General features: G+C 42.6%; 2 protein-coding genes across 2 annotated transcripts; both read right to left on the reverse strand.

Annotated features, from left to right (window-relative positions):
- Window positions 1–12,571: 12,571 nt before the first annotated feature.
- LOC106604805 (homeobox protein CDX-1) lies at window positions 12,572–15,758 on the reverse strand. Its single transcript, XM_014199849.1, has 3 exons — window positions 15,160–15,758; window positions 13,099–13,244; window positions 12,572–12,982 (listed from the first exon to the last, which is right to left on the reverse strand). The coding sequence occupies exons 1-3, from the start codon at window positions 15,596–15,598 to the stop codon at window positions 12,752–12,754; spliced, it is 816 nt and encodes a 271-aa protein (XP_014055324.1). The 5' UTR covers window positions 15,599–15,758; the 3' UTR covers window positions 12,572–12,751.
- A 14,970-nt stretch (window positions 15,759–30,728) lies between these two features.
- LOC106604726 (vascular endothelial growth factor receptor kdr-like) lies at window positions 30,729–100,765 on the reverse strand. The gene is made up of 30 exons (XM_014199675.2): window positions 100,178–100,765; window positions 86,989–87,076; window positions 84,630–84,832; window positions 81,564–81,691; window positions 79,033–79,192; window positions 76,860–76,996; window positions 76,584–76,767; window positions 76,262–76,388; window positions 75,756–75,925; window positions 73,964–74,120; window positions 70,342–70,456; window positions 65,078–65,186; window positions 63,567–63,851; window positions 63,167–63,313; window positions 62,882–63,010; window positions 61,606–61,712; window positions 60,550–60,676; window positions 59,587–59,691; window positions 56,959–57,072; window positions 56,681–56,769; window positions 56,381–56,534; window positions 55,628–55,725; window positions 54,899–55,021; window positions 53,420–53,531; window positions 48,860–48,959; window positions 45,449–45,554; window positions 38,038–38,159; window positions 36,590–36,662; window positions 36,229–36,329; window positions 30,729–31,777 (listed from the first exon to the last, which is right to left on the reverse strand). The coding sequence occupies exons 1-29, from the start codon at window positions 100,236–100,238 to the stop codon at window positions 36,252–36,254; spliced, it is 3,708 nt and encodes a 1,235-aa protein (XP_014055150.1). The 5' UTR covers window positions 100,239–100,765; the 3' UTR covers window positions 30,729–31,777; window positions 36,229–36,251.
- Between the last annotated feature and the right edge of the window lie 6,027 nt (window positions 100,766–106,792).

The following is a 106,792-nucleotide window of genomic DNA, read 5'->3' on the forward strand; positions in this document are numbered from 1 at the left end:
TCTCTTCATTCAAAGACTCAATCATGGACACTCTTACTGACAGTTGTGGCTGCTTTGCGTGATGTATTGTTGTCTCTACCTTCTTGCCCTTTGTGCTGTTGTCTGTGCCCAATAATGTTTGTACCATGTCTTGTGCATTGCCATGTTGTGTTGCTGCCATGCTGTGTTGCTGCCTTGTTATGTTGCTGTCTTAGGTCTCTCTTTATGTAGTGTTGTCTCTCTTGTCGTGATGCGTGTTTTGTCCTATATTATAAAAAATATATACATATATATGTAACCCAGCCCCTGTCTCCGCAGGAGGCATTTGGCCTTTTGGTAGGCCATCATTGACTTGTCTAGTTAAATAAAGGTTAAATTAAAATTAAAATAATAATACAGATATCAATAGCAGACTACACATCAGGGGTGTCATGCATCCAAACATCTGAGGGGGCACAAAGTATGGAAGCCCCCAGTCTGGAAGATGGAGAATTTAGAATTTTCCAAAACCATGAAACATATTTTTCCTGCAATCTAGAGCCCTAACCATTATGCTGAATTCTATGTTCAAAATATGTTTATTTTCTGCATATGTAAGCATACTTCTTGAGCTGTCTGTATCCTCCTGAGAGGTGGTTATTTTATTAAAGGTTCAATGCAGCCGTATTTATCTCAATATCAAATCATTTTTCTGGGTAACAATTACGTACCTTACTGTGATTGTTTTCAATTGAAATTGTAAAAAATGAACATATATAGCTTCTTAGCAAAGAGCAATTTGTCAAGCAAGAGTTTTGCTAGGACTGTCTGGGAGTGGTCTGTGTGGGGAGGGGAAAACTAAAAACTAGCAGTTATTGGCAGTGAGGGCTGGAAGTCTCTTTCTTATTGGTCTGATTAACTAATTTACACCTGGTTATGTCACCAGGCCGGCCAAAACTCCATCCCACCAAAACAGGTTGAAATGTCAGGCAATCTTTTCAAACAGCTCTTACACTAAAAGGGTATTATAATCATTTTCACAATTTTACAGTATTATTCCAAGCTCACAGTGTGGAAATATACACTGAACAAAAATATAAACGCAATATGTAAAGTGTTGGTCCCATGTTTCATCAGCTGAAGTAAAACATCTCAGAAATCTTCCATAAGGACAAAAAGTATATTTCTCTCAGATTTTGTGCATGAATTTCTTTACATTCCTGTTAGTGAGCATTTCTCCTTTGCCAAGATAATCCATCCACCTGACAGGCGTGGAATATCAAGAATTTGATTAAACAGCATGATCCTTACACGTGCACCTTGTGCTGGGGACAATAAAAGGCCAGTAAAATGTGCAATTTTGTCACACAACACAATGCCACAGATGTCTCAAGTTTTGAGGGAGCTTGCGATTAGCATGCTGACTTCAGGAATGTCCACCAGAGCTGTTGCCAGAGAATTTAATGGTAATTTCTCTACCATAAGTGTACATTTTGAGAATTTGGCAGTACGTCCAACTAGCCTCACAACTGCAGACCATGTGGGTGGCTTCAGGTGGGAGAGCTGTTTGCTGATGTCAATGATGTAAGCAGAGTGCCCCATGGTGGCGGTGGGGTTATGGTATGGGCAGGCACAAGCTACGGACAATGAACACAATTACATTTTATTGATGGCAATTGGAATGCACAGAGATACCGTGATGTGATCCTGGAGCCCATTGTCGTGCCATTCATGTTTCAGCATGATAACGTACAGCCCCATGTCGCAAGGATCTGTACACAATTCCTTGAAGCTGAAAATGTCAGAGTTCTTCCATGGCCTGCATACTCACCAAACATGTCACCCATTGAGCATGTTTGGGATGCTCTGGATTGACGTGTACGGCAGTGTGTTCAAGTTCCCGCCAAAAGCATGATCAACTCTATGCGAAGGAGATGTGTCGCGCTGACTGAGGAAAATGGTGGTCACACCAGATACTGACTGGTTTTCTGATCCACGCCCTTACCTTTTTTTTAAGGTGTCTGTGAACCACAGATTTATATCTGTATTCCAAGTCATGTGAAATCCATAGATTGGATTTGTTTCAATTGACTGATTTCCTTATATGAACTGTAACTCAGAAAAATCTTTGAAATTGTTGCATGTTGCATTTATATTTTTGTTCAGTATATATAAAACACAGGGAAATCATGTTTTTCAAGACACTAAATATGCTTCTCTGCATCTCTTCTAAAATCTACATAAACGATTGAAAGGAATGTAAGTCTTATTCAGTCAATTTAGTATTACTTGCTTTATAAAGTCTACCAACCTTGCCAGCAGGCATGCCAGCTAAGATAGTTAGACAAGCTAGCTACTTGATTGATGGCCTGAAATGGCTTTTTGCAGGCCCAGCTCAGGATGTCATGCCTGAGAGGGCATTTTAAATCCATGGAGGGGGAAGGCACAACTAGTATTGCTTTAGAGCCCTAATAAAACAAGTTAGATTGGTCCTTTTACTACTGTTCAAATGTGCAAAAATAAATCAAATAAATCAATAATTCACTGCATTTCACTCACACAGCCTTAGTCACTTACTCACCTTGTCCACTGTGTCTGTGCCTCTCTGTGACATAAGCTAAACATCTAGCTGGCTAGCTCATCTTGTCTCAGTCTTAACTGTACACCCAAATACGGAAACGATTGGGAATTAAACCCTGAATTCAAAGGCTGGTTGAAGCTGTTTATTGGAGATGATACACGGGCACACTGCCTGTATTGTAAGGCTGATTTCTACGCCAAACTTAGTGATGTAAAAAAACACATGACAACTCAAAAACATACTCAAAAGGCAAAGCCTTATAACAGTTTGTCTCAGTTTTTCAATGCTTTCCCTTAAGTTTCGTTTTTGCATCTTTTACTTTCAGTTTGGTACACCAGCTTCAAACAGCGGAAAATACAATATTTTTGGTTATGGAAAACATATTTCACAGTGGTTTAAACGGTACAATGATTATCAACACCAGGGGTAGGCAATGCTGTTCTTGGAGTGCCGCAGGTACTGCATGATTTTGTTGCAACTAGGCACCACACTAGACCAACTGAAGTAATTGATCAGTTCAGTGATTGCCTAAATTCAACACACCTGGTCTTCCAGGTCTGTTAAATAAAAAACATGAAGCGCCTGCGGCACTCCAGGACCAGGGTTGCCTACCCCTGCTCGACAATATACGTGATTGTTTTGTCACATAAACTGAAATTAGGCTAACTATTTGAATTTTAGCAACCAGGAAACGGCAGAGTGATTTCTGTGACACTATGCTGTCTTCGCAATGAACGTAACCAAGCTGCCTCCAGGTGTGCAATATGTTCTGTGTGGGAGAGTTTCACACACACACTCTATAGCAAGAGAGCAGGGAGGGGGCGAAAAAGTAGGCTATGTGTCGTTTTCATAGTATTGACATCACTTTTACAGTAGCCTATCACACAACAACTGTGTAATGCAAATGAATGACAACAGAGTGAACACTTGCCTATTTATTTTAGTAGGTTACACACTATATTGGTCCTACTACTGCGACATACAAAATGTAACAAAATGGAGGCCTATCTGAAATGCATCCATATACACAACAACTGTCATTTTGCCACAAGAAAGCACGCCATGTTGAACAGAAGCCTCACAAAGACTGGTAGCCCAAGATGCACTAATTAAAACAGCACACACTGTAACCATCGATTCAGGACCATGGACAGAAAGCAACCCCAGTCAGCAAGGTGAAAGGATCATGTACGATGTGCTGCCAATTTCAAAGCCACCGGAGTGGACAGCCAGGACAACAGGAGCACTATGCCAGGGCTCATCTTAGAGTACAACCAATTAGGCTACATTGGACATTGTCCCTATACCAATCAAATAATACAAAGCTGTAAATCTATGAAGTAAAAAGCAAAGGCCTAAACTATACAATACATTCAAAAAGGTAGTTTACCATTTAGATGAGTTGCAGCCTCCTTGATGCTGTGTTGAACCTTATGAGAAGTTCCTGATTCCATTCTCCTTCCCAGAGAAGTTTACTTGTCAGGTCCCTCTCAAATACCAGCTGGCCAAGCTGGGCTTTTTCGTTGATGTGTTCAGAGTCTGTGTTCACTGAATACGTTCTTCAGGGTGGAGAACGAATTTTCGCACATTGCTGCTTGTGGCTGGGGTTACGGATGTGCAGGTGCTTGTTGTGATGTTACCCTCGTGCTGATGGTGCTAGGCCCTGGCTCTTGTGAATCTTGTTGGTCAGCAGGCAGCTTGGGGGACGGGCGGGTATTACATTGGATATTAGGCTCCTCAACCTCGGTGGTCGGGCCTGGAGGCTGGTCGGTGAACTTGGCATATCTCTCCACAATGGTGGTCCTCAGTTTTTTTGCTCTTTGCAGTACTCAGCCATTTTCAGATATCCATGCTGATCAAAGCTCAGCCAACTAGCTATAATTATTCAGTGCCCCGCTATCAAAACTTAACGAAGCTAGTAGCTACTAGCTGTCCTGTTGTTAGCTGTATCTGTCTGCAAAGGTGAAAATGTTTTCTCCCTCTCTGTGAGAAAGCACAAATTATATGTGGTGAGTTCATGCCTGGCTTTGCCTCCCTGTAGAGCCGGCCCTGACTTCTTAGTAGCTAGTTATGAGGTTAATAGATTGTGAACCTATCTGGGCTAGCTAAAGCCTTCATAAAATGTCTAGGTGCTAAGTAGTATTACAGAGAAAAAAACAACAGTCTTGAACGAGTTCCCACATTTGCTGAGCACTTGTTGGCTGCTTTTCCTTCACTCTGCGGTCCTACTCATCCCAAACCATCTCAATTGGGTTGAAGTCAGTTGATTGTGGAGGCCAGTTCATCTGATGCAGCACTCCATCACTCTCCTTCTTGGTCAAATAGCCCTTACACAACCTGGAGGTGTGTTGGGTCATTGTCCTTTTGAAAAACAAATGATAGTCCCACTAAGCACAAGCCAGATGTTGTCTGGTTTTGATGTCTTCACTATTATTCTACAATGTAGAAAATAGTCAAATAAAGAAAAAATCTTGAATGAGTAGGTGTGTCCAAACTTTTGACTGGTACTGTTTATACAGCACCTTCATAAAGTATTCATACCTCTTGACATATTGTTACAACCTGAATTCAAAATGTATTAAATAATATAGATATTTTTCTCACCCATCTACACACAATACCCCATAATGGAAGTGAAAATATGTTTTTTTGAAATGTTTGTAAATTTATTGAAGATGAAATACAGAAATATCTAATTTCATAAGTATTCACACCCCTGAGTCAATACATGTTAGAATCACGTTTGGCAGTGATTACAGCTGTGAGTCTTTCTGGGTAAGTCTCTAAGAGGTTTGCATACCTGGACTGTACAATTTTTGCAGACATCCTGAAAAACTCCCCATTACTTAATAATTACTAGCATACCCATAAAATGATGCAGCCACCACTATGCTTGAAAATATAGAGAGTGGTACTCAGTAATGTGTTGTATTGGATTTGCCCCAAACATAACACTTTGTATCCAGGACAAAATCTTATTTGCTTTGCCAATTTTTTTGCAGTATTATTTTTGTGCCTTGTTGCAAACTGTCACGTTCTGACCAGTAAAGGGGTTATTTTGTTATTGTAGTTTGGTCAGGACGTGGCAGGGGTGTTTGTTTTATGTGGTTCGGGGTTTGTTGGGCTATGTTATTATGTAAGAGGGGTATTTGTTTAGAGTGTTCTGGGCTTTTTGGTCTATGTTCTAGGTTAGTGTTTTTCTATGTTCAGTCTAGTCTTTCTGTTTTTATGTTTAGTTAATGGGGTTGACCTTCAATTGGAAGCAGCTGCTCCTCGTTGCTTTTAATTGAAGGTCTTATTTAAGAGGGGTGTTTTTTCTATGGGATTTGTGGGTAGTTGTTTCCTGATTTGTGTCTGTGCACCCGACAGGACTGTTTAGTGTCGTTCTTTGTTTTGTATACGTGATTTGTTTGTTTTTCTTCTTTTGAGTTAATAAAGAAGATGAGTATACACGTTCCCGCTGCACCTTGGTCTAATCCTTACGACAGTCGTTACACAAACAGGATGTATATTTTGGAATATTGTTATTCTGTACAGGCTTCCTTCTTTTCACTCTGTCAATTAGGTTATTATTGTGGAGTAACTACAATGTTGTTGATCCATGCTCAGTTTTCTCCTGTCACAGCCTTTAGACTCTGTAACTGTTTTAAAGTCACCATTGGCCTCATGGTGAAATCCCTGAGTGGTTTCTTTCCTCTCTGGCAACTGAGTTAGGAAGGATGCCTGCATCGCCCATCTACCAATATGCGCCCTTTGCGGGGCATTGGAAAATCGAATCAAATCAAATTTTATTGGTCACATACACATGGTTAGCAGATGTTAATGCGAGTGTAGCGAAATGCTTGTGCTTCTAGTTCCGACAGTGCAGTAATATCTAGCATGTTATCTAACAATTCCCCAACTACCTAATAAACCAGATCTAAAGGGGAGAATGAGAATATGTACATATAAATATATGGATGAGCGACGGCCGAGCGGCATAGGCCAGGTGCAAAAGATGGTATAAAATACAGTATATACAGTTGAAGTCGGAAGTTTACATACACTTAGGTTGGAGTCAATAAAACTTGTTTTTCAACCACTCCACAAATTTCTTGTTAACAAACTAGAGTTTTGGAAAGTTGTTTAGGACATCTACTTTGTGCATGACATAAGTAATTTTTCTAACAATTGTTTACAGACAGATTATTTCACTTATAAATCACTGTATCACAATTCCAGTGGGTCAGAAGTTTACATACACTAAGTTGACTGTGCCTTCAAACATCTTGGAAAATTCCAGAAAATGATGTAATGGCTTTAGAAGCTTCTGATAGGCTAATTGACATTATTTGAGTCAATTGGAGGTGTACCTGTGGATGTATTTCAAGGCCTACCTTCAAACTCAGTGCCTCTTCGCTTGGCATCATGGGAAAATCAAAAGAAATTTGCCAAGACCTCAGAAAAAAATTGTAGACCTCCACAAGTCTGGTTCATTCTTGGGAGCAATTTCATCTATACAAACAATAGTACAAAGTATTAACACCATGGGACCACACAGCCGTCATACCGCTCAGGAAGGAGACACGTTCTGTCTCCTAGAGATGAACGTACTTTGCTGTGAAAAGTGCAAATCAATCCCAGAACAACAGCAATGGACCTTGTGAAAATGCTGGAGGAAACAGGTACAAAAGTACCTATATCCACAGTAAAATGAGTCCTGTATCGACATAACCTGAAAGGCCGCTCAGCAAGGAAGAAGCCACTGCTCCAAAACCGACATAAAAAAAGCCAGACTACGGTTTGCAACTGCACATGGGGACAAAGATCATACTTTTTGGAGAAATGTCCTCTGGTTTGATGAAACAAAAATAGAACTGTTTGGTCATAATGACCATCGTTATGTTTGGAGGAAAAAGGGGGAGGATTGCAAGCCAAAGAACACCGTTCCAACCGTGAAGCACAGGGGTGGCAGCATCATGTTGTGGGGTTGCTTTGCTGCAGTAAGGACTGGAGCACTTCACAAAATAGATGGCATCGTGAGGGAGGAAAATTATGTGGATATATTGAAGCAACATTTCAAGACATCAGTCAGGAAGTTAAACTTGGTCACAAATGGGTCTTCCAAATGGACAATGACCCCAAGCATACTTCCAAAGTTGTGGCAAAATGGCTTAAGGACAACAAAGTCAAGGTATTGGACTGGCCATCACAAAGCCCTGACCTCAATCCTATAGAAAATCTGTGGGCAGAACTGAAAAAGTGTGTGCGAGCAAGGAGGCCTACAAACCGGACTCAGTTACACCAGCTCTGTCAGGAGGAATGGGCCAAAATTCACCCAACTTATTGTGGAAGCTTGTGGAAGGCTACCCGAAACATTTGACCCAAGTTAAACAATTTAAAGGCAATGCTACCAAATACTAATTGAGTGTATGTAATCTTCTGACCCACTGGGAATGTGATGAAAGAAATTAAAGCTGAAATAAATCATTCTCTCTACTATTATTCTGACATTTCACATTCTTAAAATAAAGTGGTGATCCTAACTGACCTAAGACAGGGAATTTTTTACGAGGATTAAATATCAGGAATTGTGGAAAAACTGATTTGAAATGTAGTTAGCTAAGGTGTATGTAAACTTCCGACTTCAACTGTAGATATTATATGAGTAACGTAAGATATGTAAACATTATTAAAGTGGCATTATTTAAAGTGGCATTGTTTAAAAGTGACTAGTGATCCATTTATTAAAACTTCTCTGCTCTTTGTGGTTGAATCCGTGTTTTAGATTCACGGCTCGACTGAGGCACCTTACAGATCATTTTATGTGTGGGTTACAGGGATGAAGTAGTCATTCAAAACTCATGTTAAATACTATTATTACACACAAAGTGAGTTTATGCAACTTATTATGTGACTTGTTAAGCACATTTTTACAATTGGACTTATTTAGGCTTTCCATAACAAAGGGTTTGAATACTTATTGACTCAAGACATTTCAGCGTTTCCTCAACATAGTGTGGAATACACATATAAACAATAGCCTAAATGTAGGCTAATTTTGCTGGTGGGCAATGATGAGTTTCGGGATCTTTCCCCCACAGCATCTTATCCCCCACAGCATCTTATCCCCCACGTGTTTCCATGGCAAATCCATTGTTTTGCCGAGTTCCATTGACCTCTTTACTGCATCTATAACAGCTAGTTTTCAGTTTCCCCCTCCCCACTCAGACCACTTCCAAATAGTCCTAGCAAAATTCTTGTTTGAGAAACTGCTCTTTGCTAAGAAGCTATTTGTTGTGTTTCTTTTTGACAATTTTAAAGTTCCAATTCAGCCATTTTTATCTCAATATCAAATAATTTCTGGGTAACAATTAAGTACCTTACTATGATTGTTGTATGCCGTATTCATTGACATGGCCAAGGCTTTCGACTCTGTCAATCACCACATCCTCATCGGCAGACTCAATAGCCTTGGTTTCTCAAATGATTGCCTCGCCTGGTTCACCAACCACTTCTCGGATAGAGTTCAGTGTGTCAAATCGGAGGGCCTGTTGTCCGGGCCTCTGGCAGTCTCTATGGGGGTGCCACAGGGTTCAATTCTCGGGCCGACTGTTTTCTCTGTATACATCAATGATGTCGCTCTTGCTGCTGGTGAGTCTCTGATCCACCTCTACGCAGACGACACCATTCTGTATACTTCTGGCCCTTCTTTGGACACTGTGTTAACTACCCTCCAGACGAGCTTCAATGCCGTACAACTCTCCTTCCGTGGCCTCCAACTGCTCTTAAATACAAGCAAAACTAAATGCATGCTCTTCAACCGATCGCTGCCTGCACCTGCCCGCCTGTCCAGCATCACTACTCTGGACGCTTCTGACTTAGAATATGTGGACAACTACAGATACCTAGGTGTCTGGTTAGACCGTAAACTCTCCTTCCAGACTCACATCAAACATCTCCAATCCAAAGTTAAATCTAGAATTGGGTTCCTATTTCGCAACAAAGCATCTTTCACTCAAGCTGCGAAACATACCCTCGTAAAACTGACCATCCTACCGATCCTCGACTTCGGCGATGCCATTTACAAAATAGCCTCCAATACCCTAGTCACCATAGCTTGCTGGTCACCATAGCAGCACCCACCTGTAGCACGCGCTCGAGCAGGTATATCTCTCTGGTCACCCCCAAAGCCAATTCCCCCTTCGGCCGCCTCTCCTTCCAGTTCTCTGCTGCCAATGATTGGAACGAACTACAAAAATCTCTAACACTGGAAACACTTATCTCCTTCACTAGCTTTAAGCACCAGCTGTCAGAGCAGCTCACAGATTACTGTACCTGTACATAGCCCATCTATAATTTAGCCCAAACAACTACCTCTTCTGTATTTATTTATTTTGCTCCTTTGCACCCCATTATTTTTATTTCTACTTTGCACTTTCTTCCACTGCAAATCTACCATTCCAGTGTTTTACTTGCTATATTGTATTTACTTCGCCACCATGGCCTTTTTTGCCTTTACCTCCCTTATCTCACCTCATTTGCTCACTTTGTATATTGACTTATTTTTCTACTATATTATTGATTGTATGTCTGTTTATTCCATGTGTAACTCTGTGTTGTTGTATGAGTCAAACTGCTTGCTTTATCTTGGCCAGGTCGCAATTGTAAATGAGAACTTGTTCTCAACTTGCCTACCTGGTTAAATAAAGGTGAAATAAATAAATAAATAAATAAATAAGTTGTAAATTCAAATGGTCAAAAAGAAACAAAAATAGCTTCAAAGAGCAATTTCTTAAGCAATCGTTTTTTCTAGGACTGTCTGTGAAGGGTCTGAGTGAGGAGGGGAAAACTGAAAATGATCTGTTATTGGCAGAGAGGTTTGGAACTTTCTTATTGATCTATTAATTAATTTACAGTCAGGCAGGCTAAAACTCCATCCCACCAAAACAGGCTGAAATTTTAGGCTGTCTTTTCAAACAGTTCTTACACTAAAATGAATTATTGTCATTTTCATTAAAACAGCCTCAGTTTGTTGGGGCATGGACTCTACAAGGTGTCGAAAGTGTTCCACAGGGATGCTGGCCCATGTTGACTCTAATGCTTCTCACAGTTGTGTCAAGTTGGCTGGATGTCTTTTGGGTGGTGGGCCATTCTTGATACACCCGGGAAACTGTTGAGCATGAAAAGCTGCAGTTCTTGACTCCTGGTACCTACTACCATACCTAGTTCAATGACACTTACATGTTTTGTCTTGCCCATTCACACTCTGAATGGCACACATACACCATCCATGTCTCAATTGTCTCAAGGCTTAAAAATCCTCCTCCCCTTCATCTCCACTGATTGAACTGGATTTAACAATTGGATGCAGTCTATCACAGTGCCATCCGTTTTGTCACCAAAGCCCCATACACTACCCACCACTGCGACCTGTACGCTCTCCTTGGTTGGCCCTCACTTCATACTCGTCGCCAAACCCACTGGCTACAGGTTATCTACAAGTCTCTGCTTGGTAAAGCCCCGCCTTATCTCAGCTCACTGGTCACCATAGCAGCACCCACTCGTAGCACGCGCTCCAGCAGGTATATCTCACTGGTCACCCCCAAAGCCAATTCCTCCTTTGGTCATCTTTCCTTCCAGTTCTCTGATGACAATGACTGGAACGAACTGCAAAAATCTCTGAAGCTGGAGACTCATATCTCCCTCACTAGCTTTAAGCACCAGCTGTCAGAGCAGCTCACAGATCACTGCACCTGTACATAGCCTATCTGTAAACAGCCCATCTATGTACCTACCTCATCACCATACTGTATTTATTTATTTATCTTGCTCCTTTGCACCCCAGTATCTCTACTTGCACATTCATCTTCTGCACACCTACCATTCCAGTGTTTAATTGCTATATTGTAATTACTTTGCCACCATGGCCTATTTATATCATTAACTCCCTTATCTTACCTCATTTGCACTCACGGTATATAGACTTTTTGTTTTCTTTTGTTCTACTGTATTATTGACTGTATGTTTTGTTTATTCCATGTGTAACTCTGTGTTGTTGTATGTGTCGAATTGCTGTGCTTTATCTTGGCCAGGTCGCAGTTGCAAATGAGAACTTGTTCTCAACTAGCCTACCTGGTTAAATAAAGGTTAAATAATATTTTTTTTTAAATATAGAATCCCGTTACAAAAAGTGACTGTGTAGCTGTGTATTACATTGGCCAATAGCATCTTTTTGTTGGTGCAATTTAAAAATAACAACTCCAAAACGATGTGCCATTATTCACGAGAAGGGCGGTAGGCCTAGGTCTATGTTTTTGAGAGAGAAACAAAAATCTATTTGAATGTTACATACACATCACCAATCAAATATTGCCTTTGACACATGCTGGGTGGTCAGAATGAACTTTAATCCCGTCCTTATAGTTTGAAAAAGAAACAAAAGGGCGATAAACAATTTAAGAGCATGTTAACTGAGCATGTTAACTGTAATAGCCTATGAATGAAGCTCTTGATAAATCATTTGTATGGTTTCGAAATATCAAATATATACATCAACAATCAAATGTTTTAGAAAACAGTAAGCCTATGCACACTCACATTCCTGTTATTCTACAGTAGTCCGCTATACTTCTCCTGTCAATGAAATAAGTAGAAAACGATATAACGTTATTGCAAAAAACACATTTTATTTTCATTTTGAACGTTGCCATCAGACAAACGTTCTCCTCCTATCACTCTTAAGACCTGCCTCACTTGTTCCTGTATTAAGGAAGTGTGCTTTGCAATCAAATTGGAGCAGAAAATGCTAAAAGTTTGTCAAACAGAAACTCCAAATGAATAATATGCATTTTCTGTCCAGTTAAACTTCAAATAAAATGTATTGCCTACCTGATTTCTCATTTTATTAACAAACACTTATACACCTTATCACATACAGAAAATGATATTGCCTATCTCAATAACTCAGACACAAACAAACATGTTAAGCATTCCATTCCTGAACCATACATTTATTTTTTTGTATGTTTTTATTTTATTATTAGAACTATTCTATAAAAAAGTATATTTGAAGAGCCTCCAGCATTTCGTTGCAATTATAAATCATCTTGTTTCTCGACTTCTCGTAATCCACAACATGTGCTTCAGGACGTCTGAGTAATCCATTCGGAGCCAAGTCTTGCGGAACTGTCCTTTCAGTGCTCAGTTATGTTGGATGGTCCAAATGTGATTCTACTGAGTGACAGTAACTTGCTGTATGTTCCTAATAGATGCCAAGGTGTTCATTCCGGGGGGTGGGTAGAGAGAGCCGTGAATATCCGATGGACTGAGTGAGCCTGGTACCCGCAGAGGACTCACTGAACCCGGGTCACTGTGCACTGATCCTCCGCTGCCATCAGATCCCATTTTCTTTTTGATTAATTTCCTTTCCTTGGCTCGGCGATTTTGAAACCAGATCTTCACCTGTAAATGTAAAAGAAAAATGTGTCAAAATTGGTATTTCGTTTTATATTTGATTCATCATTTGATTTGTCAAGTCTAGGGCCATAATGCTATATCGTGAATTGGTATAGACCTACCTGTCGTTCTGAAAGGCCAAGGTTCCCCGCAAGTTCTGACTTTCTTCTGATAGTGATGTAACGATTAAAATGGAATTCCTTCTCCAGTTCCAGTCTCTGGTGATCGGTGTAAACCACTCTGTATTTTTCCTTCGTCCTTGTTTTGCCTGAAATGATGAGAAGTTATGAGACTTCAATATGCTCCGTAGGCCTAATTTTTTTAATAGGCTGGTCACAACGAACATCGAATACTTCAATATATCATATATAATGGGAGCAATAGGCTATTTAAACTCTGAAGTTTATTCTTGTTTTAAATTCACTTTTATAGCAGTAATTTTAGGTATTTATAGAAGTCATTTTAGGTATTTATAGCAAGTAGGCTTAATACTAGACAAATAGGAAAATCAACAGGGTAATTAACAATGCCTATTAAACTTTACGATTCGTTTATCTAACACATCTCAAAATGTGTATGAAACATCTTTAGGCTCTATCAACTGAAGTGGTGGCTATCATGTTCATCTAGATTGTGTTGCTTTGTTGGTAGATATGCAAATTGAGCCACTGATCTTTTGATCTCACTTTTTGAACAAACTGCAGAACAAAGAGTCTCAGAGATATTACCTAAACTCCATTGAAGTGTTAAGAGGCAACACACGACACACAAAAGAGTAACAAGGCAATACTATCTCAGACATTTCTCTAGCTTGGATCAGGTTGCTTTTGTTGATCAATATATCATAAACACACACACTTTTCTCAGGTAGACAATATTATTAGTCGTTTTGAACAACATTGAAACATGTCGCTATTAATAGCTATAGCGATAGGTCATGCTTGATACGTTTGACAAGGCCAGGGATAGCCTCCTAGAATTAACCACTTGACAACACGTTTGATAAGCTAGCCTAATAATACAAATAGAGAAAAAGACATCTAGGCTAAAAGATTTTCAGGATTTTACAGTGGTTCGTTTTATAACCAAGTTAATTAATAAGCTATAAAACGAAATATACGAGTTAATTTAGGCTTATGTTACTATAACTTAGTCTAATTTATAAATACAGAACTAAAGTAAACGAATTAAAAATGTTACATATATAATTTCTAGCGAATTAAGAGATGCTGTGGTTTATTGCCAAGTTATAAAGCTTTGTTTATATTCGTCAAAGACCTTTCTTTATTTGCTGTGAAGAACGTCACCCTTTCCGGCAATAGAACTCGAAGAATGGGAGCCGAGGAAGACACTTTGGTGCATATCAAAGTAAAATGAGGTGTTAAAAGAGGCCGCAGCCTGAATATGAGGGATAACCTCAAAACCTGAGACAATGTAGGAGGAAAAGTAGACCTCACATCTAGTTTACGGGAGTCGAGACATTAGCATTACAAGTGCGCCTGGCGCCGTTTCTAATCTTGACACCTTCATCGTTTCCTCCACAAGGCTAAAAGCCTGTATCAGAAACTAAGATGTTAACGTTTTAATTTAATATCATAGTTTATCAGACTATTATCGCTATTGTAGGCCTATAGTTGCATTGTCAGTAAGGAATTTGACAAATTCGATCTAGAGCCTATCATTTTCCTCCTTTCGCTTCTGTTTTGAATCTGTTGTGATTTACAATTTAATGCCTTGAAGTTGCATTTTACAGTTTTCAAAATGTGTCCAATACAAAAAATGTTACATGCGACTGTGTGATTTTGGTGACATCTAATTTAAATCATGATTAGATAATGTCATGTTAGTGCTTCCTTTTATTCGTTACGAATCTCTCCAAAATTTTACCAAAATGCACCCATTACGCATTACGCATGAGGTTATTCTTTTTTTACGGTGAGATTTATCACTTAAATTATGCAATTATTTGTTATATTGTATCAATTTTCTAAATACTACCTGTTGCACTTGCACAACTTTTATGAGCTAACGCCAGCAGTTTTCACAGCACACGAGAAAAACAACAATTCCGACTCTTAGCAAAATATAAACATGTGGTTTGGCATGAGTTGATGCTCTGCTCTTGCACGAATGGTTTTAACCGTGGCATGCATTTCTTGGCTCAAGCTTGTGACCTTACTCACCCGTGGAAGATGATTGTACCGTTTTGCTCATCCACTGGTAAGAAGAATTGCGCCTTTCTCTATCCGGGGAAAGTTGAGCAACAGAAATATTATCTGGAGGTGGTTGCAATACTGCTGACCCTGGCGCGTGCATGGGATTGTATTCAGGTGAGCAATAGGAAACTTGTCCCGGCGATGAGTTGTTCATGGGTGTAGGAATAGTGTTAGGAGGACCCAGATTATAGGCGCCCCAGTCCTCTCTCGGTGCGCCATAAGGAGCTCCCCAAGCTCCCGGAGACTGTGCGTGCGTATCCATGTTTGGCACATGATGGTATCCAGTAAAGTCGGAATATTGTGGCGTGGGAACAAAGTTCTGTGGTGGGATGTTGATGCCCGATCGTCTTACAGGTCCTTGGTGATACATGCTGCCTTCTTTATCCAAAAGGTATCCCACATGCATGATTAGAAAAAAAGTGACAAAAGTGACTTTCAAGTGGACATAGTTGCCCTGCAACTGCGTCAAAGAAAATCAAATAACAATCCTCTTGCTGTGGTTATGTTGTGTATAGTCCAATGGTGCAAATTAAATGCGAAGTAGTTCCTGACGTGATACTGTCTCACAGGATGTGGCTCTGTTGTCAAGGTGGTGGTGGTAAAGGTATACTAAGGTCTTCCTTCCTGACGTCAGAAGAGTCTTCAAACCCCGACGATTTGCATTCAAATGACGAGTCAATTATGCTGGCAAACCCACTGTCCTCTAGCGCCTGTTTTACGCATCACCCCAAAAAGAGCAAACTCCACTCCCAAATCTGAAATATTGGCGCCGTGAATCAAATTTATTGCAAAAGTGAATTGCAACTTCTCCAACAAACAATATGCTTAAATGGATATGCTCCTGAACACGTTATGACTTATACATATCTCTCAGGCCAATTGAAGTGTCATATTGTAAGTGTGCTTGCTATATATTTTCTATTTTCAACAATATTTTTTTATTTAGGCCTATTAAGTTGCATACATTATCCCTTACTAGAAATAAATATGTGACAGCCTCGGCCTTATTTCAATACAGGACTGTTACTGTGCTATAATAAGCTAGCCTATTTGTAGGCTTTCAGTTATATAACGTGCAATTGTAGCTGTCAACTTCTTGACTGTGTTGTTGTCATTCTGTTTTGTGTCAGAGAATAATAAATAATAAAAAATACCATTAAATATTTACAGCAGGGATCATCAACTAGATTCAGCCGCAGGCCTATTTTTTCTTGAACAGATGGTTAGGGTCAGAACATAATTACAAATCATTTGTAGACTGCAAATTGCCTACAAGAAGCCCAAACAGAAATAATATTTGACTAAAACATAATAATTTTAAACCTTGCTTACATTTGTATATGACCACATATCTCTCTCTATTATGCATGGGAATACTTGGGAACAGATTTCCAAAATTAAAATAACTTGGAGCTGATCTCCTGGTGTTTTTTAAGAGTCCGAAAAGGAAAATTCCCCAAAATAATGAAAACATACATCTTTTTTATGCTCTGAAAACTTGGTGGGCCAAATAAAACCGCACATGGGCCGCCAATTGGGGAACCCTCATTTACAGTGGTCCAACACAACCGTCACACTCTCCTCTCCATTGGTTGAATAATGTCTTTGGGGCTAAACCTGTTAATATGGGAAGGCAACGTCTCCCATGTCCACAGACACGTTTCACGCCTTCGGAAGCTGATCGTATTTGTTAAAGATATTCACTTGCAAAATAGGTACAAATTATGATGAGACTTTCTCCTGTAGCAAGGCGAACTTTTCACATTCCTTTTAGTTCGCACTTCGGCACTTCGACACTTCAAGGTCGCACTTCACAGCTAATTCCGGTTTAACCTATGACACCCGCTAACGACAATGTGGTCTCGCGCCCGTGCGTGCCAATATATTAGACATGATCTTATTTGTTGTCCGTCCCTATTTTACATAAGAGATTGCATAAAAAGTCTCGAATTAATTGCAATATCTATCATAAAACAATCCAAACGAATCGAAGTACAATTGTCAAACATAGGCCTAATCTCGGGCCTACTAATAACACATGTACTTTACTAGGCCGACAAATACAGGCCTATTTATTTATTTTAAAGCATTTTATGTTTTTATATATGACTGATTATAGTTTTTTTCACAACAGACAGTTGGAGTCATCTAGCATCAAATAAACCCAAATGAGATAAAGGTTGCCCTCCAGCATGCTTTTGTTTGTGTTAAAGGTATGGAAACAAATATTAAACAGGAAACATATTTTCCTTGTCGGGTGGGTTTGGTTTATGTGAAGAAACTAAATCAGAGGACATGTGCTACACATAGAGAGATCTGTCCATTTGTGTCTACTGCATTTACAGCCATTTTATTTCATATTTCAAAGTGAAGTATGGCTTCTGAATCTCATTGACCATACACTAAACAGGCAAAAAACTCTGATACAAGTCAGGTGCCTTGACTGACTGTAACCAAGAAATGACTTATTTCCTCAGGCTCTGGTGGAAGGATATTTGAGCTGAGATAATTGAAAGCCACTGCTTCCTTGTGGATGGATACAGAACTCCCGTTAGTGGCCAACCAGAGGTTAAATCCAGACCTAACAACTGCCAGGTAGTCCCCTCAAGAGGGCACCATCTACCAGGGAATGTGATACTGTGCACCATATAGTACAGTTCTGTGCTGAGTGTATATTACAATGCAAGCTGAATTGCTTTACAGTTGGCCTATATGGTGCACAAGTTATTCCAGTGCAGTATAGCAAACAGAATCTTCATAAAATAAATCGATGTATATATTTTTTTCCTACTGAAACCACATCATCAGCTGATATCCCTCTGTATGTACCTTGATAAATGCATTCCATAGGTTTGTACAATGTGTCATTACAGGAGGTGTCAAAGTTACTTCTATATTATTGGGCCACTGGATTGCACGTTTATGTAAGGAGTTTAGGTATAAATACATGTAAATATAATATGTATACAATGATGTTTATTGACATACCACACTGACACACATACAGTGCCAGTCAAAAGTTTGGACACACCTACTTGTTGAATAATAGTTAAGACATCAAAACTATGAAATAACACATATGGAATCATGTAGTAAACAAAAAAAGTGTTAAACAAATCAAAATAGATTTTAGATTTTAGATTCTTCAAAGTAGCCTTGATGACTGCTTCGCATTAGGGCTCCCGAGTTGCACAGCGGTCTAAGGCATTGCATCTCAGTGGTAGAGGTGTCACTACAGATACCCTGGTTCAAATCCAGGCTTTATTACAACCGGACGTGATTGGTTGTCCCATAGAGTGACTCACAATTGGCCCAGCATTGTCCAGGTTTGGATGGTGTAGGCTGTCATTGTAAATAATAATTTGTTCTTAAACTGACTTGTCTAGTTAAAAATATATATATATCTTAACCAACTTCATGAGGTAGTCACCTGGAATACTTTTCCAATGGTCTTGAAGGAGTTCCTACATATGCGGAGCACTTGTTGGCTGCTTTTCCTTCACTCTGTGGTCCAACTCATCCCAAACCATCTCATTTGGGTTGAGATCGGGTGATTGTGGAGGCCGGGTCATCGGATGCAGCACTCTCCTTCTTGGTCAAATAGCCCTTACACAGCCTGGAGGTGTGTTGGGTCATTGTCCTTTTGAAAAACAAATGATAGTCCCACTAAGCGCAAACCAGATGGGATGGCATATCGCTTCAGAATGCTGTGGTAGCCATGCTGGTTAAGTGTGCCTTGAATTCTAAATAAATAACAGACGGTGTCACCAGCAAAGCACCCCCACACCATCACACCTCCTCCTCCATGCTTCACGGTGGGAACCACACATGCAGACATCAGTTCACCTACTCTGCATCTCACAAAGACACGGCAGTTGGAACCAGAAATCTCACATTTGGACTCATCAGACCAAAGGACAGATTTCCACTAGTCTAATGTCCATTGCTCGTGTTTCTTGGCCCAAGCAAGTGTCTTCTTCTAATTGGTGTCCTTTAGTAGTGGTTTCTTTGCAGCAATTCTACCATGAATGCCTGATTCACGCAGTCTCCTCTGAACAGTTGATGTTGAGATGTGAACTCTGTGAAGCATTTATTTGGGCTGTAATTTCTGAGGCTGGTAAACTCTAATGAACTTATTCCCTGCAACAGAAGTAACTCTGGGTCTTCCTTTACTGTGACGGTCCTCATTAGGGCTGTTTCATCACAGCCCTTGATGGTTTTTGCAACTGCACTTGAAGAAACTTTCAAAATTCTTGAAATGTTCTGTATTGACTGACCTTCTTGTCTTCAAGTAATGATGGACTGTCATTTCTATTTTCTTATTTGAGCTGTTCTTGCCATAATATGGACTTGGTCTTTTACCAAATAGGGCTATCTTCTGTATACCACCCCTACCTTGTCACAACACAACTGATTGGCTCAAACGCATTAAGAAGGAAATAAATTTCACAAATTAACTTTTAACAAGGCACACCTTTTAATTGAAAGACACACACACACACTCACACATAGACACGCTTTCACACTCTTCACATACGCTGCTGCTACTCTGTTTATTATATATCCTGATTGCCTAGGCACTTTAACCCCTACCTACATGTACATACTGTATTACCTCAATTACCTCAACCATCTTGTACCTCTTGCACATTGACTCGGTACTGGCACTCCTTGTATATAGCCTCGTTATTGTTATTTTCTGCACAGTGTAGTTTGTGGTGCTCCCTGTGACTGCGTCTCTTCTTGTCAGTGGCTGCCCTCTGCTGACGACAGTGTGAACCCCTCTTTGCACATCTGATTCTTCTCTCTTTGTAAACTCAAAATCACTATGACAATTAAACACGAAATATATAGTAATGTGGTCTCAAAATAATTATTCCATAGGTCCAATAGATTCATATTACGGTATGTTTCTGCTTCCATAACTCCAACCATCACAATATTGACAATACATTAGTCTAAAGGCAGTGAGTGACATGAGGTTGGAGAAGCACAAGTTTTTAGTTGGTTGCATAAGTCCAGATGTTGTTGAGATGGACCCCATGACTTCACTGCAGGATAAGTGCTAAAACATGACCTTGTGACCTTTCAATTCTACAGATTCCGCTCTGACTGACCCATATGACGCTGATAGAACAAGAGACAGTGGTTCTCAGTTTGTTGATGGGATGTAACGTCTTCACATGCACTCTCAAGTTCAAACAGGATGCTCGTTGAAGCCCAACTCAGGTTAAAGTATTTCAATCATTTTCGTCAGGGGATAACAGGAACGGCTGTTTTGCTAGCTTGTTGAAACAGCCCAGTGTGTTATCATAAGATTTACAGTGAACATTTTGTGTGTCTACAGGACAGGAGAAGCCTTTTTTTTTTAAGAACTAAAGGATTTTTAGATAGGAAACGTGTGCAGGAAGCTTCACGTTGAAGAGCACAATGTACTTACTGTGTGTGTATCAACAGCTGCACTTCCACTAACTCCTGTCCCAGTCATAGAGTGATTAAACTGACTGTACACTGTTTTAAGTGAGAGAAACAACTTATTCACAGGCTGTAGTCATCAAGTAAAACAAGCTACTGACAAGGTATTGAATTCCATCAAATAGCTGTGTCTAAATGCTAGGCCATTGTTGCTCTGGATAGAATGTGCTGGATATGACAAAATGACAACAAGCTAAAGGGAATTCAGAAAAACATGATGCGATTCGCTACACCTGCAATAACATCTGCTTAATATGTGTATGTGACCAATCAAATTGGATTTAATGTGATGTATAAATGTATTGTAGAACATGCTCATTTCAAGACTGAATGCTCTTAAAATAAATTAAAGCAAAGATTCCATTATATTTTGGTTCCTTTCCATTTATGTGTTGTGCATTAGAGAGATGAGATGGACATAGTTCAATTAGGGTGATCATTTTTTATTTATTTAAAAAGCAGGCAAATATTAATACAGATTGTTGCAGTTCAATATATAAGGTGGTGCATTAACATAACAGAAATCATAACATTTCCCGCCAGACATAATCATTATTATAAACAAAAAGAGCGGCTGGAGGTATATTTCATGCCATTAATAGTCTCATTACTGGGCTCCATCTTTTAATAAATGTAGGTCTTTGTATTCTAAGTGAATGTGTTATTTCTTCCATCTCATTCAGTTCCCAAACCTTTTGCAGCCAGAAGTTATTTGTTGGGGGCTTGGGTTTTAACCAATTCATGGGCAATGGATTTTAATGGCGGCTGTGAGCAAAATCTGCTAAATCTAGTTTTGACCCATTCCCTCTATGGCCTCTGGAATCTCTCCCAGGAGAGCCACCAGGGGGTGTTGTGGTATTTCTAGTTCAATTAGGATTTGAAAGAAAGATTTGGAAAAACAGATGAGTGGAACAATGGAATGCCTGTGTCAGTCTTAGTTTGTATCTGACAGGCATGCCATTGGTGGAAACAGTTTTCAGAAATATTACAGACTGCAGACTGAACTGGACTTGTACATGATGGATTTCCTCCAAGATCTGTCAAAAAACATCCTGGTCCTCACCGAAAATGTATCTGACGAAGTATACCAACCATTATGTCAAGAGAGAATTGTTTGCATGTTTATCGCTGTCATTCAAATGAAAACCTCAGTGAAACCAGCTCACCCGTGTTACGACTGCATCGGAAGGGGGCAGAGAACACAGAAAGAACACAGTGCTGAAACCATCAGAGAGGCATGGGAAAAATGCAGACCACTTTGCCATAATCAATTCAGAGAAACGGCGTGGCTATTTATGAGCACAAACACATGTTTATGGCAGGCTGCGGCGCTAATCCTGGTTTCCCGGACCCCGCTGGCTGCGTCTGCTGGGACATCACTACTTCCTGTTGCCTGTCAGCACCAAGAGGCCGTCCTCAGATCTGTGGTAGTGAACTCAAAGAGATTGGTTTAGTCTCAACTCGTCTGGGTCTAATGCAACAGTGCCAGCATTTGCAGCGGTCTTGTGTTCATTCATTCATGAATTAATGAATGTGTAATCCCATCCCTTGTTTAGCCTTGTATTGATTTGCAGGCCATTCTCTTTCATGTCAGGCAACAGGGGAGGTCTGTTGAAGACAATGCAGTTACAGTATTACCGTTTTTTGGAGATTCTGTGGTCTGAATCAGATGATAAAGGGGAGGGAGGGCTTTTATTTTTAGACCTCATTCTGCCTTGCCTTGAAACAGTCTTGCAGACGCAATGCATTTTCTCTGCAGTCTAAACGGATTTCAGAAGTTTCAGTATAATATCGAAAGTGAATTCATGTAGGTTCCCTTTAACTTCCAAACCTTTGTCACAGCTGGGAGAGGAACCTACTAACGTTTGTTGGAACTCCGATGGTCTTTATACACAGTGTTTCTTTCTCACCCTAGGACACCTTCTTCTGTTCTACACCCCTGGAGTTCACCAGTCCATTTTCGGGGGTTGTCTTTATTTATTTTCGATGCACTTGTTGTTGACTTGGTCTGTGATACTTCCTTGCTGCTTAAAGGTGGGGTGAAGCTCCAGCTAGTCTGACTGTGGAAACAGCATCCGGCCCATTGTTCTGCTTCTGGTTGAGAGGAGGTTTGGACGTGGCCAACAGTCCACCTTCTTGGAGCAGGGGGTCTGGGAATCGCATTGTATAGTAGTGGGCTTGGGGGGAACCTGTGTTCTTTGTTGTTGTAGTTATTGGGCATTATTGTGTGGCGGATGGCTTCAAATCTGCACATGATAGGAGTTCAATCTGTGCTATTTTCCCCCTGATTAAAGGAATGTGTTTTGGCATGGTTTCAAGAAGGCCCTCAGTGTGTCACCTCTGTTATAGTGATTCATTGAGCATTCTGCTATGGGGTGCTGTGTTTGTCTTGGGAAGGAGCTGGGGAAGTGGGAACGCTGGGGAGAGAGGTTTTTCATAAATACAATTTTCCAAAGGAAAGAAATGAAAACAGAGCTCAATAGGTGACGCCCTTTAATTAGATGCAAATTGGATGTTTTTTTTCCCCCAGGTCCGTTTTGGTGTTGTTGCAGAGACCGTAGTTACCTTGGGCAGCACACAAACTCTGACTCATCAGAGGGGATACGCTCTTTTTTTTTTGGGGGGGGGGGTTTATAGTAGGGTAAGTTACAGTCAATGCATTGTATTAATGATGTTTCATCACATTCCTCATATCCTGCCCTGGGTACATCAGATGGCAGATTTATGTTTTTTTGTTGTCATCTCTGTCTAGCTTTTTCATTTGTCATATTTCAGAATACCAGGCAAACAACATACTGTGCTATTTTCATGACCTTGAGTAAAGCTGTTTTAGGGGCAACAATACTTTTTCATTGTACGTTCATGATGGATGTTTTCATTTGAGAGGCTCTGTTATGAAAGACCAGCACCACTCCATTTCTTTGGTTTATTTGGTTTCTGTCTTGACTGGCAAAGCAGTTCTGGATTCCGGATATTTCATATTTCTCCCAGATCTATCCATTCATTGCATTACACAGTGCCTTCAGAAAGTATTCACACCCCTTGACCTTTTCCACATTGTGTTGTGTTACAAACTGGGATTCAAACGGATTTAATTGTCAACAACCTACACGAAATACTCTGTAATGTCAAAGTGGAAGAAAAATGTTAACATTTGTAAACAATTCATGAAAAATAAAACACTAATATGACTTGATTAGATAAGTATTCAACCCCCTGAGTTAATACATGTTAGAATCACCTTTGGCAGCGATTAGAGCTGTGAGTCTTTCTGGGTAATTCTAAAAGCTTTCCACAACTGTATTGTACAATACTTCTCCATTTAAATAAATAATTCAAGCTCTGACAAGTTGATTGTTGATCATTGCTAGACAGCCATAGATGTTCAAGCAAATTTAAGTCAAAACTCTAACTATGCCACTCAGGAACATTCAACGTTGTCTCGGTAAGAAACTCAATGGTAGATTTGGCCTTGTGTTTTAAATTATTGTCCTGCTGAAAGGTGAATTAATCTCCCAGTGTCTGGTGGAAAGCAGACTGAACCAGGTTTTCCTCTAGGATTTTGCCTGTGCATCTCTTTTTATCCTGAAAAACTTCACAGTGCTTAACGATTACAAGCATAACCATAACATGATGCAGCTACCACTTTTCTTGAAAATATGGAGTGGTATTGTTTTGCAGTATTACTTTAGTGCCTTGTTGCAAACAGGATGCGTGTTTTGGGAATATTTTTATTCTGTACAGGCTTCCTTCTTTTCACTCTGTCAATTAGGCTAGTATTGTGGAGTAACTACGATGTTGTTGATCCATCCTCAGTTTTCAACTACCACAGCCATTACACTCTGTAACTGTTTTAAAGTCACAATTGGCCTCATGGTGAAATCCCTGAGAGGCTTTCTTTCTCTCCAGCAACTGAGTTAGGAAGGTTGGGTGTAATGATACCCCAAAAAGATATAGATGTACTATTGTAAAGTGGTTGTTCCACTGGATATCATAAGGTGAATGCACCAATTTGTAAGTCGCTCTGGATAAGAGCGTCTGCTAAATTACGTAAATGTAAAATGTAAATGTCTTTGCGGTTGAATTTGTGTTTGAAATTCACTGATCAACTGAGGGACCTTAAAGATAATTGTATGTGTGGGGTGCAGAGATGAGGTAGTCATTCAAAAAATCATGTTAAACACTATTATTGCACACAGAGTGAGTCCATGCAAGTTATTATTTGACTTGTTAAGCACATTTTTACTCCTGAACTGATTTACGCTTGTCATAACAAAGGGGTTGAACACTTATTGACTCAAGACATTTCAGCTTTTCATTTTTAATTGATTAAAAAAAAACTCCACTGACATTATGGGGTGTTACGTGTAGACCAATGACAAAAAAAACACATTTTAAATTCTGTAACACAACAAAATGTGGAAAAACTTTCTGAAGGCACTGTAGTTCATTTATTGCAGCGTTGTTGTTGCATTGAATTCAGCCTATATTGTAGTGTCATCCAGGATTTATGGATGCACGTTAAGAGAATCCAGCTTCTATATTCATACTCTACAGTACATGTCATGATCATATTTGATCAATATTCTGCACATTATTGGTGTCCAATGCAGTGTTTTGCAATGTCAGTTGTCTTTGGAGATTCTTATTTGACCTTATTCAGAAGTTATGACTGTTTAGTGCTCCCAAGACAGGAGTCTGTCCAGTGACCAGCCCCTGAAGCAAGGGGCCAGTGAGGTTTTCCTGCTTGTGTCTGTGTGTGGAAAACTACTAGTTGTGTGAGTGAAGAAGCACGCCTTGTTGTGCCCTGTAGCCAAAAAATGATGGTTCCTCATCCCCAGCATGCTTCCCGTATTTATTTACATTCCATATTCTGGAATCAGTTTACATCGGAGCTGACCTGCTTGGCTTGAGATTTCAATAATTCACTGGTTTGGTCTTGTATAGTAGGAGGACAGTGAGTGTTGTGGTAAACATTCACGTTCACCTAGCTTTAAATACTGTAAATCAGAGTAAACCAAAGTGATGAGCGGAGACAGTGGAGAGCACAACCTGTTCCATGTGGCGTTCCCAGTGGGCACACCCTGTGCCAGTAACGGGGGTCGGGGGGCAGTGTGGCCCAATAGGAAGCTCACTGCGGGGTGGCGTCCTCCGGTCGTGACCAGGATGATTAAGGGCCCCTTCCTTTCCTGCTCCGAGGGGCATTGTCGCGTTGACAGACAGGCTGCCGACACCTTGCCCCGCTCAGGAAGCGTGTCTCGCTGGTTAAGGAGCAGGACCAGCGGAGTGTAGCCTTCTGATGACACACACATACAGTGGATACACGTCTCACCCATCTCCACATTCCCAGCCACAGACAAGTTGTGCAACAAATATTTTTTTCTGCTGATATGTGTTCAAAATGGTGTTGATTACCAATGTGTTGATTACCTATGGTGTCAGCACTTCAGATTAAAGAGGATCATGTCCTAAAAAAAGCTGAGGGTTGATATATTAAACAATGTTAGCAACTTCAGCAACTAGAAAAAATGAGGAGCGGACTAGAAGTCATTTATAAATATATATATCTTTATTCATTTATTCACTTCTATGCTTGGTTAATAATAAAAATACATTTAGATTACAAAAATCTATATTTGATAGAAAATATCAGTGCATATACGTTTCCCCTCCACAATAAACACAAGACCCAATCAGTCCACATTAACAATGCAAACAATTTGGCAGGATTTCGGGGATTAGAGACAGGATTCATAATAAACCTTAATGAATAATGTATTGTATTGGCACATATTGAGTAGCTTAACACACACAAACTATCAAATTTCTCCTATTTGTAAGGAAAGACTAGCTGGTGTCAGTGGAATTTTTATTTAACCAAAGATGCATATTTTTCCAAACATTTCAACTCTTCATCCTGATACCTTTTCCATAATCTGTGCATAACAGCCTTGTTTTTAAAGGTAATTACAGGCTAAACGTGATAAAGTAGATAACATAACTTTCAGTGACCAGTGTATTGTGACCAGCCTGGATAACACATAGGATTCCTGTAGCCTGCCCTGCAAGCTTCAGTAACACTTTAACCGCAACAAAATGGATCAGTAGCAGAAGATTTCTATTCTAAATATTCCTGCCAACAAACAGTCAATTCCTTCATCTTTCCTAATGTAATTAAAGTGTATACAGCAGTGGAAACAGCATATAAATCTGGAATTAAATACCGGAATGTTACATATCTTGTTATCAAGGAGGCAGGGGGTACAAATCCTTTGGTTAACTCTATGTGACACATTTAAGAGAACATTTGATCTGGATTAATAAGCCACAACGTATAATATAAACCTTAATAAATATGCATGGTTTATTTTACTAGTGCTTTCTCAGACACACGCTTCATGTGAAATTCTAATCCAAGCTCATGTTTTTAACTGTCTTTGTCCATGTGGCTCTCTTGTATCATCTCATTTCCTTTTTGCACCCGGCCATAACAATAATATACAGTGGGGTTTCCTCATGAACGGGCCCATATCGGGATAGGGGAAGGAATCCAAATAGGACTTTTCATTTAAAACGCCTTCACGGTAGAGATGTAGTGTTAAATCCAAAGCAGTGTGATATTACTCTCCGTTTTGCCCTGTTCCCTTCATACCTTAACCCCATTCAGAGGGCATTGGGACTTTATGGGCTGTTGAAACTACTACTACTCAGACTGAGCCAATACCCATCTACAATCTCAACCCTTTCTTCTCTCTGAGACGAATGGGAAAAAATATTCAAAAAACATGTTCACTGGGAAGACGGAGTACTCAAGTGAGAAATCTTTTCAGACTAGTAGATTCAATTATTCACGAACCGTTCCGATAATCTGTCCGACAGGTGCCTTTTAAAAACGTGAGCATTAGCTAAAGTCAAGCTGAGTAATACATGCTTGAAAATACCAACTTCGTGATAAGAATGTTTATTAAACCTTATATTACTAACTAAAAGAAAACACAATAATTATTACTTAATATAATAAAATAGCACATTTACTTTCCAGTTTTCTATTCTACAAAATATTTGTACAGAAATAAAATAGTAAAACAAGAAACGCCTCAATTCTCCAACCTCTTTTCTTTCTCTGTTACATGTTTTATCCCCATAGTAACACATCCACATAGTTACACATTTTTCATTTACACAACAGTATAACCTGCAACCACTACATTTCATGTGTTATACGTCTGGAATCTGTTGTGCTTCTTAGTGTTGTTCACAGTAGATCATAGGAATACCTGAGCCTGTCTTTAGGTTTGTATACAGTGCCTTCAGAAAGTATTCACACCCCTTGACTTTTACCACATTTTTTTGTATTACTGCCTGAATTTAAAATGGATTAAATGAAATAAGTATTCAACCCCTTTGTTATGGACAGCCTAAATAAGTTCAGGAGTAAAAATTTGCTTAACAAGTCACATAAGTTGCATGGACTCCATCTGTGTGTAATAATAGTGTTTAACATTATTTTTGAATGACTATCTCATCTCTGTAACCCACACATACAGATCATTGTAAGGTCCCTCAGTCGAGCAGTGAATTTCAAACACAGGTTAAACCACAGAGACCAGGGACGTTTTCCAATGCCTCTCAAAGAAGGGCCCTCATTGGCAGATGGGTAAACATTTTAAAAAGCAGACACTGAATATCACTTTGAGCATGGTGAAGTCATTATTTACACCCAGTCACTACAAAGATGCAGGCGTCCTTCCTAACTCAGTTGCCGCAGAGGAAGGAAACCACTCAGGGAATTCACCATGAGGCTAATGGTGACTTTAAAACAGTTACTGAGTTTAATGGCTGTTACAGCAGAAAACTGAGGTTGGCTCAACAACATTGTAGTTACTTCACAATACTAACCTGATTGACAGAGGGAAAAGAAGGAAGCCTGTACAGAAAAAATATATTTCTAAAACATGCATCCTGTTTGCAACAAGGCGCTAAAGTAATACTGCAAAAAAATTGTCTAAGCAATTAACGTTTTGTCCTGAATTCAAATTGTTATGTTTGGGGCAAATCCAATACAACACAATTCTGAGTACAATTCTCCATATTTTCAAGAATAGTGTTTGCTGCATCATGTTATGGGTATGCTTGTAATCGTTAAGGACTGGGGAGTTTTTCAGGATAAACCTAAAACACAAGGCCAAATCTACACTGCAATTGCTTACCAAGAAGACTGTGAATGTTCCTGAGAGGCTGAGTTACCGTTTTGACTTATATCTACTTGAAAATCTATGGCAAGACCTGAAAATGGTTGTTTAGCAATAATCAACAACCAATTTGACAGGGCTTGAAGAATTTTGAAAATAATAATGGGAAAATGTTGCACAATCCAGGTGTGGAAAGCTTTTTGAGTCTTACCCAGAACGACTCAAAGTTGTAATCGCTGCCAAAGGTGCTTCTACAAAGTATTGACTCAGGGGTGTGAATAATGATGTGAATAAGTTATTTCTGTATTTCATTTTCAATAAATGTGTAAAAATGTCTAAAAACATGTTTTCACTTTGTCATTATGGGGTATTGTATGTACAGTAGATGGGTGAGAAAAAAATCTATTTAATCAATTTTGAATTCAGGCTGTAACACAACAAAATGTGGATTAAGTCAAGAGGTACCGTTGAAGTCGGAAGTTTACATACACCTTAGCCAAATACATTTAAACTCAGTTTTTCTCAATTCCTGACATATAATCCCAGTAAAAAATCCCTCTCTTAGGTCAGTTCGGATCACCACTTTATTTTAAGAATGTGAAATGTCAGAATAACAGTAGAGAGAATTATTTATTTCAGCTTTTATTTCTTTCATCACATTCCCAGTGGGTCAGAAGTTTACATACACTCAATTAGTATTTGGTAGCATTGCCTTTAAATTGTTTAACTTAGGTCAAACGTTTCGGGTAGCAATCCACAAGCTTCCCATAATAAGTTGGGTGAATTTTAGCCCATTCCTCCTGACAGAGCTGGTGTAACTGAGTCAGGTTTGTAGACCTTGTTCGCACACGCTTTTTCAGTTCTGCCCACAAATCTATAGGCTTGAGGTCAGGGCTTTGTGATGGAAACTCCGATACCTTGACTTTGTTGTCCTTAAGCCATTTTGCCACAACTTTGGAAGTATGCTTGGGGTCATTGTCCATTTGGAAGACCCATTTGCGACCAAGCTTTAACTTCCTGACTGATGTCTTGAGATGTTGCCTCAATATATCCACATAATTTTCCTCCCTCATGGTGCCATCTATTTTGTGAAGTGCACCTTTCCCTCTTGCAGCAAAGCACCCCCACAACATGATGCTGCCACCCCCGTGCTTCACGGTTGGGATGGTGTTCTTCGACTTGCAATCCTCCCCCTTTTACCTCCAAACATAACGATGGTCATTATGGCCAAACAGTTCTATTTTTGTTTCATCAGACCAGAGGACATTTCTCCAAAAAGTACGATCTTGGTCCCCATGTGCAGTTGCAAACCGTAGTATGGCTTTTTTATGGCGGTTTTGGAGCAGTGGCTCCTTCCTTGCTGAGCGGCCTTTCAGGTTATGTCGATATAGGACTCGTTTACTGTGGATATAGATACTTTTGTACCCGTTTCCTCCAGCATCTTCACAAGGTCCTTTGCTGTTGTTCTGGGATTGATTTACACTTTTCGCACCAAAGTACGTTCATCTCTAGGAGACAGAACACGTCTCCTTTCTAATCGGTATGACGGCTGCGTGGTCCCATGGTGTTTATACTTGCATACTATTGTTTGTACAGATGAACATGGTACCTTCAGGCGTTTGGAAATTGCTCCCAAGGATGAACCAGACTTGTGGAGGTCTACAATTTTTTTTCTGAGGTCTTGGCTGTTTTCTTTTAATTTTCCCATGATGTCAAGCAAAGATGCACTGAGTTTGAAGGTAGGCCTTGAAATACATCCACAGGTACACCTCCAATTGACTCCAATGTTGTCAATTAGCCTATCAGAAGCTTCTAAAGCCATTACATAATTTTCTGGAATTTTCCAAGCTGTTTAAATGCACAGTCAACTTAGTGTATGTAAACTTCTGACCCACTGGAATTGTGATACAGTGAATTATAAGTGAAATAATCTGTCTGTAAACAATTGTTGGAAAAATGACTTGTCTCATGCACAAAGTAGATGTCCTAACCGACTTGCCAAAACTATAGTTTGTTAACAAGAAATGTGTGGAGTGGTTGAAAAACTAGTTTTAATGACTTCAACCTAAGTGTAGGTAAACTTCCGACTTCAACTGTATGAAAACTTTCTGAAAGCACTGTAGGTCTATATGTATCTATAGCTATCTGTATGTGTGGATCAGTGGAGGCTGCTGAGGGGAGGACGGCTCATAATAATGTCTGGAATGGAGCTAAAGGAACGGCATCAAACACATAGAAACCATGTGTTTGATGTACTTGATACCATTCCACTGATTCTGCTCCAGCCATTACCACGAGCTCGTCCTCCCCAATTTAAGGTGCCACCAAATCCTGTGTTGTGGATATCACAGTGGGCTATGGAGAAGACCAGCAGCACATAGATGAACCCCTGGGACATGCTGAGTCGGCAGACTCTTCTTTCTCCTTCCTGCAGAGTGGGCTGATGGGAAGCAGGCAGGCTAAGTGCAGATACACAGAAAGGTGTCACAGTCCTAAAGTAACAGATCCCACGTTGTAACAAAGCGTCTCAAACTTGTCTCTAGCTCAAGCCTCGGGGAGGAGGAGAAATGGAAGGAGTTAAAAGGAGAGAGGCAGCAGCAGGCGTTTTACGGTGCGCTATGAAGTCCAGCGCGAGCTAGAACAGAGGAGAACAAAGGAGAGGCCTTGAGGCATTCAGTCAGATTCTCCACCAGGGGCGGGGGGGCGTCTCCCACGGCGATGGAGTGGGGTAGGGCTACACAGGTGGGGTGGAGGGGCGCACTATGTAGTTGTAGTCAGGGCGCGGGCTGTGGCACTCCAGACCGGGCTCCAGGGAAGAGTTGTTCAGGATGAAGTCCAGAGAGGGGACAGGCTGAGGGTACTTGTCCTTCTCTTCCTCAGTCAGCACCGACTCCTTACTCCTACTCACCACCTTCATCCTGGAGAGAGAGAGAGAGAGAGAGAGAGAGAGAGAGAGAGAGAGAGAGAGAGAGAGATAGCACATACATGTTTAAAAACAGACTCAGTAATAAACCAATAATACATTTCCATGATAATTGTTCATAAAGGATATCATCAATCATGTTCTCTGGCCTCTCTCACTTCTGTTCCCATAAACGCTCCAAATATGAGTAATTGACTACTATTGTCTTCAGGTTGCTAGGAGTTTCCAGAACCTTGTTCATAGGGACGCAAGGTCAGATCCCAGTGGGGTAAATCACATGACTGACTACCGTAAATTCCGGACTATAAGCCGCCACTTTTTTCCCAGCTTTGAACCTCGCGGCTTAAACAATGACGCTGCTAATATATGTTTTTTTTTCTCCAAAAAAACACATTCTGTGACTTGCTCAGTTTTTTGGCGGCATGAAGCTTTCATTAGACCAATGAAATTGCCGAACGGGTTAAGGTCAAACAACTTTTTTGTTTACTGTTTAGATTAAATCGAGCGCTCTCAAACTTCCCATCATTCTGATTACGGTAGTGATTTTGTCACCCTCATCATGGCAAAGACACGGAGAAATGCATATGATGCAGCTTTCAAGTTGAAGGCGATTGATCTGGCTGTTGGAAAAGGAAATAGAGCTGCTGCACGGGAGCTTGGTCTTAATGAGTCGATGATAAGACGTTGGAAACAGCAGCGTGAGGAATTGACTCAGTGCAAAAAGACAACTAAAACTTACTGCTAATTTTTTATTTTTTGTTACAAGCGGTGTTTCGTTAAAGCCTATTTATGTTTGTTACAAGCCGTGTTTCGTTAAAGCCTGTGTAAAGTTAATTTGTTTCAATGTACCGGTAGGCACCTGCGGCTTATAGACATGTGCGGCTTATTTATGTTCAAAATAATATTTATTTTTAAATTCAGTGGGTGCGGCTTATATTCAGGTGCGCTTAATAGTCCGGAAATTACGGTAGCTGCATTGACTATGAGACTGGGGAAATGACAGGGTGGTGTATTACATTTTCGATTTGTTGAGTCAAGTACTGACATCAATACTATGCCAAGCATTTACACACATCTACAAAGAGAGGGAGATAGCGAGAGAGAGAGAGAGAGAGAGAGCGAGAGAGCGAGAGCTATATGGAGAGGGTATAGGACAACTGCGAGTGGGGAAGAGGGGGTGCCACGTGGAATTCTACAGCACAAAGCTAGAGGACCATTACAGAGCCAGGGAGGCCCTCCCTCGTAAACATTCAGAAGGTCAAAGGTGACAGTGATCGAGTGGCGACCCAGTAAGGGTTCTTTCCCCTCAATAAATAGATAATTCTCTGCATGCCTCTGGTGACTGGTTCTCCCATGGAAGAGGCCATGGAAGCTAAGGCTGTGCCCATAGGTAGTGGTCTTCTGGTCTTTCTCTGTCCAGCGTTGTGCATCACATAGGGGCACAGAGACGAGGGGAGCACTGTACATGGGTTGATGAGGGTGTGGGAGTGGATTGGGGTTGGGAGGGAACAATGGTTGCTGAGGGAGGGGATCCATAATGTTGTATTCAAACCAAGACCTTGTTCATTGGGGGTTTCGGAATAGTGTCATTAATCATGGTAAATTCACATCAAACTCCACTGATGTTTTGCTGTACCCTTTCTGCCAGTTTATGATTATTGCATTGAAAAAAAACGTTGTTTGTTAGCTGCTCTTGCTTGTTAGAGTATGTTTCAGTCCTAATCTTTTTTTGACCAGTGAAGAGGCATTTGAAAGACAGACTCCACCGATACATATTTTTTTAATGTAATTGTGCTCTTTGAACTGAAGCTGGGAGAGGTTTTTCAGCCTAACCTTTCTAAGCCCTGTCCTTAGCCCTGGTTTCTCTCTATTCTACAGGTATGAAAGGTTCTGACAAGGTGTCATGCCAGCAGTGTCATCTACAGCTGGTCAAGGAACCTGTCTTTTACGGACGCTATCGATGACCTGGGTGATTGCTAGCTGGGAACCCAGCAAACCCAGGAACATTCCCAGAACATTATACTAAGATTCCCATTAAGTTCTAGTTAGGGTTTTATCTAACATTAGAATGATAACATCCCAATATAATGTTTTTGATAACAAAATATAGATTTTTCCCTTCAATAATATGTTTTAAATGAAATAACCTTGGAATGTTCTCCTAACACTCACTAAAATGTTGTGCACAATATCTGTGACAACCCATACAGAACATTCCCCAAAAGTTATCATTAGGTTTCCAGGTTATGTAATAACACAATGTACCAGTAATGTTTTCCCAGCAAACCAAAATTGGTTCTGTGAAAGTTCCGAACATTCGGTTACGGCAAATGTTCTCATAATAGAGCTCTGCTACCCGACCCGAGAATCAGCAGGTGAATGATTTTTGCAGCCCAGAATCATCTGCACAACTGGACAATTTTCATGTTTTGGGAACATATCTTTTGTGATGTCCCGACAATATTCTCACCAGACTGTTTCCGCAACCTAATGAAACATTCGGGGAACCTTTTTTTTTTTTTGTACTTTCACCCCTTTCCACCACAATTTCATGATACCCAATTGGTAGTTACAGTCTTTTCCCATCGCTGCAACTCCCCTACAGACTCGGGAGAAGCGAAGGTCGAGCCAGACTCCTGGCCCGCCACAACAAGTTGCTAGAGCGCGGTGGGACAAGGAAATCCATTCTGGGAACCCTTAAAGAACGGATTAAATGTGTTCTGGAAACATTTTTTTTGCAACATCTTGCAAATGTTTTATACAAAAATTATATAATCATCAGCAAGACTGGACAGTTTTTGTGTTATGAGAACATTTGCCGCGACCTAATCAATGTTCTGGGAACTTTCACAGAACCAAGTTTGGTTTGATGGGAAGCTTAGTCGGATTTGTGAACTGTATCATGAGATTACATTTAGAATAACCTGAATGCATCCCCTTGTTTAACTCATTTTGGAAGTTGCTGGTTTGCTGAGCATGTTCAGATCCAAAGAGTCCGGGTGTGTGACCTACTAGATTAACCCTGCTATTGGCCAACATTTAAAATCATAAACAATCTCTAAAACCTAAATCTACACAAACCACAGGTCTATCTGGGACAGTGGGTGGACTGTACATGCATAATGGAATGTTTTCTCTATCTGAACATTAGCTCTCAGTTCATTGCGTAGGGGAGGCTTCATTCTCAAAGACGCAGGGAGATGCTAGACAACAATTCCTCAGCCACCACAGGCTGATTATACTGGACCAGATAACATCCAGGGTGATGAGTCATCTGAGTCCACAACTGTTCCTCAGCAATGACACTGTTATTCTGATAACATCCATTAGATTGACTCTGGACAGAGTGTCTGGACAGAGTGTCTGGACAGAGTGTCTGGACAGAGTGCTTGGACAGAGTGTCTGGACAGAGTGTCTGGACAGAGTGTCTGGACAGAGTGCTTGGACAGAGTGTCTGGACAGAGTGTCTGGACAGAGTGCTTGGACAGAGTGTCTGGACAGAGTGTCTGGACAGAGTGTCTGGACAGAGTGCTTGGACAGAGTGTCTGGACAGAGTGATTGGACAGAGTGCTTGGACAGAGTGCTTGGACAGAGTGCTTGGACAGAGTGCTTGGACAGAGTGCTTGGACAGAGTGATTGGACAGAGTGATTGGACAGAGTGCTTCCTTGGCCCCGACCTCTCATGTCATCTCACACTATGGCAGTTCAGTGATGTATGAAACACTGCCACTACTCTAAACTTAGAAACTCCTTGATAAGTAAGTTGTCAGAGGATGTCTCAATCAGGCCGAGCAGCCTTTTGAGTTTTAGTGTTAAAGCACCCAGGCCCGAGTCAGACTTCCACTGGACTTTTGTTCTCTGTCTTCTGGGTTGTCACCTTAGGGCAATATCCCTCCCCAGAGTCCTTTGTCTCGATTGGTCTCTTGCATGGCTTTTTTTTACAAATGCAAAAACCTGTCATTGAGGTTCAGAGGGTGATTGGGACCGTGTGTGTGACAATCCAAACGTCTACATTCCAGGCCAGTGGGTGGGTTTCCTGGGCAGGTCCAGCACCCTTCCTCTCCTTCTCTCCTACCTCTTTCTGCTTCCCCTATCTCTCCATCCTGCTTCTCTACCCCTCTACCCTTCTCTGCCTCTCTACCCCTCTACCCTTCTCTGCCTCTCTACCCCTCCCAGCCTCTGCCTCTCTACCCCTCCCAGCCTCTGCCTCTCTACCCCTCCCAGCCTCTGCCTCTCTACCCCTCCCGGCCTCTGCCTCTCTACCCCTCCCGGCCTCTGCCTCTCTACCCTTCTCTGCCTCTCTACCCCTCCCTGCCGCTCTACCCCTCCCTGCCTCTGCCTGTGGCTCCCCTGCCTCTTTCTGCCTCTCACTCTGGTTCTATCCGCCCCTCTCTGCGTCTCCAGATGATGTCAGTGACAGGGAAGATGGGGATTAGGTGGACTCACGCCAGGGCCATGATGCAGAGAGGTCAGGCAAAAGACTCCAGGCGCTTCAGTGTGTTCCCATCGTCAGACGACAGGCCCATCCCACTGTCCGACTGTCCCCCCTGCACGTGCAGAGAGAGGGAGGGAAATATAAGGATACAGAGAGAGAGAGAGAGAGAGAGAGAGAGAGAGAGAGAGAGAGAGAGAAAGAGGATGAGAGGATGAGAGAATGATAGAGAAAGTGTCAGAGCTAGTCCAACAAAAGGGTGGTCTCACATATGTCTATTCATACAGGCCAGATGTTTTACACCCTACTAATTAGGCAGCTCTGTAGTGAAGAGACACCCTCATGTTAAGTTGGGGGGGTGATGAGTTAATTCACCTCATGGTTGTCGTTAGAGCTGTTCTCCATGGTAACCTCGTCAAAGGTCTTCACACTTCCCGGCCGGATGTTCCTGAAGGGATAAGATTTCCAAAGTCAGATCTCAATCAGGGAATTCCAAGATTACATGTGCCAAAAAGCGGCATTGAGAAACACAATAAGCGGGAACATAATCAAGTTAATGAACAATTACATAGTGTCAGTGGGATTGGTCTTTGAAAAGAACCTCTATTTATTTTGCTTTTCAACAGACGCAGAGAATCAAATGGCTGCTTAATTCCGCTTAAGGGATAACTGCTATGAGAGAATTTCAACACATTCTCAATAAACACACTCGTAGGACCTGTGAAACGAGGGCTTGACAAATATTATTTTAAGTGGACATAAACCCTAAAGCAGGGTCTGTGGTTTGGGAGGAAATTCCTTGAAGGGGCCACAATGCTTTGGGCTCCCTCAACATCTCACTGCCAATGTATATAGTTCTTATCTCAACCTTAATCAGGTCTTTCATTGCCCTCAACTAGATCTACATGACCTTCTTTAAGAGTAAGTAGCCGACCCGCCAAGCAAAGCATATGTTAAGAAAATGGTGTGTGCTTTGAACAATGTACTGAAATGATTGGTTGTTATTTTAAAGGCACAATATGCAGAAATCGCGCCGCCATTTCCTGGTTGCTAAAATTCTAATATTTTGCCTAATTTCTGTTTATGTGACAAAACAAGCAGTCATTGTGAAGAGAATCATTGTACCATCTAAACCGCTGTGAAATATATTTTCCATAACTAAAAATATTGTATTTTCAGCTGTTTGAAGTTGGTGTACCAAACTGAAAGTAAAAGATGCAACAACGAAACTTAAGAACGGGAAGCATAGAAATAGCGCACATTGAACATATCCACAGCTTCTTAGACGTGCTTTAACCGCGAATGACAGATCTATCACTCACATTTCTACGTGGACTTTGGTAGGGTTGCCCAAAAACGTACATATTGTAGCTTTAACATTCAGTACATTTAAGATAACACATATTTAAAGAGAGATAAACGTTCCATTAAGCCAAGACACCCAAGGAGACATTACATTTCACTGCTGAAGTGTCTCTATTAAATGTTATATAATGTACATAAACTTATGGCAGAAATCTTCAACTAAACTGCAATGCTATAAAATGTGAGAGAGCTTATTCAATAGTGTTGTGAGCCACAGGTGTCTGTGTGATCTCCGTGTTAGGTTCAGGGAAATATCTCTCTGTTAGGTTCAGGGTAATATCTCTCTGTTAGGTTCAGGGTAATATCTCTCTGTTAGGTTCAGGGTAATATCTCTCTGTTAGGTTCAGGGTAATATCTCTCTGTTAGGTTCAGGGTAATATCTCTCTGTTTGGTTGAGGGTAATATAGCTGGGTAATGTAGTGTAGTGACTGGCCAGCTGACAGACTCCTGTTTCTTACCAGGTGTTCCCTGAGTCGCGGTGAGAGAGCGGCCTGGTGTTGGTCTCCTCTGACCGGGCCGTGTTGGAGGGGTCTCCCTCCTTGGACAGCAGGGCTGCTATAGGGATGTAATGCTTGCCCTCCTGAATGGAAAGAAAGAGGAGAGACCACAACATGTCAGACAAGAGGCCTAGCTAACAACTATCATAGCAGGACGGAAAACACATGTATGTGATAAGTGTGTGAAGCCTTTTGAGATTTGAGCATAATACTGTCCGTGTGCTCCACAAACATCCATTCAGGGCTTGCAGACCAGCAGGGAATGTTGCCAAAGAACCCAAAGGTCACGCATAATAAATAAAATGTGGAATGCCTGAGGGCCACAGATGGAGCAGTGTGATGTTGGTAGAGAAAACTTCACCGTCTGGCCAGTGAAGAACTGAGTCTGTCTGTATGTAACAGATCTACAGTTGAAGTCGGATGTTTACATACACCTTAGCCAAATACATTTAAACTCAGTTTTTCACAATTCCTGACATTTAATCCTGGTAAAAATTCCCTGTATTAGGTCAGTTAGGATCACCACTTTATTTTAAGAATATGAAATGTCAGAATAATAGTAGAGAGAACGATTTATTCCCAGTGGGTTATTCCCACTTTTATCACATTCCCAGTGGGTCAGAAGTTTACATACACTCAATTAGTATTTGGTAGCATTGCCTTTAAGTTGTTTAACTTGGGTCAAAAGTTTTGGGTAGCCTTCCACAAGCTTCCCACAATAAGTTGGGTGAATTTTGGCCCATTCCTCCTGACAGAGCTGGTGTAACTGAGTCAGGTTTGTAGGTCTCCTTGCTCGCACACACTTTTTCAGTTCTGCCCACACATTTTCTATGGGATTGAGGTCAGGGCCTTGTGATGGCCACTCCAATACTTTGACTTTGTTGTCCTTAAGCCATTTTGCCACAACTTTGGAAGTATGCTTGGGGTCATTGTCCATTTGGAAGACCCATTTGCGACCAAGCTTTAACTTCCTGACTGATGTCTTGAGATGTTGCTTCAATATATCCACATAATTTTCCTCCCTCATGGTGCCATCTATTTTGTGAAGTGCACCAGTCCCTCCTGCAGCAAAGCACCCCCACAACATGATGCTGCCACCCCTGTTCTTCACGGTTGGGATGGTGTTCTTCGGCTTGCAAGCCTCCCCCTTTTACCTCCAAACATAACGATGATCATTATGGCCAAACAGTTCTATTTTTGTTTCATCAGACCAGAGGACATTTCTCCAAAAAGTACGATCTTTGTCCCCATGTGCAGTTGCAAACCGTAGTCTGGCTTTTTTTATGCCGGTTTTGGAGCAGTGGCTTCTTCCTTGCTGAGCGGCCTTTCAAGTTATGTCGATATAGGACTCGTTTTACTGTGTATATAGATACCTTTGTACCTGTTTCCTCCAGCATCTTCACAAGTTCCTTTGCTGTTGTTCTGGGATTGATTTACACTTTTCGCACCAAAGTACATTCATCTCTAGGAGACAGAACGCATCTCCTTCCTGAGCGGTATGACGGCTGCGTGGTCCCATGGTGTTTATACTTGCATACTATTGTTTGTACAGATGAACGTGGTACCTTCAGGCATTTGGAAATTGCTCCCAAGGATGAACCAGACTTGTGGAGGTCTACACATTTGTTTCTGAGGTCTTGGCTGATTTCTTTTGATTTTCCCATGATGTCAAGCAAAGTGGCACTGAGTTTGAAGGTAGGCCATGAAATACATCCACAGGTACACCTATGTCAATTAGCCTATCAGAAGCTTCTAAAGCCATTACATAATGTTCTAGAATTTTCCAAGCTGTTTAAAGGCACAGTCAACTTAGTGTATGTGAACTTCTGACCCACTGGAATTCTGATACAGTGAATTATGAGTGAAATAATCTGTCTGTAAACAATTGTTGGAAAAATTACTTTTGTCATGCACAAAGTAGATGTCCTAACCGACTTGCTAAAACTATAGTTTGTTAACAAGACATTTGTGGAGTGGTTGAAAAACGAGTTTTAATGACTCCAACTTAAGTTTATGTAAACTTCCGACTTCAACTGTATCTTAATGGAAGGGTTGAAATCCTTACTGTGCGGCTCTTTTCTGTCCAGTCAGGATGGGTTCCCACACGGTTGGTTCTCAGCGAGAACTATACTGCGGTTTTATGTGACGTGTGAGGTCTGGTCTGCTACCATCACTTATCTCTTTACAATCCCCCCTCTCTGTGACTGTGTTTTTGACTGTCTTTGTTGTTGGTTTTTTGGGCATTATTAGGACTTGATGGGACCGTATAGTTTTGTGTTCGCAGGGGAAACAGACAATTTTCCCTCAGCAGACACAGTCGCTGCTTTCCTTTTCCTGGTCTTGATTCCAGTGGTGTAGTGGAGGGTATACAGAGGTATGTGCTGTGTACCTCCAATTTTGTTGTGGGCATTGAGTATGCTCACTTCTTATCCCCACGATTCATATCAAAGTAGTGAAGTGGAGGTATACGCCGTATCCATTAATAAGGCTGATGGAACAGATCTGAATGTTTAGCTTAAAATGTTGATAAACACATTTTAAAGCTCAGCAATGTGCACGCGGCGGTAGGCCTACGTGCAAATGTTCCAAAATGCAATTTGCGGAAAATACTGTTCTAAAATGCAGCCAGGTCAAAATTGGACGTCTATCCATGTCCTGAGACCTTGAAGGAGCTGTTTCCCTTGCTTTGCAAGGGCCACGGCTTTCAGTGGAGTGATAGGTAACGATGCTTAGTGGAAGGCAGTTGTTGACGTGTTCAGAGGCTCCCTGGTTCGAGCCCCGGTTTGGGATGAGGAGAGGGACAGAAGCAACACTGTTACACAAACTCCATCTCATGTGTTCTACACAAACACCGCTAACCAAACAATAGTGCTAGGTGCCTGCGCAGTTGAATAAAAGGGTAAATACACTCAAATATCAATCATTGTTTGGACATCTAATTTTGTTGTTTTTCAATTTAAAAAGAGGGACTCAGTTGACAGCCTCATTTATCTACAGTATTTAAATAGTAGGCCTACTATTAGCCTAGTTGCACAGTACAGCTTGGATAGGCCTGACTGTGAAAGACCAATATGGGATTTAGCATTTTAAATCATTGAGAGTGTATGTCACACAGTGCTCTTGAAAAATATTTTGATCAATATCTCCTTGTCATTCCACTACCCGGGGGGGGGGGTTGGGTTGTTGAGTGTGACTTCCCCTCCCAGTTACTGTGACCACACCCCTGGGCAAGACCCCAGTAACTAATTAAATTGTTAAGTAGTTTCCTAAGGACAATGTGGCTGGAGTCCTTAAAGAGCGGCTGCCTTTAAATAGCAAAAAATCCCTTTGAAAATGGCCAATGTGGTATCGATATGAGTAAAAAATATTTATTCTAGTGTCAAAATTGACTACAAAGTGTAAATAGGTTCATTTTGTTCATAGAGTCAGTCTCGTCTTAAACTGAGTCTGGAACATCTGTGCGTCACACCGGGAAATGAAGGTTGGGTTTTGATTTGACGATGTCCACTTGCCCACTAACATGGGGTGAACAGCTGCAGTGATTTCTCTCTATCCAATAGCATAGACAGTGAGTCAGGCCTGCCCAGCAGCCCGACTTTGTTTTCATAAGACACATTTTTTTTACATGAGAAATACTGCACCAAATACCTTAGATGGATGTAAAATTGTGCAACTTAAACATCCTCGGACAAAACGGCATAATTAATTACAGATTTTCTGAGTTATGGGGATTTTGAGGAAGTAAAATAGGCTTCTGCGTCTACAGTGTCTCATTGGGGACAAACATCATTAACCAAACACGGAATCAGTCAGGAAACACACCTCCAAGACTGAAATCAAATTTTTCAAATGAGCAACAGAAAAACACACGTGCCAATCGGTGTGTTCAGTGGCTCTTTATCTGTGTTGTGGCTTCCCCCACATGGAAATAGTTTTAGCCACTTTGCCTAAACTTGACTTACTTACCTAAACCCTTTTACTCCGTGAGGAGCATAGGTTATATACGCAAATGTGCTCCGCCACACTCAGTTTTACTGGCCAGAAGCAAAGCATATAAAACACAGTAAGTCATACAAGCCTTATGAGCATAGTGCACTTAGATGAGGCAAGGCCAGAGCATAGTGCACTTAGATGAGGCAAGGCCAGAGCATAGTGCACTTAGATGAGGCAAGGCCAGAGCATTGTGCACTTAGACGAGGCAAGGCGAGGGGTGAAAGTAAGCCGGTACAGAGTACCGTCAAAATAAATAGTGGGGTTACGCCATACCGGTAAAACATGAGCCTATCACAATAATGAAAACCAAGATTGCAAGAAAACTGTAAGCTATTACACCATCATTTATCAACCGCATGAACAATGTGCCAATAGACGGGTGGTACACGATCCAAAATGAGGTGTGGTTCCATGTGAACACTAACATTTTGCCAAGGTAAAGATGACTGGCCGGGACCAAGACGCACACGGACAGCAGTGGACGCATCAATCAATTTAGGCTACAAGAGGGTGCCTAATGACAATCGGTGAATGTTATTAACATTTTTGGTGTTTTTAATAGACGTCTCTCATCAAACAGCAGGTGCACAGTGCAGTGTTTTAGATGCTGTAATTCTCTTACAGTACACGAACGTGGGCAGGTAGCATACTTTTTTAAATGATTTGTTTGACAATCAGACAAAAACATCATGCCTGGTTCGGTTCATGCCACATTGAAAGGTAATACAGTTTTACAGTTAAAGCTAGAATACTAAATTGAAACAATAACAAAGTGGTTCACCCGCCTCATAGTTTGAATCATGTTTTGAGGTTATACCGTGTTTGCTTACATTGTTTACAAACTTATATTTTGGATTCTGATGGGGTACAACAGTTGTACTAAGCTCATGAGGCATTTATAAGTTATATTCTTCAAGAATCAATACGTATACAGTGAATTCAAAAATTATTCAGACCCCTTGACTTTTTCCACATTTTGTTACGTTACAGCCTTATTCTAAAATGTATATATATATATATATATATATATATATATATATATATATATATATATATATATTTAAAAAAAATCCTCAACAATCTACAGACAATACCCCATAATGACAAAGCGAAAACAGAAATGCCTTATTTACATAAGTATTCAGACCCTTTACTATGAGACTCGAAATTGAGCTCAGGTGCATCCTGTTTCCATTGATCATCATTGAGATGTTTCTAAAATTTGATTGTAGTCCACCTGTGGTAAATTCAATTGATTAGACATGATTTGGAAAGGCACACATCTGTCTATATAAGGTCCCACAGTTGATAAAGCATGTCAGAGCAAAAACCAAGCCATGAGGTCGAAGGAATTGTCAGTAGAGCTCCGAGACAGCATTGTGTCGAGCCACAGATCTGGGGAAGGGTACCAAAACATTTCTGCAGCATTGAAGGTCCCCAAGAACACAGTGGCCTCCACCATTCTTAAATGGAAGAAGTTTGGAACCACCAAGACTCTTCCTAGAGCTGTCCTCCCGGCCAAACTGAGCAATTGGGGGAGAAGGGCCTTAGTCAGGGAGGTGACCAAGAACCCGATGGTTCCTCTGTGGAGATGGGAGAACCTTCCAGAAAGACAACCATCTTTGCAGCACCCCACCAATCAGGCCTTTATGGTAAAGTGGCCAGACGGAAACCACTCCTCAGTAAAAGGCACATGACAGCCCGCTTGGAGTTTGCCAAAAGGAACCTAAAGGACTCTCAGACCATGACAAACAAGATTCTCTGGTCTGATGAAACCAAGATTGAACTCTTTGGCCGGAATGCCAAGCGTCACGTCTGGAGGAAACCTGGCACCATCCCTACGGTAAAGTATGGGGGTGGTGGCAGCATCATGCTGTGAGGATGTTTTTCAGCAGCAGGGACTGGGAGAGTGGTCAGGATTGAGGGAAAAATGAACGAAGCAAAGTACAGAGAGATTCTTGATGAAAACCTGCTCCAGAGCCCTCAGGATCTCAAACTAGGGCGAAGGTTCACCTTCCAACAGGACAACGACCCTAAGCACACAGCCAAGACAACACAGGAGTGGTTTCGGGACCAGTCTCTGAATGTCCTTGAGTGGCCCAGTCAGAGCCCTGACTTGAACCCGATCAAACATCTCTGGAGAGACCTGAAAATAGCTGTGCAGTGACGCTCCCCATCCGACCTGACAGAGCTTGAGAGGATTTGTAGAGAAGAACTGGACAAACTCCTGTTGTGGAAATTCAGTACTGAGAAAGACTTGGTCATTTCTTCAAACAATCATCTTATTTAATATTGATTAATTATTGCAATAATGAGGCTGGTCGAACCCCCACCCTTGAGTGTAGGACCGAGTAACCTCACCTTCACACAAATGCAGAGTACTTTAAAAAGCTGACACCAACAATGCTCAGCCATAGTTGGTTCAACCCCCCTCATGCAGACCAAGGATCATCATAAGCCACTCTGGGTTCATCCTGTCGTTATCTGCACGTGGGTTGTTGTCTTAACCCCACCCTGGCTTAGTTTCCCAGATGCAAGGATGATTTTGGGACAATGAGTGATTGTTCTACTCCTAAGCTATCTCTAGTAAAACACATTCTTGTCTACGTAATGCAGTCTTTAACTCATTTGTCCGCTCAAGCCACCTCTAGTGACCATACGCCCAGATTAGCTGCAGGGAACTAGAGTGGATATCATAAAACACAGACACTAACAGGACAGAAATATCATCCTATTTGTTAAGTATTAATTGCTAACTATTAATATCAAACAAATCAGGTAAATATGTACTTTTTCTATCACATTACCCAAATACCAGTGTGCCAAACTTGTAGAGTCATACCCAAGAAGACTCGAGGCTGTAATCGCTGCCAAAGGTGCTTCAACAAAGTACTGATTAAAGGGTCTGAGTACTTACGTAAATGTAATATTTCAGTTTTGTATTTTTGTATAAATTTGCAAAAATTGTAGATTTCATGAGGGGAAAAAACTATTTAATCCATTTTAGAATAAGGCTGTAACGTAACAAAATGTGAAAAAAGTCAAGGGGTCTGAATACTTTCCGAATGGCTGTATATCATTACGTCCAAAAATTGATGTAGCAGCAAAGGATTCTAGCTCTAAAGGACATGCGTTTACTATTAGGCCTATTAAAAAAACGTTTAGTGCACACCCGCATTGGAGGTCCTGTACCTGGCAGATATTACGTCTACTTTCACCCCTGGGCAAGGCCCTATCCACAACCCTGCTGACCTCTGATCTCCAGATCACCTGGTCTTCATCACCGCCTTCACCTATTCAGTCATTTCAGACTAGTGATAACCTCACGGGCAGAAGGAATAGATTTGAAAGAATTAAAACAAAGCCATGGGGATCTTACCTGCTGTACACTGGCCTGTAGCAGGTCTCCTAGTCTCTCCACCAGCTCAGTGAAGGTTGGCCGGTCTCCTGACTCGCCCTGCCAGCAGTCCAACATGGTCTGGTATCTGAGGAGAAATACGCATCATGTCATTATGCTGGCTCATATTCACATTCTGATAACACAGACACACTGTATAGCTATGTTGAGCAATATACAAATAAATGATGGTAATAATATGGTAATCGTAGAAATCTGTATGGGTTGGTAATGACCCCTGCCTGATGGTGATGAATTTAGCACAATGCAGATGGCCATGCATTGCTAAGTTTCACTCCGCTGTGCTTTGGTGAGAAGCAGACATTTACCCAAAAGGCAAATAGCATTCAATCTTTTACAACCAGGAGTGCTTTGACTTTAGCAACAACCTGCACTCCACAAGACAGACCCTGTGTGTGTGGAGGCTGACTGACACCAGAGATGACCTGTAGCTGGCTTCCACCCAAATCAACTGTCATCTAAAATACTCATATATCTAATATTTCATTTCCCAAGGATAATCTGGTCTCTGGGGCTGTATCTCATTCCCTCTAGGTCTTGGTGTGAACATTAGGAATGCTCAGAGCCCCCTCTCTGGTCTTTGACGAGCTGTCAGCCTCGCTGCCCATATGGGAAGATTCAGGCTCCGTTATGTGCTGTGTTTCCACTGCAGCAGTGGCCTGTAATAACGGCCGGACTCGGCCGTGGAGGAATTCAGAGATGGAGTGCAGGCTGCTGTTTAAATCAAACCCTACAGTCAGAGGTGACGATGGATCCCGAGCCTGTTTCTTACTACGGAGCGCGGCCTCCAAACAGAGGCCCTTACGTAAACAGAGCCAGGTGCCCATTAGCTCCATTATGTTCCTCTGATTGGCACCAGATTGAGTCAATTTGGAGTTTGGAGACAATTCCAGTAAAAAGCAGATGGTTCATTACATCCTCCGTCTTTTGCCCTCTCCATCTGTGTTTGCATGCCGGGAACCTAGACCTTGGCTTGACAAGACTTCTCCTCTCCTCTCGGTGCAGTGGAGATTGGCTGGAGAAACGACCGGGTTGCTGGGCTGTGATTCCCATGTTGATGAGTGTCCTTGGCCAGGTGGAGGGACTCCTAACATCCTCACAGTGACAGGATGGAAGCCCAGAGCAGATCACCATGGGCCACACATCAAGAGGAGGGGATGTAGACAGCAATGTACGGCCGCACAATTTCAACCCAGCTTCCTCTCTGCTGCGTAAGGGGAATAAATTGGTTCCCCCTCTTACTGTCTCTTCAGGGAATACTTTGTCGAGGGGGGCCAATGTGGTGGTCGCAATTCCTTAGTCCACTTCTCTCTTCTGGCAGGACAGCTGTGGGATGTTGGGAGGTGGACATCCGTTTTCTCTATTCACGCGTCTTGAGGAGCATTCTTGAGGATGCATCAGATCGCCGTTGGGCTGATGGAGAAACTTTCGATCTTTTAAGCCGAGGGTCACATTCCTGATGAGCCGGTGCACCAGCAGCAGCGTAGATATACCGCCCTGTATCGCCCGGCCCTTGGCCCCCTTCCGTTATCCATGGGATCAAGGTCAGGGTCAGAGCCTCTGGATCCCAGGCACCAACACACCTGAACAACGTCAGGCCTGGGAGGCTCTGAGGAGAAGTGTTGGAGACGGGGTATTACCCCTGTAGACGAGAGTGTGTACCGCTCCTCTGCTTGCCATTTAAAGTGATATCAGCGGGTCTTGTGTTTATCTCAGACAACAGGCAGGTTTTACATCATGGTTCCTTGGCATGAGCATGTGTTCTCTATATCTTCATTCTGTCAATGGAAGGCTTTGCTTTGAACCAGAATGGAAAGTATCTTAGAGAGGGCTCTTAGAGAGAGGAACTTGGCACCAGTGGGTGTGACTCTGGATCTACTGAGCTGACATTTGCTTCTGTTCGTGTCCCCGCTCTCTAAGGCCTGTGTCACATAAAGCAATGTGGATGCAATTTCTGTGACAACATCTCACGCAACTTTGCTGATACACAAAGCAATTCAAATGCAATTGAAATTACATTCAACATCCAATCCTGTCAAACGTCACATAATGGTTTACATAAATTATTTATTTATCCAAACGTTTGGTAATTTTAATAGCAACCCAAATGAGCAACCCAAATGCAACTTTGTTGCAAGCAACATAAATTACCTCCAGATTGCTTTGTGTGACATCGGCTTGACATCTCCCATGTATTGGTGATATATACATGAACTTGGTTCCAGTTGGCACAATATGTTTAAAACAATTCTGGACAACATTTATCAATTACAAATGAATAAGACAGAGGAAGTTTGACTCCACCATGCTCTGTCACAAATGAAAACCAAACGCTATGTACACACACACACACACACACACACACACACACACACACACACACACACACACACACACACACACACACACACACACACACACACACACACACACACACACACACACACACACACACCTGAATGTGAGATAGATTAAGAGCAGAGCTCAGGAAGTGAGAGCAAGATGTCCTTATTGTAAACTCAGACATATGCCGTAGCCTGGGACAGTGAGTGAGAGCCCCAGACAGAGCTCCCTGCTGAGAAGTCACCCAGTCACCTAAAGGCAACAACAACCCTAGCTCTCCCTATCCAGTCCACCTCCCTGCTAGACAAACAGCACTGATACCACAGGGCCAGGAGAAACCCCACTAGACTCCCCCAAAGATATTCTGTTTCAGAAGCAGCGTCCACCTCTGCCCTGCTTCAGAGCCCCCTTGTGTGGACAAGGGAGGGAGTGTCCCGCCCTTTGGCTCTTATTGCCCTGTGGCTGGCTGCCCCCCTGGCCACTCCACGCTCCCCAGCCTTTAGTGTTGGGCTTAATAACGGCCGCATCGATGTCAGTCTTAAAATGGATCCGCACCTTGCCACCCGCAGCCCCCTCGGTTAACTGCCAATCAGCAGCTCCCGTCTCTCCTCCACATTCAGAGCTGGATTACCCACAATGCCTATAAGCCCTGTCACTCATTCAGACGAATGAAGGAGCAGATACAAGGCCTTTTTTCACTATATCAATATGGGAGGCTTTTATTGACTGCCCTTTAATGTATGGCTCTGAGCAAGAGTTCCTGTTAGCTAATTACACTCAGGAGAAGTTGGGGGATACGGAGACATGACGAGAGGCATGGTTCGGGCTCTTTACAAGTTTCAAGAGCCAAGGGAGCTCAGTGTATTATGCACAGGCAAGAGGTAAGAGAGCTATAGCATTTATGATGAACTTTCTGACATTGGGCCACTCTTCAAACTGCAAGTGCATTTCTTTTTTTGGAATGAGTTAGATGATGAGATGGGGTTTGTATGTTAAGTAATGGAGAAGCAAAGATTGCTTGATCCTTACATCTCAGAGGAGGAGTATTCCGGAGCTCTCATCCTGGTCCCTTCCTTCAGTCGGCAGCAGAACTCCTCATCGATGTGTAAGCCAGGATATGGAGAGGCACCTGGGAAGGGGAGAGGGAGAGCGAGAGAGAAGTGCAAGGTTATCAGACACTTCAATCTCCCATACAGAGAGGGTTGGATACTTTACAAAGATTAGAGAAGAAAGCTTCATAAACACTCAGTTAAGACTGCTTCAGAATCAACTGACTGACCTTACACATGGGCAATGATATTATACATTGAATAACATCTAGAGATAATGCTAGAATAATTCTGAAATTCGAATATCGGGGGTGAGGTAAGATATTTCCTGTCCGGCGCAGCCAGAGCTGTCCGGCGCAGCCAGAGCCGCCCGCCTGTCCGGCGCAGCCAGAGCCGCCCGCCTGTCCGTCGCAGCCAGAGTGTTTTGTTTTGTTTCTTTAATATATAAGAAGATGAGCATACACATTCCCGCTGCGTTTTGGTCCACGCCATACGACGAACGTGACAGAACTACCCACCACAACTAGATCAAGCAGCGTGCTCGGGAGGAGATGGACACCTGGTCTCATCAGGAGTGGATTGGGAGGAGAGACTGGACTTGGGGCCAGGTGATCGACAGATATCGGAGCCTACCCGGGAAGAACGAGAGGCAGTCCCCAAAATTTCTTTTTGGGGGGCACACGGGTAGTTTGGCTGGACCAGGGGTGAGGCCTGAGTCAACTACCCGTGCTTTTTGTAAGCATGTGCCTGCCTCTCGCACTCTCTCTCCAGTGCGCCTGCCCAGCCCAGTACGTCCTGTTCCTGCTCCTCGCACTAGCCTTGTAGTGCGCACACCCAGTCCAGAGCCTCCGGCGACAGTTCCCCGTCCAGAGCTTCCGGCGACAGTTCCCCGTCCAGAGCTTCCAGCGACGTTTTACAGTCCGGAGCCTGCAGAGATGGCCTACAGTCCGGAGCCTGCAGAGATGGCCTACAGTCCGGAGCCTGCAGAGATGGCCTACAGTCCGGAGCCTGCAGAGACGGCCTACAGTCCGGAGCCTGCAGAGACGGCCTACAGTCCGGAGCCTGCAGAGACGGCCTATAGTCCGGAGCCTGCAGAGACGGCCTACAGTCCGGAGCCTGCAGAGACGGCCTATAGTCCGGAGCCTACAGAGACGGCCTACAGCCCGGAGCCTACAGAGACGGCCTACAGTCCGGAGCCTACAGAGACGGCCTACAGCCCTGAGCCTCCAGCGACACTCCTCAGCCCGGAGCCTCCAGTGCTCCCCCACAGCCCGGTCTATCCTGTGCCTCCTCCACGGACCAGACCTCCAGTAGGTCTTCCCAGCCTGGTGAGTCCTGTGCCTGCTCCCAGAGCCAGGCCTCCTGCATGTCTCCCCAGCCTGGTGGATCCTGTGCCTGCGCCCAGAGCCAGGCCTCCTGCAAGTCTCCCCAGCCTGGTGAGTCCTGTGCCTGCTCCCAGAGCGAGGCCTCCTGCATGTCTCCCCAGCCTGGTGAATCCTGTGCCTGCGCCCAGAGCCAGGCCTACTGCAAGTCCCGCCAGTCCGGAGCCGCCAGAGCCGCCCACCAGTGCAGAGCCGCCAGAGCCGCCCGCCAGTCCCGAGCCGCCAGAGCCGCCCGCCTGTCTGGTGCCGCCAGAGCCGCCCGCCTGTCCGGTGCCGCCAGAGCCGCTCGCCTGTCCGGCGCAGCCAGATCCGCCCGCCTGTCCGGCATAGCCAGAGCTGCCCGCCTGTCCGGCGCAGCCAGAGTCGCCAGCCTGTCCGGCGCAGCCAGAGTCGCCCGCCTGTCCGGCGCAGCCAGAGTCGCCCGCCTGTCTGGCGCCCGCAGTGAGGGTCCCCAGTCCGGGGTCGGCGGCGAGGGACCCCACTCTAGAGGCGCCACCAAAGTGGGGTGAGCCAGTGGTTAGGCCAGGGTGTGACTAGGGTGGACATTCTATGTCCGTTTTTCTATGTTTTTGTATTTCTTTGTTTTGGCCTGGTATGGCTCTCAATCAGTGACAGTTGTACTTCGTTGTCGCTGATTGGGAGCCATACTTAGGCAGCCTGTTTCTCCGTATAGTAATTTGTCCTTATGGGACTGTTTTCGTCGTTGTTTTGTTCAAGTGTTTTGTTTATTTTCTTTAATATATAAGAAGATGAGCATACACATTCCCGCTGCGTTTTGGTCCACGCCATACGACGAACGTGACAATAACTTTAATTCACGCTTGGCTCAGTCTAAATAAAAACAGTAATACACTAAGCCAACTTGTATCAAATATCCAATCCAGTTGGGGTTTTCAAAACTATTGCCCACGCCATGTAATCCATAAACATTTCTTGACTCATGAACAAATATTTTCATGTACCCGACAGAGATCCCTGACACAATATCAGATAGCATCTAAATCTCCAGAGCACTATGTCGATATTAACAAGCATTCTTTGTAGGAGGTAACGCCTGCTAGAACACCCTTTTTCTTTTCATCACATCAACCAATCATGGCAAACAAATAGGTCGATTACGGCGTAACTCATATCTAACACAGAAACAGGGGTGTAGTTGATGGTTTGGCACCTAAAACTAACAAGACGTGGAAATCCTGAACCACAAGACAAAACTCAAGCTGCTAGACTGCGGGTCTCCATATGCATATGCCAGCAACCTTGGGACTGGAGCAAACCTTTGACCTTCAAACACCTATCAGGTTGCCAGACTGAGTGTTTGTCATTTTTTTGCAGCCGTTTCGTGTCCTAATTTATCTTTCTGAGACCATGTTAACACCACCCAGATGTGTGAGTGGCTATTTGAAGGTACTGTATATGTATCTGTATCTGTGAATGTGGATATATATATTTTTTTTTCTTGTATTTTATTAAGATGCCGATAAGCTGTTGCCAAGGCAGCAGCTACTCTTCCTGGGGTCCAAACAGAGTGTGTGTGGTTGTGACAAAGAAAGATTACGGGAGAAAGAGAGAGAGAGAGAGAGAGTGAGCGAAGGGAGAGAGAGTGTGTGTGTGAGAGAGAGAGATAAAGAGGGAGCATGTTAGAGAGAGAGAGAGAGTGAGAGCATGTGAGAGTAGGAGACAGATAAAGAGAGCATGAGAGGGAGAGAGAGCATGCGAGAGAGAGAGAGCATGCGAGAGAGAAAGAGAGAGAAACAGAGAGAGAGAGTGAGAGAAACAGAGAGCGAGAGAGAGAAACAGAGAGAGCATGAGAGAGAAAGAGAGAGCATGAGAGAGCGAGATAAAGAGAGCATGAGAGAGATAAAGAGAGAACATGAAAGAGAGATGGAGCATGAGAGAGATAAAGAGAGAAAGAGAGAGAGAAAGAGAGTGAGAGACAGAGCGATAAATAGAGAGCATGAGAGAGAAAGAGAGAGAGAGAGAGAACAAGTGTTTGCATGTACCCCATGTCTTGAGGTAGTTCACATTTCACACCCTTTTTTTTGTTGACCCAAGTCCTCCTGGGTGATTGGCTTCATGGCAGAGGTTCAAGCGTAGCAGCACAATCAAACCTAAAGCCCTGCATCAATGTGCTGTTCTTTCCTTACACTTTCCTAACATTTACTCTGAATGTTGTCCTTGCTGCCTATGGTGACATTTGAGCATACAATATGTCGTGTGGAGTCTTGCTCTAGAACAGCTTGGTCTCTGCTTTGTTGCACGGTGCAAAGACAGTCATGGACCTACATTCAATGGCGTCTCAAAGGTTGCAGTGGTTTCACCGCAGGGGCAAACATTTACATTGATCGGCTGCTTGGTTACAGCGCGTTTGCATTGCCAGCTGGGAAGGGAACGGCCGGCTTAAATGGGAGGTATTCTTTCTTTTTAACGGCCCTTTGCTTGTGATAGAATTCACAGTGGAAGTTCACTAATGTTTAAAGCACGAGCAGCATGAAAATTGTTCTCTCAAGCTGACAATGCAGCCCCGTTTTATCCCAGAGGCACAATTACGCAGTAGCAGGAGACAGTTATGACCCAGTACATCTGGAGGAGCTGCATGGCTGGGGGCACCTTGCCTCGCCTGGCTAGCTGACTGGAGACTCCTCACTGAACATTGCTGGCTGATGACAGAAAGAAACCGCTCCCTTCTATGGAAGGGATACTGCACACTGTGTGCAAAATTGTAAGATTACATGTGAAAAAAAGCTTTTTTGAAAACAATTTTGAGACTATTTCATAAAAAATAAAAATAAATATAAGCAGTAATGTTTACTGAGAAATAACAAAAACACATTTAGCATAATATAATTTTTCTGAAAGAAGTAAGTTGTGGGGGGAAAAAAGGCAGTGAGCATGGAAGCAGTCCATATTTGCAGTTTCATGACAAGTCCTAAAACAATAGTACTTGTAGAGGAGATTTAAGATAAGGACCTACACAACAGAGGAAATCTGCATTGAATAAGTCTGTATTGTTCCACATGGCTGCGTTGTGAAATGTGCACAGATGTTTGTTCATTTCTGCTCATTAATTCTGCTAATGGGGAGGTCAGGTGAGGAGGTGAGGGACTATAAGGCACAGTGAGTCATTCCTGGTCAGGACTAAAGGTCTGTGTATTTACCCAGAGAGAAAATCTCCCACATTAGGACTCCAAAGGACCACACATCGCTCTGAGTGGTGTAGATCTTGTCAAAAATGGCCTCTGGCGCCATCCACTTGAGGGGCAGTCTGGACTGTGGGGGGGAGGAGAGAGAGATGGAGATAAGAGACGACAGCTCTTTTAAATCGGTATCTCATCTCACCTGTGTGACTGGCTCTCTCATTAATACCATCAATAACCGACCCGTCACATCTGAGAAGCAGAAGGGCTGGAGTTGAGTAAAGTACTATACCTGCCCTCATGCCATAGTTCTACCACACATCCTCAACAACCAAACATCCTCTAGTCTATGCAGATTATTCCGTATTCAGACAAACACTGAAATCTGCCCAGAATATCTGGCATTTATTCAGTCTGTCTTTACAGTGCCTTCAGAAAGAATTCACACCATTACTTTTCTCACATTTTGTTGTGTTACGGCCTGAATTTAAAATGGAATCAATTTAGATTTTTTTTGTCACTGGCCTACACACAATACCCCATAATGTCAAAATGTATGAAAAATGAAAAGCTGAAATGTCTTGAGTCAATAAGTATTCAACCCCTTTGTTACGGCAAGCCTAAAGAAGTTTAGGAGTAAAAATGTGCTTAACAAGTCACATAAGTTGTATGGACTCACTCTGTGTGCAATAAAAGCGTTTAACGTGATTTTAGAATGACTACCTCATCTCTGTACCACACACATACAGTTGAAGTCGGAAGTTTACATACACCTTAGCCAAATACATTTAAACTCAGTTTTTTTCACAATTCCTGAGATTACCTTTCAGCAGGACAATAACCTAAAACACAAGGCCAAATCTACACTGGAGTTGCTTACCAAGAAGACAGTGACTGTTCCTAAGTGGCCGAGTTATAGTTTTGACTTAAATCTGCTTGAAGATCTATGGCAAGACTTGAAAATGGCTGTCAAGCAATGATCAACAACAGATTTGACAGAGCTTGAAGAATTTTTTTAAGAATAATGGGCATATATTGTACAATCCAGGTGTGCAAAGCTCTTGGAGACTTACCCAGAAAGACTCACAGCTGTAATTGCACGCCAAAGGTGATTCTAACATGTGTTGACTCAGGTGTCTGAACACTTATGTAAATGCAATATTTCTGTACTTCATTTTGAATACATTTGCAAACACATCTAAAAACATGTTTCCACTTCGTCATTATGGGATATTGTGTGTAGATGGGTGAGAAAAAAAACAACTGAATACATTTTGAATTCAGGCTGTAACAAAATGTGGAATAAGTCAAGGAGTATGAATACTTTCTGAAGGCGCTATAGCTTTTGCCAAGTCATTTTTGAATGATGGTAGTCAAGTTACAGTCTCTGGTTTCTCTCACACAACCAGGCGGGAATCGTCAAGTCAATGGCTCATTTCATCACATATATAATGTACTTATTATGTCAAATTAATAGAAGTTCAGTATGTAGCTACTAACATCTCCTTTGCGAACGTAGTCTGGGTCTTTGTAGATGTCTCTGGCCAGTCCAAAATCGCAAATCTTCACAACATTATTCTCCGACAGTAAGATGTTTCTTGCAGCCAGGTCACGATGAATACACTAACGGAAAGAAGACAAAACATCCATTTGGATTAGGATTGACATCAATGCATGACTTTACGTGAAAGTTTGAGTTCTGTGGAGACATCTCAAGTTAAGATTCAGCCTAATGAGATAATGCATGGCTAGAGCCACGACTATTTCCTGACCATGTGACCTTACAGGAAACACTCGTGGCCCTGTGCATGTCAGCTACGACAACCATATGGAACAGTCATCAGTGATATTCTGATGTGAAGTGTTTCATATCCAGGTTAAGCCCTTCTTTCTAATGGGGATAGTTAGAACAATGGGTTCACTAATGAGTCTAAACTGCTCTGACCAGAGCTTGTGACTGACTTTTAAATGTGAATGAGTTTTAGACTGATTATAGCCAATATGGCAATAGACTCACAGCGAACATAGTTTACCATGAATGGAAAAAGGTGAACAAAACAACTTCCCCAGCTTTCGAAATACAACAGCATTTTATTAAAGTCAACTGGACAGAATAAAGCTTTATGAACTGGTATTAGCTGATTAAAAACAGCAACTTGTGTCTCATCAGACTGCCTTTTGGAAACAAATTGATTTTGATACAGTAATTTGCATAGAGGAAGTGCATACCTTGCGTGAAGCCAGGAACTCCATGCCTTTCGCAACTTGGAAACTGTAGCAAATCAAATCTTCCATTGTCAATACTCTCTTGTACAGATCCTCTGGCTCTGAGGGTAAAACAAAACATAAAGTGGTAATGACTAAAAACTATTTTAATAAACACGATTTAGTATGGTGTAACACATTAATTATGCACAATAGAAATGTATACATGCAGGATCAACAACTCCATATGTTTAATGTAAGCCTCCCATACAAAGAAACCTTCAACATGCCATCATCGAAACCCACTTTGTCACGTACAGTACGGTTCATTCATCCACCTACAGTCTCTGTCTTACTAAAAACATCCTTTAAAAGACAGGAGAGGATGCCTGGTGTTATTTTAGATGTGGGGTGAGGCGTGTGATATCGGTGCAGTGTGACAGCAGGAGGGGGTTTGTGGAGGAACCCAGTGGACTCCTTCCATCAGCCCACCTGAGTAAACATTTAATCACACCAGAAATAACACATCACAAAACAAAATGTCTGACACGCCAGGACCAGACAAACACTCCTGTCAGAGGAAGTCAACAGAGGCCTTTTCCTCCACTCCTCCTTCTCATCCAGGCACAGTGGGTGCCAGCCTGGGCTTCTGACCTATCGATTGTAATTATGAACAGGAGGAGGAAATGTCCCATCAGGCCCAGGAAGAAAACAATCCGGGGGAGGGTGGAGTGGAGGTGAGGGGAAGGAAGACACTGTTGGCTCGTTTAGTTTTACCTTCCTCCTCTTCCTCTGAGTCGCAGTAGCTCTTATCTTCCACAAAGCCGGAGCTGGCCGAGCTTCCGGTGCTTGCCACGCTCTCCAGGCGCCGCTTGATGAGCTCGCTGAGGTCACAGCCCGACCCCGACGTCACCAGCTTACCGTCCTGGCTCTGACGAGACACACACCAGATACAAGACACAAAGCTTGGTTTTCTTATCAGGTTGAGAAATAGACTAAACGATGAAGGCTTTTGAATAGGATTTAATGAGAAAACAGCATTTCTGAAAGCTTCAGTCCGTGAAGCTGCTGATTCACCTTATAGACGATGAAATCAGCCCTCTTGCTTCTCAAGTAGTTTGACAAGTTTCCATATTTGCAGTACTCCACAATCATCATCAATGGACCTGAGAAGAAAGAAGCACAGAATTCAAAGAAACTGACTAACGAGTAATGATTCGTAAACAGTGATAAGAGTGCGTTGAAATCATGATGGATTTTCTCGGAGATGCCAGCAATGTATACATTTACTTCACAAGTCATACACTGTGGCTAAGTTTAACCATAGCGTTAACCCTGTCCTCTGTCTCGCTCACCTCCAGGCTTGGTGCAGGCGCCCAGCAGGTTGACCACGTTCAGATGATGACCAATGTGGATCAGGATCTTCAGCTCTGACATCAGAGCCTTGCGCTCATTTGTCGTAGCTCCTCCTGTTACATCGCAAACACACAGACCATTTAGAGGGATGCTGGTTAAATATACATTTCCTATTGGACGCTGTTTCACACAACCCCTCAAAAGCGTGGATGTATTTGGACTTTAAATGACATTTTCATTGAAGTGATTTCGCTTTGTTTAAGATGACTCCAACTGATGTACGTTCATGGACGTCTGGAAACCAAACACTATATTTAATAAAGAACAGATTTTACATATGTGGAGGAGATTTAAGATAGGCAACAAATGTTTCATATAAGAAAATGTGATCATCGACATGAGAACATTCAATGTGAAAGGTTAAGATGGTATGCACAGATAATGTCAGGAAAGGAATGAAGTCAACATGGGAATATATATAACTTCAAACACAAACATCAGCCTTCTCTCACATTCAAACAGATTCTCGCATACAACCCAAAGCACAGCCGTACATTCCGTCAAAATAAACCCTGGAGCACACACATGGAGAGACAATATAACTGTTGACTGTGAACAGGGCTCCCGAGTGGCGCAGCGGACTCAGGCACTGCACCTCAGTGCAAGAGGCGTCACTACAGTCGCTGGTTCGATTGCAGGCTGTATCACATCCGGCTGTGATTGGGAGTCCCATAGGGCGGCGCACAATTGGCCCAGCGTCGTCCGGGTTTGGCTGAGGTAGGCCGTCATTGTAAATAAGAATTTGTTCTTAACTGACATGCCTAGTTAAATACAGGTTAAATTAAAGGTCACAGAACAGAAAATGCTGTTGTTTTTCTCAGTTGTATATCCAGCCTACACATCATATAAGGAGGAGGATATCTGGGTCAGGCATGCTATGAGGTCAGAGGGAGGGTTATTCTTAACCAAATAAACTAAACACCATCAAAGTGACTCGTCCTTGTTGGGGTGCCATCAACGGCAAATATTAACGGTCAACCATAAATCAACCTCTACGCTACGTTGATCTCAAAGACCGCGGAATAGCAACTAGTCAGTGTTGAGTGGCAGCCTAATGCGTCCGATGAGCCTGTGTAATGTCTCTCTCTTTCATTATCTGAAAAGCTCATCTGGCCACAGGTGGTTGGAGTTAGCAATGTTAGCAAACAATATTGTCCCTAACTGATAAACAAAATGAAAACATTGACTGAACAAAATGTTGCCAAATATTCCTGCTCTCACTGACTCCCTGGATGTGGTTTACTCTAACAGAGATTTTGGTCGATTTTAATAATGAATCAATGACTTGATTTTAAATAATGAATGGAGAACTGAGAGTTGAGCTGAGTTTTGGGTCTGTACTTCTGCTCTGTCTCATGTTGGCTCATCACAGTGGTCCCAGTCTGCACTGGAAGCTGGAGCTGACTGACGCTGAGTCTCAAACCATCCGTAGGAAGGGTCAGTTTAGGGAAGTGAGCTGCTTTTCACTACGTTTGACCTGGGGTTCCTGGAGCAGGGCAGGGAGCAACAGCCAGCCCGGTGAGCTTGGTTCCTCTGTGATTAATGGAAGGGGATGATTAATGCCGTGACACAGACGGAAATATCTAACAAATGGCCTGGTTTATCATGTAGCTAGATCTATCACAACACCATCACTGTCCATCCATGGTCACATTACTCTACAGAGTTGGAGTTGGCCACCCCAACAGAGCCAGGAGGAAAGTTAGTTTGACCACTTCAACCCTAAGGGGATACAGTCAGTAATGTTGGGCTGAAATGTTTACTCTGCTTAGATCACTAGGCCAAATCCCTTGGACAGTCTCTCTTGCTTCTGGAGTCTCTCTTCTTCTACATTGCTTTTCGCTGTTTCCATTTTGATGGAATAAATACGTCCTGCCAGATTTAGAAAGATTGTGAAATGTGGCTGTAAGTTATGGTGACCATAAATGTTACGTGGGGAAGGGGTGGTGTGGGGGGGGGGTCGTTGTTCTCAATTGTTTGTGCATCTAAAAAACATCAGGTCTATAATCCTCAATAAGGATGAACGTGGATATATTTTGTTGATGCATAATTTGTACCGTACACGTTTACATTTTTTATCCCCTGAAAATCTTGGACCCAAGTGGAACGCTTTCCCGATTCCTGTCACATCTGCAGAATGTCGTCCTCACCGGGGACACCAAGGCCTTAGTCTCTCTCAGACCCAGACAGTCTGTTAGAAGCAGCCATCACACGCCTACGTTGAACCAACCTGCGCAGCTGTTAATTGCACCCGCGTGTGTCACAGTTGTTGAATTCACACCATGCGCGAGAAACCAAATAACCCGCTGAAATGACAGATGGCTGTTTTGCATCGGTTACATTCAGAACGTCGGCTGTTGTGTTTCCACCGTAGGTCTGACCACGTGCATTAGGAGAGGAGTACCTGAGTCAGTATCATCACCAGGTGGGATCAAAAGGAAGTTATGTGGAAACAACCTGTATGATTTTTCAGCCTGGTTTCCCAATCAAAGTGACTCGCGAGTGCTGTTAACGAGCGTGTATTACGTTTTCAGATGAAAGTCTTGATAATAATGCCTCCACCCTACCTTTCAGCATTTTGACAGCCACGGTCTTGCAGGTCGAGAGCTTGTCGATCCCGAAAGCAGAAGCCTCCACCACTTTCCCGAAGGCTCCATGGCCCAGAGTTTTGCCTGAAAGAGAGAGAATTGAGAGAAGAGAGAAAGAGAGAGCGAGAGAGAGAGAGAGAGAGAGAGAGAGAGAGAGAGAGAGAGAGAGAGAGAAGTGGGTTAAGTAAATCAGGTTGGGATCCCTGTCAGGGGAGATATGGGCCTGTAATTAACCTTTTACTGCAGTGGGTTAAATCAGGGTCACACAGAGTGATTCTTGGTCTACTTTAAAAAAAATCTACTTTAAAATAATAGTATACACCTCACACACTAGGTTATGGGCTTACAAAAAAGAAGACACCTGTACCATGTCAGATATAAAGCTGAAATGTATTCAATTTTGAGTTTGAATCCAATATTACATTTTACATACATCACAGAAGACTGAAATATAACAAAACTGTTTGACATAGAAACACCGGACATTCCACCCACTAGGGCAAAAGAGGGCACTTTTGGTCATTGACTGCAGCAAAGGGCTAAAACACCCTGCTGAGGTTCTGACGACTGGACCCGTCAAGCGTTCCTCCAGGGGATATATAATGTTGTTATGACTGGGTGACAGCAGAGGGTCATTGATGAGTAACGAAACTACACCCTCTTCACAGGGGGGGTGACACCTCTGCCACATACCCCTCTCTCGCACTATATTTCAATGTAATGGGCAAACAGGGTCGCACAGTTTAAGAGGACGCAGAGTTACGGGTGCCACCTCATCAAAAATGACATTAACCTGTTGATGTGAAGGGTATGGTGAACAAATACATTCACTTACAGTAGTTGCCCCTTCGTGGTGCGTATTGACCTTTTGAGTTACAGCGTCGTCATGGTGAGGGACTTCGTAGACCGTACCAGTGCTGTGTGGTGTAGTAAGTTACTCACCCAGTCTGAGGCGGTCTCGGGGAAACTCCCACTTGCTGCTGTCATACTGCAGGAGTTCACACTGCTCGTCCAGAGGAAACTCGTCTGGGTCGATGATGATGGATGGACCCATCTTATAGTCCACAGACTGGAAGGGGGGATGAGAGGGAGAATAAAATGGTGATGGAGCTCGTGTACAGTAGGTATGTGAAATCAAACAGGATTTGTGGAAAATAACCTATTTTCATGTTTACTAAAGGACAAGAACAAGTGCTCCACCATGACCGAGCCATGACCGTGCCATTGTTCTACCATGACTGTGCCATTGTTCTACCATTACCGTGCCATTGTTCTACCATGACCGTACCATTGTTCTACCATGACCGTGCCATTGTTCTACCATGACCGTGCCATTGCTCTACCATGACTGTGCCATTGTTCTACCATGACCGTGCCATTGTTCTACCATGACCGTGCCATTGCTCTACCATGACTGTGCCATTGTTCTACCATGACCGTACCATTGTTCTACCATGACTGTGCCATTGTTCTACCATGACCGTGCCATTGCTCTACCATGACCGTGCCTTTGCTCTACCATGACTGTAGTTGTAATGTGCCTATTTCTATTGTCTTTGGACTGTTGAGGCATGTTCTCTACTTTCTTGTCATACACACAAACACGATCTCAGCACTTTTCCAATGCCAGGAAATGTGGAAATCGTAAACGTCAAGCTAAAATTATCCCACCCAATTGAACTGCATTTCGCAAGAGACATCAGTCAGTGATCGCAGTTGACAAAATCTGTATAGCGAGATTGCACTCCACTGCTGAAGCTCACAAACAAAAACCTCAAAATTGTACTGTGGCTGTTTGAATATGTCTTGAGAAGAGCATGTTACACATTTTTAAATGGCATGATGCTGTGGTTTAATTAACTAAGTCAGAAAATGAATGGTGAGTCAAGTCCCCAGTGCAGTATCCAAACAGTTACCACTCTCAAATGTCTTCTCAGTCAAGAAGAGTGAGATAGAGAGTACAGAACTAGCTGTGATTCCAGGGAGATCTCTTGTTACCTTCCTCAGCTTGCGGATGAAGAGGATGAGCATGAGCCAGAGGAAGGTGGCAGCAGCTCCTGTACACACCAGGACGATCACCTCAATGTTGGGCTTCCCCTCATCACCTGGAAGGAGACCACAGGAACAATTTGTCAACTGTTGTTCACCGAGGAATTAGGTGTTTTCGATGATTCTTGAAAAATTTTGAAGAATTGATAACTGAGAACAAATATAAATGGGGATGTACACAATAGAGGAACGGTTTTGTTTGTTTAGCATATTAGAGTAAGACATGGCACTGGCCTACTTATCCAGTACTTGAAAGTCAATTTCGCTAAGTGAATCCAAGGACGTGAATTACACCACTGCAAAGTAGATTTTTTGAAAGTCCACTCTGGCATTTCTCTCAGTTATTCATTTTTTTACTAGATTAACTCATTTCCGCCATGTTGTGTACACGCTACAAGTGGAAACACATTCCATTGCGTATCCCTAGTTTGTTTAGCCTATGCATCCCACATTGTCGCACATTCATCTCATATTAAACTATTTTCTTAACTATCAATGTCAACATTCACAGTCAGCCATCTCAAAACCGCCTTCCTTAATCTTTAGGAATTTTGTGAAATAGTTTTGTTTAGAGTAATGCCTAAATAAAGGTTTGGCAATGCATGAAGCAAACGGTCTAATGTTGGACATGCTCTAACGGATGATGGTGACACTGGGGTTGGACTTTGAGGAAAATGGGACATTTTTGGGGGGGAACAGGAATTCATGTCTGGTGCCAGGGCTAGTCGTCAGAATACCGTCGCATGACCTTGCCCCCCCCCCCAGTCTGTGTCATCATGTTTCCAGTCCCATGGTTATTTAATGAGAAGACTTCTCCCCTTGCTGTGCCCACAGTCATTGAGAGTGGGACCTCTTAACACACTCCTTGCAGGTCACGTCCCATGGGTGGGGACCTCGGTCAGAGCTTCAAGAGCCCCAGTCATAAAAGCCAGTGGATTAATTCACTGGACATACTTGGAAGCCTCTTGGCAGAGTTTTCATACTGAAGTCTGGCCAGAGCTATTTGTACTGTTGACAAGAAAACATGGCCCAGTATGGCCAAGAGGTTTCCTGTGACTGTGATTGGTCATGCAGTAAGGAAGTGTTCTGGTTGTGCTGGTTAAACTCAGGGTTGATTGAAATCTGACGTGGTTAATGTACTGCAGTTAGATTCATTGGACTTCGTTATCAGGATGACATGGGTTCTCGTCAAGCTCATTATGATGTAAATAAAGAAGTGACTCACCCACGACAGTGACCACAGCACTGGCTTTCACACTCCCCTCACCGTTGCTGGCCAGACACTCGTACAAGCCCTCATCGTCTTTCTTCACTCGCTTGATCGTCAGCACCCCATCCTCCCTCAGGGTAATACCTGGAACAACAGCACAAAGTCAACAGTTCAGATTCTATGGAGAAAATGACTAACATGGTTGAGCAATTCAGCAACGAGGAGGCCCAGGAGATTTTCCTGATCATGTGACCCGACCAGGGAAAACCCAGGGCCCCTAAATCCCGAGTCATTTCTTACCTGGACCCTCCTGTACTGGTAGGTTGTCTTTGTACCATGTGATGTAGGGTGGCGGCACACCCAGGGCGTAGCAGGCCATAGTCAGAGTGCTGCTGCTGTTTATATCTTGATTGGTCAGGTTCTGTCTCAGCCACGGCCTCTTCCTCTCTGTTTCAATCACAAAAGCATATCTGAATTCGATCGCTCTTCTTTTCAAGATTTTCCTCAGACAAACTCATCTCTCTACTGGGTTTCATCATCACGAGCGGGTTTATATCCAGGAGCGGGCACTTTTAAATACGATATTACAGAAACATATTATTCTTAGAGTTTGGTAATACCCATATAACGTGCAATTACTGTTCTGTTAGAGACCTCATTGAACACCCAGCAGGCAATGTTCTCTCTGTCACTTCCTCACCATGCACAGTCAGCACAATCTTGACTATTGCTCTCTTGTTGTGGATCTTGTGCGCCCAGCACTGGTAGCCTGCTGTGTGATTCCTGGACACATTGTGCAGGCTTAGGGAGAGAGAGATAGAGTAGGGGCTGAACTGCAGGGCCGTGACGTTGTTGGTGATGGTGTAGTTCTGAGGGTCCTTCCACTGCAGGTCTGTGTACAGGTACCGAGTCCCCCTGCAGGTCAGAGTGGCGTCGTCACCCTCGATGGCAGTCTGGGGCTCAATGGCCAAGTGCTGAAGGTGATCTGGCGGGGGAGAGGGGAAAAACACATCAGTCACTAGGAGTGTTAGACATTTTTTTGTGGAGGAGGACACCCCATTTGGGTGCCTAGTAAAACTACCATGCATAAGCACAGGTTAGATTATTGTACAGTATGTAAGTGGGTTACAAGAGCATCTTTGTTACTGCCTGTAACCCTCTCCTCTCAGCGAGATAGACACTGACGCTGTCCTATTCTGGGAAAGAACATCTCTGAAACATCAAGCTGCGCATCACCACACCAGGAATTTGCAGTTATTTCCTGTTTCATCACTGTTAATTAGAAGCACGTTGGCGGTGTGCGGTGAGCAGCGCTGATGTTCGGCCTACAGCAGTGCAATAAGAATCAGGCCGGGGCCCCGGGGCCTCTGGGGAGCCAGACTGAGTTTGTTTATTCAGAACACTGGGAAGCATTCTGTGTTCCATAAGAGACGACAGCTGTTATTACAATTCTGCCGTCCTCTTTTTTCAGCAGCATTCCAGTGCTCTCGATCTCCACCTCTGGAATGGTGGCACATTGCAGCACTTCCTCCGAAGACTGATCTTATTCTCATCCGGATACTCAGAGTTTGGCATCATCAGCCATGTCCCCAATCACAGTGTCACCATCATTCCCAATTACAATCTATCATATATCAGTTTTCAACTTCAAAACTTCTACGTTTTCAAAAAATAATTCCGCTGTAATGACTGCTTGTGTGCCCTGTTAGCTGATTTCTCCTATCATTATATAACTGGACTAGATGGAATTTTCATTTCATGAACATTTGGAACTGTTCAGATGCATATAAAAAAATGATTCATCCAGCAGCAGAAGAGAAGAAGAGAAATGACCTGCGGGCGCCCCAGTGTACGCTCAGAGCTGTTTTTAAACTCGCAGTATTAGACTGTACCATATGGCCCAGGACAAATTTCCCTCTTCCGTTCGATCCTGAAGCCTGCCTGCTCCGGAGGAAGATGGTTTCAATTAATGCCTCCATCTGCACTCTTTACTACACAGTACAATCTGTGCATTCTTGCGCTTTGCCTCGCAATTCATTACAGTGCGTACGTGTAGTCACTGGAAGCGAGACTTCATGTATGTTATACGTTATACTGTATGCCTGGCCCGTAAAAATAAAAACCACTCAAGCATTTCTGCTTGTAATTTTTCCTTATGCTGTTCTTTCAATCAACTCCCCACGTTGTGTAGTGTTAAATTGACCCACTTACCGTCCACATAGAAGGGGATTCTCAGTGTACGGGTGCCAAGTTTGTTCTGGGCTGCGCAGGAGTAGATCCCTGTGACGTTAGCCGCTCCCACCACTAGCGTACTCACAGTCTATGGAGGAGAGTGGATAAGCCAATCATTCCATCTACAATACAGCCAGCAAATGCTGTACACTATGTGCAAAATATATTTTTATCTCGATGAGACTAACCTGTATAAATAAAAAGGTTACATGAAAAATGTTCAGGTTGGCATAAGATTCATTATACCTCAATCCATACACACTGACACAATGTCTTTTGAAATACCACAGCAGATTTTCCGTCAACATCAGTGTGGCTATTTTGCCATTAGCTAGTGTGTCAGAGATCTGCCTTGGGCCGAGCCAGTTTTATGCTCTCGTCACAATAATGGAAGGATACATCTGGACTTTCAAAACCCGCCTCTTCTCTCCCCTCAGCACAGGTCCACAGAAAGAGTGCCGGGGCCTCCATGTCATTTCCTGGGGAGCATTTACAATGCCACACTCGATTCTATCACCATTGGAGTGGAACCCGTTTAATGGCTTAAATAGACACAACAATAAGTACGATTTGGGCAAGGGGCCAGATCGCGTGGGGTTCTGTTTTGTGTTCAGAACGACATCTGTTTTCAGAGCAGCCACATCAAAGGTGCTGAATGCTGTGGCTGTATTGTCTGGGTGGTGTCAACTTCCTGGGTTTCTAGCGCCATTGTGCTCTGCCCCTCAGAAACAGGGCTTTAGCCATGAGACTGGACTGTGTCGGACACATTTTCCCTGTTTTAATATGGTTTCAATGTTTCAGCTCATATTGTGAGCAGGGTTGGGGAGTAACGGATTACACAAAAACGGTAACTGTAATCCGTTACAATAGCAGCAAAAATATTGTAATCAGATTACCGATACTTTTGAAAAACTAGATGATTACTTTGAGGATTACTTTTAAATTCAGAAAGGATGTTTGCGAGAAAAGAAAACGTTGACACTTCTCTGTTTATCAATGACATTCAAATCAGCATTGAAAAAGTTTATGTTTGTTCCACCTGAGCGAGTCTGACCACAAGTCAGAGACCACTATGATGAAACACCAAAATGAATGTGTTTGATGGGTCGCGGGAAAAAAGCAGGAATAGGCTTTTGTAGGCTACAGTAAAAACGCTGCAAATGTCTTCCAATGGTGCGACTGCTGTCGGCATCCAAAGATTATCCAATTTGAATAAACGCTTGGAGGTAAGGATGACAGTAGTGGTGTAGTCTACGGTGATATGGATATCACTTATTATTGATATCTACTTAGCGCATTGATGTAAATCACACTGCTGCTCTCTCATTTAGCTATTTTCGTTTTACGGATTGTGGTTGTTGTGGATGGCTGTTCACAAATCTAAATGTGTATTTGAACCCAATAATGGTTGGATTCAAGAAGTTTAAGCTGCCAATCAATCATTGTTTTTGAAACCAGTGGACAGCCAGTGAAAAATGCGCTCTTGCAACAGCTGCGTAGTGTGGATCCCAGTTTATGGAATAAAAGTGGGGCTTTTACTGCTCAATCTAATTCATGCTGATAAAAAAAAAAATACATAGGCCTAATGCACACATGCTCAAACTTGCACACTTTTGATAGACTTAAGGGGGCAATCTGTAGTTGCTACATCTATTTTTGGACTTATAAATTATCGAATTAATGAGCCCAATCAGTCCTTCATGACAACAAAATCATGAACAACAGAGTAGGGCTAGCTAATACTGTATTATCCTTAGTTTTGGGGTCATGCTCAGGTAAAACAATTTGGCTAATCTATACTTCCATATTTCCAAGTCCTATTCTTGAAGATCAAGTGGTATAACATTTATTAAAATGGCTGGAATTCTGATAGACTTTGGTTTTTAATGTAAAGATTTAATTTAATCGTACTATTATATGTAGTAGAAAGCGATGGGTTAAAAGAAGCCTACATAACCAACCCATAAAGTAAAATGTAACATCCATATAGAGCCAGCTACATACACTTTAACATTGATTTATCCTGCAATAGATGTCGTTCAATTGGTAACATACATTTTTGTCTTCTTCTAATGCCTCGTAAGGGGAAAGTAATCTAAAAGTAACGGAATGTAATCAGATTACGTTACTGAGTTTGGGTAATCCAAAAGTCGCGTTACTGATTATAATTTTGGACAAGTAACTTGTAACTGTAACAGATTACACTTAGAAAGTAACCTACCAAACCCTGATTGTGAGTGTGCGCTGTGTAAACATGTTTGGATGAAAAAACTAGCTTGAAGTTGTGTTAAGTTGTCTACCCGAGTTGTTATGACATTGGTCAGACCACTGATGGAGTAGTTACGTGGTGTTGTGTTACGGTCATTACTCACGATGATGTAAAGTGAGCTGGAAAACAGTCGTTTCAACAAGTGCGCTCTGTCCCTAAGTGGTGACTTGACCAGACGCATTGTGACCCCAGGGAGGGCCCATGCTTCTCTCCCCCCGTCCCCTGGCGCTGTGACCCAGCCCAGTCGGTCCCCCTCTCCACCAGGAGCCCCTCTGAGGCTGGCCATGCAAACCTGATTAACACTCTATTCTCATTCACGGAGAACAGCGATTTATGTGGGGTGACAGAAAATAATTATCTCCCAACAAATCAGTGCTTGTTATCACTGACCCTTAGTCCTCACCCCTATAAAACACTGGTGTTTGGGCCACAAGCGCTTGTAAATAAGGAGAGCCTCCCTATTTATGTCCATCAGAGATTGGTAGTGTTGGAAGTGAATGAAGCCTAAGCCCTCTATTACTAGGTGTGTACTGTATTGTACCTGAAGGAGATCCGTTTCAGATCGATAGGTAGTCAATAAAGTGGTGAATTGGGAGCACAAGCAGTGTGCGGGCCTTCCTGTTCTTTACAGTATGTATACCATTAGCATGATTCCTGTTCTTTACAGTATGTATACCATTAGCATGATTCCTGTTCTTTACAGTATGTATACCATTAGCATGATTCCCATTCTTTACAGTATGTATACCATTAGCATAATTCCCGTTCTTTACAGTATGTATACCATTAGCATGATTCCCGTTCTTTACAGTATGTACTGTATACCATTAGCATGAGTCCTGTTATTTACCGTATGTATACCATTAGCATGATTCGAAATCCCTTCAACCGTGCATCATCAGAGGGAGGAAACACCTTCATAAATCTCCTATAGAGGAAAGCTGGAGAAATACAATTTCATAAAGTTTACCACACCAGCATACGTGTTTGGGTAATGACTTAATATTACCAGTATTTTCTTCGGTGGTAGGTTTGCTTGTGCTGCTGAAATGCTTATATGCTGGCTAGATTTATGTCCCAATTTGACCTAGTGTGTTGGAACGGCTGTCTTTCAACTAATCCTATAGATGGGCTTTTGGGGAAAACAGTAGAGGCCTGCACTTAATTACGTTTGGAGTGAATGGTTTTGGTAACAAGCTCCTCTAGAACATGTGCTGTAATGTCTACAGTCTCCATGGTCAGTATGCTTTGGGAACGCATGCCAAGACATGGTCCATTTCTTGTGAGAGGAAGTGATCGAGTGTTTAGTAAACTGCAGGGCAAATTGCAGAAACTTCTATTGGAGACGTAGGAACTAATAGTTGTGTGGTTATATGGTCAAGGTGTTCCAGGTGAACACTTTTAAGATGGTAATTATTTGCATACCTCTTGTGGAACCATTACGTTCAGCTATAGTCAAATAATACAGATATGATGAAAACAATGAAAATAACCAATTATTTCAATTTCCAAACTTTGTTTCAGTAGTTCCAGCGATTACGGCTGATCTCTTCAAAAAGGTCAGTGGAGTTAGGAGGGAACCTATAAAAGTCCATTCTCCGCTGTCTGCACACGCATACGGCTGTATTGGGCTGTTTTACGAGGAGCTCCACAGGCCTCAGTGTTCCAACAGACAAAGATCCACTGATGTCAGAATAAACAGTGCTCTCTGGCAGACTAGGCAGCGGTATCATTTACAGGCCTCGCTGCTTTAGATCCAAAATCTGCGTTTTGTTCTGAGGGTGTTTTTCACTCCAGCAGGGTGAAATGAACTGTGTCTTTCAGTTAATGGGGCAGACGGACAAACGATTCAAGAGAGCAGCCCTGAAAAGAGCCAAAATGCTTTTTCTTCATGGCAGTTCTGGCGCTCGACTTGCGTTGACCTTAATTGAAGGCTAAGGGGCTTCTTTTAATAAAAAGCAAATCATGTCAGATATGATGGCCTGTTTGTGGCAGACAGCATATACGAAATGACGGATAAGTTGATTTAGTGGCAGTTTCTGCAGCGTAAACAATAAAGTGGGTTTCCGTGTCATAAATATGCCTACTGGTATACGCTAAATGTATTTTACCATATATAGCTTTTTCTCTGTACATGTTTTATATTACAATGTATAAATGAACTGTATTTACAATGTACTGTACAGACTGTACTATATTTCATTATACATATTGATGATCCTTCCATAACTTTTGGTCACAGTTACATAAGTCTAAAGTGATGTAGATAGAATTAATCATTCTAGAACATTCTAGAACTGCCAATATGAGGATGGGGATTGCCTAGATTTATTGTTTTCAGATGTTGCCATCTCAAAGAGAACGGCCATGGAGATTTCCACGTCAGTGTTCGTCTCTCCGAGCCCTCTCTATAGCCATTTACTCTAAATCCCTTTCTCACACAGTACATCTCAAAGTAATTGTTGTATATGTTTGCCTTCCCTGTGGCTCAGTTGGTAGAGCATGGTGTTTGCAACGCCAGGGTTGTGGGTTCGATTCCCACGGGGGGCCAGTACAAAAAATGCATGAAATTAAATGTATGAAATGTATGCATTCACTACTGTAAGTCGCTCTGGATAAGAGCGTCTGCTAAATGACTAAAATGTTAAATGTTAAAATGTTTATTCCATGTGTAACTCTGTGTTGTTGTTTGTGTCGCACTGCTTTGCTTTATTCTTGGCCAGGTCGCAGTTGTAAATGAGAACTTGTTCTCAACTAGCTTACCTGGTTAAATAAAGGTGAAATAAATAAAAAAATTTAATTGCACAACTATTTTGTCATTGACATTTACATTTCTGCTCAGATTACAGTGTATTTATCAAACCTGACTCATATATGAAAAGTACACCCACATGAACTATTGTTCTAAGTTGTACAACGTTAAGCAGTTTCAGGTTACAAATCTAATGAGATCAAACCCATATTATATACATACCTTGTTCTTTCCTTTCACCAGTTCAGTTTGGTTGTTTATGCTCTCAATCCAGTTGTGTGAGTAGTTCCCCTTATCGTCCAGTTGAACTGGGATTGGCTCAGTGTAAAGGGTGCACCTATAGGACAGAGGAAATCAGTGATTACTCAACTAGACGAAACGGCTGCAGGTTACCTAAAATATGAACTCAGTTTTGTCAATTAGTACAGAATATTGGACAGGAGACTGTTAGAGCAGGATGCTGTGTGGCCATGACATAATTTCTTGTGTTTAATTAGTGGGAACCAGAAATGATACTATGGACCATCGATTGATAATATGGACCAGCGATAGCTGTCCAAACGGTTTGACAATGTGTCACTGAAACGGCAGGAATTAAACCCTAAGAAGCTCTGACTAACACCATAGCTTTTGTATAGCCTTTTAGGGTGCAGTGAGCTACAGCCCAGTAAAACCAGACTGCCTGCTGAGGGGAACAATCAGGCTGGTAAGGAGCGAGGCAGCAGTGTGACAGGAAGCCCCATGCTATGCTTTTTATTTATCCCTTATTTGACCAGGTAAATTGACTGAGAGCACATTCTCATTTACAGCAACGACCTGGGGAATAGTTACAGTGGAGCGGAGGGGGAATAAATGAGACAACTGGAAGCTGGGGATGATTAGGTGGCCATGATGAGGGCCAGATTGGGAATTTAGCCAGGATTAACACCCCTACAATAAGTGCCATGGGATCTTTCGTGACCACACAGAGAGTCAGGACACCCGTTTAACATCCCATCCAAAAGATGGCACCCTACACAGGGCAATGTCCCCAATCACTGCCCTGGGGCATTGGGATATTATATATTTTTTTAGACCAGAGGAAAGAATGCCTCCTACTGGCCATTCAACACAACTCCCAGCAGCATCTGGTCTCCCATCCAGGGATTGACTAGGACCAACCCTGCTTTCACCTCGACTAACCTGTACCCCCACACATTGACTCGGTACCGGTACCCCCTTTATAGAGCCTCGTTATTGTTAAGTAATTTTCTTGTGTTACTTTTTGATTAGATTTTTTTACTTTAGTTTATTTAGTAAATATTTTCTTAACTCTATTTCTTGAACTGCATTGTTGGTTAGGGGCTTTTAAGCAAGCATTTCACGGTAAGTTCTACACCTGTTGTATTCAGCGCATGTGACAAATAACATTTGATTTGATTTGATTAGCTTCGGAGGCAATTCAGCAGTGCATGGTGGTATGCTGCTGGCTATGCGTCACCTCGAACAGGAAACCCCCCCGCACTCTCTGGCCAGAGGAGATAAGCCTGTTCCCCAAACCTTATTGGGTCAACAAGGGACAGCTGATACCATCTTACCCTGCTGCTGATAAAGAACCCCCCCCCTTCATCTCGCCCCATCTCCCAATCACTCTTTCTTTAACTCCCAACCGCTATCTGAGACGTTACGCTTCCCCAACCACAAGGGGACTGTGATTTGTGATTTATTCGAGGTCCCCTCCTGAAATGATAAGTGGTCAATTTGCAGTGACAGGTACTTGAAGTGGGTCTGAACTGTATAAAACAAACAGTTGGCTCAATCTGCCTCCAATCAGGCCACGGCTGGCCTGGGCTGTTTCTCTGTCTGAAGCCACTCCCTCATTAGCTGCTGAAAAAACAAGCCCTTTTCAGCGTCAAACGTTTATGAGCCACTGTTTCCATTGCCAGAGTTGATTATCTTTAGGACTGCAGAAACGGGGCACTTTGACACAGCTTGACCCTCCGCCATTATTTCTGTCACAAATTTGGCATACCAAGAGTGGGTTTTTTAACCAATAATTATGGATAATTAACAGAAGCACTTGTCAAGCTAAAGCGCATGAAGTGTAACATAAATCAGGCCCTCCGTTGTGAGGCCGTCCAGAGACGTGTTTTTCTAGCGGTGTTGGGTCCTGATAATCCCGCGGTAATGGCCCATTGTTTGCCTGAACTTACGCCTTCAGAAAGGACCCCTGCTGTCACTGACTGTGTTCTGGCTGCTCTGGCTTTCAGGGAATGTTCATGTTGTTAAAGGTTCACTAGCAGGTCGACATTCACGCCCAGTCACTCATACCACACGCTCTGTCCCGTTCAGCTCTCTAAAAGCTCGGGGAGTCTGAGACTAATATATCCTCACTCCCCGCCCACAGAGCCAACGGCCACAAATGAGTGGGGAATTCTCCGGGGCTGCATTTCTTTGATAAATGTTTGTATTCTGGGCCAGAGTCAATTAAAAGGATGCAGGCATGTTTATGGAGAAGGAGCCCTGGGCTTGCCTGGTGGTTCTGGACTCCAGACTCATACGATGATCTGGTTTTGTGTCTGTCTTTGTATGTGCGTCTGTCTTTGTATGTGTGTCTGTCTGTCTGTCTTTGTATGTGCGTCTGTCTTTATTTGTGCGTCTGTCTGTCTGTCTTTGTATGTGTGTCTGTCTGTGTGTCTGTTTGTCTTTGTATGTGTGTCTGTCTGTCTGTTTGTCTTTGTATGTGTGTCTGTGTGTCTGTTTGTCTTTGTATGTGTGTCTGTGTGTCTGTTTGTCTTTGTATGTGTGTCTGTGTGTCTGTTTGTCTTTGTATGTGTGTCTGTCTGTCTGTTTGTCTTTGTATGTGTGTCTGTGTGTCTGTTTGTCTTTGTATGTGTGTCTGTGTGTCTGTTTGTCTTTGTATGTGTGTCTGTCTGTCTGTTTGTCTTTGTATGTGTGTCTGTCTGTCTGTTTGTCTTTGTATGTGTGTGTGTGTGTGTCTGTTTGTCTTTGTGTGTGTGTCTGTGCGTCTGTGTGTGTGTGTGTGTGTGTGTGTGTGTGTGTGTGTGTGTGTGTGTGTGTGTGTGTGTGTGTGTGTGTGTGTGTGTGTGTGTGTGTGTGTGTGTGTGTGTGTGTGTGTGTGTGTGTGTCTGTCTGTCTGTACGATCCAGTTCCAATACTGTGACAGCTGAGCTTAGCGTCCAACAAACCTAAACACTCATCCAAAACATAACCAGGAGGTGCACTGGCTAAGACAAAGCTGGTCTGCTTTACCAATCATGTCTATTCATACAGGCCCGAGAGTGGACAATAAAACTCAAGGCAGTGTGGACAAGGCAGTGTTTCACCATACCTACAGAAATAACTAGAAATGCACAGTGACCCCAGGATGAGAAAACACACAAACCTCCCTGTGACCTATCTCCGTTCTCCGCATGAAACTGGCCGTTTCTGTCATTCGAAACTCGAGTCAGATGGTCTTGGTGACTAAGTATCCTTTTGATCCATGGGCTGGGTGGTTTGAGGAAAAAATATAGGACTTTCATCTCAGTTCTGGGTTTATTGCTTTGGATCTTGGGAGTTGTGCCTTATGATTGTGCAAAGCCTTGATACTGTATCTTCCCAGGTCTGTGGTATTCTTATGGTTTACAGGAAAACAATGAAAGTACATTACCAATGAAGGAACATTGTGAAAGTGAAAAACAAGAAGTGAAGAATGCAGAATTGTGTTACTGGAAGCGTTAAGGTTAAAAGGCACTGATGCAGTAGGAGAATTAAAAGAAAATGGTCTTCGCAGTTTAGTTAATGATTTAGTTCACCCCCCACCCCCGGATAAACAAGCCAGGATGGTGTGTCGGTGACTCACTCTTTGTCGGTGGGGTCAGGATGGCATGGTTGCCAGAGCCACGTGATGTCGGGCATGGGCACTCCAAAGGCGGTGCAGGTTAGCTGGTGCTGCTTGCCGAACATGTACGGTTGGACGTCCACCGAGGACACCTCCTCTTCTGAGATCATAGGCCTCACTGAGACACAGACAAAGAGATCAGACACTGTTGCATTAACCGTTACACTCTACCTGGCTGTTTGAGGTCATAATGTCTTTATAAAGATACAGGTCCGTGATCATGATGAATAACCATGGAAAAGGTGCCATCAACATCCAGTTGTCATCTAGCCTCAGAGAGTGGGCTTTGAAGTGCTTGAAAATGGCTGAGTGATTGCATAGCCCTGATACCCTGTGGTTGTCCATCACATCAGGGTGTCACAGTGTCTCAGAGCCTGACCTCTACCCTGCTGCCTCTGGGACAGATGTGGCCCTATGCCCAGGCCCAGGTCAGTGGATCAGGAGTGTGGGAGAACACAGCAGTAATCAACACCAGACTGACTGGCGGACGGACAGACAGACTGGATGCCACCTCCAGGAAAATGTTCACATCAGTTAATCATTGTCAACCAGTCAGTGTGTGTGTGTGTGTGTGTGTGTGTGTGTGTGTGTGTGTGTGTGTGTGTGTGTGTGTGTGTGTGTGTGTGTGTGTGTGTGTGTGTGTGTGTGTGTGTGTGTGTGTGTGTGTGTGTTTGTATGCCTGCATGCATTGGTGAGGCTGAGGCTGAAGTCGTAACATGGTTTCTCTCAGCAATGTCCTCAGTTCAAGCCCCGGCTGCTGAATATTTGAGATCTGAAGCACTGGGGCTGAACTTCAAACGCTTGATGAACGACGTTTAAAATTGTTTCCTAACTGTTCCCAGGAATCTTTCTTGATTTCTCCTTCCATTGTTTTTGTCTGGGTCATTATTTTTGCCATTCCAATAACTATGTTGCGTTGAGCAATCGGGACAGCAAGTGTCCATAGATAACATTTATATGGGGGAGAGAGGGGGCTGATCTTTCCACTTTGGCATGACAGAGGGATTCCTGGGTAATGTGCGGGGAATGGGATGGAAATACTTTGTTATGCGTTCTATTGCCCCCCCGTCGCCAGCTTGGAGTAGTATCTGAGTGGCACACGTGTTGCTCAACAGAGTTCTTAAGGGCAGGCAGATTGCACTCCTCGACTCTCCATCCAACACACAATCAAAGCCCCAGAACATAACACCAACCACTTCTACAACCGCTGGTGTTAACAACCATCAGTATTTACATGGCAATCATTACAATATATTTGTTTGAACAGTCTTTGCTAAAGCATATAAAGTACCCAAATAGCCCTATATAATGTACAGAACACGGTTGTTTACACGAGTGGTGCTGGGCCAGATGGGCTACATACACATGGAGAGGATGTAAACAAATGATTGCCCAAGATGACGCTTACAATGGAGTTATGTCCGTCCCTGCCTTAGCTCAGTGAGACCTTGCCTTCACGCAGTACCAGTTCCGAACACACTGACCCACCGTAGATGGTGACCTTGGCTGAGGCGTGCTTCTTGTTCCCCATCTCAGCCATGCACCTATACGTGAGGAGCTAGAGAGGCTGGGTTCCTGTCATACTGCAGGCCAGGACCAACCGGGGGCTTGAACCCAATGTGCCGATGCTGGTCGAAATGCTGAGGCCCAAAGTCCAGGCCATTGCCTCATTTCCTCAGGATGGCCAGTCATTTGGAAGGACAAGGTATGGGGTATAGGATGGGATAGAGCAGCGACTTAAAAGGAGCTTTACCTTGGACTACCAGAGTGTAGCTGAGATTCCTGTAGAGGCCTCTCTCCTTGTTGCCCAAGGCGATGGTGAAGACCCCGGCATCCTTCTGCTTCACGTCCTTGATGAGTAGGTTGTAGCCTGAAGACTCGTAACAAGTGGAGTTCTCGTTGATGGGGACGCCATCCTTATACCTGGGCACGAGATACACCAACATTTGCTTTAGAAGTTCAGCTCATCATAATGTACTGATATGAAAGTTGTTTTACATTTTTTTTACATTTTAGTCATTTTAGCAGACGCTCTTATCCAGAGCGACTTCCAGTAGTGAATACATACATCTCATTCATTTCATTTCATGCATTTTTTTTGTTTGTTTGTTGTGATGATAATTAGTGAGCAACTCTATATCCCAAATCAAATACTCGCATGCTTTAGTTTAGTGCACACAGTCACAACAGAGCTATTATATTCATCAGGAGTTGACAATACACGCAGTGGAATGTCCCAGCAGCTGAACTCAGTCTTACCATGTCATAGTGTCGGGTGGTGGCAGTGCATTGACCTTGGGTTCAAACATCAGCTTGTTTCTACCCTCTGTGTAGACTACTCTCCTGGCCCATTCATTCTTATAGGACACATTCAGGTATGGATGTTCTGAAATCACACGGGAGAAGACCAATGATGAAAGCATTAAAACGACTGTTGAAAAACAACTGTATAAATGTACTATCAATGAGGTCACACAATGAATGCCCAAGATGACCCTTACAATGGAGTTATGTCTGTCTCTGCCTTAGCTCAGTGAGACCTTGCCTTCTCGCAGTACCAGTTCCTAAAACACTGACCCACCGTAGATGGTGACCTTGGCTGAGGCGTGCTTCTTTTTCCCCATCTCAGCGTTCCCTATCTCCGCCGTGCACCTGTACGTGCCCCTGTCGTCCATGGTGATGTTGGACAAGGTGATGGCTTTGTACATCCTGGTGATCAAAGCCGGATTCTCTCTGATCTTATTGACGGTGGGGTTCCGATTGACCTGGGGACGCAAAGGCATTCATCAACAACCCTGAAACATTGACCAGTAATTGACCAGTAATCTTAAAAGATGTTGAATGACTAAGAACTTACCATCCTCTTTGGGTATTCCCATTGGAAGTTGATCCTTCCGTTGAAGGTGGTCTCTGCAGAGCAGTTGAGGACCAGAGTATCTCCCACTAACAGCTTGAGTCGTTCACGGTTGATCTTTACGTTCCTCAGGGAGTTGGCTATGCAAGCAGAGTTAGAAGGGAAGACACAGTGAAAATGAAGCAACATCCTCAGTAATCCCTCTGTCTCTCGTAGCCCTTTCCTGCAGTCACATGACCGAGTGGCTTCATGGGTGGAATGTTACTAATATTTTTCATAATTTCATAATTAATAAACATTGTTTAAAGAAACCCTCAGACAATCTGATGTTTCTATGTGAAAAGGTTTCGTTATATTTCAGACTTCTGTAATGTACACTACCGTTCAAAAGTTTGGGGTCACTTAGAAATGTCCTTGTTTTTGAAAGAAAAGCCAATTTTTTGTCCATTAACATAACATCAAATTGATCAGAAATATAGTGTAGACATTGTTAATGTTGTAAATGACTATTGTAGCTGGAATATATTCTATTTTTGATAGAATATCTACGTAGGTGTACAGAGGCCCATTATCAGCAACCATCACTCCTGTGTTCCAATGACACGTTGTGTTAGCTAATCCAAGTTGATCATTTTAAAAGGCTAATTGATCATTAGAAAACACTTTTGCAATTATGTTAGCACAGCTAAAAACTGTTGTCTTGATTAAAGAAGCAATACAACTGGCCTTCTTTAGCCTAGTTGAGTATCTGGAGCATCAGCATTTGTGGGTTTGATTACAGGCTCAAAATGGCCAGAAACAAAGACCTTTCTTTTTAAACTCGTCAGCCTATTCTTGTTCTGAGAAATGAAGACTATTCCATGCGAGAAATTGCCAAGAAACTGAAGATCTTGTAAAACGCTGTGTACTACTCCCTTCACAGAACAGAGTAAACTGGCTCTAACCAGAATAGAAACAGGAGTGGGAGGCCCCGGTGCACAACTGAGTAAGAGGACAAGTACATTAGAGTGTCTAGTTTGAGAAACAGACGCCTCACAAGTCCTCAACCTGCATGTTCATTAAATAGTACCTGCAAAACACCAGTCTCAACATCAACAGTGAAGAGGCATCTCTGGGATACTGGCCTTCTAGGCAGAGTTGCAAAGAAAAATACATATCTCAGACTGGCCAATAAAAAGAAAAGATTAAGATGGACAAAAGAACATAGACACTGGACAGAGGAAGATTGGAAAAAAGTGTTATGGACAGACAAATCTAAGTTTGAGGTGTTCGGATCACAAATAAGAACATTTGTGAGACGCAGAAAAAATTAAAAGATGCTGGAGGAGTGCTTGACGTCATCTGTCAAGCATGGTGGAGGCAATGTGATGGTCTGGGGGTGCTTCGGTAGTGGTAAATTGGGAGATTTGTACATGGTAAAAGGGATCTTGAAGAAGGAAGGCTTCACTCCATTTTGCAATGCCATGCCATACCCTGTGGACGGCGCTTAATTGGAGCCAATTTCCTCCTACAACAGCAAAATGACCCAAAGCACAGCTCCAAACTATGCAATAACTATTTAGGGAAGAAGCAGTCAGCTGGTATTCTGTCTATAAGGGAGTGGCCAGCACAGTCACCAGATCTCAACCTTATTGAGCAGTTGTGGGAGCAGCTTGACCGTATGGTACGTAAGAAGTGCCCATCAAGCCAATCCAACTTGTGGGAGGTGCTTCGGGAAGCATGGGGTGAAATCTCTTCAGATTACCTCCACAAATTGACAACTAGAATGCCAAAGGTATGCAAGGCTGTAATTGCTGCAAATTGAGGATTCTTTGACGAAAGCAAAGTTTGAAGGACACAATTATTATTTCAATTAAAAATAATGATTTATAACCTATATTTCCTATTCATTTTGCAACTCAAAAAACAAGAACATTTCTAAGTGACCCCAAACTTTTGAACGGTAGTGTATATCAAGTGTAATATTGGGATGCTATTTTTATTTTTATTTCAACTCTATATCTGACATGGTACAGGAGTATTCTTTTTTTTAAGCCCATAAACATGTGTGTGAGGTGTATACTTTTGTGTCAAAGTAGATTTGTTTTAGACTACCAAGAAACACTCTGTGTAACCCTGATTTAGCCCACTGCAATACAAGGTTAAAAGCTCAATTAGAAAAGGAGAAGTTACTCACTTTGCCTCAGAGGGATGTACTGTGACTGGACCTGTTGGCCGTTGACGCTGGTGACACAGGTCAGGTGATGAAAGGAATCGTAGGGACCATATGGGATCACAAAGCCTATTTTGGGGTCCCATTCCTTCGATTGTTCTATCTCCTCTGATAAGGGTGGCAGCTGAAAGAAGAGACAGGTAGCAAAGTGTTTGTCAAAGGGCTTATATGTTTAGTCACACTTCTAGTTCTGCAAGTCTTTAAAAAGCACTCAGCCAGTCAGACTAAAATACGATGTGGGCAACTGGCTTTGATATGAAACTCCACACTCCAATGAGCTCAGCTGGAGATGACAGCCCGTTAGAACCGACTTCTGATTCATTTTCATGGTTTTATGGAGTGTAACTATCGCAATTATCCACACAGCGATGCACGGAGCACTGTTGACTTTGAACAAGGGATGAAATGGATGGACGTGGCCAAGGCTTACCACTGCGGTTGTTTGTTCTCCAGCCAAGTGTTATGCTGCTGGGAGAGAAGCGAGAGGGGAAGGAAGGAAGTAGGGAGGAAGGAAGGAGAAATGCACAGAGATCTTCCAGTAGCAGGGAGGTCACACAGCCCACTAACTTTGCCATCCGAACAAGACATGAGGTCTGGCATCATGTCAACATGCAGCAGAAGACGCACTCTGTTCATTGTTGCACATAATTTATAGGAAGGCTGTTTTGTGTTATAGGATACTGTAATAAGACAAGGAGCTTGGTCACTGTGACCCAGTACCCTACACCCAACTCAAAAGTATTCATTCCCCTTGGCGTTTTTCCTACTTTGTTGCATTTCAACCTGTAATTTAAATTGATTTTTATTTGGATTTCATGTAATGGACATACACAAAATAGTTCACATTGTTGAAGTGAAATGAAAAAAAAAATTGCTTCAAAGAAATGTTAAAAATTTTCAACGGAAAAGTGGTGCGTGCATATGTATTCACCCCCTTTGCTATGAAGCCCCTAAATAAGATCTGGTGCAACCAATTACGTTCAGAAGTCACATAATTAGTTAAATAAAGTCCACCTGTGTGCAATCTAAGTGTCACATGATCTGTCACATGATCTCTGTCCATGGGACCACTTTAAGCCGTACACTCCACAGAGCTGGGCTTTACGGAAGAGTGGCCAGAAAAAAAGCCATTGCTTAGAGAAAGAAATAAGCAAACACGTTTGGTGTTTGCCAAAAGGCACGTGGGAGACTCCCCAAACATATGGAAGAAGGTACTCTGGTCAGATGAGACTAAAATTTAGTTTTTGGCCATCAAGGAAAACGCTATGTCTGGCACAAACCCAACAACTCTCATCACCCCGAGAACAACATCCCCACAGTGAAGCATGGTGGTGGCAACATCATGCTGTGGGGATGTTTTTCATAGGCAGGGACTGGGAAACTGGTCAGAATTGAAGGAATGATGGATGCCGCTAAATACAGGGAAATTCTTGAGGGAAACTTGTTTCAGTCTTCCAGAGATTTGAGACTGGGATGGAGGTTCACCTTCCAACAGGACAATGGCCCTAAGCATACTGCTAAATCAACACTCAAGTAGTTTAAGGGGAAACATTTAAATGTCTTGGAATGGCCTAATCAAAGCCCAGACCTCAATCCAATTGAGAATCTGTGGTATGACTTAAAATTGCTGTCCATCAGCGGAACCCATCCAACTTGAAGGAGCTGGAACAGTTTTGCCTTGAAGAATGGGAAAAAAAATCCCAGTGGCTTGATGTGCCACGCTTATAGAGACATACCCCAATAGACTTGCAGCTGTAATTTCTGCAAAAGGTGACTCTACAAAGTATTGACTTTGGGGTATTGACTTCAAGTTTTCTGTTTTTTTGTGATATTTCTTGTTTATTTCACAATAAAAAATATTTTGCATCTTTAAAGTGGTAGGCATGTTTTGTAAATAAAATGATACAACCCCCCCCAAAATACATTTGAATTCCAGGTTTTAAGGCAACAAAATAGGAAATATGCCAAGGGGGGTGAATACTTTCGCAAGCCGCTGTATGTATTGCTTATTATACTAGCATTTCCTGGACAAGATATTTAAAACAGGAGGTCTTCTATATTTAGAGAGAGATTGTATTCTGCAGAAAAAATATATTGGAAGACCTTCCTGTTCTTAGCAGGAAGCAGACAGGATGACTCCCTCTCCTGCCCCTGAGCTTCCCCTCTCTGTGGCCACTGTCTGTTCCCAAATGCTTGAGTGGCCTACCGTTTGATGGGTGTGAGAACTCCTAAGATGCCCATAGTGCAGAGCGCCTGTGTTTATCATGTCTCTTTGCGATCTTGACTTTAGTGACGTCAATGGCAGACTTCTCTTTCAGAAAATGTTAAGGTACACTCTGGTAAAGTAATCAGTCTGATGCCCATACTGTCTCATAGCGTGTACAACTGGTCAACATTGGTTAGTATCATAATAAATGCTAACATTTGCTCTCTTGTGAATAAGAATGTGAATGAAGAATGTGAATACAGAAACTAATAATCATTAAAAGTCTTACCCCTTCAAGAGTGACAATCTGGTCAGGAGAAGTTGTTCTACAGGGAATCACTAGGGTGGCCTCATGTCTGAATGTAAACAAGGTGTATGGAATGGGGAAATGGTGCTCCACAAACGGATGCTGGTGATCTGTAGAACAAATGAAAGAGAATATCAATAATTACTCTATGAATTTAATTAATTTAATTAGCTGTATTTTATTAAAAGTAGGGGTGAGCCTCCCGAGTGGCGCAGCTGTCTACGGCACTGCAACGCAGTGCTTGAGGCATCACTACAGACCCGGATTCAGTCCCAGGCTGTCTCACAGCTGGACGTGACTGGGAGACCCATGAGGCGGCGCACAATTGGTCCGTGTTAGGGGAGGGTTTGGCCCATCGAGCTCTAGCGACTCCTTGTGGCGGGCCGGGTGCCTGCAAGCTGACAACGGTCGCCAGCTGGACAGTGTTTCCTCCCACACATTGGTGTGGCTGGCTTCCGGGTTAAGCGAGCAATGTGTTAAGAAGCAGTGCGGCTTGGCAGGGTCGTGTTTAGGAGAACAGATGGCTCTTGCGAGTCCGTCAGGGGGTTGCAGCGATGGGACAAGACTGTAACAACCAATTGGATATCACGACAAAGGGGTAAAAGTACCAACAAAAACAACAAAAAAGTTGGGGGGGAAAAGGATTCTTTCAAATCTGTCTTTAAGTTCAGTAGAGTCAGGGTAATGTCAGGCCATCTATCTCACACAGAGATCAAACAGAATCTCCCGACTAGTGAGATCAGCTCACTCTCCAAACCCCCTCCCGCTCCTCCTGCTAGGTGCAGCTTTGGATAAAGAAACAGGGTGGAGATAGCTATGATAGCTCTATCACAGCTCCAGTCTTTCTCACCAGGGCAGGCATCCAATGCCTCTCTGACTGTTCTTTCACAGACCTGCTGTGTGAACTTTGCTGTTACACAAATACTTGAGTGATTTGTGCGAGGCTGAGCTGTTTTGGCGTGATAAAATGGACTAGTATTTGTAAAACAAATATGGAAAATGATCTAATAAACAGTTGAAAGTCTTTGAAAGAGGCCTGGTTAGACTAAACACGGGGCTACCAGGCTGTCAGATCGCCAGAGGAGGCAGAGAGAGCAGCCAGGGAATCAGACTAGGACCTCCACCTAAGGAGTCTAGTACTTTTTGCATCGCAATTTTAAGTTGGCTCTAAATATCAGCATCTGTTCTGAAGGCAGGATATTAAGAAACATTTGTGCACACACATCACAGGAGCTGGACAAAAAGATGTCCTGGAAAAAATATATGTCCAGACAGAGATAGAAAGGAACTCACTGTTTGTTTCATCCAGAAAAGGTTATTCGTCATTCTTATCTTTCTGCCCAGATGTTCCATGAGACTGATCCCCACCACAGTCCCTCAGACTAAGACCTTGAGATTTTTGAAGGGACACTGATGGCAATCTCAACTATGGTAATGTTTTAAGGTATTTATTGTTGCCTTGCAATGCTCTCACGAAGGAGCTATTTGCAAGTGTTTGTACGTGCAGTTTGTCTGTTTCGTAGAGGTCATTCTCCAAATTTTGAGGGAGGACTAAGCCTGTAACATGGGAGAGACCATAGCTGGTGTCGTGCGAGGCTCCAGGTGAGACTGACTGGAAAAACAGAAGCCGGAAATAATAGCCAATGACAAGGGCTTCCAATGCGATACACTCTCCTTCCCTGTCCCAGAAGGAGTCAGGAAGCGGCGGAAAGCCTTTCTCTCTGTTAGAGGCACACCTCAGTTCTGTATGGCTTGGACTAGACTCCTTAAAATAAAAAATCCCCTCTCAACATACAGTCATATATCTGTAATTACAAACCATCCTCTTTACAACATGTGGAGAGTTATGGCTGTTGTTGTCTGCTAAATATATATTTTTTTATCTTATTCTGTCTTTTTTTCTGAAAGACTGGCTGGCTTCCAGCTCCTGTATCATGCAGGAAGATGTCAGGCTGCTCAGTGACCATGGCTCTAGCCTGGCCCTTAAGAGCCTCTGTTGTTCTAATAGCTGGCTCAGTTTAAACCGTACTGCACTGTAGGCGTCGGTCCATTTAAAATCACCCCCTGTTGGGAATTTGTTGAACTTATGCTGTTCTGAAACAAACCAACTCTAACGAAAAATATGAAAAAAAAACATAAATCAGAAGTGAAAAAGGTCCTTATCGGCGTTAAAATTAACAGAATCCAACAAACTATTTAAATCACAAAGGGAGATCCTTTTCATATCAATTTTCACCCGCTGGGAGCGATTGGCTTATTATGGACTTCACGCTAGAGCTCTGCTACCTGACCTGAGCCTGATGGGCCCCAACATTATACATCTGGTTAGGGCTGGGAAGGGCCTGTTTTTTCAGCAATTACTAGGGTACGGGTAGGGCTCGGGTATCACTAAACTGATCATTAACATTTTGAAGCTGAGCCAATTGCTTGTGTTTTGCTTCAAAGTACATATCATGGTGTCAGAAGTGCTTGAACCTCATCAAATATAAGACTAGAACATTGACCGAGTCCACAGGAGAGAATATTTTAACAGAAAAAGTAATGTTCCTTGAGTTTTGTCGGTGTTTAGAGGGAGAAAAAGTAGCTAGTTTACAGCTAACTGCTCTCTGTCTTGTCACTGAGCTTAACAGCAAGCAGAGGCATTGCTATGGATACTCACACAAGCAGAGCCGTGCACAGAGCGCATGCAGAGCGAGCAGCGCAGAGAGGGGGAGAACAGACAGAGACGGCTAATGGATCCTAACAAAGGAAGTTATTTCTTATTCCGCGTTCAGGCAAGTCCCAGCCCTAAAATTTGGCGGAAGCAATCAGGCCTGGGTAGGGTAGGGCCTGAACGTCGTGGGCATGGGTAGTGCTTGGGCTTAAAATTCATGACCGAGCAGGGCACTACTTCACGCAAGAATGTCATTATAGAACTCAACAATGATGATTTACTCTGTCAGCATACACTTTATACTGTATGTAAAACCCTTTGGGCTGCAAATACAGCATTGTATGCAAGGGGCTATACCACTGGGAAATGTCTGAACAGTATAAAGCGGGACTCACCTTTGACGTAGATGTAGGTGGAGCTGACGTCGGCGGAGGGCTGGGTGTACCTGCAGCTGTAGAGGCCCGTGTCGTTGGGGCTCAGGTGGCTCACCAGCAACTTACTGCAGTGGGCGTGCACCCGGGCCTCACACTCCTCCACGCGCACCCCCTCCGAGGTGACGTTCCTTCTAGGCAGTCTCCAGTGCAGTTGGGTGGCACCTCTGATAAAGACACAGCAGAAGTAAGCCCTAAGAACTGATAGAGGATCAGATATGATTTAGTTTCCCTAATGGTTAAAATGTGGATTGAGGGTAGGGAAATCGGATTCTAGATCTGTGGTTAAGGGCAACATCTAAGTCAATCGACAAAGTACAGAGGGTCTGAGAGGGTCAGTCAGACCACCTGCATCATCACTTTCTTATTACCCTCCTACCCCCACTAGGGCTCTGGGTCGTCACCCTCAGGTCAGCAGCATCACCAAGTCAAATACCTTCATTGTCTCACTTGATTTATGAACACAAACATACTCTCAAATGTTACAGGCACAAGCTCTTAAAGCTGGAATACTTAACTGAAGCAATAACAAAGCCGTCACCTAGCCTGGAGAAAATGTAACCTCTTTTAAATTCATAAACAGAGCTACGGATGCAAGGACGGACCATCCATGATATCAAAATGATAGTTTTAACCATGTTTTTAGAAGATACAGTGTTTGTTTACATGTACATTGTTTAAAACGAGGTTATATGTTGGCTTCTGATGGGCTACAACAGTTTAACTAAACTCGTGAGGCATACATAAGTTATATTCCTCAAGAATCAATGGGTATATACAATTCATTAAGTCCAAAAATGGATGTAGCAACCAAGGATTCTAGTTTTAAGAATCCATCTGAACTTTTATTTAAACTTATTCATATCTGTGTAATATTTTGGCTTTGACGTGACCTGACTGATTATGCGTATTTTCTGTTTTTTTGATAGTGGATATTCTCAGGAAAAGAAAGAGATGAATGGTTTGCAATAATTATTCTGTGGGAATTTCTCCAGTGTCACACCATTTTGTTCCGGTTGCCAGTTGATTAGGTCCAGCCCCTTCCCTCAGGACCTCTCAGATGATGTTTATTGGAAAGTGTTTAAAGGCCCTTCCAATAATCTCGAGTCATCTTGATAACTTGGACTTGCACATGGCTGAGATCTCTGGGATGATGTGTTCAAATAACACATATTCCAAACAATGGCCGTTTTTGAGGTCCCATTAAAAGCGATCCCAGAGGAGCTCGAAACATTTCTCGCTGCATACCACTGCCTCTGCCTACAGCGCCTTGGGTCAAGCAACTTCAAACTCTCATCAAGTGGCTAGAAACCATAGTTTCAGTCCGGGGACTTTTTAGCACATGGCCTTGGAGGGAAGCGTTGCATTAGGAGCACAGGGGTTAGCTTTCCTGAAGTGTCTAGAAAATGATGCAAGGCTCTCTAAACGCTTAACAAATGTGTGCACTTCAGACAGACAGGGGTCCCATCAGCCCCCGAGAGGAATTTGGAACAGATTGATAAATGGGGACCACACTGGTTCCTGGCTGGGAGTGTAACTGCCTAGCTGCCTCTGTGGTCTGACGGTCTGATGCTCCAGCAGTCCCTTTTACATTCCCTCTCCTTACTTTATCCTGGCCTAGCTGTCTAATGGTGCCAGACAGGCTTTCTTGGCAGGCCAGAGAACAGCCAACCACTGGAGCAGGACCAGGAGCTAATAAATGACATGGGAGGGGTGTTGGCATGAACCGGTTGGATGTTTGATGTAAGGCTTGCCAGGGAGTTCAGATTATTTCCGTACCTCTATCATCAAAATGAATGGCCTATTTTAAAAGGCATTTACACTTTTTTGTTCTGTCCATATGACCTAACCAAGAAAACCCCAGAGTTGTAAAAAACAAGTATTTCCTTGTCTGGTTGTGTGGGCAGGAACAACTCCTGACTCTTGTGATGGGGCCCTATAGAGTACAGATGTAGAATATTAATTTGAACACCCTGTTGCATGAGAACTTTCCTGCAATGTAGGACATTTAAAATGTGTAATGTATTTGTAATTTCCACTTTGAAATTTCAGTCTTGATTTTCCCTTAAGAAAAATGTATCAACCCCCATAAAAATGTCCATTAATTATAATCCACATAATAATTTACATTTCCTGTTGTTGTGGGATTATTTTACTGCTGTAGCAAACTGGTTAAAATTAAGATCCTACATCTGTAAGTTAAAACATATTTTCTGTTGGGGAACTTGTTGGTTCAGTATGTGTGTGTGTGTGTGTGTGTTTGTTTGTGGGTGCGTGCGTGCGTGCGTGTGAGTATGCGTGTGTGGCTGTATGTGTGTCATACCTGCAGGTGAGGGTGAGTGACTTCCCAGTGTGGTGAAGGTGTGTGTCCCCAGAGGGAAGCAGAAGAGGGGCCGGCAGGCTGACCTGACCTGTAAAACACAGAAACACACACACACATTCAGACATTGGCTAACACACTCAGTGGATACATTAATACACACTGCGCATTTCAAAGTGTTGCTTCATAGTAGTCTTACAGTAAACAACAAATTACACCATGCCTCTATTTACGGTCAACCAAATTACACCATGCCTTATTTACAGTGAAACAAATTACACTAGGCCTCTATACAGTCAACCAAATTACACTAGGCCTCTATACAGTCAACCAAATTACACCATGCCTCTATTTACAGTCAACCAAATTACACCATGCCTTATTTACAGTGAAACAAATTACACTAGGCCTCTATACAGTCAACCAAATTACACTAGGCCTCTATACAGTCAACCAAATTACACCATGCCTCTATTTACAGTCAACCAAATTACACCATGCCTTATTTACAGTCAACCAAATTACAGCATGCCTCTATTTACAGTCAACCAAATTACACCATGCCTCTATTTACAGTCAACCAAATTACACCATTCCTCTATTTACAGTCAACCTAATTACACCATTCCTCTATTTACAGTCAACCAAATTACACCATTCCTCTATTTACAATCAACCTAATTACACCATTCCTCTATTTACAGTCAACCTAATTACACCATTCCTCTATTTACAATCAACCTAATTATACCATTCCTCTATTTACAGTCAACCTAATTACACCATTCCTCTATTTACAGTCAACCTAATTACACCATTCCTCTATTTACAGTCAACCTAATTATACCATTCCTCTATTTACAATCAACCTAATTACACCATTCCTCTATTTACAGTCAACCTAATTACACCATTCCTCTATTTACAGTCAACCTAATTATACCATTCCTCTATTTACAGTCAACCTAATTACACCATTCCTCTATTTACAGTCAAGAATCCTACAGTCTGACTTACTAGTGGTGTGACAAATTCCTTGGGAGTTTTTACCCTGAGTCAGTACAGCCCATGTTCTGGTCTACTCTGCTGCTGGTTCTTATGCAAGTGGTGCTCTGCTGTGAAGGGGTCAGGGTTGGGGATCGGAGGGGTGGGGGTTGTTTCCGGTGCAGTCCATGTAGGGTAGGGCGCTGGATGAATACTGGTTTGGTCTGGTAGTGATGAGCTATGTAAGTGTGTTAGAGTGGGGTGGGTGGGAGGCATATGAGAAGGGGGGCGGGGGGGGGGGCATGGGGAGCAGCTGTGCACCTCAGCCAGCCAGACGGGTCAGTCACAACTTGGGAGAACCGGGCAGACCCAGATGAGCCCTGCAACATGTCAACAAGCACTTCCTCCCGATCAATCAGTCAATCTAGCTTGGTGGGGACTCTCTCTCTCTCTCTCTTCTTCTCTTTCTCATAACACTTATTTGGGCAGATGTACTTTTTTTTATTGACCTCTGATCTTGTTGATGCTCTGTATGCTATTATTACATTTGTAGGGAAGAGCGACAAAAGGGGAGGTTGAAACGGTGGATTTAAAATCCCAGTTGGGGGTGAGCCTGGCTGAAGCTGTTGATAGGTGCTGCTCGCGGTGCTCAGCATAGGAAGCACTGTCATTCTCTCTGCTGTCCGTGAGGTGTGACGGTCTCATAAGTGATTTCCGTCTTTTGACTCTCTACTCCCCAAGCAGCTTGTGTACTGACAACCTTCGGTTTAGTCGCCAGGCAAACACGATCATGACATTTTCTCTTTAGGTGCGGATATCTGCAGCGAAGCTTTTACTTGAGTCATACAGTATCCAGACAGTCAATGGAATTACACAACAAGGCTAATTCCCTGTGTGGACTCCAGAAACACACACACACACAAATGCACGTGAACACAACACACACACACACACAATCAAAAGTACACAGAGTTCGGATATGTTTCACTGTGGGAGTCTGAACAGCTGTTGTCCATGAATGAACTGCCCATGCCAATGTTGGCACTCAATATCAACTTCCCCCCCCAAAATGTTATAACATCATTGTTTCGTATGAGTCCAAGGTTATTTGGAGGGGAAGGGATGTGGTCAAAGGTTTTTATAGTGATCAAAACATTCCTCTCAGTATGACAGAGTACTACAGTATAGGGTCTACATCGCTCTCTTTAATACTTCTACTTACGCTAAACCTAAATCAGAGATCACAATCTTCAGACACGTTATGACTCTGTCGTTATGACTTTTTTCTTATTGCCCATGTGTGTATTTACGCATGAATGGATGGATCGATGTGTACATAAACAAAGGCCTGAAAAATATGACGGTGCATATTTCAAACCACCGAGATTCCTAGAAAACGGTCCTGCATAAAGCTAATGTTTCCTAAAGCTCATATGTTGTCCATTAATGCTTTAAATAATATATATATATTCCTAAAAAGTCTTGTTTACTAGGGCTGGGCATTGCCAGGGACCTCACGATACGATATTATCATGATACTTAGGTGCCACTATGTATTGCGATCCTATACTGCGATCTTATTGCGATTTGATGATTCAAACATTTTTCTCACTACATGTCTGCTGGAGAGAGACGAGAGATCACAAGAAAATTTGTTTTGATCAGTCAGGGAAACAAAAGAGCTGAAAATATGTTGGCGCACTATTTAAAAGGAAGATGGAGAACAAGCTACAGGATGAAAAATACCAGATTTATGGTGCAGGTACAGCTGACTAGTGCTAGCTAACGCTACCTACAGTAGCAAAAATTGGAGTCAACTATCTATATAATATCGTCCAAAAGTAGTATTGCGATATGTACTGTATGGAATTATTTCCCGAATCACTATTTTTTTTACTGTTTACATACAGTGAGGGAAAAAAGTATTTGGTCCCCTGCTGATTTTGTACGTTTGCCCACTGACAAAGAAATGATCCGTCTATAATTTTAATGGTAGGTTTATTTGAACAGTGAGAGACAGAATAACAACAAATAAATCCTGAAAAACGCATGTCAAAAATGTTATAAATTCATTTGCATTTTAATGAGGGAAATAAGTATTTGACCCCCTCTCAATCAGAAAGATTTCTGGCTCCCAGGTGTCTTTTATACATGTAAGGAGCTGAGATTAGGAGCATACTCTTAAAGGGAGTGCTCCTAATCTCAGCTTGTTACCTGTATAAAAGACAACTGTCCACAGAAGCAATCAATCAATCAGATTCCAAACTCTCCACCATGACCAAGACCAAAGAGCTCTCCAAGGATGTCAGGGACAAGATTGTAGACCTACACAAGGCTGGAATGGGCTACAAGACCATCGCCAAGCAGCTTGGTGAGAAGGTGACAACAGTTGGTGCGATTATTCGCAAATGGAAGAAACACAAAATATCAATCTCCCTTGGCCTGGGGCTCCATGCAAGATCTCACCTCGTGGAGTTGCAATGATCATGAGAACGGTGAGGAATCAGCCCAGAACTACATGGGAGGATCTTGTCAATGATCTCAAGGCAGCTGGGACCATAGTCACCAAGAAAACAATTTGTAACACACTACGCCGTGAAGGACTGAAATCCTGCAGCGCCCGCAAGGTCCCCCTTCTCAAGAAAGCACATATACATGCCCGTCTGAAGTTTGCCAATGAACATCTGAATGATTCAGAGGACAACTGGGTGAAAGTGTTGTGGTCAGATGAGACCAAAATGGAGCTCTTTGGCATCAACTCAACTCGCTGTGTTTGGAGGAGGAGGAATGCTGCCTATGACCCCAAGAACACCATCCCCACCGTCAAACATGGAGGTGGAAACATTATGCTTTGGGGGTGTTTTTCTGCTAAGGGGACAGGACAACTTCACCGCATCAAAGAGACAATGGACGGGGCCATGTACCGTCAAATCTTGGGTGAGAACCTCCTTCCCTCAGCCAGGGCATTGAAAATGGGTCGAGGATGGGTATTCCAGCATGACAATGATCCAAAACACACGACCAAGGCAACAAAGAAGTGGCTCAAGAAGAAGCACGTTAAGGTCCTGGAGTGGCCTAGCCAGTCTCCAGACCTTATCCCATAGAAAATCTGTGGAGGGAGCTGAAGGTTCGAGTTGCCAAACGTCAGCCTCAAAACCTTAATGACTTGGAGAAGATCTGCAAAGAGGAGTGGGATAAAATCCCTCCTGAGATGTGTGCAAACCTGGTGGCCAACTACAAGAAACATCTGACCTCTGTAATTGCCAACAAGGGTTTTGCCACCAAGTACTAAGTCATGTTTTGCAGAGGGGTCAAATACTTATTTCCCTTATTAAAATGCAAATCAATTTATAACATTTTTTACATGCGTTTTTCTGGATTTTTTGGTTGTTATTCTGTCTCTCACTGTTCAAATAAACCTACTATTAAAATTATAGACTGATCATTTCTTTGTCAGTGGGAAAACGTAGAAAATCAGCAGGGGATGAAATAATTTTTTACCCCACTGTATGACCTCCAGTATACTAAAGCTGATGTTATGTTACAGTATTATTGTTTGGTTGAAATTGAACTTGACTCTCATTCAAAAACTCTACCACTCCACCACTTTTGTTCCACACTTTGATCCACTTGCTTTTACATAAGAGTCTCTCTCTCTCACACACACACAAACACACCACATATTACAACCTGACCTCACTACTCACTGGAGGGAAACTCTTCTCCTAAAACCAGGCTGTTGCCTCTGCTCTGCTCTGCAACAAACTACAGATGGATGGTTCCCACTTTAAAAGACCCGTCATGAAGCCGTCCGCCCTGTGTCCCCCCCGCCCCCACCGAACAGCTGTGTGCTGCATTCCTCCAGTGGAACGCCTGAAAAATTCCAGAAATTGTGCTTGTTGTGGTGGTTTTGTTCAGAGGGTCCAAGACATGGTTCTCATCAGGAGCCATAAAAAAAGAGGACAGGCATGGAACCAACAAAAAACCGAGAGAGAGCAATCACTATCCGATGCCTCTCTGGGTTGCCATATTTAGCTCACTGCTGGTTGGCGTTGGGCTCTTGTGACAGTTTTCAAACAGTAGTTGACATTGGTAGTGTTACTCTGGGACCTCCATTCATAAGTCCCTAGCCTCCCTCTGTGCAGAGCTGGGGAAACAACAAAGAACGGGACATTGTGTTTTGAAAACACGTGTGGTCGTTCCACTTCCAGGAAGGACTTTTGCTTTTGCTTCTAAAAGGTTGGGATTCCAAGCTCTATTTGGACGTGTTTGGGGTCAAGCTAAACGGAAAGCAAAAACGTAGTCAGAGAACAAACGAGGCCTCCAAACAATGACAAATTTGAACATTTTTAAACTAATCCAAATCCTATCTTTGTGTCTAGTCCCCATGGAAATCAGTGGGCTATTTAAAACACCCAAAATAGTTTCAGCTGTTTTCTGCAAGACACTTATGTAATCCGAAAACTATCTCATGAGCTGTTCATTGACTACAACTCAGCGTTCAGCACCATTGTGCCTTTCAATCTCATAATTAAGATAAGAACCCTGGGCAGTGGTGGAAAAAGTACTCAATTGTCATACTTGAGTAAAAGTAAAGATACATTAATAGAAAATGACTCAAGTAAATATGAAAGTCACCCAGTAAAATAGTACTTGTGTAAAAATCTAAAAGTATTTGGTTTTAAATATACTTAAGTATCAAAAGTAAAAGTATAAATAATTTCAAATTCCTTATATTAAGAAAACCAGAAGGCACAATGTTTGTGTTATTTATATTTATGGATAGCCTGGGGCACAGTCCAACACTCAGACATTATTTACAAATGAAGCATTTAGTGAGTCCACCAGATCAGAGGCAGTAGGGCTGACCAGGGATGTTTTCTTGATAAGTGAGTAAATTGGACCATTTTCCTGTACTGCTAAGCATTCAAAATGTAACGAGTACTTTTGGTTGTCAGGGAAAATGTATGGAGTAAAAGGTACATCATTTTTTTCAGGAATGTTGTGAAGTAAAAGTAAAAGTTGTCAAAAATATAAATAGTAAAATACAGATACCCCCCCCAAAATACTTAAGAAGTACTTTAAAGCATTTTTTGTTAAGTACTTTATACCACTGACCCTGGGATTAAACACCTCCCTCTGCAATTGAATCCTAGACTTCCTGATGGGCTACCCCCTGGTGGTGAGGGTTGGCAACAACACATCCGCCACACTGACCATCAACACGGGGGCCCCTCAGGGGTGCGTGCTTAGTCCCCTCCTGTACTCCCTGTTCCCCCACGACTGCATAGGGGAATCGACTCGGCACAACTCCAACATCATCATTAAGTTTGCAGACGGCATGACAATGGTAGGCCTGATCACCGACAACGATGAGACAGCCTTCAGGGAGGAGGTCAGAGACCTGGCAGTGTGGTGCCAGGACAACAACCTCTCCCTCAACATCAGCAAGACAAAGGAGCTGATTGTGGACTACAGGAAACGGAGGGCCTAGCACGCCCCCATTCACATCGACGGAGCTGTAGTGGAGCGGGTTGAGAGCTTCAAGTTCTTCGGTGTCCACATCACTAAAGATCTATTATGGTCCAAACACATCAACACAGTCTTGAAGAGGGCACAACAATGCCTCTTCCCCATCAGGAGGCTAAAAAGATTTGACATGGGCTCTCAGATCCTCAAAATGTTCTATAGCTGCACCATTGAGAGCATCTTGATTGGCTGCGTCACCGCTTGGTATGGCAACTGGCATCCGACCGCAAGGCGCTACAGTGGGTAATACGTACGGCCCAGTAAATCACTGGGGCCGAGCTCCCTGCGATCCAGGACCTCTATACCAGTCACCCAGTCATAGACTGTTCTCTCTGCTACGGCACTGCAAGCGGTACCGATGCACCAAGTCTGGAACCAACAGGATGCTGAAGAGCTTCTACCCCCAAGCCATAAGACTGCTAAATATTTAGTTAAATAGTTAACCAACAGATACCTGGAATATTTGCATTGACCCTTTTTGCACTAATCTCTTTTGACTCTTCACTTACGCTGCTGTTACTGTTTATTATCTATCCCGTTGCCTGGCCACTTCATCTCTACCAATATTTACATATCTTCCTCAATTACCTTGTACACTACCTGTTCTAATCGACTCAGTACTGGTACCCTGGGTATATAGCCAAGCTTTCATTTCTCATTGTGTATTTATTCCTGGTGCTATTACATTTATATTTATTCCTGGTGTTATTACATTTCTATTTAGTCCTGGTGTTATTACATTTCTATTTACGCCTGGTGTCATTATATTTCTATTTATTCCTGGTGTTATTCCTTTTTTATTTATTCCTTGTATTATTGTTATCTATTATTTATATATTTCTCTCTGCATTGTTGGGAAGGACCTGTCAGTAAGCATTTCACTGTTAGTCTACACCTGTTATTTACCAAGCATGTGACAAATTCAATTTGATTTGATGTTAAATCCTTTAGGTAAGAAACTGCTGCTGAACCCAATATGATGCCGCTTAAGGGTTTGAACTGGGGATTTCCTCCCAAACACAGTCATCTCATACCATAATAATGGGGTTTTATTACGCAGTATTACACACGTGCTGTTGGCAACTAGCCCGGAATGCCTTTCTACTGCCACATTCAGACTCTCACTCTCTCTCGTTCTATCTCTCTTCCTCTTTAAAGTGCCTGGAATAATGTATGGAATTCCCTCATGTCTCTGTGTGCTTCCCGTGCTTCCCGTCCTACCATGTACCAGTAAGGCAGTCTCTGGAGTGAGGGTGAGAGGATATATTTTGGGGTCTTCAAGGCAAAAACAACAATGTGGAATAATGACTCCCTCGTTTAACCTTGCCACTCCATCTCTTTGTAAGTCCAACATGGGGAACAAAGGGCAGAGAGTTGATGGGGGGACGGGGGACGGGGGGGGACACTCCTTTATAAAAGATAAAGGTCAGAGGCTTGTGAGTCATATTCGCTGCAGTGTGTCCATGGATACAGCAGAGTAGCATAACAGTAGCCAGCTATAGTCAGTCAGTTTCCACCAACATGATCACTGGCTTCCTGTACTGCACTGGGTCCCCATTTTTACCTCAATGGCACATTATAACATTTCCACACATTTTACACAATAAATTTAGTTTAAGCAACTGGCTTTAGCACTACTGTGAATTTCCCAAACAAGGAACTTGAAAATATTCCATTATTAATTTCAAGGCTTTACTGGCTCACAGTTGGTGGGCTATAATGGATTGTGAGGTTACATTGGGGTTAACCTGTCCTGCACTGTTATATTCATTGCCTCATGGCGTGACGATACAGCCATCCCGCTGCGATGTTGTTCTGAGCCAGTGGTATTTTGGGAGTTGTCTTTAGGTTGAATGTGTCAGAACAAACACACAGAAAGACAAACTCACAAGATTTTCTATGCTCTGGTGGGAGATTTACAACAGAGAGCTGAAAACATTGACAAGAGTGGGGACCACCTGCCAAAATAAGAAGTTGCTACTACTACTGCACTTTCTGTGCAGTTAGAGTTTCTCCTCATGTGTTGAGAATACACTCTCACACTGGGTCCTTCAGAAATCACTGCACTTTGCCAACAATACGGGTCTTTCAGAAATCACTGCACTTTGTCAACAATACAGGTCCTTCCCAAATCACTGCACTTTGCCAACAATACGGGTCTTTCAGAAATCACTGCACTTTGCCAACAATACGGGTCTTTCAGAAATCACTGCACTTTGTCAACAATACAGGTCCTTCCCAAATCACTGCACTTTGCCAACAATACGGGTCTTTCAGAAATCACTGCACTTTGCCAACAATACGGGTCCTTCAGAAATCACTGCACTTTGCCAACAATACGGGTCTTTCAGAAATCACTGCACTTTGCCAACAATACGGGTCCTTCAGAAATCACTGCACTTTGCCAACAATACGGGTCCTTCAGAAATCACTGCACTTTGCCAACAATACGGGTCCTTCAGAAATCACTGCACTTTGCCAACAATACGGGTCTTTCAGAAATCACTGCACTTTGTCAACAATACAGGTCCTTCCCAAATCACTGCACTTTGCCAACAATACGGGTCCTTCAGAAATCACTGCACTTTGCCAACAATACGGGTCCTTCAGAAATCACTGCACTTTGCCAACAATACGGGTCCTTCAGAAATCACTGCACTTTGCCAACAATTTGGTTAAGACAACAGTAAAAGAGAGTTACTTTTTTATTAGCCCGTAGATTACCCCTTGGAGACAGAATGTCCCTGCATCTCCTTTAAAAAGGCAGAATAAAGGACAATGGGTGGCCAGTCAGTTTTTCCTGGTAATACAGAATAAAATGTGGCTAACTATAGGAATATCCTGTATAACGAGATTCCTACGAGCTCTTCCAACGTGTAAGCCAGGAGGATTCTTGTTCCATAACATGTGAGGTTACAACTGGCTGGTGGACAGAAGCTCCTTGAAATTTAAATCACATGAAGGGGTTAATATAAAATATATTGCCAGCTCAGCAAGAAAGATATGTGTCTTATAGAGGGGGATGCTGCTATCATCACTGTTAATAACAGCGATAACAACTGATCCCTGAATGTAAAATTCCCAGATTCAACTGAAGTGCTTCTGCTGTGCAGTTAGAAGTCTCCCAATCCAAGAATCCATCATGCACAAGAGAGGTACGAGAGCTAAGGAAACCTGCCAACACCAACAGCTGAGTTAATATTTCACCTTGGAATAACACCACATTGGTGGATATGTTGGCAGCAGTCTAGCCCATCAGAGAGAAACAGAGATGCTTGGTGTGTGTGTGTGTGTGTGTGTGTGTGTGTGTGTGTGTGTGTGTGTGTGTGTGTGTGTGTGTGTGTGTGTGTGTGTGTGTGTGTGTGTGTGTGTGTGTGTGTGTGTGTGTGTGTGTGGGTGGGTGGGTATGTAGGCTGCATGACACGGACATACCGTTGGTGAGGGATGAGCTCCCTTTGAACTTAGATGACCTCTCCCTGTCACTCCCATTGGCCATCTCAAGCGCCCACAGAGGGGAGAAAAAATATTTGAAAAATAAACTTAACTGGAACATCACACTCCTTAACCCAGAGAAACAGCTTCAACAGGCACACTGGACCATGGAGTTTCCATTTGACACTACAGGCTGACTTTTGGAACAGGTTGTTTGAATTGGAAACAAAGTTAAGGGAGATGTGAGGCCAGTGAAGTGCATGGTTGGATAATGTTACATTTGATCCTCTCAGTTATTCCCTTTAACTAAGCGGCTGAAATGGATAGGCAAAGACTTTGACTTTGTTTAGTATTTGTGGTTTTTGGGGCTGAAAATGACGAAACTTAGATCCCATTTTGGTTTGAAGAGTTTTCTCACCACTTCCCCTTCCCCTCATCTAATTTTGTGTGATTCAGTCAATGACTTATGGTCAGCGGAACACCTACTGTGCTCTAGGTCTCCATTAACTGTGGCGTGGGTGTCAAAACCATGCCATAAACTCCCTGACTCATCTGAATCGGTTCTAGTTTCCAAACCACAACCCTGCTCTGGATCTGACCTTCCAGCAGCTGGGCAGTGTCAAGCATCATTTCTGAAGGTGACTGAGATAGTTCCCATCTGAACGTTCTGTTCCCATCAATGTGATGATAGGCAACAATCCCAAGAGAGATTATATTGTCCCACGGGAAATAGCCACGGTAATAGACAAAGTGGGGTTAAACCTGGTTGTAATGCATAGTCCAACTTTACTGCGTAGTGCACACACCCTATCACTGTACTGGTGGAGGGAGAACTTGTATTATTTTTTTTACATTTTTTTTTTACATTTTAGTCATTTAGCAGACGCTCTTATCCAGAGCGACTTACAGTAGTGAATGCATACATTTCATACAATTTCATACATTTTTTTCCTGTGCTGGCACCCCATGGGAATCGAACCCACAACCCTGGTGTTGCAAACACCATGCTCTACCAACTGAGCTACAGGGAAGGCTGTAGCTCAGACAGAGAACACAAGACAGAGTTACATCAAATAAAGCTCTGTTTTCATGGTCCCGAGCAAAGAGCTGCTGCAGGAAAGAACTCTCTGGCTGTCAGAGCCATCAGGCTTCAGATAGTGCCAGCGGGCCGAGGAGGAGAGAAGCGCTGGACTCATGCCTTGCGCTAAATCAAAAGCAGTCACACATACCACTCAGAGTAAAATATGTGCTAATCATTTTTACTTGACCTCTCTATCATTGAATGAGTCTTAAGGAATGTAATGGTTAAATGGGGTTGACAGGAATGTAATGGTTAAATGGGGTTGACAGGAATGTAATGGTTAAATGGGGTTGACAGGAATGTAATGGTTAAATGGGGTTGACAGGAATGTAATGGTTAAATGGGGTTGACAGGAAAGGCCTAATAAGGGTCCGCTTTGATCTGGAGAGAGTTGGGTAACAAATACAATATACTAATGTTAGCGTTTGCTTTTTGCGATAGGAAAGAGGATTTACCAATTTCAAGCATCTATAATCAACACCTCTTATTTCACTTATCTCTACATGTACATTTTAGATTTTAGTCATTTAGCAGACACTCTTATCCAGAGCGACTTACAGTAGTGAATGCAGTGCCTTACAAATCCACCAAAAATCTCAATGACTCCCAATACTAAACAAAGTCACATCACCAGCACAATAAGGAATAAATGCCTGTTTTTCAATTTAGTTGGGTTTATTTCAGATTATTTGTAGTGGACAAATCACCTACCCATCTCTGTGGTAATGTACCTGTCCATCTGACCAAACCTCTCCCCATCCCTGTCTTTAGACCCCATTTACTATTAATGGCCCTACCATACAGCCAATCACCATGCAGAAATGGTCTCCCTTTCCTCCTCCCCATTGTCTTGAGATTGGGGCTGGACATACATTGGTGGTTGACTGTGAGCGTAAGGAGCTCCGGGAAGGAATATTTTCTCAGGTAGCGTGTCACATTTCCGTGACTTCTACTGGCCAGAACAATACCAGGGTGCCTCCTGCCCCTCCATCCGCTTCCTCCTTGTGTCTTTCCCACGCTCCGCTTGTGGACAGTGAAGGAAATCTATTTGGAAACATTGTAGACAAAGCTAGACACTAAAAAAGTAGCAGGGGATGGAGGAGATAGATGGGGGCAGCATTTCCTCTGCTTGGATGTCATGTTTATTTGGACACGGGGAGGAAGACATATCTGTGTAGCACACCGGGACAGACACAATCTAGAGAAACATCCACCTTTTCTGCTCCATTTTGTTTACATGGAGAGGCATCAAGATCCCGGGGCTGCCAAGTGATAACAATGTGGCTTGCTTTGTGAAACATACATTCTATTCTCAAGATGTTGAACAACATTTCACTCAGGAGATCCACATGATAACAGTGCTAGAACACATATTTTCACCATAACTGAAAGACTGGTTCTGTTTTCAAATTGATTTCCCCTCCTCCAGGGGCCGAGTTTTCTGTAACACATCAGACATAGTTTCACCAATATCCAGTGCATTTCACACAAAAACGACCAATCTGAACGAACTCATTTGAGATTAACTGAGAACAGTGAACTAATGAGGTAATAGATGAAAGGTATAGGTGATAATAAACTCATAGGTATAGGTCATAAACTCACTAAAGTAAAACACCGCAGTAGCCGGTACCCAATTAGGCTAAATCCTCACTTCAATGGAAAGTGACATCTACTGGTGACAAGATGAACTGCAATGTCCGTACCTGTATGGATTCCTAATTGGCAGAACCTCAACCTTTAAATGAACTTGAATTACCATAATAACTGCATTTCAACGACATGGAATTTTAATTCCAAGAAAGAACAGGGGCATTTTCATTTTAACTTAGTTGGATTGTGTGATATGGTCATGATTTAAACAGGATTATCCTTGATAATGATCACCTCATAAACCTATGTCGTAAAGTGTCCATTCCAAAACAAAATGTGTTTATGTCTTCAAACTCTTGAATAAAAAAATACAATCTTCTTATTAATAGGCTGCATTCCAGAAAAATGACAGACTAAACGTGAAAATCAATCTCCAATTCTTCATATTTGACAGGGTAATAAATCACCAAATGTGGGGGCATTAAGTAACGAAATTATACTGAGATTCAACTCGCATAATCAAATAATACTTTTGGATAAACCATCTCTGGATAAAAATGGAATAATTCTTACCGGTTATATATGTGATCAAATGAAGTAGGATTGACAGTTTCGCGCAGTCGAGCGGGGCCATTCTGTCGACCACAGATGATAGGCCTACTTCAATAATATCAATCCCAAGGAAGAGCCAAAAGTGTTGGCTGAGGATGAAAACGGAGAAAATTCGTAGCTAGGGCTAATAGTCCAAAAGTGATATGACAAATTCCCTTTCGTTTTTAATCCCCAAAATCCTTAGATCAAAATCTAAGAAACTCAGCAGTTTTCCTTGTATCCCAGAGCTTGTTTTGCAGGACAGCTCCCCAGCGCAGTTTTGGTTCCAATTGAAGAGACAGATGAGAGCAGTCCCCGGGGGCAGGTGCGACCCGCGCGACAGTATCCCTCCCTCCTTGGAACTGATTGGATTGAATTTGAACAAGCGTTGCCACAAAGTGCCTGATTCCTAAAATATTCTGTACACGATAACAAAAGGCTCCAAATTTTAAATAAACAAAACACAGAGAAAAATCAACCATACATCCTCTGAACAACGTAGTGCAGACTAATTAATGCGCAACTGTCTGAAAGAATTTCTCATCCGCTTCGGTACTCGTACTCAGCACTGCTTGCAGTGCATGGCCGTTTGTGTCTTTATACTGAAAAACAAAGGAAGTATGCAACGTCACTTGTTCAGGACAAACTGCTGTGACAGTTTTCAGTTCTAGAAACACTTTCTGCATTTGAATTTCACTAATATGACATGTAAATATATTTAATATGTATTGATGACGGTATTGGCACCATCTTTGCTACATCATCAAACAGTTTAATCGCGTAAGGTTTTGAATGACTTGAAAAACTTTTCCAAGACTTTACTGACAGGAAAATAAAGATTATAAATGAATCAGTCAAACATCATTTACCCATTTAGTGCAACATCAACATTATACTACATTTCAATTCTTGAATTCACTGTTTCACAATTCAACAATTTGCACAGCCCTTCATTGCCCAATACAAGTCACAACGTTGCATGAAGAGAATGCAAAACAGCCTACTTGACCTTGATCAATTAAAAATAGTAAACCTAGTGTCTAAAAGTAGAGATTATCTTTTCTGGGGAAACCAGCATGAGGTGGGGTTTCTCAAAGGGGAAACATCGGTTCGAATTCTTAGAATAAATATTTGTTGGATTTATTTTTAACTTTAGAAACAGGATATACAGCGTTTTATATCAAATGTAAATAATCCTCTGTGCGTGGCGTGAGTCCACTGTTCCCAAGCAGCACCCCATGGTGTGTGGATGTGCAGCAGACTGTTTTCCTCCATCAATGCAACAAATGATATTGGCAGCTCTCTGTGGCAGGTACTGTAAATAAGAATATCCTGCCTCACCTTTCCGCCCATCACAACTCAAGACCTGCATGACCTACCATTCTGAGGAGTTGAGCAGCAGCGCAGTACCGCAGATCCAAACTGGGCTGCATGTGTTCCCTAATGGCCCCTGGACAACTGATAGGTGAGGCCCACTACTCACTCTGCGGTCTGCGGAGAACACCATTCTTCCACATCATTATTTTGAGAACATGGTAAATCATTGATCAGGCTCGACTTGTAGTGGGAGTCATGGCATTTTTCTGCGCAAATGTGTGCGATTCATTCTGCACATCATAAACCATGATGATTTAACTCGATACGAGGAATTCATCATAAACGTGACACCAGATTATTGAAGGTGAATAATATGCCCATAAATGCATGATAAATCACTTTTACTGACACACATGAAGTCAATCATTCATCAAGAATTGATAAGATGAATACCCTGGCCTGAAGTAACTTTTATGTTTACTTTTTCGTTTTTAAATGTATCAATACAAAAAAGGTTGAAAGAATACCAGAGAAATCAACTCAGTATCGAGTAGGCCTAAACAGCGACATCTCACTGACTGTAAAGAATGGAGACAGAAAGAGGGCAGGATATACACTTTATAAGTAACTGACTTCATAATATGATGAAACAATCTTTATCACACCATTTACCTTTTGTTCCATCTTGAGCACGAGACATCAGTTTGTGACTGGTCATGTGCCTGTCGTGTTCCACCTAGCATGCCTCCAGTTTATGTATAGTGTGTTCACTCATATGATAGAGTGAGTCTTCAGAGAGCAGGGCAGTGAGGGCACATTCCCCTTGGACTGGGAGGGAAGCTAGATAAGACTCGGGCAGGAACAATTGCTGGAAGCGGAGAGCTGAAAGAGGTGAGGTTTTAAGACGTTTTATTTTAGAATCTGTTGTAGCCTACGAAACACAATAAGAGGGCCTGGCCAGTTCTACACACGCAGCTTGCCGTCTTTCCTTTGACCCAACAATAAAGGCTTAGTAAAAGGAGTGGTAGCAGCAACAAAGACTTTCTTCAGGGAGGCCCTGACCGCCGGTGACCAAAGGACCATGATGGATATAGAATGTAAACGATACCCCCTATTCAAAAGATCTCTCGCATACGATGGTACAGGAGGCTCGAACATCTTCTGACGTATGCAGTGCGCTACACAATGTCATGGTCCTGGAGTTATGTTCAGTTTGTTTTGACTGATGTTTACATCGCATCATGCAACAATCATCTCTGATTAATATGTAACTTTTACCTGTTGTAGCCTTGACTGGGACTAGGCTTTATCGGGAATTGCATTTTATGTAGGCTATGTCAAGACTATTATATGAAAATCAATTGTTAAGAGTTTATTATTCTCATTACATCTTTATTATCCTACATAGTCCTCTCAATATACTGTATTATGGATCAGAGTATACACAGGATACGTTGATAGGCTATTCATTGCTCCAGTATCAGACACCATCTTGTGGGTGTAAAATAGAATTGCACCAAAAGTTTTCATTGGAAATTAGAAAGAACAGTGGATTTTATTTTTCAGCTCTAAAACGTTTACATTTCATTTAATTTACAAAATAGTTTAGTAAAAAAAAAGCTATTATAGAAAACAATTATTCGGCCTAACTGACAATTTGAGATTCAAGCAAAACAATGAACTAGAGATGTGGGCTCCCGATCTCGGTTGCTGACATAAGTAGAATTTTTAAGCGTTGCCGGCCGGTACGGTATCTCGAGCTTCGTCCTTAGTGCATGCGTAGACCAGCTGGATGGAATATATGGACATATTCCACCTCTCAATATCCCAGTCTGTTGTCCCTATGTGCTTCAAGATGTCCACCATTGTTCCTGTACCCAAACAAGCTAAGGTAACTGAACTAAATGACTATGGTCCCGTTGCATTCACCTCTGTAATCATGAAGTGCTTTGAGAGGCTAGTCAAGGACCATATCACTTTGTTATTCCTAATCTACAGTATATCAATGACCTTGCTGCTGTGTCTTCTACCGTACGTCCCATTCTCTTTGTTGATGATAGCAATTTGATTTTATCACACAAGAATTTTGATTTACTAATTTCTGAAGCCAACTCAGGTATGGCCAAATTTTCCAAATGATTCCAGATAAACAAATTATTTTTAAAAGTAAAAAAAATCCTACTTTATTGTATTCACTAGTAAGAATACAAAATATTCAAAAAAATAAAAATAAAGAGCCAGAATCTCAATTGGTGGAAATGAAATGGACAAGTGAAATCCACTAGATTCCTCTGAGTTCTAATTGATGAAAAGTTATCCTGGAAAGATCATATTCAGTTTGACTGCAGTAAAGTGATGAAATATGTTGATATCATCATCAAGATTAGTGGTTTGGTTCATCATGATTGCTTCCTAACTCTACTTACCCATATCTCATTTACTGTGATATTATCTGGGCTAGTACATATGCCTCCTACCTACACAAATTGCTCATCATACAAAATAAATGTGCAAGACTAGCCACCTTCTCTAATTACCTGGGTACATCTGCACCTTGGTTTAAGAAACTCAATATCTTGTCTATTTACGACATTAATGTACACCAATTATGCACTGTCATCTACAAATACTCATACCTCCCAGACAGTTTACCTAAACCCTTCAATTGATTCTTCTAGGTTAATTCTGAAATCCATCTATATAACACAATACACTGTGATAACCTTCACCCTCCCCACATAGTCCATTCTCTATCAGATACAGAGGTACCGTACTCTGGAATTCTTATCTTCACATTGCCAAAACCTCATCATCCCTCAATAACTTCAAGTGAAGACTGGGGGTGAGCCTGATAAACCAAACTACCCAATAATCCCCTCTATGTAGTTTTTTCTTGCATACTGAGTATATCATGCACAATTATAATTAATATGCTTTTTTTAACTGATTGAACAAACTTTTTTTTATATACTTATTGTCACGTCCTGACCAGTAAAGGGGTTATTTGTTATTGTAGTTTGGTCAGGACGTGGCAGGGGGTGTTTGTTTAGAGTATTTCGGGGTTTGTTGGGCTATGTACTTATGTAAGAGGGGTGTTTGTTTTATGTGTTCCGGGGTTGTTTGGTCTATGTTCTATGTTAGTGTATTTCTATGTTCAGTCTAGTTTATCTATTTCTATGTTTAGTTCATTGGATTGACTTTCAATTGGAGGCAGCTGTTCCTCGTTGCCTCTGATTGAAGGTCCTATGTATAGGGGTGTTTTTGTATGGGGATTTGTGGGTAGTTGTTTCCTGTTTTGTGTCTGTGCACCTGACAGGACTGTTTAGTGTCGTTCGTTGTTTTGTATACGTGATTTGTTTGTTTTTCCTTCATTTGATTTAATAAAGAAGATGAGTATACACGTTCCCGCTGCATCTTGGTCTAATCCTTACGACGCCCGTTACACTTATATTTGAGGAGTGGTTTTCATATAAGCCCTTTTGGGCGTCCAACTTCACCTGCACACCGTTTTTACCAGTTTTCTTATCTGTACTGTTTTGTCTTTCAGTTATTTTCTTCGGTGCGAATAAATAAACCTCAACCCTCCACCTTGCCCGACACCCTAGACCCACAAAAATGTGCATACCGCCCCAACAGATCCACGGATGACGCAATCACCATTGCACTGCACACTGCCCTATCCCACCTGGACAAGAGGGATACCTATGTGAGAATGCTGTTCAACGACTACAGCTCTGCTTTCAATACCATAGTGCCATCCAAGCTTGTCACTAAGCTCAGGGCCATGTGTCTGAACTCATCCCTGTGCAACTGGGTCCTAGACTTCCTAAGGGGCCGAACCCAGGTGATGAGGGTAGGCAACAACATCTCCACCACGCTGATCCTCAACCCGGAGCCCCACAGGGGTGTGTGCTCGGCCCCCTCCTGTACTCCCTATTCACCCATGGCTACGTATGACTCCAATTCAATCATCAAGTTTGCTGACAACACAACAGTGGTAGGCCTGATTACCAAGAACAATGAGACACCCTACAGGGAGGAGGTTAGTGCCCTGGCGGAGTAGTGCCAGGAAAATAAGCTCTCCCTCAATGTAAAAAAAAACAAGGAGCGCCAAGAGACAGAAGAGGGAGCACACCCCCATCCACATTGACGGGGTTGCAGTGGAAAGGGTCAAAAGCTCCTTGGCGTGCACATCACTGAGGACCAGAAATGGTTCCACCACAAGTGGTGAAGAAGGCACAACAGTGTCTCTTCAACCTCAGGCAGCTGAAAAAATGTGTCAAGGCCCCTAAGACCCTCACAAACTTCTACAGATGCGCCATTAAGAGCATTTTGCTGGGCTATATCACCACCTGGTATGGAAACTGCATCGCCCTCAACTGCATGGCTCTCTAGAGGGTGGTGCTGTCAGCCCAACGCATCACCGGGGAAACGCTGCCTGCAGTGTCGGATTAAGAAATCATAATCCACAGTCATTTTTTATACACTATTGATCCTCTGTGGATAAATTATGTACTCTGGTGTATTTTGAACAGTGAGAGAAGGCTACTGTGGTTGTTTAAAATTGCAATATCTATTTTAATATTTGTTGCCTCTTGGGTCCCAGCCTTGACTCACATAATTGACTAGTAGTAGTCACATTTGCTTATTATGCAGTTTACATTTTTTATTTTTTTGATCAGTTACCTAATCAAGGCAGGGCCCTCCAGTTACCCAGGTGGGCCCCTACCTCCTCACCCCATCTGATGATAAGCAGAGTGGCAGCAGGCAGCAGCAGGCTGTCTACACTCATTGAGACTGGGCTCCTGAGTCCTCCTGTGGTTGGCAGTTGCAGTAGAAAAAATACAAAATATTTATTACATATATAATATATTTTTTAAACACTTTTCTGTGGGGGGGGGGGGTCCTCTTGGGACCCCACGGGCCTGGGCCCAGGGGCTTCAGCCCCGGTAAGCCCCTGCATTCATCTGGCCCTGGTTGCCTGCCCTCCAGGACACTAACAGCACTTGGTGTCAAAGGAAGGCCAAGAAAATCATTAAGGACCCAAGCCGCTGACTGTTCACTCTGCTACCATCTGGCAGACAGAGACAGTACAGGTGCATCAGAGCCAGGACCTATAGACTGAGAAACAGCTATCACCAGGGCCCAGGAAACAGGATGCATCAGAGCTCAATTACGAGTCTCATAGTAAAGTGTGTCAATACTTATGTAAATAAGGTATTTCTGTTTTTTTTATACATTTGCTAACATTCATAAAAACCTGTTATGGGGTATTGTGTA

The sequence above is a fragment of the Salmo salar genome, chromosome ssa05 (assembly GCF_905237065.1).
Source record: "Salmo salar chromosome ssa05, Ssal_v3.1, whole genome shotgun sequence".
In the NCBI taxonomy this organism is placed as follows: domain Eukaryota; kingdom Metazoa; phylum Chordata; class Actinopteri; order Salmoniformes; family Salmonidae; genus Salmo; species Salmo salar.

Excerpts from the sequence above, each read along its gene's own strand:
- LOC106604726 (XM_014199675.2), bottom strand. The coding sequence starts at position 100,238 with ATGGCCCCGCTCGACTGCGCGAAACTGTCAATCCTACTTCATTTGATC. Across the intron at positions 56,770-56,958 it reads CGCCTGCACCAAGCCTGGAG|GTCCATTGATGATGATTGTG; the intron begins GTGAGCGAGACA and ends CTTTCTTCTCAG. Across the intron at positions 53,532-54,898 it reads ACTACGTTCGCAAAGGAGAT|TCCAGACTGCCCCTCAAGTG; the intron begins GTTAGTAGCTAC and ends TCCCCCCCACAG.
- LOC106604805 (XM_014199849.1), bottom strand. The coding sequence starts at position 15,598 with ATGCATGTGGGATACCTTTTGGATAAAGAAGGCAGCATGTATCACCAA. Across the intron at positions 13,245-15,159 it reads GGTACAATCATCTTCCACGG|GCAAAACAAGGACGAAGGAA; the intron begins GTGAGTAAGGTC and ends TCATCATTTCAG. Across the intron at positions 12,983-13,098 it reads TTGGCCTTTCAGAACGACAG|GTGAAGATCTGGTTTCAAAA; the intron begins GTAGGTCTATAC and ends TTACATTTACAG.